Genomic DNA, 144179 nt, shown 5'->3' with positions numbered 1-144179 from the left:
GTACTACAGGTAATGAGTGGAGGACAGAGGTGCCAGTACTACAGGTAATGAGTGGAGGACAGAGGAGCCAGTACTACAGGTAATGAGTGGAGGACAGAGGAGCCAGCACTACAGGTAATGAGTGGAGGACAGAGGAGCCAGTACTACAAGTAATGAGTGGAGGACAGAGGAGCCAGTACTACAGGTAATGAGTGGAGGACAGAGGTGCCAGTCCTACAGGTAATGAGTGGAGGACAGAGGAGCCAGTACTACAGGTAATGAGTGGAGGACAGAGGAGCCAGTACTACAGGTAATGAGTGGAAGACAGAGGAGCCAGTACTACAGGTAATGAGTGGAGGACAGAGGTGCCAGTACTACAGGTAATGAGTGGAGGACAGAGGAGCCAGTACTACAGGTAATGAGTGGAGGACAGAGGAGCCAGTACTACAGGTAATGAGTGGAGGACAGAGGTGCCAGTACTACAGGTAATGAGTGGAGGACAGAGGAGCCAGTACTACAGGTAATGAGTGGAGGACAGAGGAGCCAGTACTACAGGTAATGAGTGGAGGACAGAGGTGCCAGTACTACAGGTAATGAGTGGAGGACAGAGGTGCCAGTACTACAGGTAATGAGTGGAGGACAGAGGTGCCAGTACTACAGGTAATGAGTGGAGGACAGAGGAGCCAGTACTACAGGTAATGAGTGGAGGACAGAGGTGCCAGTACTACAGGTAATGAGTGGAGGACAGAGGTGCCAGTACTACAGGTAATGAGTGGAGGACAGAGGAGCCAGTACTACAGGTAATGAGTGGAGGACAGAGGAGCCAGTACTACAGGTAATGAGTGGAGGACAGAGGAGCCAGTACTACAGGTAATGAGTGGAGGACAGAGGAGCCAGTACTACAGGTAATGAGTGGAGGACAGAGGAGCCTCTTAAAGAATAAGTTACAGGTCTGTGAGAGACAGAAATCTTGCTTGTTTGTAATTGACCAAATACTTATTTTCCACCAAAATTTGAAAAAAATTTCTTTCCAAATCAGACAATGTGATTTTCAGGATTTGTTTTCTCATTTTGTCTCTCATAGTTGAGGTCGACCTATGATGTCAATTACAGGCCGACCTCATCTTGTTAAGTGGGAGAACTTGCACAATTGGGGGCTGACTAAATACTTTTTTTCCCCACTGTACATCACATACTGCCCTGCTGCAGGGAGGCAGTACTACCCATATCATGCATGCTATATATGCCTACATCATTTCTAGGGAGAGACGAGGAGGCAGTACTATCTGTACCTACAGAATTACAGAGATTGACAATGAGTGACACAGTTAACGTCTGCACAGAAGGTGGCCGGTTCCTGAAGATCTGTACCATGTCCGCTCCTCACTTTGCACCTTCCGGTCCATCCGATATCACATTGAGCCATAAGGACAAAGACTTTGTGAAGTTCGGTCTCACTGGTAGACGCTCATTATAGGGATGCACGCTCCCGGTGACTCATCCGCGCACCCCGGACTCGCCATGATGCTGCTAATGGATGAGGTTACAGCTCGGCTTTATGTGACGCTGAGCGGCTTATTGCAGTAATTATGCACAGATGCATCTGCACCGCGCTCCCATTCCCTGGATGCTCCGGTAATCTCACTCCGGAAATAATGCTATTAGGACACAACATGAATTCAAGACTAAGAAATTAGAAACTGGGAAGAAAGTTTCTATGTTTATGTGCCAGGTATTAACTTTTTATGTTCTCTGTGTGAACAGCTTAGAGAATCTGCACATTACAGGGGGGAGAGACAAGTCAGAGGAGCAAAAAATTGCATTTCTAGTTTATACCTTTTGGACCCCCACTGACCAGAGTAATGAAGGATGAGCAAATCTGCCGAAATTAAAATATGAATTTATCCGATGCAAATCGAGTAAAACCATAATGCCAATAAAAAAAAACAAAAAACATTTCTTATACTCGGAGGTCTTCAGACCCCAGAGTCTAATAAACAGATGGGCCCGCAAGGGGTTAAAAACAATCAAACCCCATACTCACCTCGCCCCTCTCCTGTCCCTGCCGTTCCTCCTCCACCTCTCAGCTCCAGTCTTCTCTTCGACCCATATGGCGTCACTCCGTGCACTGAGGACTATTCGGAAGCCCTGAAGAAGACCTGACCCAGAGCTGGTGCCTTACGGACAGGTGAGGTGCAAAGTTGACTATGATACTTTAAAGGTTTTAAGCCCTTCGTGCCCAAAAACTTTGGATTCTTGAAAATCCACAAACTGGAAAATTTGATTAGTTTACCATTGACTTGCTCATCCTTAAATCACCATTTTTCAGTACAAATGCCAAAACTTCTAAATGATGAGAAAATGGGATACCAAGAATATAAAGCCAGTGCCCCTATAATTTAAGGGTTATTCCCATCTTCATAGATGGGTATTTTTGGATAGTGCACGAAAAAAACAAGCAATTTTGCAATGTATTGTTTGTTAAAAGTTTCAGTCGTTCTTGAGATATTAACACATTTCTTTTGTTTACTGCCTGTTGTCTAGGAGACCGACTACTGTTGCTGTTAAGTGCAGCGGCTACAAGCGTTGCATGTGCAGTGCTTACAAGCTCTTTTCTATTGAGCTTGTAAGTGCTGCTCTGAAGCTATCCAGGAACACTAGAATGCACTGCTAGTGCCTAATCCCAACCAGCTTAAAGGGTTATTCCCAAAATCACAATGTGGTCTTATAACAATGCACACATGTTTATTCATTTGTGCCAATATAATCCATATTTAAATCTGTCTTGTTTTGCACATATTGCCCCCCCTCCTACCTGCACGAGGGGGCTATATAGAGGGGGCTGAAAGGAGGGATATACTGCAGGATGATGTTGTACATAGGGGACTGAGAGGAGAGATGTACTTAAAATGGGGCTGTTACAGGGTGCTATGAAGAATGATAAACTACAGGATGGGGCTGTACATAAGAAGCTACAAAGAGGGGGCTGAAAGGAGTGAGATGCGGAGGATGCTGCTCTCTATAAGGGGGCTGAAAGGAGCAATATACTCCAGGATGGGGCTCTGTATTCAAGCACAGAAAGAAGCTCTGCATAGAAGGGCTGAGATTACTTGAGCTTTGTTTGTTGACTACTGCTGAGAGACCAGTGATGTGAAACTGCATAATGCCGCTTTATTGATGCATGTAACAGAGGATTTTCTTCTGCTGTAAGTGACTCGCCCCCTGGGCCGTGGGGCACTCGGATCCGGGCAATAGGGAACGATGGGGGTAGTAGTGGCAACCCGGTTCCGTGGCTCAGGGTGGTCAGGCCAGTGGTAGTCCGTTATGTGCTATTGATTATGTCCGACTACGCCACCCATGGATTTGCGGTCATTAAGAACCGCCGCTGCAGGGCAGACCGCTGAGGCTGATGATATATGCAGCTGGGATGGTGTGACTCCCCACGGGAAGAGTGCGGCCCCAGTGAAGTTTGGTGGATGGTGGGAGTGATGGTAGTGATAGTCCCGGTGCCGATAGTGCTGGAGGAGCAAGGAGCACACAGACAACAAGTTGCAGTCCAGGGTCTTTACTAAAACAGGTAAACTGACCCATAAACAGTCCCGGCTAGGAGGGGACCTGGATGTCTGAGAGCAACGGGGAAATTGGCCCTGGTCAGGGTGAGGGTGTAGGCCTACCGTGCTTTCTGCGCTCCTTCTGGCTATCTCCTCCTTATAGAGTAACAGCCCACGTTTCCGAGCTTTCCGTGTATTCTCGCCTGTATGGCCTGCGACGTGGGTTCCTTTCTGCTCCCAGCCTTGCACGGCTTTACTGGTCCCTTCGGTTGTGGCAGGGCCTCCAGGCTTCTTAGGCCAAGGAATATACAGTCCCTTGCGGACTGGTTATCTGCTGGAGGATGTGGAATCCTTCCAGCCTCAGACACCAAAGTCTGGTAAAGTAAGTCTTTTATCTGCCAAGACAGGCTCTCTTCGCCTCTTGTCTCTGGCTTGTGGCTCTCCTCCTGCCACACTTCCTCTTAGGTGCAATACAACTGTCTGTCCCTGCTCTGCTCTGGGACAAGTCTCAGTCCTGAGACAGGCCTTCAAGTTCTCCCTAACCCTGCCCCCAGTACCAGCTTTTATAGGGGCAGCCAGCTCCCCCTACTGGCCTGAGACAGGAGGCATTGCATGCTAATGTTCCCCTGACTAGAGAACCTCCCCCTTGCTCTCAGACACAGCTTTATTACATTTTGTGGCATCCAGGCCAGGGTGACACATTCCCCCCTAATGAAATTTAGTACTCCGGGACTAAACAATAAACAAAGACAATATGCATAACCATAAAACAATAACAGACAGACGACGCACAGATTGAGTTCTTAAGGTCACAGTGTGGTCTGTGACCGGGTGTCCATATCACCAATACAACGGGGAGCCTTAACCAGGTGGGGGGTCTGTCCTACCCCAAGTCCTTTACAGTCTTAGTTCATTCCTTGGTTAGGCTCCGAACGCAGTCCATACAAGGTCCCGGTTATAAAAAGTCCATAACCTTTGAGTCCTTACGGTAGCTGCAAGAAACTGAAACACAGAATTACCAAACATGCATGTAACTTTGCAAACAATTCAACATTTGGCAACAGGGTTATTTACAATCTTAGTGCATCCTATATTTTCCAGCGAGCGGGTATCTGTCCCTTTGTGCTCCTGGTTGATCTACGTAGCCCACTGTCTGGTGGTGGACCAACCTGGCTTTCCCCACTAGCGTTAGGGGTACAGCTACCAGCTGGGTGTACAGGTAGGGCAGGCAGCTGTCTGCGGGTTCTTTGGCTTACCGCAGGCATGGCAGGCTCACTGTCAGCAGAGGGTTGACTCTCCTGGGCTGTTGGTACAGGCTCTTCTGCCTCTGGAACCGCTTGCTCCTCTTCACCTCCCGGCTCTGGTGTTGGTTGTTGCTGTGCCGGTTGCAGGAAATGCAGGACGGGTACCACTATGGCATCATTTATGCGAGTCCAGGACTGAGGGAACTCTCCGAGAACGGTGCTGATCATTTCTTCCTTGTCCTCTGCGGGTTCAAGGTCACTCTGATCCTCTTCTGTACTACGGAGTTGCTCGGGGCACCTTTTGAGGTGGTCTCTGGAGACGACACTAGTGGTTTCTCCTCCGTCCTTGGTGATTACCTTTGGGTTGTCGTGGTCAGACTGCAGTACGGTGTAGGGTTCCCTTTCTCACTGGTCGTCCAACTTATGTAGCCTTCTTTTTCGCTTTAGGACTTGCTCACCAGGTTCTAGGGGACCAGCAGGGGCGTGTTGATTGAAGAGTTTTTCTTGCCTCTCTCTCACCTGGGCCAGGCTCTTCTCCACACTCTCCTGTACCTTCTTGTACTGCAGTTGCCTTTCCGTATCCCAGTCCGCATCCGGGGAGGTGTCCTCAGGTATTAGGACTCCCATCTCCAGGTCTACGGGCAGCTTACATGGTCTAGCTCGCATCAGGTAAGCCGGGGTGCAGTTTGTAGCATTCACCGGGATATTGTTGTATAGGTCTATCAGGTCCGGCAATTTTTCTGGCCACAGGCTGTGTTCCTCCAGGGGCAACGTCTTCAGGAGATCAATGACTATATTGTTCATCTTCTCACACATCCCGTTGGTTTGGGGGTGGTAAGGCGTTGTACGAATCTTCTTACAGCCATAGAGGTTGCAGAACTCCTGGAAGATTTCAGCCTCGAACGCTGGACCCTGGTCTGTCAGGACCTGTTCCGGATACCCGTGTGGACGGCAGAAGTATTGCTGGAAGGCTCTGGCCGCTGTTTGGGCTGTCAAGTCCTTTACCGGGACCACCACGAGAAAACGGGAATAGTGGTCCACGATTGTCAGGGCGTAGATGTACCCTGACCGGCTTGGAGCCAACTTGACGTGGTCTAGAGCTACCAGCTCAAGAGGCTGCTTTGTGACGATGGGCCTCAAGGGTGTCTTCTGGCTGGTGCGGTCCTTTCTCCTTAGGTGACAAGGGCCACAGTCTCTGCATCACTTTTCTACAGCTCCTCTCATGCCGACCCAAAAGAACCTTCCTCTTAGCAGGAACTCCAGTTTCTTCCAACCGAAGTGTCCCGCTCTGTCATGGTAAGCTCCCAGGACCATAGCTGCATCCCGCCTTGGAACCACGACTTGCCAGGTCAGCTCGTGCGTCCGGTGGTTGACAATCCTTCTGCATAACTTGCCTTCGTAGAGGAACAGCTTGCTCTTCTCCTTCCACAGCTGCTTGGCTTCCTCTGGAGCATCCGGATCCATGCGGGCGTCTTCCTGGGTCAATAGATCTTTCACCAGGCGGATGGCAGGGTCACTATCTTGGGTCTCGGCCCAGCTGTGGTGAGGTAGGGGATTGATCATCACGGTTGTTAGATCCTCCTCCTTCACGCGGTGGGAGTATTGAGCGGCTCCATACCGGTGAAACGCGGGGAGTTCTACCTCCTCCAGCTCTTCTGGGTCTTCGTCACCTTCAGGTAAGTGAGGCATCCTCGATAGGGCGTCAGCGTTGGCATTGGTTTTGCCTGCCCGGTACTTGATCACGAAGTCATAGTTGGAGAGACGGGCCATCCACCGCTGTTCCAGGGCACCCAGTCTTGCATTGTCCAGGTGTGTCAACGGGTTGTTGTCCGTGTACACGGTGAACTTTGCGGAGGCCAGGTAATGCTTGAAGTGTTCCGTCACGGCCCACACCACCGCCAAGAATTCTAGCTTGAAGGAGCTGTAATTCTCCGGTTCCTCTCGGTGGGCCTCAGCTTCCGGCTGGCGTACGCGATCACCCTTTCTCTGCCCTGTTGGTTTTGGGACAGTACGGCTCCCAGTCCCACATTACTGGCGTCCGTGTGGAGAATAAAAGGCTGACCATAATCAGGGTAGGCCAGGATCTCATCCCCCGTGACGGCCATCTTCAACTGGCGGAAGGACTCCTCTTCCGGTTTATCCCACTTGACGGGTGGCTTTTGACTTCTGGACTTAGACTGTCCGATCAGGAGGTCCTGCATAGGAGCTGCCATCTTAGTGAACCCGGGGATGAACCTTCGGTAGTAGCCTACCAACCCGAGAAACTGTCTCACCTCTTTGATGTTCGAGGGGCTTGGCCAGCTCTTGATTGCCGTGACCTTGTCAGGGTCGGGGGCTACTCCTTCCGCGCTTACCACGTGCCCTAGGTACTGGACCTTTGGTTTCAGCAGGTGACACTTCGATGGTTTCACCTTCAGGCCATAGCCTGCCAGGGCTTCGAACACCTCGGCCAGGTGCTTTAGATGGTCCTCGTAGGTCTTCGAATAGACGATCACGTCGTCCAGGTAAAGGAGGACCGTCTCGAAGTTTCGGTGCCCTAGACAGCATTCCATCAGCCGCTGGAAGGTCCCTGGTGCGTTGCAGAGCCCGAAGGGCATACAGTTGAACTCACTCAGTCCCATCGGGGTGGTGAAGGCGGTCTTCTCCTTGTCAGCCTCTGCCACAGGAACCTGCCAGTACCCGCTAGTAAGGTCCAAAGTAGAAAAGAAGTTAGCTGATTTTAGGGCGGCTAAAGACTCCTCTATTCTAGGCAGCGGATATGCGTCTTTGTGGGTGATACGGTTGATTTGTCTATAGTCTACGCACATTCTCATGGTGCCGTCCTTCTTTTTCACCAGAACCAAGGGGGCTGTCCAGGGGCTACAGCTATCTCTAATGACCCCAGCTTCTTTAATTTCTTTTAGCATGCCCTTTGCGTTCTGATAATGTGCAGGGGGTACAGGTCTGTGTCTTTCTTTTATCGGTGGGTGGCTCCCTGTGGGGATGTGGTGTTCTATCCCTTTTACTCTGCCGAAGTCTAGCGGGTGCTTACTAAAGACTCTCTCGTACTCCTGTACCACCCGGTAGACTCCTTGTTTTTGGTGCAGGGGAGTGGAGTCAGCACCCACATGGAGTTTCTGGCACCAGTCCTCCTTTTGTTTCTGGGAGCCATTACCCTCCGCCTGTGGAGATGGAGGCAAGGGTTCCACGGCCCTGATAGCTTGGTGTTCGACAACAAACAGTTTGGCGAGTGTAGCGTACCTGGGTAAGTGTACTTCCCTCTCCCCAATGTTGAGGATGCGGACGGGCACCCTCCCATGACGGACATCAACCACACCCCGGGCTGCCAAAATGGTGGGCCTGCTGTCTGAGTACACGGGTTCTACCATGGCTTGGTAGTCTCTACCTCTCAACCCGATTGCAGTCCGACACCAGATCATCATTTCACTTTTGGGAGGCATGGAAATGGGGAATGGGTCACTCAGTCTTACACTACCGATCTCACCACCAGACAGTTCTACCTGCTGCCGTCTCATCAGGGCTTTTATCTCCTTGTTGAGGACTCTCTGTTGGCTGGAACTAGCATTCACCGCCACCTGTTGTAGAATTACAATTACCTCTGAAAGACAATTTTCAATTACGTTAGTACCCACAGTTATTTTAGGGTGACTTTCACATCGGTCAATGTCCACAATAATTACTCCCTGTGCCGGCAGTCCAATTTTACCAATCTTAATGGTCATCTCCTTGAACCCCATCTGCGGCACGGGTAAGCCATTACTGGCGATGATGCTCAAGTTACTGTCTGGATACCGTGTGATATCAGCATCAGTCCAATACTGCTTAAAAAGTACATAAGGGATAGTGGTTACTTGCGACCCAGTATCCAGCAAGGCGCTCATGGGGATACCGTCCAGCACCACGGGTAAAACCGGCGCCCCCCAACGTACTTATCACGCCAATTATAAGGACCTGGTGATCTTATGCCTGGGGGTTGGCCCTCTGCCCCAGGTTGGACCCGTTTAAATTACAGTACCTGGAAATGTGTCCGGGCTGGTTGCATCGACGGCAAATAGGCTGTCCATCCTCTGCGTAGCGGTCTGTGGGCCTCTCTCGGAACGACGGGATCCTCCTCTGTCGACGCCACGGGACATCCTCCGGACTTAAAGCCAGCCCGATGGGTTTTCACGGGTCCACTTGCAACGCCTGGACGGTCCTGGTCAACGCCGCGACGCTTCTGGTCAGCTCCTGGACTTGGTGGTGCAGGTCTTTCAACGGGGCTTGGTTCAGGGCCTGTGCATCAGCCCCCACGGGGTCCATAGAGGAGGGCGCCGCCTCCTGGTGGTAGGTGAGAGCAGGGCGCCGGGGGTTTATAGCGCCACTTGTTGCGGGTTCACGGAGCACCCTTATGGCCCTGTCCTTAAATTGGGCAAAGGTCAGGTCGGGGTTCTGAAAGAACATGAGGCGCAGTTGGGCCCTGTGGGCGCTAGACAGCAGACCTTCTATGAATTGTTCTGTTAGCAGCTTATCCGTTTCCTGCACACTGCCAGGGTCAGTTTGTTGGATAGCCCTTAGGGCTTCCTGCAAATTTAGGGCATAGTCTCTGATGCTGTCCTGTGCCCGCTGCTTACATCCATAGAACCTCATTTTAATTTCAGCGGAGGTACAGTACAGACCAAAAGTTTGGACACACCTTCTCATTTAAAGATTTTTCTGTATTTTCATGACTTTGAAAATTGTACATTCACACTGAAGGCATCAAAACTATGAATTACCACATGTGGAATAATATACTTAACAAAAAAGTGTGAAACACCTGAAAATATGTCTTATATTCTAGGTTCTTCAAAGTAGCCACCTTTTGCTTTGATGACTGCTTTGCACACTCTTGGCATTCTCTTGATGAGCTTCAAGAGGTAGTCACCGGAAATGGTTTTCACTTCACAGGTGTGCCCCGTCAGGTTTAATAAGTGGGATTTCTTGCCTTTTAAATGGGGTTGGGACCATCAGTTGTGTTGTGCAGTAGTTTGGTGGATACACCGCTGATAGTCCTACTGAATAGACTGTTAGAATTTGTATTATGGCAAGAAAAAAGCAGCTAAGTAAAGAAAAACGAGTGGCCATCATTATTTTAAGAAATGAAGGTCAGAAAAATTGGGCAAACTTTGAATGTGTCCCCAAGTGCAGTTGCAAAAACCATCAAGCGCTACAAAGAAATTGGCTCACATGAGGACAGCCCCAGAAAAGGAAAACCAAGAGTCACCTCTGCTTCTGAGGATAAGTTTATCCGAGTCACCAGCCTCAGAAATCGCAGGTTAACAGCAGCTCAGATTAGAGACCAGGTCAATGCCACACAGAGTTCTAGCAGCAGACACATCTCTTCAACAACTGTTAAGAGGAGACTTTGTGCAGCAGGCCTTCATGGTAAAATAGCTGCTAGGAAACCACTGCTGAGGACAGGCAACAAGCAGAAGAGACTTGTTTGGGCTAAAGAACACAAAGAATGGACATTAGACCAGTGGAAATCTGTGCTTTGGTCTGATGAATCCAAATTTGAGATCTTTGGTTCCAACCACCATGTCTTTGTGCGATGCAGAAAAGGTGAACAGATGGACTCTACATGCCTGGTTCCCACCGTGAAGCATGGAGGAGGAGGTGTGATGGTGTGGGGGTGCTTTGCTGGTGACACTGTTGGCCATTTATTCAAAATTGAAGTTATACTGAACCAGCATGGCTACCACAGCATCTTGCAGCGGCATGCTATTCCATACGGTTTGCGTTTAGTTGGACTATGATTTACTTTTCAACAGGACAATGACCCCAAACACACCTCCAGGCTGTGTAAGGGCTATTTGACCAAGAAGGAGAGTGATGGGGTGCTACGCCAGATGACCAGGCCTCCACAGTCACCAAACCTGAACCCAATCGAGATGGTTTTGGGTGAGCTGGACCGTAGAGTAAAGCCAAAAGGGCCAACAAGTGCTAAGCATCTCTGGGAACTCCTTCAAGATTGTTGGAAGACCATTTCTGGTAACTACCTCTTGAAGCTCATCAAGAGAATGCCAAGAGTGTGCAAAGCAGTCATCAAAGCAAAAGGTGGCTACTTTGAAGAACCTAGAGAATAATACATATTTTCAGTTGTTTCACACTTTTTTGTTAAGTATATAATTCCACATGTGTTAATTCATAGTTTTGATGCCTTCAGTGTGAATGTACAATTTTCAAAGTCATGAAAATACAGAAAAATCTTTAAATGAGAAGGTGTGTCCAAACTTTTGGTCTGTACTGTAAGTGTGTCAAAGGTACCCCGCAGCCGGGCCAGAATACCCTTCACAGTCCTTTTCTCCTCAGTGGGACATGATTTTACCTCCCTCTGGGCTGCGCCAGTTAACTGCCCTGTTAGTATGCTGACCTTCTGTTCCTCTGTCAGGGGGTAAACCTGGAACAAACTGTATAGCCTTTCCTTAAAGTCAGTTAGGGCATGGGGCTCCCCTGAGTACTTGGGCAGCCAGGCCGCTCCAGGGATGTAGGGCAGGGAAAAGGGCATCACCGCTGCTGCAGCTGCGTTGGTGGTAGTGGGCGCCTCTGTGTCCAACATCTTCCTCCCCCCTAGTTAAACGTGGCCTACCTTCCGACGATCCTCTTCTGTAGGCCGCGGCTCCGCTGCTGCTGCTCTGGACGAGGACCTTGCATCGCATTCTGATGACGTCAGCGTCGCTCTCTCTCCCTTCCAGGACCTTGCGCAGCGTCGGTGCGTGGGGCGGAGCTTCGGATCTCGCTCGGTTTGGACGTTCACGCCCCTCTTCTTTCCGCGCGGCGTCCTGAAGATGGCGTCCGACGGCGGGAAAACGACTTCGGATGGCGGGAAACCTCTTTTCAGGTAAGTGCAAAGTCTTTTTCAGGCACGCAATACCCGTTTGTGGCGGGTTGGTTGCAATCCTGCCGACTACGCCAAAGCTGACTCGCCCCCTGGGCCGTGGGGCACTCGGATCCGGGCAATAGGGAACGATGGGGGTAGTAGTGGCAACCCGGTTCCGTGGCTCAGGGTGGTCAGGCCAGTGGTAGTCCATTATGTGCTATTGATTATGTCCGACTACGCCACCCGTGGATTTGCAGTCATTAGGAACTGCCGCTGCAGGGCAGACCGCTGGGGCTGATGATATATGCAGCTGGGATGGTGTGTCTCCCCATGGGAAGAGTGCAGCCCCAGGGCAGTGTGGTGGATGGTGGGAGTGATGGTAGTGAGAGTCCCGGTGCCGATAGTGCTGGAGGAGCAAGGAGCACACAGACAACAAGTTGCAGTCCAGGGTCTTTACTAAAACAGGTAAACTGACCCATAAACAGTCCCGACTAGGAGGGGACCTGGATGTCTGAGAGCAACGGGGAAATTGGCCCTGGTCAGGGTGAGGGTGTAGGCCTACCGTGCTTTCTGCGCTCCTTCTGGCTATCTCCTCCTTATAGAGTAACAGCCCACGTTTCCGAGCTCTCCGTGTATTCTCGCCTGTATGGCCTGCGACGTGGGTTCCTTTCTGCTCCCAGCCTTGTATGGCTTTACTGGTCCCTTCGGTTGTGGCAGGGCCTCCAGGCTTCTTAGGCCAAGGAATATACAGTCCCTTGCGGACTGGTTATCTGCTGGAGGATGTGGAATCCTTCCAGCCTCAGACACCAAAGTCTGGTAAAGTAAGTCTTTTATCTGCCAAGCCTCTTGTCTCTGGCTTGTGGCTCTCCTCCTGCCACACTTCCTCTTAGGTGCAGTGCAACTGTCTGTCCCTGCTCTGCTCTGGGATAAGTCTCAGTCCTGAGACAGGCCTTCAAGTTCTCCCTAACCCTGCCCCCAGTACCAGCTTTTATAGGGGCAGCCAGCTCCCCCTACTGGCCTGAGACAGGAGGCATTGCATGCTAATGTTCCCCTGACTAGAGAACCTCCCCCCCTGCTCTCAGACACAGCTTTAATTACACTTGTGGCATCCAGGCCAGGGTGACACATAAGCATCAACAGAGCAGCATTTGTAGTTTTACAAAATTGATCTGTCAGTAACAGGCAGGAAGAACAACTTTGCACTTTATGTTATGGAGGAGGGCAGGGGAGTTGAGCTCTGCTAGAATCAGCTAATGATGTAGAATCACACTACAGCTATACTAAAACCGATGTAGATGGCTGAAGATAAAATTGGCCAGACAGGTTCCTATACAAGAGCATAAGATGAATTGTACACTTAGATTAGCTTGATGATAACTCAGAGAGGTGGAGTTAGATAGGAGAACACAGGATAGGGAGGGAGGGGTTGGCAGCACTGAAGAGAAGCAAGGAGTTCATGTCTTATTTCCCTAGATACATGTTTATCCCTCTCTATTCATGATGCAATGGAGCCCTACATCGACCCATGCAAAAAAGAAACATGATTTCCAATTGACTTTTTTTCTTACTACTTGCGGTGAAACATTGCATCACCCCCCGATGGTAAAAGCAAACTTTATGGACAGTTAGCTCTATAAACTATTCCAGACGGGACCAGAACCCTTCAGCTGGGACAAATGTTCAGTTGATGACCCTTGGGCTTTATCAAAATGCCTTGGCCAAGGCAAAATGGTATATTGTCACCCTAGGCACATACCTCTGTACCCCACCCTTAGTTATGACAGTAGGAACTAGTGACTGATCTCGGCTCGGAGGCGGATTAGGCAGCATTAGGGTTTTCCATTAGTTTCCAGATATTTTATCTATCGGATTTGCAAAAGTCTCATCTGCAAATTGCTTCTTCTGATATATTTTCCTCCAAGAATAAAAAGGAACATTGAGACAACACAAATCCTATAAAACAGCTAATAAAATATTAATGTAGACGATACAATGGAAACCTGAATGAAGAAACCCTACTAGTCCGTAGATTCTCCCTGCAGAGTAAAAGCTGGGAATTGTTCTCATTACCCCCCACTGATCATATTACCATCCATAATCTGGCCTTACAGGAGGAAGGACAATGGTGGCGTTTATATGGACCCCGCTGATTTCTACGTGTCAGATTTTTGTGGTTTCGTGATTAGATGATGACAGAGAATATGCAGCTGCCGACTCCTCCAGATGCGAGATGTGAAATGTTTCCAGCGCCCTCCGTCATCAGGTGATTAATTTATGCCTAAACCATCAATCTTGAGGATCCGACTCGAATTTCAGAATAATTCCCACATTCATTGTAAATTTTACTCTTAAGTTACAAAAAGAATCTGCAATGTTTTGCTTCATTCACGGCTGTCAAAAAAAAGAATCATTCATTATTACAGAAGTATTATAGTATGGAAGGCTCTGAAATCATTATCCGCCCGCACCCTGGGCCACCATTACAGAACAGGTGGTTCTGCAGGAAAATTAGGGACCTAGACTCTCTTTGATCTGATATCCGCTGCTACCTGGATTTTTAAGTCTTCAGACTCTCCCAAACTTCTGGAGGAGTTGACAGATCTCCTGGGCAGCATTGAAACCCTCATTGGATCTTCTTGGAAACAAGAGTTTTAGGAAGGTTTTCTAAGCCTTATGCCGAGATGGTCCATCATTAGAAAGATTGCTGGTGACCAATTATCATTTCGGGCAGGACAGGGTGGTACATGAACAGAGGCTGTAGCCTCGAAAAAGGATTGGATAGACATTGAGCATCCCCTGTGGTGCGTTTCGCCACACTCAATCTCCTCCTGGAGAGTCAACTCAAACTGTTGGCAAATAGACTAAAAAATGAAGGTGATTATGGGCAAACCTGGTTCCCAACGTGGTGCCCATCACTTCACGTAAGTTATAAATACATTGGGTTGATATTTTGACCCCCTAAATATTTCTTATGGGCACAATGGTTGCAAATTAGTTCCTTTCATGTCCATGTGCTGGAGAACAATGCCAGCCTTTCTCAGGTGCCCTACAAATATACAACTGGGCACAAGATGGAGTTTATATTGTCATGCACGGTGTGGGAAAGACTAAGTGCAACACAAAGGGATGAGGGGAGAGTAGCCCAAACGCTAGGGAAAGGGGGAGCGGAGACCCCTAGGCAGATCTAATATCACCCTACCTGTCCTACTGTCCCTATATAGGTTCCGCACCTATCCTAAGACCTGTGTATCCCTAGAGGTAGGCCCTAGATAGGGAGGGGGAGGGGTGAGCACTGGTCAGTCCCCACTATAAACTAAAGAAAAAAACAAAGGAGGCAAACAAAGAGGGGAAAATGTAACTTGAGCAAACACCAGAGAGATAACACCAAACATCCTCCAAAGGCACCGGAGAGGAAGCTAGCCGACTGCTATTGCTCCAAGCCTTCACAAGGAGAATATCACTGGCGACTCCCTGAAGCAGACTGAGAGTTTATAAACACCCAGACTAGGGTGTGTCAATTAGAGCAGGAGGGAGGTTGCTGCTGGGTCCAAAAATAAGAAGGATTAAGAAGGCGTCTGCAATGCCAAACGCAGTGACTTTCTGCAGCCAGATCCAGAGCGACTGTCTGTTACATCTGACATACCTGTGACATATATCCTTGCTATAAGCTATAATTAGGGCAAGTTCCCTTTTCCTATCGGTTGTTTTGAGAAATGCCCAAAAGGTCTTGGCACCAATCATCCAAAGCCTGAAACAGGGTGGTAAGGGGTGACATGCATTAGGCTGCCCATTCCTGGGACGGTGTGGCGTAATACAAGTGACAGCAGGGGCACGTATGGTTTGGGGGCCGCGAAGCCCCTACTTTCTGCTTAGTTTCTGCATTCTTTCATGGTTTTGCTTGAAGCGTTGGACTATATCCACCACATATTGCAGAGTGAATTAGATTTTCTGTGGTTTCACGGCTCATAAAATCAGATGCTCCAAAGCTCTGAACCCAGAAAGCTAAAAGGACATAATTGCAGGATTTTGTGTCTATTAGTCGTTTTTATGGACGCATCCAACACCTGATGCTGCACTCTCATCATCTCGCTCGTAATTAGCTTTCCCCAGCCGCCTTTGATAGAAATATCCAGACGTAAAGACGCACAACGCTGTGATCTGTTCTGGCAGATTCTGAACCGGAGTCAGATGTTCCGTTCTCACAATATTTTGTATCTGGATGAAAGAGAAGTTCGTGAAGCCAAAAAGTCATGTCTGAACGACCCGCTCTGCACAGGGGCTGAACATGGCAGATGTCAACCAAAGGCTCCGACATCCAGGGAAAGTCATTTACCAAAGTACTAAATGAGGTCTGTTAGGTAAACTGCAAGAAAAAATCACTTATGGTTTTACATCTGCTATTTAACAACCTTTGACGTACAATTACGTCAAAGGTTGAGATCCTGCCCGTGATGCAGGTTCGCACCCCGAGCCTGCACCTTTCCCTGCACATGATGACTGATTTAATTAGCCATCATGTGCCTTTAATATCCACAGGTGCATCAGAGTTTTGCCCATGGCTGTTAACCAGTTAAATTCCGCTGTCAATCACTGACAGCGGGATTTAACACGTGCCAAGTGGAGAGCATCTCATCATCGCCTAAGGGGACTATTAAATAAAGTAAAAAGTGAGAAAAAAAGTTTTTCAAAATATGAAAAAAAAATAATAAAAACACAAAAGTTCAAATCATCTTCTTTTTGCCCCAGTAAAAGTAAAACAATTAAAAAAATACACATATTTGAGATCACTGCATTCGTAAATAAAACAAATTAATTCGATTGGGAAATAAGAATAAAAATCAAATCGCCAGATTTACGGTTTTTTTTGGCCTCCGCAACGATGCAATAAAAATGTGATAAGAGGCAATCCAAACATCGTATCTACTCCAAAATGGTATCAATAAAAACATCAGCTCAGGACGCAAAACATAAGCCCCACCCGGCCCCATATTCCAAAAACTGAAACCGTTACGCGTCTCGAAAAATGATGACCTAAGCAAAAAATTTTTCCTTACAAACTTCCGAATTTTTTTTCACCACTTAAATAAAGAAAAAAACTATACATGTTTGGTATCTGCATAATCGTAATGACCTGGTGAAATCATATTGCTAGGTCAGTTTTACCATATAGTGAACATGGTATATAAAAAACCCAAAAAACAGTTGTGGAATTGCACTTTTTTGCAGTTTGTAATTTTGTTTTGTTTCTTTCCAGTCCATCACATTATAAAATGGTGTCATTCAAAAGTACAACTCGTCCTGAAAAAAAAACAAGACTTCATACGGTTATGTGGACAGAGTAGTAAAAAAGTTATGGCTCTTGGAATAAGGGGAGAAAAAAAGCGAAAGCACAAAAATGGAAAATCGCAAGGTCATGAAGGGGTTTAAAGAACAAAGGTCAAACTGGCCAAAAAGGTCAATGAGCCTAATGCTGGAAGTGACACCCGTGAGAATATTCCTAGCCAGGTGTAAGAGGGTTGAAAAAGGACCCTCTTATAAATGTTCTGGCCTCTTTAAGTTGCCCAGTTTGAAGCCCCTCCACCGTTGACATTGTGTCATTTGTATTTTATTATCTTATTTCACCATTTATGGGGCAGTCAGCCCTTTATATGTTTTATATAACCTGTTACACATTGTCCATGTGTCTCAAGTTATTTAGAGGTCAAGTTCTCACCACTCGTGGTCAGTTACAGAGGGCATCAGCAGCAGTATGAAGTTCTCTGTACATGTAATTGAGTGGAGGTTACCTCTGCAAGTGACACCGACAGAAGTAATCTGGGTCCACCCAAAAGGAGTGGAGGAGAAAGCTGCAATGTTGAGAGAGCGATTCCAGTAGTGAGAGATAGCGGTAGAGAGTCTGGAGGCCTGCTGTGGCGTCTCGGTGCTCAGTGTGAGAGAGATGGAGCCACGAATGGAAGGCGAGGTGATCTAGACAGCTGACAGTGAGTGTGGTGTTGTCACTAAGAGTGCAACGCATGACCATCATCACCTGAAGACTTGACGAGCGGAAAGAAAAGGCAGAGTTGAGACCGAGGGAAGGCCACATAGTGAGCGAAGAGTGTGCCGCACCATGAGACGAGGGCCGGAGGTGAAAAATGTATTTACACAAGAAAATCGCATGACAGAAAACATGATCAGTGATCACAAAAATTCTCCATTAAATGTCACTTGCTTAACCCAGCAGGAAGTATGGCGGCGTCTAAAAATCACTAAAGTTGACAAATCCCCGGGCCCGGATGGGCTACACCCGCGAGTACTGCAGGAATTAAGTAACGTCATAGATAGACCATTATTTTTAATCTATAAAGATTCCATAATAACAGGGTCTGTACCATAGGACTGGCGTATAGCAAATGTGGTGCCAATATTCAAAAAGGGGACAAAAACTGAACTTGGAAATTATAGGCCAGTAAGCTTAACCTCCACTGTGGGTAAAATCCTGGAGGGTTTCCTAAGAGATGCTATAATAGAGTATCTGAAGAAGAATAACCTCATGACCTAATATCAACATGGGTTTAGGAGGGACCGTTCCTGTCAAACTAATTTGATCAGCTTTTATGAGGAGGCAAGTTCTGGACTGGACCAAGGAAATGCAGTGGATGTTGTGTATATGGACTTTTCAAAAGCTTTTGATACGGTTCCACACAAAAGGTTGATACATAAAATGAGAACAATGGGGATAGGGGAAAATATATGTAAGTGGGTTAAGAATTGGCTCAGTGATAGGAAACAAAGGGTGGTTATTAATGGAAAACACTCAGACTGGGTCTCAGTTAACAGTGGGGTACCACAGGGGTCAGTATTGGGCCCCCTTCTTTTTAACATATTAATGACCTTGTAGGGGGCATACAGAGTAATATTTTAATATTTGCAGACGACACTAAATTCTGCAGGGTAATCAATACAGAGGAGGACAATTTTATATTACAGGAGGATCTATGTAAACTAGAAGCTTGGGCTGATAGATGGCAAATGAGCTTTAATGGGGATAAATGTAAGGTAATGCACTTGGGCAGAGGAAATAAAATGTATAATTATATGCTTAATTGTAAAACACTGGGCAAAACTGTAACTGAAAAAGACCTGGGTGTATTGGTGAACGACAAGCTCACGTTTAGTGGCCAGTGTCAGGCTGCTGCGACAAAGGCAAATAAAATAATGGGATGCATCAAAAGAGGCATAGATGCTCATGAGGAGAAGATAATTTTACCTCTATACAAGTCATTAGTGCGACCACACTTAGAATACTGTGTACAGTTCTGGTCTCCGGTGTATAAGAAAGACATAGCTGAACTAGAGCGGGTGCAGAGAAGAGCGACCAAGGTTATTAGAGGACTGGGGGGTCTGCAATACCAAGACAGGTTATTACACTTGGGGTTATTTACTGTGGAAAAAAGAAGGCTTAGGGGTGATCTTATTACTATGTACAAGTATATGAGGGGACAGTACAAAGACCTTTCTACTGATCTTTTTACTCTGAGGCCAGAGACGGGGACAAGGGGGCATCTTCTACGTCTGGAGGAAAGAAGGTTTAATCATAATCACAGACGGGGATTCTTTACTGTAAGAGCAGTGAGACTATGGAGCTCTCTGCCGCATGATGTTGTAATGAGTGATTCACTGTTAAAATTTAAGAAGGGCCTGGATGCCTTTCTTGAAAAGTATAATATTATAGGTTATATATACTAGATTCCTTGATAGGGCGTTGATCCAGGGAACTAGTCTGATTGTCGTATGGAGTCGGGAAGGAATTTTTTTCCCCAATGTGGAGCTTAGTGTTTGCCACATAGGTTTTGTTTTGCCTTCCTCTGGATCAACATGTCAGGCTATGGGTTGAACTAGATGGACTTAGTCTTCCTTCAACCTTAAAAACTATGTTACTATGTTAAAAACTATGTTAGGTAGGGCCAATATGTAAGGGGCACTTCCAAAAACCAATATGTGACCAAAAAGGGGGAAGCGGACAAAACCCAATAAATACTCTTTATTGACAAATAAGTTTTGGACGTGTAAGCGATTTGATGCAAGTTGTCACATTATGTAAGATAAGGCCATCCGAAGAGTGACCCTGTGAGAGAAGAGGTGCAGAGGAGGCCTGCGCAGGTGTAACCGGAGATGTAAATGGCACATATAGCGTTCAATGGCTGTGCCTTCCGCAGCCAGTAAAGTCTGCTACTGGTTAAGAAACTGATTGTGCCGTGATTCTGACCCACCTTAAAAAGGGAATCCGCACAGCTAGGGCTGAACTGCATAAATTCTTAAAGCCACACACTATCCCACACACCCCTACACTGTGCTGCATCGAGCGGAAAGCAATTATAGTGTCCCTCAATTTAGAGGACGTAACCTGTATTACACATAATATGCATTAATATGAATGGACACTGTAATACTGCATTTCTCCTGCGGAGGCGCTGCAGGTAAATTGAACACTTGCTGCCCAGTTTCCCCACAGATCACAGCTGATTGCTGTTGTTTCCAGCAGGAGGACACTTTTTGATCTGCTTAGTATCAAGGGAACCTCTAATAAGTAGGGATGGTCCAAAATAGAGAACAACTTCAAAGTGATTACTGGTGGGATTAGCAAAGCGGGGGGGAGTGTAAGGGATTGTTCAGAAGGACCGTCCCGAAAGGTATCTATAGGTTGCGCCTCCTGTGCAGAAAGGACAGACTGCAAGGTGAAAAGAATTTCTGAACAATCGACTGTCATTCTGGATGTGTCTAAGGCCACGGCTGGCGGAGTTCATGCACCACAGGGGACGGATACACGTGAATATTGAGAGAAGCCAATTACCTGGAGAGCACCAATATGGAAGGCTGGCACCGGAGGCGGGATGCACAGAGGTGCGGAGAGCGGCTGGCATCCCACTATAAGCACCACACTCAGGTACTAGCCTCAGTGCTCTGCTTTGGCTGATCCCTCTTTTTTGGAATGTTCTCCTGAATTTAAGTGGATCTTCGGGTGTCCAGAAGTTGAAATCCCCAGCGATCACCTGTAACTTGCAGAGGAACCCAACAGCAAGTGCTCTATATCTCTGCAGCAGGGAGGCGGAGGAGGTGAGCTGTGACCACTTATTATCTTTTATGGGAGAATGTTGTGGGCATCCTCTGTGACCTGTACAGTGGTCTTTGTGCAGGGGGGCTGAGGAGGTGAACTGTGACACATTATTATTTTTATGGGAGAGTGTTGTTGCATGCTCTGTGGCTTGTACAGTGGTCCTTGTGGAGGGTGGGTAAGGAGGTGAGCTGTGACCCATTATTATCTTCTGTGGGAGAGTGTTGTGTTCAAGCTGTGTGATCTGTGTGGAGATTATTGAACAGGGTGGGAGGAGGTGAATTGTGACCACTTATTATTCTCTATGGGAGAGTATTGTTGGCATGCTTTGTGACCTGTGCTGAGGTCATCGTACAGGGTGCGGGGGGAGGTGAGCTGTGACCACTTATCTTTTATGAGGGAGTGTGTACACATGCTCTGTGACCTGTGCAGAGGTCATTGTACAGGGTGTAGGAGGAGGTGAGTTGTGACATTCATTGTGAATGTTGGATCCTTTGTTTTCTATCTATAGGTGCTTCTTGTCATTGTAATCCTGTGATGATAGTGAGACTGCTGACAAGTGATCTCTTTATTAACAGGAAGTTTGAGCCTGTTTTAAAATTTCAGGATTTTTTTTTTACTTAGATGTGATATAGAAGATTTAAAAAAAAAAAAAAAATCCAAAATATTTTAAAAATACATTTATCATAAAAACTTGATTCTTGATGTAAACAACAGGTCGTTTTCTGGTGACACGTTCCCATTAATGGGCTTTTCTGATTGTCCAGTGCTCAACAAAAAAAAGCCTCAATTGTTTCACTCAAAGGTGAATGACGTCGCTGACGCCGCTGACGCCCCGGCAATCATCGGATCTGCCATCGCAGACAAAATGCCTCCCGTGGAAAAGTCACAAGGCTGCAATTACGTATAATGACGGCTCTTCGGGATTCTTGTACTTTTCTCAGAATGTGTTTGCTATTTTCTATCTATGCGAACTATAAGCATTTACTATACAGTCACTATGCAATTGGAGCAGGGAATGCAACATGTAATCAATGCCCCTTTAATCAATGCCCCTTTAAGTGAAAATTAAAGGGGTCTTCTGACTACTGCTAATAATCGCAATTTTCGTGAAAGGATCGACAACGGTCCGATATATTTTCTGAATTAATTCATCACCGTTTTCAAGGGCGCTGCTTGCTGTCAATAGTGACCTTCAGGAAAATATTGCGCTATTATGTGAGCGCTAAGGGAATATTATTAATTGCTGTATATTATTTGTGCACTATATGGTGGTTTTATGTGTGCTGAAATTGCAAGCAAATCTACCTAACAAATAGCATATATGGGCTCTACTTTTCCTGCTTCTCCAGGACCCTATTTTCTTTAAAAAATGGCCACTGGATAAATGATTGTATGACATCACTATCTGTGGCTAAACATCATCTGATTTTTAGTCTGACTACAGCATAGTCTACATTTTAGTTTTTGCATAATCTGCCAAAAATGTTGTTAGAAATCCACCCCCTAATTTAGCTTCAATCAGCTTTTCCTCCCCCCATGCTTTACACTGCAGCTGTATCTCATCAGATTGGCTGCAGAATCACAAATCATGCGATAAACCCCTCCTATTAACCTGTGCTGCTCTGGGATGGAATCATTTTTGGGATGGAAAACGTCCTACAGACAGGGCCGCTTTTAGACAAAGAGGAGCCCTAGGCAAAAGCTTAAAGTGGGCCCCCAACTGCTCATATATTGCACCATGACACAGGAACATTTCAGTCGTATTTACATGTTGAGTTCAGGCCGTTAAACGAGCTCAATCGATAATATTGAAGTCTTTCAGTTCTTGTTTCCCGGCTTCTTTACATTGGCTGAGGAAGAATGATGGGGACAGAACAATCACTAGGAGATCAATCTGTCCCCATACAGTATCATGTTATTATCAGCAGCACATCTGCAGTCTACACCGGGCGATGTGCTGCCGAGAACAAGGATTTTTGTTCCAGCATAAACAATACAATCACCTGATGAATGAGAAGAATTTTGCTTGTTTAGTATAATGCACTCCCCATAGTCCTCCACATAGTATAATGCACTCCCCATAGTCCTCCACATAGTATAATGCACTCCTCATAGTCCTCCATATAGTATAATAAACCCCATAGTCCTCCACATAGTATAATCCACTCCTCATAGTCCTCCATATAGTATAATACACCCCATAGTCCTCCACATAGCATAATGCACTCTTCATAGTCCTCCAATACTATTATGCACTCCCCATAGTCCTCCACATAGTATAATACACCCCCATAGTCCTCCACATAGTATAATGCACACCCCACAGCCCTCCATATAGTATAATGCACTCCCATAGTCCTCCATATAGTATAATGCACTCCCCATAGTCCTCTATATAGTATAATGCACCCCCATAGTCCTCCACATTGTATATGTCCTATAGTCCTCCACATTGTATAATGTGCCCCATAGTTCTCCATATTGTATAATGTGCCCCATAGTTCTCCATACATTATAATGCTACCATATAGTCCTCCATAGTATAATGCACTCCCCATAGTCCTCCATATAATATAATGCACAGCCCATAGTCCTCCATGTTGTATAATGCATTTCCTATAGTATATTGCATCCCCGTAGTCCTAGATACAGTGTAATGCACTCTCCAGTCTTCAATACAGTATAATGCAGCCCCCATAGAGTATAATGCAGCCCCCAAACAGCATAATGCAGCCATTTAGGGTATAATGCAGCAGTCATATAGAATATATGCAGCCCCCAGTCCTCCAGTGTTATGGCCTCAGTGAGTTAAAAAATAAATATAATACTTACCTCTCCTCCTCGTTCCCCCGCAGCTCCGGTATCTGCAGCGCCTCTTAGTAGCTCCACAGCCCTGCACAGCGTGGCGCGCGATGACGTCATGACGCTGCGTCAGAGGCAGATGGGGAATTATGGGAGAGAGAACGTTACATGATGCTCTCTCCTCCATCATTACTATCAACTGTATCAGCATCTATGATGGTGCTCTTACAGCTTTCATTTAGGTTCATTGTTTTAAGTGTTTTCAGTTTTTCCATCTGTGACTCCAACAGAAAACGCTGTCAGATAATTAATAATCAGGATTAGGGATTAGGGATGAGCGAACCCATGGAAGTTACGGTTCGGTGGGTTCGGTTCAGGTACCAAAACTTGACTTGAACTTGACCCCAAAATCAAACCCCATATAAGTCAATGGGGACCCGAACTTTGGTGGTGTAAAATGGCTGTAAAATGGTAAGGGCTAGGGGGCTGCAAGAGTAAGCAAAATGGGGGTAAGAGAAGGACAATTGCCCTGCAAACAAATGTGGATAGGGAAAATGCTTAATATAACCTAGAATAAAAAAAATATAAAAATAATAATCTAGATCCAGGAGGCGGAGGTCCAAGTAGAGGAGTGAAGCGGTGCCTTGCATGTGTAGTATACTGTACTTGTTAATAAATAAATTAATAAAAAATGACAAGGGGTCTCCCCTATTTTTAATAACCAGCCAAGGGAAAGCAGGCAGCTGTGAGCTGCTCTTATTATGCTGGGAAAGGGCCAATATCCATGGATCTTCCTAGCTTAGTAATATCAGCCCCCAGCTGCCTGTTTTGCCTTTGCTGGTTATTAAAAATGAGGGGGGCCCCAAAAAATTATGTAGGGTGCCCCCTATTTTTAATAACTAGCAAATGCAAAGTAGACAACTGGAGGCTGATATTAATAGACTGGGAAGGTCCATGGATATTGGCTTCTTCTCAGCCTAATAAGACCAGCCTTCAGCCACCCCAGAAATGGCGTATTTGTTAGATGCGCCAATTCTGGCGCTTAGCCTTGGCTCTTCCTGATGGCCCTGGTGAAGTGGCAATCGGGGTGATGGGATTGTGGGGTTAATGTCAGCTGTGTAATGTCCGCTGACATCAAGCCCACAGGTTAGTAATGGACAGGCGTCTATCAGACACCCCCATTACTAACCTAGTAAGTAAAAAGAGAAGAAAACACACTGAAAAAATAAATAATAATAGAACATAATACTTCACAGGGTCCGCCACGGGGTTATCTCAGATCAGAGTGGGTGGTTATCACGAGGGCACCGCCGCTGTGAACTGAGGTAACCTTACTGACGTCGCCTCAGTTCACAGAGGCCGGTTTTCACCAGGGCAGCACTAGACCTGGCAGTGACTTCTTCTCCAGTCTATGGAGCTGCATTCTCTGAAAGGAGCTCCAAAGACTGGATGAAGTAGACTATGAACGTTGTGGGACCTCCAAATTATGGATTACAGCGGATCCTGAGGATTATTATTATTTTTTTTTAATAAATAGGGGAAACAGGGAAATTTTTGGGGAGTTTTTTTTTTCAAATAAAGATTTTTTTTCAGTATGTTTTTTTCTCTTTTTACTTACTGGGTTAGTAATGGAGGTGTTTAATAGACGCCTGTCCATTACTAAACTGTAGGCTTGATGTCAACAGACATTACATATCTGACATCAACCTCACAATCCTATTACCTCGAATGCCACCGCACAAGGGCAGTTGGGAATTTCTGGAGTGGCTGAGGGCTAGTCTTCTTAGTCTGGGAAGGGGCCAATATCCATTGCCCTTCCCAGTCTATTAATGTCAGCCCCCAGCTGTCTGCTTTACCTTAGCTGGTTAGTAAAATTATGGGGGACCCCACATCATTTTTTGGGGGTTCCCCCATTTTTAATAACCAGCAAATGAAAACAAGACAGCTGGGGGCTGATATTAATAAACTGGGTTAGCTCCATGGATATTGGCCCTTTCCCAGCAAAATAAAACCAACTCACAGCTGTCTGCTTTCCCTTGGCTGGTTATTAAAAATAGAGGGGACCCCATGTAATTTTTAATTAATTAACTTATTAACGAGTACAGTAAACTACACACGCAAGGAACTGCTCCACTCCTCCATTTGGACCTCAGCCTCCTGGTTCAAGATTATGCTTTATATTTTTTTTTATTCTGTTTTTTTTTTAAGTAATTTCCCTATCCACATTTGTTTGCATGACAATTGTCTTTCTCTTACCCCCATTTTGCTTACTTTTGCAGCCCCCTCAGCCCTTACTACGACCATTCTACAGCCATTTTTCAGAACCATAGTTCGGATCCCCATTGACGTATATGGGGTTCGAATTAGAGGTCGAGTTTGGGTCTAGTTCTGGTACAGAACCAAACTTTGGACTCAAGCTCAGCCGAACTGCAAAACCTGAGCTTCGGTGAGTCCGCTCATTCCTAATCATGATGATTCATATAGGCAGGTGTCTTTCCTTTTTGGTTACCTGAGCAGGATACTATGTTATATTGTTTTGTTTGCAGCGTTCCATTTTTTTTTCATCTGTGACACCGACAGGACACGGACATTGCTGGATCTTTCTAGTGCTCCCTTCCATTATCTTAATGGATGATAGTTCCCTGCGCACCAGTTCTGAGAATAATCGAACGTGTCCGACCCAGGAAGAGGTCTAGTTCAGGTGCTACAAGTTACCATTTTGTTGGAACATTAAAAAACAACAGTTTACACTTCAAAGACCAAATAAATTGGTGGATTTACAGACAAAAAATGGCCGACCATAAATTAAGGTGACATTTCCTGGAATTTAAAGGTATTACCCAGCTATATGACAGAATAACCGACCGACTGCTGGGACCCCACGATCCCAAGAACACGGCTCGGCAGAGTCCCTCTCTCTGGATGGGTGGGGGTCCTAGCAGTCAGCCCCTCAGTAATCAGTATAATCCTTTAGTGTGACGATCGCACGGTTCTGTCACTTCAGCAGATGCCCATAAATATGGAATTCTGTAGGAAGAGGAAATCAGAAGTTTCATTTGCTTTCTCTAAACTTGTAGAACATCTTGTGTTTCTCAACGAAGCTGCAAATAAGAGCTTACAACATCCAATCTGTCGCCTCTGTTCACACTGAGAAGCAAACAAGCTGATATCTGCCATCTGCAAAGTGGAGGCTGAATATTTTATAAGATTTGTGTCGCTGAAATGACCAAAGAAGTGAATGAAGGACGTGTACAGAAGCTGGAGATGGAACGTGGACCCCAAAATCTGGTGACAGATCTCCAACATGTGCCATTATTAATACCAGTGTCTTGAGTAACAGGAGGGTCGTTATATCCCCAAAGAATCAAGTCTGCCATCACCACTAGCTGCAGAAAGAATCTTATCATGTATCTCTGTATACAGAGAGCTCCACCTAGTGGTGGCTGCAGACAGGATCTTATCATGTATCTCTGTATACAGGGAGCTCCCCTAGTGGTGGCTGCAGACAGGATCTTATCATGTATCTCTGTACACAGAGAGCTCCCCCTAGTGGTGGCTGCAGACAGAATCTTATCATGTATTTCTGTACACAGGGAGCTCCCCCTAGTGGTGGCTGCAGACAGAATCTTATCATGTATCTCAGTATACAGAGAGCTCCCCCTAGTGGTGGCTGCAGACAGGATCTTATCATGTATCTCTATATACAGGGAGCTCCACCTAGTGGTGGCTGCAGACAGGATCTTATCATGTATCTCTGTACACAGGGAGCTCCCTCTAGTGGTGGCTGCAGACAGAATCTTATCATGTATCTCTGTATACAGGGAGCTCCCCTAGTGGTGGCTGCAGACAGGATCTTATCATGTATCTCAGTATACAGGGAGCTCCCCCTAGTGGTGGCTGCAGACAGAATCTTATCATGTATCTCTGTATACAGGGAGCTCCTCCTAGTGGTGGCTGCAGACAGAATCTTATCATGTATCTCTGTATACAGGGAGCTCCCCCTAGTGGTGGCTGCAGACAGAATCTTATTACGCTTCTCTGTATACAGGGAGCTCCCCCTAGTGGTGGCTGCAGACAGAATCTTATCATGTATCTCTGTATACAGGGAGCTCCCCCTAGTGGTGACTGCAAACAGGCTCTTATCATGTATCTCTGTATACAGGGAGCTCCCCCTAGTGGTGGCTGCAGACAGGATCTTATCATGTATCTCTGTATACAGGGAGCTCCCCCTAGTGGTGGCTGCAGACAGAATATTATCATGTATCTCTGTATACAGGGAGCTCCCCCTAGTGATGGCTGCAGATAGGATCTTATCATGTATCTCTGTATACAGGGAGCAGCTCCCCCTAGTGGTGACTGCAGACAGGATCTTATCATGTATCTCTGTATACAGGGAGCTCCCCCTAGTGGTGACTGCAGACAGAATCTTATCATGTACAGTACAGACCAAAAGTTTGGACACACCTTCTCATTTAAAGATTTTTCTGTATTTTTATGACTATGAAAATTGTACATTCACACTGAAGGCATCAAAACTATGAATTAACACATGTGGAATTATATACTTAACAAAAAAGTGTGAAACAACTGAAAATATGTCTTATATTCTAGGTTGTTCAAAGTAGCCACCTTTTGCTTTGATGACTGCTTTGCACACTCTTGGCATTCTCTTGATGAGCTTCAAGAGGTAGTCACCGGAAATGGTTTTCACTTCACAGGTGTGCCCTGTCAGGTTTAATAAGTGGGATTTCTTGCCTTATAAATGGGGTTGGGACCATCAGTTGTATTGTGCAGAAGTCTGGTGGATACACAGCTGATAGTCCTACTGAATAGACTGTTAGAATTTGTATTATGGCAAGAAAAAAAAGCAGCTAAGTAAAGAAAAACGAGTGGCCATCATTACTTTAAGAAATGAAGGTCAGTCGGTGCGAAAAATTGGGCAAACTTTGAAAGTGTCCCCAAGTGCAGTTGCAAAAACCATCAAGTGCTACAAAGAAACTGGCTCACATGAGGACCGCCCCAGGAAAGGAAGACCAAGAGTCACCTCTGCTTCTGAGGATAAGTTTATCCCAGTCACCAGCCTCAGAAATCGCAGGTTAACAGCAGCTCAGATTAGAGACCAGGTCAATGCCACACAGAGTTCTAGCAGCAGACACATCTCTTCAACAACTGTTAAGAGGAGACTTTGTGCAGCAGGCCTTCATGGTAAAATAGCTGCTAGGAACCCACTGCTAAGGACAGGCAACAAGCAGAAGAGACTTGTTTGGGCTAAAGAACACAAGCAATGGACATTAGACCAGTGGAAATCTGTGCTTTGGTCTGATGAGTCCAAATTTGAGATCTTTGGTTCCAACCACCGTGTCTTTGTGCGACGCAGAAAAGGTGAACGGATGGACTCTACATGCCTGGTTCCCACCGTGAAGCATGGAGGAGGAGGTGTGATGGTGTGGGGGTGCTTTGCTGGTGACACTGTTGGGGATTTATTCAAAATTGAAGGCATACTGAACCAGCATGGCTACCACAGCATCTTGCAGCGGCATGCTATTCCATCCGGTTTGCGTTTAGTTGGACCATCATTTATTTTTCAACAGGACAATGACCCCAAACCCACCTCCAGGCTGTGTAAGGGCTATTTGACCAAGAAGGAGAGTGATGGGGTGCTGCGCCAGATGACCTGGCCTCCACAGTCACCAGACCTGAACCCAATCGAGATGGTTTGGGGTGAGCTGGACCGCAGAGTGAAGACAAAAGGGCCAACAAGTGCTAAGCATCTCTGGGAACTCCTTCACGATTGTTGGAAGACCATTTCCAGTGACTACCTCTTGAAGCTCATCAAGAGAATGCCAAGAGTGTGCAAAGCAGTCATCAAAGCAAAAGGTGGCTACTTTGAAGAACCTAGAATATAAGACATATTTTCAGTTGTTTCACACTTTCTTGTTAAGTATATAATTCCACATGTGTTAATTCATAGTTTTGATGCCTTCAGTGTGAATGTACAATTTTCAGTCATGAAAATACAGAAAAATCTTAAAATGAGAAGGTGTGTCCAAACTTTTGGTCTGTACTGTATCTCTGTATACAGGGAGCTCCCCCTAGTGGTGGCTGCAGACAGAATCTTATCATGTATCTCTGTATACAGGGAGCTCCCCCTAATGGTGGATGCAGACAGAATCTTATCATGTATCTCTGTATACAGGGAGCTCCCCCTAGTGGTGGCTGCAGACAGAATCTTATCATGTATCTCTGTATACAGGAAGCTCCCCCTAATGGTGGATGCAGACAGAATCTTATCATGTATCTCTGTATACAGGGAGCTCCCCCTAGTGGTGGCTGCAGACAGAATATTATCATGTATCTCTGTATACAGGGAGCTCCCCCTAGTGGTGACTGCAGACAGAATCTTATCATGTATCTCTGTATACAGGGAGCTCCCCCTAGTGGTGACTGCTGACATGATCTTATCATGTATCTCTGTATACAGGAGCTCCCCCTAGTGGTGACTGCTGACATGATCTTATCATGTATCTCTGCATACATGGAGCTCCCCCTAGTGGTGACTGCAGACAGAATCTTATCATGTATCTCTGTATACAGGGATCTCCCTCTAGTGGTGGTTGCAGACAGAATCTTATTATGTATCTCTGTATACAGGGAGCTCCCCCTAGTGGTGGCTGCAGACAGAATCTTATCATGTATCTCTGTATACAGGGAGCTCCCCCTAGTGGTGGCTGCAGACAGAATCTTATCATGTATCTCTGTATACAGGGAGCTCCCCCTAGTGGTGACTGCAGACAGAATCTTATTATGTATCTCTGTATAGAGGGAGCTCCCCCTAGTGGTGGATGCAGACAGAATCTTATTACGCATGTCTGTATACAAGGAGCTCCCCCTAGTGGTGACTGCAGACAGAATCTTATTACGCATCTCTGTATACAGGGAGCTCCCCCTAGTGGTGACTGCAGACAGATTCTTATTACTCATCTCTGTATACAGGGAGCTCCCTCTAGTGGTGACTGCAGACAGAATCTTATCATGTATCTTTGTATACAGGGAGCTCCCCCTAGTGGTGACTGCAGACAGAATCTTATTACGCATCTCTGCATACAGGAAGATCCCCCTAGTGGTAGCTGCAGACAGAATCTTATTACACATCTCTGTATACAGGGAGCTCCCCCTAGTGGTGCCTGCAGACAGGCTCTTATCATGTATCTCTGTATACAGGGAGCTCCCTCTAGTGGTGACTGCAGACAGGCTCTTATCATGTATCTCTGTATACAGGGAGCTCCCCCTAGTGGTGGCTGCAGACAGAATCTTATCATGTATCTCTGTATACAGGGAGCTCCCCCTAGTGGTGACTGCAGACAGAATCTTATCATGTATCTATGTATACAGGGAGCTCCCCCTAGTGGTGGCTGCAGACAGAATCTTATCATGTATCCCTGTATACAGGGAGCTCCCCCTAGTGGTGGCTGCAGACAGAATCCTATCATGTATCTATGTATACAGGGAGCTCCCCCTAGTGGTGGCTGCAGACAGAATCTTATCATGTATCTCTGTATACAGGGAGCTACCCCTAGTGGTGGCTGCAGACAGAATCTTATCATGTATCTCTGTATACAGGGAGCTCCCCCTAGTGGTGGCTGCAGACAGAATCTCATCATGTATCTCTGTATACAGGGATCTCCCCCTAGTGGTGGCTGCAGACAGAATCTTATCATGTATCTCTGCATACAGGGAGCTCCCCCTAGTGGTGGCTGCAGACAGAATCTTATCATGTATCTCTGTATACAGGGAGCTCCCCGTAGTGGTGACTGCAGACAGAATCTTATTATGTATCTCTGTATACAGGGAGCTCCCCCTAGTGGTGGATGCAGACAGAATCTTATTATGCATGTCTGTATACAGGGAGCTCCCCCTAGTGGTGACTGCAGACAGAATCTTATTACGCATCTCTGTATACAGGGAGCTCCCCCTAGTGGTGACTGCAGACAGAAACTTATTACACATCTCTGTATACAGGGAGCTCCCCCTAGTGGTGACTGCAGACAGAATCTTATCAAGTATCTTTGTATACAGGGAGCTCCCCCTAGTGGTGACTGCAGACAGAATCTTATAACGCATCTCGGTATACAGGAAGCTCCCCCTAGTGGTGGCTGCAGACAGAATCTTATTACACATCTCTGTATACAGGGAGCTCCCTCTAGTGGTGACTGCAGACAGAACCTTATCATGTATCTCTGTATACAGGGAGCTCCCCCTAGTGGTGGCTGCAGACAGGATCTTACCATGTATCTCTGTATACAGGGAGCTCTCCCTAGTGGTGGTTGCAGACAGAATCTTATCACGTATCTCTGTATACCCACCTCTTCCGACAAGCCTACAACCTGCAGTAACCACCACTCCACAAATAATGCTGCACGACCAGCTCTACCCTCACCTACTGTATCCTCACCCATCCCTTGTAGACTGTGAGCCCTCGCGGGCAGGGTCCTCGCTCCTCTTGTACCAGTCGCCGTCACATTGTGTTCAAGATTATTGTAATTGTTCTTGCATGTATACCCCTTCTTCACATGTAAAGTGCCATGGAATAAATGGCGCTATAATAATAATAATAATACAGGGAGCTCCCTCTAGTGGTGGCTGCAGACAGAATCTTATTATGTATCTCTGTATACAGGGAGCTCCCCCTAGTGGTGACTGCAGACAGAATCTTATCATGTATCTTTGTATACAGGGAGCTCCCCCTAGTGGTGACTGCAGACAGAATCTTATTACGCATCTCTGTATACAGGAAGCTCCCCCTAGTGGTAGCTGCAGACAGAATCTTATTAAACATCTCTGTTTACAGGGAGCTCCCCCTAGAGGTGCCTGCAGACAGGCTCTTATCATGTATCTCTGTATACAGGGAGCTCGCCCTAGTGGTGGCTGCAGACAGAATCTTATCATGTATCTCTGTATACAGGGAGCTCCCCCCAGTGGTGACTGCAGACAGAATCTTATGATGTATCTATGTATACAGGGAGCTCCCCCTAGTGGTGGCTGCAGACAGAATCTTATCATGTATCTCTGTATACAGGGAGCTCCTCCTAGTGGTGGCTGCAGACAGAATCTTATCATGTATCTCTGTATACAGGGAGCTCCCCCTAGTGGTGACTGCAGACAGAATCTTATCATGTATCTATGCATACAGGGAGCTCCCCCTAGTGGTGGCTGCAGACAGAATCTTATCATGTATCTATGCATACAGGGAGCTCCCCCTAGTGGTGGCTGCAGACAGAATCTTATCATGTATCTCTGAATACAGGGAGCTCCCCCTAGTGGTGGCTGCAGACAGAATCTTATTATGTATCTCTGTATACAGGGAGCTCCCCCTAGTGGTGACTGCAGACAGAATCTTATTATGTATCTCTGTATACAGGGAGCTCCCCCTAGTGGTGGATGCAGACAGAATCTTATTATGCATGTCTGTATACAGGGAGCTCCCTCTAGTGGTGACTGCAGACAGAATCTTATTACGCATCTCTGTATGCAGGGAGCTCCCCCTAGTGGTGACTGCAGACAGAATCTTATTACGCATCTCTGTATACAGGGAGCTCCCCCTAGTGGTGGCTGCAGACAGAATCTCATCATGTATCTCTGTATACAGGGAGCTCCCCCTAGTGGTGGCAGCAGATAGAATCTTATCATGTATCTCTGTATACAGGGAGCTCCCCCTAGTGGTGACTGCAGACAGAATCTTATCAAGTATCTTTGTATACAGGGAGCTCCCCCTAGTGGTGACTGCAGACAGAATCTTATTACGCATCTCTGTATACAGGAAGCTCCCCCTAGTGGTGGCTGCAGACAGAATCTTATTACACATCTCTGTATACAGGGAGCTCCCTCTAGTGGTGACTGCAGACAGAACCTTATCATGTATCTCTGTATACAGGGAGCTCCCCCTAGTGGTGGCTGCAGACAGGATCTTACCATGTATCTCTGTATACAGGGAGCTCCCCCTAGTGGTGGTTGCAGACAGAATCTTATCACGTATCTCTGTATACCCACCTCTTCCGACAAGCCTACAACCTGCAGTAACCACCACTCCACAAATAATGCTGCACGACCAGCTCTACCCTCACCTACTGTATCCTCACCCATCTCTTGTAGACTGTGAGCCCTCGCGGGCAGGGTCCTCGCTCCTCTTGTACCAGTCGCCGTCACATTGTGTTCAAGATTATTGTAATTGTTCTTGTATGCATACCCCTTCTTCACATGTAAAGTGCCATGGAATAAATGGCGCTATAATAATAATAACACAGGGAGCTCCCCCTAGTGGTGGCTGCAGACAGAATCTTATTATGTATCTCTGTATACAGGGAGCTCCCCCTAGTGGTGGCTGCAGACAGAATCTTATCATGTATTTCTGTATACGGGGAGCTCCCCCTAGTGGTGGCTACAGACAGAATCTTATTATGTATCTCTGTAAACAGGGAGCTCCCCCTAGTGGTGGCTACAGACAGAATCTTATCATGTATCTCTGTATACAGGGAGCTCCCCCTAGTGGTGGCTGCAGGAAGAATCATATCATGTATCTCTGTATACAGGGAGCTCCCTCTAGTGGTGGCTGCAGACAGAATCTTATCATGTATCTCTGTATACAGGGAGCTCCCCTAGTGCTGGCTGCAGACAGAATCTTATCATGTATTCCTGTATACGGGGAGCTCCCCCTAGTGGTCGCTGCAGCCAGAATCTTATCATGTATCTCTGTATACGGGGAGCTCCCCCTAGTGGTGGCTACAGACAGAATCTTATTATGTATCTCTGTATACAGGGAGCTCCCCCTAGTGGTGGCTACAGACAGAATCTTATTATGTATCTCTGTATACAGGGAGCTCCCCCTAGTAGTGGCTACAGACAGAATCTTATCATGTATCTCTGTCTACAGGGAGCTCCCCCTGGTGGTGGCTGCAGGAAGAATCATATCATGTATCTCTGTATACAGGGAACTCCCTTTAGTGGTGGCTGCAGACAGAATCTTATCATGTATCTCTGTATACAGGGAGCTCCCCTAGTGGTGGCTGCAGACAGAATCTTATTATGTATCTCTGTATACAGGGAGCTCCCCCTAGTGGTGGCTGCAGACAGAATCTTATCATGTATTCCTGTATACGGGGAGCTCCCCCTAGTGGTGGCTGCAGACAGAATCTTATCATGTATCTCTGTATACAGAGAGCTCCCCCTAGTGGTGGCTGCAGACAGGATCTTATCATGTATCTCTGTATACAGGGAGCTCCCCTAGTGGTGGCTGCAGACAGGATCTTATCATGTATCTCTGTACACAGAGAGCTCCCCCTAGTGGTGGCTGCAGACAGAATCTTATCATGTATTTCTGTACACAGGGAGCTCCCCCTAGTGGTGGCTGCAGACAGAATCTTATCATGTATCTCAGTATACAGAGAGCTCCCCCTAGTGGTGGCTGCAGACAGGATCTTATCATGTATCTCTATATACAGGGAGCTCCACCTAGTGGTGGCTGCAGACAGGATCTTATCATGTATCTCTGTACACAGGGAGCTCCCTCTAGTGGTGGCTGCAGACAGAATCTTATCATGTATCTCTGTATACAGGGAGCTCCCCTAGTGGTGGCTGCAGACAGGATCTTATCATGTATCTCAGTATACAGGGAGCTCCCCCTAGTGGTGGCTGCAGACAGAATCTTATCATGTATCTCTGTATACAGGGAGCTCCTCCTAGTGGTGGCTGCAGACAGAATCTTATCATGTATCTCTGTATACAGGGAGCTCCCCCTAGTGGTGGCTGCAGACAGAATCTTATTACGCTTCTCTGTATACAGGGAGCTCCCCCTAGTGGTGGCTGCAGACAGAATCTTATCATGTATCTCTGTATACAGGGAGCTCCCCCTAGTGGTGACTGCAAACAGGCTCTTATCATGTATCTCTGTATACAGGGAGCTCCCCCTAGTGGTGGCTGCAGACAAGATCTTATCATGTATCTCTGTATACAGGGAGCTCCCCCTAGTAGTGGCTGCAGACAGAATATTATCATGTATCTCTGTATACAGGGAGCTCCCCCTAGTGATGGCTGCAGATAGGATCTTATCATGTATCTCTGTATACAGGGAGCAGCTCCCCCTAGTGGTGACTGCAGACAGGATCTTATCATGTATCTCTGTATACAGGGAGCTCCCCCTAGTGGTGGCTGCAGACAGAATCTTATCATGTATCTCTGTATACAGGGAGCTCCTCCTAGTGGTGACTGCAGACAGAATCTTATTATGTATCTCTGTATACAGGGAGCTCCCCCTAGTGGTGGCTGCAGACAGAATCTTATCATGTATCTCTGTATACAGGGAGCTCCCCCTAGTGGTGACTGCAGACAGAATCTTATCATGTACAGTACAGACCAAAAGTTTGGACACACCTTCTCATTTAAAGATTTTTCTGTATTTTTATGACTATGAAAATTGTACATTCACACTGAAGGCATCAAAACTATGAATTAACACATGTGGAATTATATACTTAACAAAAAAGTGTGAAACAACTGAAAATATGTCTTATATTCTAGGTTGTTCAAAGTAGCCACCTTTTGCTTTGATGACTGCTTTGCACACTCTTGGCATTCTCTTGATGAGCTTCAAGAGGTAGTCACCGGAAATGGTTTTCACTTCACAGGTGTGCCCTGTCAGGTTTAATAAGTGGGATTTCTTGCCTTATAAATGGGGTTGGGACCATCAGTTGTATTGTGCAGAAGTCTGGTGGATACACAGCTGATAGTCCTACTGAATAGACTGTTAGAATTTGTATTATGGCAAGAAAAAAAGCAGCTAAGTAAAGAAAAACGAGTGGCCATCATTACTTTAAGAAATGAAGGTCAGTCGGTGCGAAAAATTGGGCAAACTTTGAAAGTGTCCCCAAGTGCAGTTGCAAAAACCATCAAGTGCTACAAAGAAACTGGCTCACATGAGGACCGCCCCAGGAAAGGAAGACCAAGAGTCACCTCTGCTTCTGAGGATAAGTTTATCCGAGTCACCAGCCTCAGAAATCGCAGGTTAACAGCAGCTCAGATTAGAGACCAGGTCAATGCCACACAGAGTTCTAGCAGCAGACACATCTCTTCAACAACTGTTAAGAGGAGACTTTGTGCAGCAGGCCTTCATGGTAAAATAGCTGCTAGGAACCCACTGCTAAGGACAGGCAACAAGCAGAAGAGACTTGTTTGGGCTAAAGAACACAAGCAATGGACATTAGACCAGTGGAAATCTGTGCTTTGGTCTGATGAGTCCAAATTTGAGATCTTTGGTTCCAACCACCGTGTCTTTGTGCGACGCAGAAAAGGTGAACGGATGGACTCTACATGCCTGGTTCCCACCGTGAAGCATGGAGGAGGAGGTGTGATGGTGTGGGGGTGCTTTGCTGGTGACACTATTGGGGATTTATTCAAAATTGAAGGCATACTGAACCAGCATGGCTACCACAGCATCTTGCAGGGGCATGCTATTCCATCCGGTTTGCGTTTAGTTGGACCATCATTTATTTTTCAACAGGACAATGACCCCAAACCCACCTCCAGGCTGTGTAAGGGCTATTTGACCAAGAAGGAGAGTGATGGGGTGCTGCGCCAGATGACCTGGCCTCCACAGTCACCAGACCTGAACCCAATCGAGATGGTTTGGGGTGAGCTGGACCGCAGAGTGAAGGCAAAAGGGCCAACAAGTGCTAAGCATCTCTGGGAACTCCTTCACGATTGTTGGAAGACCATTTCCAGTGACTACCTCTTGAAGCTCATCAAGAGAATGCCAAGAGTGTGCAAAGCAGTCATCAAAGCAAAAGGTGGCTACTTTGAAGAACCTAGAATATAAGACATATTTTCAGGTGTTTCACACTTTCTTGTTAAGTATATAATTCCACATGTGTTAATTCATAGTTTTGATGCCTTCAGTGTGAATGTACAATTTTCATAGTCAAGAAAATACAGAAAAATCTTTAAATGAGAAGGTGTGTCCAAACTTTTGGTCTGTACTGTATCTCTGTATACAGGGAGCTCCCCCTAGTGGTGGCTGCAGACAGAATCTTATCATGTATCTCTGTATCCAGGGAGCTCCCCCTAATGGTGGATGCAGACAGAATCTTATCATGTATCTCTGTATACAGGGAGCTCCCCGTAGTGGTGGCTGCAGACAGAATCTTATCATGTATCTCTGTATACAGGGAGCTCCCCCTAATGGTGGATGCAGACAGAATCTTATCATGTATCTCTGTATACAGGGAGCTCCCCCTAGTGGTGGCTGCAGACAGAATATTATCATGTATCTCTGTATACAGGGAGCTCCCCCTAGTGGTGACTGCAGACAGAATCTTATCATGTATCTCTGTATACAGGGAGCTCCCCCTAGTGGTGACTGCTGACATGATCTTATCATGTATCTCTGTATACAGGAGCTCCCCCTAGTGGTGACTGCTGACATGATCTTATCATGTATCTCTGTATACATGGAGCTCCCCCTAGTGGTGACTGCAGACAGAATCTTATCATGTATCTCTGTATACAGGGATCTCCCTCTAGTGGTGGTTGTAGACAGAATCTTATTATGTATCTCTGTATACAGGGAGCTCCCCCTAGTGGTGGCTGCAGACAGAATCTTATCATGTATCTCTGTATACAGGGAGCTCCCCCTAGTGGTGGCTGCAGACAGAATCTTATCATGTATCTCTGTATACAGGGAGCTCCCCCTAGTGGTGACTGCAGACAGAATCTTATTATGTATCTCTGTATAGAGGGAGCTCCCCCTAGTGGTGGATGCAGACAGAATCTTATTACGCATGTCTGTATACAAGGAGCTCCCCCTAGTGGTGACTGCAGACAGAATCTTATTACGCATCTCTGTATACAGGGAGCTCCCCCTAGTGGTGACTGCAGACAGATTCTTATTACTCATCTCTGTATACAGGGAGCTCCCTCTAGTGGTGACTGCAGACAGAATCTTATCATGTATCTTTGTATACAGGGAGCTCCCCCTAGTGGTGACTGCAGACAGAATCTTATTACGCATCTCTGCATACAGGAAGATCCCCCTAGTGGTAGCTGCAGACAGAATCTTATTACACATCTCTGTATACAGGGAGCTCCCCCTAGTGGTGCCTGCAGACAGGCTCTTATCATGTATCTCTGTATACAGGGAGCTCCCCCTAGTGGTGACTGCAGACAGGCTCTTATCATGTATCTCTGTATACAGGGAGCTCCCCCTAGTGGTGGCTGCAGACAGAATCTTATCATGTATCTCTGTATACAGGGAGCTCCCCCTAGTGGTGACTGCAGACAGAATCTTATCATGTATCTATGTATACAGGGAGCTCCCCCTAGTGGTGGCTGCAGACAGAATCTTATCATGTATCCCTGTATACAGGGAGCTCCCCCTAGTGGTGGCTGCAGACAGAATCCTATCATGTATCTATGTATACAGGGAGCTCCCCCTAGTGTTGGCTGCAGACAGAATCTTATCATGTATCTCTGTATACAGGGAGCTACCCCTAGTGGTGGCTGCAGACAGAATCTTATCATGTATCTCTGTATACAGGGAGCTCCCCCTAGTGGTGGCTGCAGACAGAATCTCATCATGTATCTCTGTATACAGGGATCTCCCCCTAGTGGTGGCTGCAGACAGAATCTTATCATGTATCTCTGCATACAGGGAGCTCCCCCTAGTGGTGGCTGCAGACAGAATCTTATCATGTATCTCTGTATACAGGGAGCTCCCCATAGTGGTGACTGCAGACAGAATCTTATTATGTATCTCTGTATACAGGGAGCTCCCCCTAGTGGTGGATGCAGACAGAATCTTATTATGCATGTCTGTATACAGGGAGCTCCCCCTAGTGGTGACTGCAGACAGAATCTTATTACGCATCTCTGTATACAGGGAGCTCCCCCTAGTGGTGACTGCAGACAGAAACTTATTACACATCTCTGTATACAGGGAGCTCCCCCTAGTGGTGACTGCAGACAGAATCTTATCAAGTATCTTTGTATACAGGGAGCTCCCCCTAGTGGTGACTGCAGACAGAATCTTATAACGCATCTCGGTATACAGGAAGCTCCCCCTAGTGGTGGCTGCAGACAGAATCTTATTACACATATCTGTATACAGGGAGCTCCCTCTAGTGGTGACTGCAGACAGAACCTTATCATGTATCTCTGTATACAGGGAGCTCCCCCTAGTGGTGGCTGCAGACAGGATCTTACCATGTATCTCTGTATACAGGGAGCTCCCCCTAGTGGTGGTTGCAGACAGAATCTTATCACGTATCTCTGTATACCCACCTCTTCCGACAAGCCTACAACCTGCAGTAACCACCACTCCACAAATAATGCTGCACGACCAGCTCTACCCTCACCTACTGTATCCTCATCCATCCCTTGTAGACTGTGAGCCCTCGCGGGCAGGGTCCTCGCTCCTCTTGTACCAGTCGCCGTCACATTGTGTTCAAGATTATTGTAATTGTTCTTGCATGTATACCCCTTCTTCACATGTAAAGTGCCATGGAATAAATGGCGCTATAATAATAATAATAATACAGGGAGCTCCCTCTAGTGGTGGCTGCAGACAGAATCTTATTATGTATCTCTGTATACAGGGAGCTCCCCCTAGTGGTGACTGCAGACAGAATCTTATCATGTATCTTTGTATACAGGGAGCTCCCCCTAGTGGTGACTGCAGACAGAATCTTATTACGCATCTCTGTATACAGGAAGCTCCCCCTAGTGGTAGCTGCAGACAGAATCTTATTAAACATCTCTGTTTACAGGGAGCTCCCCCTAGAGGTGCCTGCAGACAGGCTCTTATCATGTATCTCTGTATACAGGGAGCTCGCCCTAGTGGTGGCTGCAGACAGAATCTTATCATGTATCTCTGTATACAGGGAGCTCCCCCTAGTGGTGACTGCAGACAGAATCTTATGATGTATCTATGTATACAGGGAGCTCCCCCTAGTGGTGGCTGCAGACAGAATCTTATCATGTATCTCTGTATACAGGGAGCTCCTCCTAGTGGTGGCTGCAGACAGAATCTTATCATGTATCTCTGTATACAGGGAGCTCCCCCTAGTGGTGACTGCAGACAGAATCTTATCATGTATCTATGCATACAGGGAGCTCCCCCTAGTGGTGGCTGCAGACAGAATCTTATCATGTATCTATGCATACAGGGAGCTCCCCCTAGTGGTGGCTGCAGACAGAATCTTATCATGTATCTCTGAATACAGGGAGCTCCCCCTAGTGGTGGCTGCAGACAGAATCTTATTATGTATCTCTGTATACAGGGAGCTCCCCCTAGTGGTGACTGCAGACAGAATCTTATTATGTATCTCTGTATACAGGGAGCTCCCCCTAGTGGTGGATGCAGACAGAATCTTATTATGCATGTCTGTATACAGGGAGCTCCCTCTAGTGGTGACTGCAGACAGAATCTTATTATGCATCTCTGTATGCAGGGAGCTCCCCCTAGTGGTGACTGCAGACAGAATCTTATTACGCATCTCTGTATACAGGGAGCTCCCCCTAGTGGTGGCTGCAGACAGAATCTCATCATGTATCTCTGTATACAGGGAGCTCCCCCTAGTGGTGGCAGCAGATAGAATCTTATCATGTATCTCTGTATACAGGGAGCTCCCCCTAGTGGTGACTGCAGACAGAATCTTATCAAGTATCTTTGTATACAGGGAGCTCCCCCTAGTGGTGACTGCAGACAGAATCTTATTACGCATCTCTGTATACAGGGAGCTCCCCCTAGTGGTGGTTGCAGACAGAATCTTATCACGTATCTCTGTATACCCACCTCTTCCGACAAGCCTACAACCTGCAGTAACCACCACTCCACAAATAATGCTGCACGACCAGCTCTACCCTCACCTACTGTATCCTCACCCATCCCTTGTAGACTGTGAGCCCTCGCGGGCAGGGTCCTCGCTCCTCTTGTACCAGTCGCCGTCACATTGTGTTCAAGATTATTGTAATTGTTCTTGTATGCATACCCCTTCTTCACATGTAAAGTGCCATGGAATAAATGGCGCTATAATAATAATAACACAGGGAGCTCCCCCTAGTGGTGGCTGCAGACAGAATCTTATTATGTATCTCTGTATACAGGGAGCTCCCCCTAGTGGTGGCTGCAGACAGAATCTTATCATGTATTTCTGTATACGGGGAGCTCCCCCTAGTGGTGGCTACAGACAGAATCTTATTATGTATCTCTGTAAACAGGGAGCTCCCCCTAGTGGTGGCTACAGACAGAATCATATCATGTATCTCTGTATACAGGGAGCTCCCCCTAGTGGTGGCTGCAGAAAGAATCATATCATGTATCTCTGTATACAGGGAGCTCCCTCTAGTGGTGGCTGCAGACAGAATCTTATCATGTATCTCTGTATACAGGGAGCTCCCCTAGTGCTGGCTGCAGACAGAATCTTATCATGTATTCCTGTATACGGGGAGCTCCCCCTAGTGGTGGCTGCAGACAGAATCTTATCATGTATCTCTGTATACGGGGAGCTCCCCCTAGTGGTGGCTACAGACAGAATCTTATTATGTATCTCTGTATACAGGGAGCTCCCCCTAGTGGTGGCTACAGACAGAATCTTATTATGTATCTCTGTATACAGGGAGCTCCCCCTAGTAGTGGCTACAGACAGAATCTTATCATGTATCTCTGTCTACAGGGAGCTCCCCCTGGTGGTGGCTGCAGGAAGAATCATATCATGTATCTCTGTATACAGGGAGCTCCCTTTAGTGGTGGCTGCAGACAGAATCTTATCATGTATCTCTGTATACAGGGAGCTCCCCTAGTGGTGGCTGCAGACCGAATCTTATTATGTATCTCTGTATACAGGGAGCTCCCCCTAGTGGTGGCTGCAGACAGAATCTTATCATGTATTCCTGTATACGGGGAGCTCCCCCTAGTGGTGGCTGCAGACAGAATCTTATCATGTATCTCTGTATACGGGGAGCTCCCCCTAGTGGTGGCTACAGACAGAATCTTATTATGTATCTCTGTATACAGGGAACTCCCCCTAGTGGTGGCTACAGATAGAATCTTATTATGTATCTCTGTATACAGGGAGCTCCCCCTAGTGGTGGCTACAGACAGAATCTTATCATGTATCTCTGTATACAGGGAGCTCCCCCTAGTGGTAGCTGCAGACAGAATCTTATTACACATATCTGTATACAGGGAGCTCCCCCTAGTGGTGCCTGCAGACAGGCTCTTATCATGTATCTCTGTATACAGGGAGCTCCCCCTAGTGGTGACTGCAGACAGGCTCTTATCATGTATCTCTGTATACAGGGAGCTCCCCCTAGTGGTGGCTGCAGACAGAATCCTATCATGTATCTATGTATACAGGGAGCTCCCCCTAGTGGTGGCTGCAGCCAGAATCTTATCATGTATCTCTGTATACAGGGAGCTCCCCCTAGTGGTGGCTGCAGACAGAATCTTATCATGTATCTCTGTATACAGGGAGCTCCCCCTAGTGGTGGCTGCAGACAGAATCTCATCATGTATCTCTGTATACAGGGATCTCCCCCTAGTGGTGGCTTCAGACAGAATCTTATCATGTATCTCTGCATACAGGGAGCTCCCCCTAGTGGTGGCTGCAGACAGAATCTTATCATGTATCTCTGTATACAGGGAGCTCCCCGTAGTGGTGACTGCAGAGAGAATCTTATTATGTATCTCTGTATACAGGGAGCTCCCCCTAGCGGTGACTGCAGACAGAATCTTATTACGCATCTTTGTATACAGGGAGCTCCCCCTCGTGGTGACTGCAGACAGAATCTTATTACGCATCTCTGTATACAGGGAGCTCCCCCTAGTGGTGACTGCAGACAGAATCTTATCAAGTATCTTTGTATACAGGGAGCTCCCCCTAGTGGTGACTGCAGACAGAATCTTATTACGCATCTCTGTATACAGGAAGCTCCCCCTAGTGGTGGCTGCAGACAGAATCTTATTACACATCTCTGTATACAGGGAGCTCCCTCTAGTGGTGACTGCAGACAGAACCTTATCATGTATCTCTGTATACAGGGAGCTCCCCCTAGTGGTGGCTGCAGACAGGATCTTACCATGTATCTCTGTATACAGGGAGCTACCCCTAGTGGTGGTTGCAGACAGAATCTTATCATGTATCTCTGTATACCCACCTCTTCCGACAAGCCTACAACCTGCAGTAACCACCACTCCACAAATAATGCTGCACGACCAGCTCTACCCTCACCTAGACTGTGAGCCCTCGCGGGCAGGGTCCTCGCTCCTCTTGTACCAGTCGCCGTCACATTGTGTTCAAGATTATTGTAATTGTTCTTGTATGCATACCCCTTCTTCACATGTAAAGTGCTATGGAATAAATGGCGCTATAATAATAATAATAATAATAATAATACAGGGAGCTCCCCCTAGTGGTGGCTGCAGACAGAATCTTATTATGTATCTCTGTATACAGGGAGCTCCCCCTAGTGGTGGCTGCAGACAGAATCTTATCATGTATTTCTGTATACGGGGAGCTCCCCCTAGTGGTGGCTGCAGACAGAATCTTATCATGTATCTCTGTATACGGGGAGCTCCCCCTAGTGGTGGCTACAGACAGAATCTTATCATGTATCTCTGTATACAGGGAGCTCCCCCTAGTGGTGGCTGCAGGAAGAATCATATCATGTATCTCCATATACAGGGAGCTCCCTCTAGTGGTGGCTGCAGACAGAATCTTATCATGTATCTCTGTATACAGGGAGCTCCCCTAGTGCTGGCTGCAGACAGAATCTTATCATGTATTCCTGTATACGGGGAGCTCCCCCTAGTGGTGGCTGCAGACAGAATCTTATCATGTATGTAACATACCTGGCGGCGTCCTTGCATGGTGGTCCATCTCCCACTGTGCAAGAGCGCGCACTTGATCTCCAGTCCAGAATGTCTCTCTGGCTTCCCTCCATGCTGTCTGTTTGTGTCTGTTTCTGCTGCTTAAGGGCGGCGCCCGATCACTTCCTGCTTTTTGTACCTGCTGTGGGTCACACCCCTTGTGCGTCCTCAGCCTATTGCTGGCTGTCACCTGGTATATAGCTCAGCTGCGCCCATCTATCCCTGCCTGAGCATAGTGTTTCATTCAGTGTGTGCTTGCACTCTGAAGGTGCCAGGTCCCGTTCTGTGTTCTCTTGTCTGCCTATCCTGGAGGCTGTATTTCCAGGCCTGTCTGAACACGCTCCTAGCCTGTTCCTCCTGCCTTCTAGGGGCTGATTACCTAGACCCGTTCCTGTATCTTGTCTGACCTGTCTGAACACGCTCCTAGCCTGTTCCTCCCGCCTTCTAGGGGCCGATTACCTAGATCCGTTCCTGTATCTTGTCTGTCCTGTCTGAACACGCTCCTTGCCTGTTTGTCCTGCCTCTCTGGGGGCCGTATTCCCAGACCCGCTCCTGTATTCCGCTGCAGTGTCGGTCTCCTCCGTACACTCAGTTCCAGTCTGAACTCTCTCCTATCCTTTACCTGTTTTGCCTCTATGTCCGTTCCCTTCCTTTTTCTGCAGAGTCTGAACTCGTACCTAACTCCTGCTTGTTGTCTCTGTACTCCCGTTTGTGAGTTTGTGGTCCACTCGCTACTTCTCTGCTAGTACCCTGTGGGTGTCTGGCTCTGCCTTTCCCTTCCTGTCTGTTCCGTGTGAACAGAGCCCTGTCCCCCCTACTCAGCCTTGCCTGCTCTGACTCCTTTGCTCACCGCTCCGGCGGTTCTAGCCTGCTCTGACTCCTTTGCTCACCGCTCCGGCGGTTCTAGCCTGCTCTGACTCCTTTGCTCACCGCTCCGGCGGTTCTAGCCTGCTCTGACTCCTTTGCTCACCGCTCCGGCGGTTCTAGTCTGCTCTGACTCCTTTGCTTACCGCTCCGGCGGTTCTAGCCTGCTCTGACCCTTTTGCTCACTGCTCCGGCAGCCTTGCTCCGGCAGTCCTGTCCTGCCCTGCTTCTGCCCGCTGCTCCGGCAGTCCTGTCCTGCCCTGCTTCTGCCCGCTGCTCCGGCAGTCCTGTCCTGCCCTGCTTCTGCCCGCTGCTCCGGCAGTCCTGTCCTGCCCTGCTTCTGCCCGCTGCTCCGGCAGTCCTGTCCTGCCCTGCTTCTGCCCGCTGCTCCTGCAGCCCCGTCCTGCTCTGTTCTTGCCCACCGCTTCGGGCGTTCCCTCTCTGCTGTGGTTGTCTATCGCATCTGCGGTTCTGTGACCCAGTCTGTACTGGGTCTTAACCTTTCTGTGCTCCAGCCCGTCCTTTTGGCCTGTACCCCTCTGCCTGTATTGTTCCTGAGTCCCAGTGTGTACTGGGTCCTATCCCGCCTGTGTTCCTACCTGCTAGTGCCTCCCTTTCTGCACTCTAGCTGCGCTTGCCTTTACCCGCCTGCCTGCATACCAGTCGTGCCTGCCTATACCCTCCAGTCTGTGCGCCAGCCTAACCAGCCTGTTCCAGTAATCCCTGTGTGGGTCAACCCCCGTGTCCGGAGTTTGACCTGGAGTAGCACCTGGTCCCTCTGCCCGGTTTCTCCCTGGTGCACTGGCGTCGTATGCCGTCGTGCCATCTTGGTCGGATCGGCCAGATACTTAGTCACGCCCCTCCAGGCACTCTCCGGTTCATGGTCCAGTGGAACCACAACACCCGCACACGCCAGTCTGTCTGGGCGTGTGCATAACAGCATGCTCAGGCCATGGTTCCCGTTGAGCCCCACGGCCTTCGCTCTCTGAGAAGTTTTCCAGCGAATACATGCATTAAAAATAAATAAAATTTATTTTTTTTTTTCTCAGCTGAGTTCCAGGCGAATTACGCACCCGTCCAGATGGATCTATCTGCTCTCGTTCCTGCGGATCCACCACGTTACTATGGGGATCCAAGACAAAGTCGTGCATTTGTGGAGCAATGCATGCTACACTTCAAGTTCTACCCTCTATGTTTTCCCACCGATCGGGTTAAGGTGGCATTCATTATGTCTTACCTGGCGGGTGATGCCTTGGAATGGATCAACCCCCTATATGAAACACAGGATCCGATCCTCCTGGACCTAATGGCCTTCCTGGTGGCCTTTCTAATGGTCTTCGATGATCCTAACCCGGAGGCTCCTGCTGAAGCTTCACCTCCCAATATCCCGGAGCAGCCCCGATGGGTAATGTGTGTGGGTAGCGCAATAGTCCTCCAGCCCAATGAGACTACTGTCCACCCAGAATCTTCACAGGGTGACTACGCTTTCCGGAATACATCTCCCAACCTCAAGAGGCAGTCCAGACGTGCTAGACGTAGAGGCAAGCCGTCACGCCAGGGTCTGTCCTCCCTGAGACCTCCTGACCCCAACCTTGAAGTCCCTACTGAAGCTTCATCTCCCTGTATCCCGGAGAAGCCCCAACGGGTAATGTGCGTGGGTAGTGCTCCGGTTCTCCTGCCCGAAGAGACTTCTGCCCATCCAGACTCCACACAGGAGAACTTCCTGCACCCGGCATCAGATGCTTCACCCACTTTAACCGGTGTGCATGTCCAAGGATGCTCCAAAGCTGTGGTTACCTCTGAGTCTGTGCACCTCTACTACCTGGCGGAGGACCCCCTGTTGCCTCCTGAATCCTCCGGGATACCACTCGATGACAAATGGAGAGAGACTTCTCTACACTCGGTACTCGATACTTTGTCCGCTTCGTCCTGTGAGCCTGACAATCGGTACCCCAAAGTGGTAGTTACCCCCGAGTCTCTACACCCCTCCGACCAGGCGGAGGACCTCCAGTTGTCTCCAGAACCCTTCGGGGTGCTACCTGGTAGCGAAAGGACAGAGACTCTCCTATACTCTGTACCTGATACCTCGCTCGCTTCGTCCAGTGAGTCCAACCTAGTGTACTCCGAAGCAGAGGTTACTCCCGAGTCTCTACACCCCTCCGACCAGGCGGAGGACCTCCAGTTGTCTCCAGAACCCTTCGGGGTGCTACCTGGTAGCGAAAGGACAGAGACTCTCCTTTACTCTGTACCTGATACCTCGCTCGCTTCGTCCAGTGAGTCCAACCTAGTGTACTCTGAAGCAGAGGTTACCCGTGAGTCTCTACACCCTTCTGACCAGGCGGAGGACCGCCAGTTGTCTCCAGAACCCTTCGGGGTGCCACCTGGTGGTGAATGGACAGAGACTTTCCTATACTCGGTACCCGATACCTCGCCTGCTTCGTCCAGTGAGTCCGACCTAGTGTACTCTGAAGCAGATGTTTTCTCTGAGCCTCTGCACTCTTCTGACCCGGCGGAGGACCTCCAGTTGTTTCCTGAATCCTCCGGGGTACCACCAGATAACAAAGAGACAGTGACTTTTCCTCATTATGTACCTGATAACCCGTCTATTTCTTCCTGTGAGCTTGACAAGATGTACCTCGAAGCAGAGATTACCCCCAAGTCTCTGTCCCCCTCCAACCCGGTGAAGGACTTCCAGTTGTCTCCTGTACCCTCTGGGGTGCCACCTGAAAATATGTGGAGAGAGACTTCCTTGTGTGCTGTTCCTGGTACTCCACCCGTTTCGTCTGTTGCTGAGGATGGCTGGATAGGAGGTAGCATCCTAGCTAACCAGATGAGATCAGTTTTTCCTGTGGACAGTGGAAGTGATCTCCTTGAAGTGAACGACTGGTCCTCGAATTCCCTGCGGAAGATTCTGGCAGGCCTGAAGAAGAGGGGGCGTAAGGGGGGGGGTACTGTAACATACCTGGCGGCGTCCTTGCATGGTGGTCCATCTCCCACTGTGCAAGAGCGCGCACTTGATCTCCAGTCCAGAATGTCTCTCTGGCTTCCCTCCATGCTGTCTGTTTGTGTCTGTTTCTGCTGCTTAAGGGCGGCGCCCGATCACTTCCTGCTTTTTGTACCTGCTGTGGGTCACACCCCTTGTGCGTCCTCAGCCTATTGCTGTCTGTCACCTGGTATATAGCTCAGCTGCTCCAATCAATCCCTGCCTGAGCATAGTGTTTCATTCAGTGTGTGCTTGCACTTTGAAGGTGCCAGGTCCCGTTCTGTGTTCTCTTGTCTGCCTATCCTGGAGGCTGTATTTCCAGGCCTGTCTGAACACGCTCCTAGCCTGTTCCTCCTGCCTTCTAGGGGCTGATTACCTAGACCCGTTCCTGTATCTTGTCTGACCTGTCTGAACACGCTCCTTGCCTGTTCGTCCTGCCTCTCTGGGGGCCGTATTCCCAGACCCGCTCCTGTATTCCGCTGCAGTGTCGGTCTCCTCCGTACACTCAGTTCCAGTCTGAACTCTCTCCTATCCTTTACCTGTTTTGCCTCTATGTCCGTTCCCTTCCTTTTTCTGCAGAGTCTGAACTCGTACCTAACTCCTGCTTGTTGTCTCTGTACTCCCGTTTGTGAGTTTGTGGTCCACTCGCTACTTCTCTGCTAGTACCCTGTGGGTGTCTGGCTCTGCCTTTCCCTTCCTGTCTGTTCCGTGTGAACAGAGCCCTGTCCCCCCTACTCAGCCTTGCCTGCTCTGACTCCTTTGCTCACCGCTCCGGCGGTTCTAGCCTGCTCTGACTCCTTTGCTCACCGCTCCGGCGGTTCTAGCCTGCTCTGACTCCTTTGCTCACCGCTCCGGCGGTTCTAGTCTGCTCTGACTCCTTTGCTTACCGCTCCGGCGGTTCTAGCCTGCTCTGACCCTTTTGCTCACTGCTCCGGCAGCCTTGCTCCGGCAGTCCTGTCCTGCCCTGCTTCTGCCCGCTGCTCCGGCAGTCCTGTCCTGCCCTGCTTCTGCCCGCTGCTCCGGCAGTCCTGTCCTGCCCTGCTTCTGCCCGCTGCTCCGGCAGTCCTGTCCTGCCCTGCTTCTGCCCGCTGCTCCGGCAGTCCTGTCCTGCCCTGCTTCTGCCCACTGCTCCGGCAGTCCTGTCCTGCCCTGCTTCTGCCCGCTGCTCCTGCAGCCCCGTCCTGCTCTGTTCTTGCCCACCGCTTCGGGCGTTCCCTCTCTGCTGTGGTTGTCTATCGCATCTGCGGTTCTGTGACCCAGTCTGTACTGGGTCTTAACCTTTCTGTGCTCCAGCCCGTCCTTTCGGCCTGTACCCCTCTGCCTGTATTGTTCCTGAGTCCCAGTGTGTACTGGGTCCTATCCTGCCTGTGTTCCTACCTGCTAGTGCCTCCCTGTCTGCACTCTAGCTGCGCTTGCCTTTACCCGCCTGCCTGCATACCAGTCGTGCCTGCCTATACCCTCCAGTCTGTGCGCCAGCCTAACCAGCCTGTTCCAGTAATCCCTGTGTGGGTCAACCCCCGTGTCCGGAGTTTGACCTGGAGTAGCACCTGGTCCCTCTACCCGGTTTCTCCCTGGTGCACTGGCGTCGTATGCCGTCGTGCCATCTTGGTCGGATCGGCCAGATACTTAGTCACGCCCCTCCAGGCACTCTCCGGTTCATGGTCCAGTGGAACCACAACACCCGCACACGCCAGTCTGTCCGGGCGTGTGCATAACAGCGTATCTCTGTATACGGGGAGCTCCCCCTAGTGGTGGCTACAGACAGAATCTTATTATGTATCTCTGTATACAGGGAGCTCCTCCTAGTGGTGGCTACAGACAGAATCTTATTATGTATCTCTGTATACAGGGAGCTCCCCCTAGTAGTGGCTACAGACAGAATCTTATCATGTATCTCTGTATACGGGGAGCTCCCCCTAGTGGTGGCTACAGACAGAATCTTATCATGTATCTCTGTATACAGGGAGCTCCCCCTAGTGGTAGCTGCAGGAAGAATCATATCATGTATCTCTGTATACAGGGAGCTCCCTCTAGTGGTGACTGCAGACAGAATGTTATCATGTATCTCTGTATACAGGGAGCTCCCTCTAGTGGTGACTGCAGACAGAATGTTATCATGTATCTCTGTATACAGGGAGCTCCCCCTAGTGGTGACTGCAGACAGAATCTTATTATGTATCTCTGTATACAGGGAGCTCCCCCTAGTGGTGACTGCAGACAGAATGTTATCATGTATCTCTGTATACAGGGAGCTCCTTCTAGTGGTGACTGCAGACAGAATGTTATCATGTATCTCTGTATACAGGGAGCTTCCCCTAGTGGTGGCTGCAGGCAGTATCTTATTATGTATCTCTGTATACAGGGAGCTCCCCCTAGTGGTGGATGCAGACAGACAGAAACTTGCTCATGCATCTCTGTATGTAGAGTAGCATGGAAGCAGCAGTTAGATCATTGCTTGTACGATCCCTTTAACTTAAGTGTGAACTCTGACAAATTTTCAGTAATTTAATCTACAAACTGAATCTCTTCGGAGATATAAATAAATATTGGACCATCTGCAATAATGAACGCAATTATTTTAAATAGTTTTCCTAAATCTGTAGCCTTCAGCTGTCATTTCATGGACGTGGTGGGGGAATAGATCGGGCGCCACCCGTTCAGATTATAATGAGCTGCGCTGAGTGAGAATTTCTGCAGCCAATTTGTGACCCAGTTTAAATGTCAGTTCCTGTAAGCGATGGAAATAGATACGGAGAGCGAGAGACTCAGGACGAGTCACTTATAGATACCACTATGGTGACATGTCAGATTTTATACTTAGGGACACTGTTTACTTAAAGGGGAACTCCAACGTAAATTATATTTATGAATATATTATTGATACTTTACTTACAAAAGCTGCGTGACAACCAGTATGGCCTCCATTACAGCTCCCAATGAGGTTGTCACGTGCATTAAAGGACTTGTCTTCTTTGAACAGTTCCTTTTCTTTTAATGGGGTCCCTAAATAATAAGTAAATCACAGCGATTATCTATGGAAAATGGCCATAAGTGTTCAATTTCCCTGCAGCACTCCCGCAGGAGGAATGGAGTATTACACTATTCTCTTGAAATCGATGGGCTGCCTGTGTAATGTGTGGATGTGCTGTTTCTGACAGGTTTATGTTCAGACTATTATATGAGGGTCCTGGGAGACCCCTCCTTTATTATTTCTGATTACAATGGGTTTATGCAACCAGACGACATTTGAATGAAAAATCTTCAAAGTGACCTAATAGTCTGAGATTACAGAGGGGATGTCTGGGAGCGCTGTTGACCCCTTTTTAATACTCCTCCACTATTGGGGTCTGCTCTCAAGTCTGAATGTATTTAGGGCTTCTAGTCTGAGGTCTGAATTTATATAGGGGGTGGTCTTGGGTTTGTATTTATTTAGGGGGTCTGGTTTGAATCTAAATTTATATATGAGGTTTTGGATCTGTATTTATTTATTGGGTTTGGGGGGTCGGTATTTGTTTAAGGGTCTGATTTGGTGTTTCAAATTTTAGGATCTGGTGCCGGCATCGGACGGCGGCATCTGCATTTTGTACCCGCAGCCTCCTGGCCGATATCCACAGCTTCTGTCCCATATGTACATTGTCATCTGCTCCATACACAGGAATGACGGCGTCATTACCCTGCAAACGCGCTCAACAGACGGGAGAGGCGCGAGGCGGCGCCGCATTAGAGCGCATCCGCTCCACAGCATGCGGTCACCTGCTACCCTCTATTTAGAGTTCACCTTGTCCTATAGATTACACCTCTCCACATAGGAATTGAAGACGGGGGAGGGGAAGGTGACATTATGTGACATTGACCGGCTCTGTTCTTCAGAATACTGAAATATCTGTGGCTCCGAGAGTGGAAACACTGAAATCCAGCGCCCCCCACCCCCACCCCCACCCCATCACGTCATTATCCCAGTCTGGTGAACGTACCCCGCAGGCTCCAAACCAAGGACATGTGCATGCCACCGGTTATTATACAGATGTAGTAGTGCGGAATAGGTTATCAGACTGGGATATACATATATTTATATCCCATATATATATATATATATATATATATATATATATATATATATATATATATATATATATATATACACACACACACATACATTATATATATATATACAGTACAGACCAAAAGTTTGGACACACCTTCTCATTTAAAGATTTTTCTGTATTTTTATGACTATGAAAATTGTACATTCACACTGAAGGCATCAAAACTATGAATTAACACATGTGGAATTATATACTTAACAAAAAAGTGTGAAACAACTGAAAATATGTCTTATATTCTAGGTTCTTCAAAGTAGCCACCTTTTGCTTTGATGACTGCTTTGCACACTCTTGGCATTCTCTTGATGAGCTTCAAGAGGTAGTCACCGGAAATGGTTTTCACTTCACAGGTGTGCCCTGTCAGGTTTAATAAGTGGGATTTCTTGCCTTATTAATAGGGTTGGGACCATCAGTTGTGTTGTGCAGAAGTCTGGTGGATACACAGCTGATAGTCCTACTGAATAGAGTGTTAGCTGCTTTTTTCTTGCCATAATACAAATTCTAAGTAAATAAAAATGAGTGGCCATCATTACTTTAAGAAATCAAGGTCAGTCAGTCCGAAAAATTGGGCAAACTTTGAAAGTGTCCCCAAGTGCAGTTGCAAAAAACCATGAAGCGCTACAAAGAAACTGGCTCATATGAGGACCGCCCCAGGAAAGGAAGACCAAGAGTCACCTTTGCTTCTGAGGATAAGTTTATCCGAGTCACCAGCCTCAGAAATCGCAGGTTAACAGCAGCTCAGATTAGAAACCAGGTCAATGTCATACAGAGTTCTAGCAGCAGACACATCTCTACAACAACTGTTAAGAGGAGACTTTGTGCAGTAGGCCTTCATGGTAAAATAGCTGCTAGGAAACCACTGCTATGGACAGGCAACAAGCAGAAGAGACTTGTTTGGGCTAAAGAACACAAGGAATGGACATTAGACCAGTGGAAATCTGTGTTTTGGTCTGATGAGTCCAAATTTGAGATCTTTGGTTCCAACCACCGTGTCTTTGTGCAATGCAGAAGAGGTGAACGGATGGACTCTACATGCCTGGATCCCACCGTGAAGGATGGAGGAGGAGGTGTGATGGTGTAGGGGTGCTTTGCTGGTGACACTGTTGGGGATTCATTCAAAATTGAAGGCATACTGAACCAGCATGGCCACCACAGCATCTTGCAGCGGCATGCTAATCCATCCGGTTTGCGTTTAGTTGGACCATCATTTATTTTTCAACAGGACAATGACCCCAAACACATCTCCAGGCTGTGTAAGGGCTATTTGACCAAGAAGGAGAGTGATGAGGTGCTACGCCAGATGACCTGGCCTCCATAGTCACCAGACCTGAACCCAATCGAGATGGTTTGGGGTGAACTGGACCGCAGAGTGAAGGCAAAAGGGCCAACAAGTGCTAAGCATCTCTGGGAACTCCTTCAAGATTGTTGGAAGACCATTTCCGGTGACTACCTCTTGAAGCTCATCAAGAGAATGCCAAGAGTGTGCAAAGCAGTCATCAAAGCAAAAGGTGGCTACTTTGAAGAACCTAGAATATAAGACATATTGTCAGTTGTTTCACACTTTTTTGTTAAGTATATAATTCCACATGTGTTAATTCATAGTTTTGATGCCTTCAGTGTCAATGTACAATTTTCATAGTCATGAAAATACAGAAAAATCTTTAAATGAGAAGGTGTGTCCAAACTTTTGGTCTGTACTGTATATATATATATATATATATATATATATATATATATATATTTTCCCGGGATAAGTAGAATATAATCTAAATAGAGAAGAAAAATGAATTCCATTATAAATATATATTAAAAATAGTCAGAGATCGTTTTTTGAGAGATCCAAAGCCCCCACACAGAGCTACATAATATAATCATGCTGTCCTCAGCCACCACTAGGGGGAGCTCCTGTATACAGAGATACAAGATAAGATCCTGTCTGCAGCCACCACTAGGGGGAGCTCCCTTTATACAGAGATACATGAGACGATTCTGTCTGCAGCCACCACTAGGGGGAGCTCCCTGTATACAGAGATACATGATAAGATCCTATCTGCAGCCACCGCTAGGGGGAGCTCCCTGTATACAGAGATACAAGATAAGATCCTGTCTGCAGCCACCACTAGGGAGAGCTCCATGTATACAGAGATACATGAGACGATTCTGTCTGCAGCCACCACTAGGGGGAGCTCCCTGTATACAGATACACATGAGAAAATTCTGTCTGCAACCACCACTAGGGGGAGCTCCCTGTATACAGAGATACTGTAACGGGTCTGGGAGGCGGAACCTCTGAGCTACTATACAAGGGGGCGGTCCTTGTAAGGGAGCGGGTGGCGACCAGGGAAGACGAGCAGGCAGTCACAGCAGGTGACCGGGACAGTCTCTGGATGAACGGACAGGAGGTCAAGGCAAGTGACCGGGGCAGTCTCTGGATGAACGGGCAGGAGGTCACGGCAAGTGACCGGGGCAGTCTCTGGATGAACGGGCAGGAGGTCACGGCAAGTGACCGGGGCAGTCTCTGGATGAACGGGCAGGAGGTCACGGCAAGTGACCGGGGCAGTCTCTGGATGAACGGGCAGGAGGTCACGGCAAGTGACCGGGGCAGTCTCTGGGTAAAGGGTTGGTACGACCTGTGACGGCTGAGCCTCCAGGTAGGCTAGCAGGCAGATGGTAGACGTGAGCTCCCAGGTGAGCAGGCGAGAGTCTCTGGATAAGCGGGTGGTCATAGCATGTGACGGCGGAGCTCCAGATAGACTAGCAGACAGGTAGCAGGTGGACGCTCCCAGGTGAGCGGGCAGGAGTCTCTGGACAGGCGGGTGGTCACAGCACGTGACGGCGGAGCCTCCAGGTAGGCTAGCAGGCAGGTAGCAGAAGTGCGCTCCCAGGTGAGCGGGCAAGCTGGTCCTTAGACAGACTGACAGGAGTCGGTAGGCAGACTGTTGGACCTCAGGCTAGCAGGCAGGTAAGCGGAATATCAGGCAGGAATCAGACAGCAAACTGGCAGGTAACTGGCAACGGGACCTGAGGGCTGAAGCAGAGTAGTGAACAGTGCAACAACATTGCTCGGGCACCTCCATTTTGGAGGAGGTGCCTTATATATGGTGAAGTCCTCCGGCCATTGGCCGGGGACTCCTTAGGACGGCGCGCGTGGCCCCTTTAAGAGGGAGGGAGCGCGCGCGCGCCCTAAGCACACTGACCGGGAAGGAGCGCGCGCTGCCAGCAGAGCGGGAGGAGGACGCCGGGCACGGAGCAGAGGGGTGAGGGGAACAGCGTCCCTGCCTAGCAGAGGGCAGGGACGCCGGCGCCACAGATACATGATAAGATCCTGTCTGTAGCCACCGCTAGGGGGAGCTCCCTGTATACAGAGATACATGATAAGATTCTGTCTGCAGCCACCACTAGGGGGAGCTCCCTGTGTACAGATACAAGATAAGATTCTGTCTGCGGCCACCACTAGGGGGAGCTCCCTGTATACAGAGATACATGATAAGATCCTGTCTGCAGCCACCACTAGGGGGAGCTCCCTGTATGCAGAGATACACGAGACGATTCTGTCTGCAGCCACCACTAGGGGGAGTTCCCTGTATACACAGACACATAATAAGATTCTTTCCACAGCCACCACTAGGGGGAGCTCCCTGTATACAGAGATACATGATAAGATCCTGTCTGCAGCCACCTCTAGGGGGAGCTCCCTGTATACAGAGATACATGATAAGATCCTGTCTGCAGCCACCACTAGGGGGAGCTCCCTGTATACAGAGATACATGATAAGATCCTATCTGCAGCCACCACTAGGGGGAGCTCCCTTTATACAGAGATACAAGATAAGATCCTGTCTTCAGCCACCACTAGGGGGAGCTCCCTGTATACAGAGATACATGATAAGATTCTGTCTGCAGCCACCACTAGGGGGAGCTCCCTGTATACAGAGATACATAATAAGATCTTGTCTGCAGCCACCACTAGGGGGAGTTCCCTGTATACAGAGATATATGAGACGATTCTGTCTGCAGCCACCACTAGGGGGAGCTCCCTGTATACAGAGATACATGATAAGATCCTATCTGCAGCCACCACTAGGGGGAGCTCCCTGTATACAGAGATACATGATAAGATTCTGTCTGCAGCCACCACTAGGGGGAGCTCCCTGTGTACAGATACATGATATGATCCTGTCTGCAGCCACTACTAGGGGGAGCTCCCTGTATACAGAGATACATGATAAGATCCTGTCTGCAGTCACCACTAGGGGGAGCTCCCTGTATACAGAGATACATGATAAGATCCTGTCTGCAGTCACCACTAGGGGGAGCTCCCAGTATACAGAGATACATGATAAGATCCTGTCTGCAGTCACCACTAGGGGGAGCTCCCTGTATACAGAGATACATGATAAGATTCTGTCTGCATCCACCACTAGGGGGAGCTCCCTGTATACAGAGATACATGATAAGATTCTGTCAGCAGCCACCACTAGGGGGAGCTCCCTGTATACAGAGATACATGATAAGATTCTTTCTGCAGTCACCACTAGGGGGAGCTCCATGTATACAGAGATACATGATAAGATTCTGTCTGCAGCCACCACTAGGGGGAGTTCCCTGTATACAGAGATACATGATAAGATTCTGTCTGCAGTCACCACTAGGGGGAGCTCCCTGTATACAGAGATACATGATAAGATTCTGTCTGCAGCCACCACTAGGGGGAGTTCCCTGTATACAGAGATACATGATAAGATTCTGTCTGCAGCCACCACTAGGGGGAGTTCCCTGTATACAGAGATACATGATAAGATCCTGTCTGCAGTCACCACTAGGGGCAGCTCCCTGTATACAGAGATACATAAGATTCTGTCTGCAGCCATCACTAGGGGGAGCTCCCTGTATACAGAGATACATGATAAGATTCTGTCTGCAGCCACCACTAGGGGGAGTTCCCTGTATACAGAGATACATGATAAGATTCTGTCTGCAGCCACCACTAGGGGGAGTTCCCTGTATACACAGACACATAATAAGATTCTTTCCACAGCCACCACTAGGGGGAGCTCCCTGTATACAGAGACACATAATAAGATTCTTTCTGCAGCCACCACTAGGGGGAGCTCACTGTATCACCACTAGGGGCAGCTCCCTGTATACAGAGATACATGATAAGATTCTGTCTGTAGTCACCACTAGGGGGAGCTCCCTGTATACAGAGATACGTGATAAGATTCTGTCTGCAGCCACCACTAGGGGGAGCTCCCTGTGTACAGAGATACATGATAAAGATCCTGTCCGCAGCCACCACTAGGGGGCGCTCCCTGTATACAGAGATACATGATAAGATCCTGTCTGCAGCCACCACTAGGGGGAGCTCCCTGTATGCAGAGACACATAATAAGATTCTTTCTGCAGCCACCACTAGGGGGCCAGAAGCTGCCGTTCACAGGAGTACAGTCATGACAGGCACAGGGGTCTTCAGCAGACCCCGTCTATCATGGCAACGCATTGACGCCCCGCAATGGCGTCATGGGGGCGCCTATGATTGGTTAGAACAGCATGCCTCCTGGGAATAACACACTGTATGCTCCACACAATACATGTTACATACACACACAGTAGAGACCATTCTCTCTTCTGTTCCCCCAGATGCCAGAGTGAGGGACCATTATCACGTGACCATGATGTCACTAAAGGTCCACCTACCCGTTTAACATTGGAAATTGCCCTGTTAATAAAGGCCCTTTGGGGATGGGGGGCCTTTGGCAATGGCAGATTGCAGCCCCCCGCACCCCCTACCAAGTAGATTCAGCTCAAAACGTTTATAAAAAACACAAGGTTCTACAAGGGTTAATCAAAACTATTTTATTAAGTCCCAATCTCTCCCCCCGGCCCCCTGTAACAAATCACCAATGTTATAAACAGGTCCTAGCTGGTCGGCCGTCACCTCTGTAGGCGCTGGATGTTCTGATGCCGCAAAACGCGTCGGCCAAAGCTTTAATCGCTGATCTGCTGCAGAGGCTTCAGGTCGGGTGAAACCTGCAAACAAATAGTCAAACATCAATATTAGTCTTTGTTCACACGGACATCAAAAATTGTGCCATCTCTAAACGCTTTTCTACCAGAATAGTCAATGATAGGGGCCCTTATGGTTTGCTGTGGGGCCAATGATACCAGTGACGCCTTTCAATTACCATTTTAGTACTAATGCCCCAAAGAGGCTCAACAGCCTACCTTTAATTTCCAGAATAAGTTGTCCTTTGTGTACAGGAGGAATAACACTATTTCTGGCCGTTACATGACTTGTATCCTGCATTTTCCCCTCTGCGGGCCTTTTCTCTAACTTTCAGTTGTCTCTTAGCTAGTGGATGGAGACGAGCTCTGCCATGATGTCTCCTATACACAGCACAGCACACAGACATGATGGATTCCTGCTCTCCTGTATCCATCTAGCACATATCCAGAAGCAACGGAAACATGATGGATATTACAAATCTGTACTGAGCAGTGTAACTGTGAATCCAGCTCTGAGGTGATATAAAACACTCACCAGAAAGCAGTATCAAGTAGGAGGTTATGCAGACGTACTGTGAATACAGTTCTGGGGCAACCACTTACTAGAAAGATGCAGTATGGGGGGACATTAAGCAGCAGGACCGAGCAGTGTAGCTGTGAATCCAGCTCTGAGGTGAGGAAACACTTACAGACCTGGGTTTTGACTTTCTAGTACGTCTCTCCACCTCTCTCTTTTTGTACTTTAATACTCGGCAGTCACCTGATCACTCGGCCAGGACAGATTTTAGCAGAATTTCAGAGTGGATTGTGAGTTTAGGAGGCAGGGGGAGGAGGAGAAGTAGTAGAAGCGGCTCATAGGTGGAAAAAGAAGCAGATTCCTTAGAGAATGTACGACTGATTTGTGCAACGTTTCTGGGCAGAGCAGCGATGGCGGCCCTGGATGCTGACGTATTGCACCATCTGCACTAAAGATTAGACATCGCTCGTCGTATCGTCCGCTACTCACCGCAAAGTCGCAGCCCGTGCACTTCTTGATATCGTCTACCGTAAGCCCTTCGGCGATTTCTATCAGCGTCAGTCCGTTCTTTCTGTCCACATCAAAGACGGCCTAATGCACACAGAGGAGTAAAGAGCTGGGATCAGCCGAAAAGCATGACGCACCTGTGGTATAAAACATCTATATGGCGGCACAGGAACATGCACCTGGTCCAAGAGGATAAATACTCTCATCATTCGTACTACTGGGATGAAGAGCGGAGGTCATTAGCACCCAGCGTACGGCACATCCTCCGTGACATGCACCAAGCCACATCTAAACACTGCGTGAAGCGCAACCTTAAAGTATGTCCCCTAAGCCAAAACTCCGTGTATCACGGTCCGAGTATGGACTGAGATGCACGGACCGGCCGTAGGTCTCCTGACCTGATATATGGCCGTGAGCTTGGCAGTTCATTCATCATGGTCCCTACCGGGACCTGAATTCGGCCTTATTTAGGCTTTTAGCGGGTCCATTTACAGCCAATTTAAGGTACGTGCACACTGATGGTTCCACTCCCAAAAAAATGCCTGAAAGACTCTTACTATTCGCTTCTATTTTAGCTGTTCCTAAGTTTGTTTTTTTTGAGGTTTTGAAAAATCTCTGGTGGGTAAAAAAACAAAAAAAAGAAGTGTAGGTTGCTACTTTGATGGAAAATGCTTCAAACTAGGCGCTGTCCAATCAGAGCACTGCAAAAAGAAAAAAAACTTTTTTGGGGGGGAAGACTGTTCCAAAAACTTTCCAAAAAAAGAAGCATTTCCTGAAGCAGTTTCCACTAGAAAACTTTTCAGTTTTGACCAACTTTAAAAAACTCCAGTCTAAAAAGGGAAAAAAAAAACTAAATTAAAGGGATTGTCCAGTGAAAACAAGTCATCACCTTGCTGATTGCTGGGACTGATCGGCTGTACCAGGATTTTTTTTTATCCTCAACAAGAAAAAAAAGTGCAGAAATGTAACCTCGGTCATAGTTATTAGAAAACTTTTGGGAACTTTTGATAAATAAGGTGGATCCACATTTCAGTGGAAATTGACAACTAGGGTGAATTTTTTTTAAGCAGTCAAAAACAACAGGTTTTCCACTTCGAAAATGATGGCAAAACCACTGGCTTTTTCCTGAAGTGGCTCCGCATAGGGAAACTCAGCAGCTGCGCCGGCATGTATATGATGCAAAGTGCACGTAGCCAGAGTCTGCTCTGAAAACTCAGAAAAAAGAGTCAGTGTGAATGTCGCCATTGGGGAGTTTTCCATTTCTTGACGCGGTTTCTGCAGCCGGTAATAATCACAATTCCCATGATGCACCAGGCCAGAGATAAATGACCAATGGCATTGATTATACCCCCCTCCCCCCGCAGGCAGCAGGACAACGACGCGCTTCACCTTCTCAGTAATGATCCGGTCCACGCACTGTTTCCCAGTCAGCGGCAGGTTGCACCGTTCCAGGATTTTGTGCGTTCCCCCCTATAATGAAGAACAAGAGCGCACGTTAGAGTACGTACAATACTGCTCTGCATGCGGTAAACTCAATTTTCATCCAGTCCGGTAGGAAATCTCCCCCTCATGATTAAAAAAAAAACATGGCAGCTTTCTTCTTAAAACAGCGCCACCCCTGACTGCAGGTCGTGTGTGGTACTGCATCTCAGCCCTATTTACCTTGATAGAACTGAGCTGCAATACCGGACCTGACCTGTGAATGGGGGTGACACATTTTTGATTTAAAAATAAAAAAAAAAGTCATGCATGTCTAATCCCTTTAAGAAGAGAGAGGTGCACAGATGCTAAGACTTTGCATGCTTAAAGGGGAAGCACACACCATGTCTGGCCCTACCCTCACCTTTTTTTTTAACTTATTCTGCAGCCAGCAAGAGACAACAAAACACAGAAGCTATAGGAGGAAAAGCAAAGATCTTGAAAACAGTAATGGATAATGTTTATTGGAGAATTGCAGAAGGTTTTTATTATAGGAAAATCTGCTGAAATGTGAAATATTCCTGTAAGGAGCAGAAAGAAATTGTGCCGCACTGATCGTGGGGACGAGAAAGTTACTGGAAACTTTTGATAAAACTTTTTCCTGGGTAAATGTTTATCCGGTAATTCACACGTGGCGATCCGGCGCAGGACAGGAGTGTATAGAGACGGCTGGCAGTGCCATCCCTGCAGATGATGAGAGTTACCCCTGTGATCAGGCGGAACGCGGGAGGATCCGGGCGCCGCTCTAGAATGATAAGGAAGCACCGGAAAAGAAAAAACACCCTCCGTGCACACAGCAGCGCGACGTACTGCCAGGCGCTGTCACATATTGCCCTAAACTGGATTATGGCGAGCGGAGAAACAAGACAGGCATCCGGAAAATGAGCCGTTTCCATAGAAACAGCGGGGGGCTCAGCCTAAATAACACATCCATCTCCGTTCAGCTGTCCATTAAATGCAGAAAACCTTCACATCTCTGCCACGACCCGGCCTCATCGCCCTCCGTTTTTTAAGGTGGTGCCGCTCGGGCATTATTAGGATTCATTGTGATCTGCATGGAAACCTGGCAATAAGTGTTAAGTAATACTGCAGCGCCTCCGCAGGGGAAAGGAAGCATTACACAGTGTCTATTGATATCAATGGTTGTGTGTGTAACACTGGACAGGACGGGTCCTCCAGAGGGAGAGACGCTCTATGTATCCGCTCTCACCAAGCGATCAAGAGCCTGAGCACAGGATCCCCCTTTAATAAGGCAGAATTACCCAATATCATGTATGAGAATGGCAGGACAATCCGTTTATACATATAGAATAAAATGTGCTATAAAGAGGCGTCTCACCTTGGCGGAGTGCTCCATAGTCACAACTACTTTTGTTCCAGAGCTGGAGACCAAGTCCATGGCGCCGCCCATTCCTTTCACCATCTTACCCTAAAGGAGAAAAAAAAAAAAAAAATATATATATATATATATATATATATATATATATATATATATATATATATATTTAATTCTTTTCAATTACATCATAAACGTCTTTAATCCAGAAAATGGAATATTCGGAATTCTTTGAGACCATTTCAATTTTTGCAAATCATATTGTTTCAATAAGATTAAAATACAAAAAAATGAATAATCGAGTCTTGTAACATTTTTATAAAATGTATAACATTTATAAGATTACAAATGCCACAAAATCTACGTGCAAATTGTATCTTCAGAAAGAAAGAGGACTTGAACACTAGCGCCACCTATTGGAAGAAGCAATCCTACAAGTCATTATCGACCCTTTAACGAGCCTTGAAATATGACTTAGGATAAAAGCCAAGTCAGAATCTCAATTTGTAGACACAGTGTTTCAGGGTGTTGCCCCTCATCAGTACAAAGTATGAGATCTGATTTGGCTAGATGAGAGGCTAAGACTGGGATCTAAGGGGTAACGTTTCTCCTTGTGGAAAGTGACATGTCAGGTCTGGCACGCCAGTTCCTCTCACCCAGCCAAATCAGATCTCATACTTTGTACTGATGAGGGGCAATACCCAGAAACACCATGTCTACAAATTGAGATTCTGACTTGGCTTTTATCCTAAGTAATATTTCAACGCTCGTTAAAGGGTCATTAATGACTTGTAGGATTGCTACTTCCAATAGGTGGCGCTAGAGTTCAAGTCCTTTTCCTCAAGGCATTTAAGTCTCCTAATACTGGCGTGCCAAACCTGGCATGTCACTCTCCCCAACAAAATCTATGGACACTAATGCATAACTAATGAAAAAGATGGGTCATTAACAACCCAGCACAACCGCCGAACAGGTCTTGATGATCGATCCCAAGAAATAAAGGAGGGAGGGCACGGGAGCTTCAAGTGCAATGTCTCATCCTGGTGCACTTGCAGCTCATTTGCAGGCCCGGCGTCAGCACCCGGGCAAGTACCATGGCCCTGAGCAGGCGGGGGGGCCCACTCGCAGGCGGCCCTCCGGCGCACTATGGGGCCTGAGCGGAGGAGTTCGATGCCAGCGTCCGCGAGTGCGCCCCCCGCTTGCCCAGGGCCCCTGCCGGCACAATACTTACATTTCCTCGTGCCTCCACAGCTCCGGTGTCTTCTGCTTCACCTGACTGTGACATCTCAGGTCAGAAGGCGCGATGACGTCTTTCCACCCTGCTCTGATGAGCAGTCACAGCGCACAGCGGGGAGACGGCGACGCAGAGGAGTCCGGAGCAGAGCAGAGCAGCGATGAGAGCAGCAACAGCAAGTGAGGCGAGATTTTTTTTTTTATGTATGGAGGCATGGGGCCCAGGAGGCATGAAGCATTATATAGGGCCCAGGAGGCATGGGACATTATATGGGGCCCAGGAGGCATGGGGCATTATATGGGGCCCAGGAGGCATGGGGCATTATATGGGGCCCAGGAGGCATGGGGCATTATATGGGGCCCAGGAGGCATGGGGCATTATATGGGGCCCAGGAGGCATGGGGCATTATATGGGGCCCAGGAGGCATGGGGCATTATATGGGGCCCAGAGGCATGGGGCATTATATGGGGCCCAGGAGGCATGAGACATTATATGGGGCCCAGGAGGCATGGAGCATTATATGGGGCCCAGGAGGCATGGGGCATTATATGGGGCCCAGGAGGCATGGGGCATTATATGGGGCCCAGGAGGCATGGGGCATTATATGGGGCCCAGGAGGCATGGGGCATTATATGGGGCCCAGGAGGCATGAGGCATTATATGGGGCCCAGGAGGCATGGGTCATTATATGGGGCCCAGGAGGCATGGGGCATTATATGGGGCCCAGGAGGTATGGGGCATTATATGGGGCCCAGAGGCATGGGGCATTATATGGGGCCCAGGAGGCATGAGACATTATATGGGGCCCAGGAGGCATGGAGCGTTATATGGGGCCCAGGAGGCATTATATGGGGCCCAGGAGGCATTATATGGGGCCCAGGAGGCATTATATGGGGCCCAGGAGGCATGGGGCATTATATGGGGCCCAGGAGGCATGGGGCATTATATGGGGCCCAGGAGGCATGGGGCATTATATGGGGCCCAGGAGGCATGGGGCATTATATGGGGCCCAGGAGGCATTATATGGGGCCCAGGAGGCATTATATGGGGCCCAGGAGGCATGGGGCATTATATGGGGCCCAGGAGGCATGGGGTATTATATGGGGCCCAGGAGGAATGGGGCATTATATGGGGCCCAGGAGGCATGGGGCATTATATGGGGCCCAGGAGGCATGGGGCATTATATGGGGCCCAGGAGGCATGGGGCATTATATGGGGCCCAGGAGGCATGGGGCATTATATGGGGCCCAGGAGGCATGGGGCATTATATGGGGCCCAGGAGGCATGGGACATTATATGGGGCCCAGGAGGCATGGGACATTATATGGGGCCCAGGAGGCATGGGGCATTATATGGGGCCCAGGAGGCATGGGGCATTATATGGGGCCCAGGAGGCATGAGGTATTATATGGGGCCCAGGAGGCATTATATGGGGCCCAGAAGGCATGAGGCATTATATGGGGCCCAGGAGGCATGGGGCATTATATGGGGGCCAGTAGTCTGTATGGCGAAATATATATGGGGGCCAGTAGTCTGTATGGAGCATTTTATGGGGGCCAGTATTCTGTATGGAGCATTATATGGGGGCCAGTATTCTGTATGGAGCATTTTATGGGGGCCAGTATTCTGTATGGAGCATTTTATGGGGGCCAGTATTCTGTATGGAGCATTATATGGGGGCCAATATTCTGTATGGAGCATTATATGGGGGCCAGTATTCTGTATGGAGCATTATATGGGGGCCAATATTCTGTATGGAGCATTATATGGGGGCCAGTATTCTGTATGGAGCATTTTATGAGGGCCAGTATTCTGTATGGAGCATTATATGGGGGCCAGTATTCTGTATGGAGCATTAAATGGGGGCCAGTATTCTGTATGGAGCATTTTATGGGGGCCAGTATTCTGTATGGAGCAGTATATGGGGTCCATTATTCTGTATGGAGCGTTATATGGGGTCCATTATTCTGTATGGAGCGTTATATGGGGCCCATTATTCTGTATCGAGCATTATATGAGTCTCATAATACTGTATGGAGGACTATGTGGTGCACATAATACTGTATGGAGACTATACTGTCCGGTCTGCACTGTGCGCTGTGAGGATTCGCCGGTTTCTGAGCTATTGTGGAATGTACAATAGATATCTGTCATGTAATGTAAGAAGCGAAATCTTTGCATTGTACTATATATATATATTTCCCTGTGGTATCTCTGCATCATGAATCGTGGTATGTGTTAAGGGGTCACTGAGACTCTTTCGACCGGGGCCCAGAAAAACCTGGAGCCGGTTCTGCTGATTTGCATATTATTTCAATGCTGGATTACTATAATCAAGGAACAGATTTGCTTATGAAAAATATAAAATCCTCATGACAGAAAGAAAAAACAAAGCACCAAAATCTAAACAAAGAACTAAAACATGTCATATGATGTGACCTTAGGGATCTTGCTGCACAGTTACACTTGCAGTTTTGGTTATTATTTTCCCCGCAACAATCCCAGTACGGGCAATGTAACATCTGGCTGATGCCATACATTCACCACTGGCAATAAATTCTGCTAAACTGCAGCATATGGAAAGTGCTAAGGAGGGAAAGTGAAGCAGGATCACAGGGCAAGCAACTAAAATGTTTGGAAAAACAGGTGCCCAAATATAAAGAGCCCAAACTCCAGACTGATACATTGTAACAATCCAGCAGAGATCTGTACAGCAGCTGCTGATGTGTTTCGCTCATAGAGCATTGTCTACACTGGATACTGTAATGCAGCAGCTTGCTAGCATTACTGTATATGGTCCAGGATGTGTTTACGTGACCATGTACCTTCCCCTTTAACTGACTGGTCACATGATCGTGACATCACACCGGTCCTTATGCACACAGTTAAGGTCCTGTCAGTATATGTGTGTGTGTGCACGGGATGCATATATAAAACCCTGCTTGATGGGAGACAGGTGTGTTCGGTGTGAGGCCTGTGCTCCGTGTGTCTGGGACACCAGTTGTGAGAGGCCTAGTGTGAAGCCTGGCAGCCTGAAAGGCCGAGCCTGGATCCTGTGCGTGGATGTCAGTGGCCTTTGAGGGAGAGCCGGCTTGGTGAAGAACCCTGGAAGGCGCAGGCTGGATGTCAAGTGTGGAAGACATACCAGTAGCCTACGAGGGGATGACGGCTAGAGACCCCCACCTGGGAAAGCCGCAAAGCCACAGTGGTGGCGGAATAAACGGACTGTAGCAGCCAAAACCCGCTAAAGGTAAAACGCTGCGTTATATGGACATTTATGTTGTTGCCTAGCCGAGGGCTATAATGGGAGCCAAGTGGACGTATCTGTCGCTGGAAAGGCTCCCGAATTGTGATGTGTGTAGTATGCCGGTCTGCCACTTGAGAAGCTCCCGGAGGTGATAGGTGTAAACATGCCGGGCGTATACTAAGATGGACTGTGTGATTAGCGGTTTATGATGAAATAATAAACTGCATGGTGAAATATCGGAAGGACATTGCTTATGTGCCTTAATTGACCCGGTGCAGCGAGTATCCCCCATTATTATGACTAGCGCTGCCTTACAATACATTGTAACAATCCAGCAGAGATCTGTGCAGCTGCTGCTGATGTGTTTCGCTCACAGAGCATTGTCTGCACTGGATACATTGTAACAATCCAGCAGAGATCTGTGCAGCTGCTGCTGATGTGTTTAGCTCACAGAGCATTGTCTACACTGGATACATTGTAACAATCCAGCAGAGATCTGTGTAGCTGCTGCTTATGTGTTTAGCTCACAGAGCATTGTCTACACTGGATACATTGTAACGATCCAGCAGAGATCTGTGCAGCTGCTGCTTATGTGTTTAGCTCACAGAGCATTGTCTGCACTGGATACATTGTAACAATCCAGCAGAGATCTGTGCAGCTGCTGCTGATGTGTTTGGCTCACAGAGCATTATCTGCACTGGATACATTGTAACAATCCAGCAGAGATCTGTGCAGCTGCTGCTGATGTGTTTTGCTCACAGAGCATTGTCTGCACTGGATACATTGTAACAATCCAGCAGAGATCTGTGCAGCTGCTGCTGATGTGTTTCGCTCACAGAGCATTGTCTGCACTGGATACATTGTAACAATCCAGCAGAGATCTGTGCGGCTGCTGCTGATGTGTTTCGCTCACAGAGCATCGTCTACACTGGATACATTGTAACAATCCAGCAGAGATCTGTGCAGCTGCTGCTGATGTGTTTCGCTCACAGAGCATTGTCTGCACTAGATACATTGTATCCACTTCTCAGCTGAGAGAAGGAATTGGGAAAAAAAAAGTATTAAAAACTTGTAAAACTTCTTATTTATATAGAGAATAAACTTTATTTACAAAAAAATTTATCAATTTGTTGTTTTTGACGGTTTGGGACAAAAAAGAAAAATGACGCCAGCTATGAGTTGTGCATTTGATTTGTGTCGTTCACGATCACCACTTCCCTTGGAATAAGTAATAAATGTGGCCAAATTCACACCGGCCTGGAGATCACAGTCACTTTAAAAAAAGTGCAGTTTTTTGCTCAAAATATACATACACATTTTGGAACATATAAGCCATTGTGTACTATTTTTGCTTTCTTCACACTGGCGTTCTCGCTGGTCTCTTGGATTTCTGCTTTGATTGCAGGTTATTAGACTATTCGTGTTCCAATAAAAAACCTACTAGTCCCTTGCCTCTTCATTCACTCTGAAATACTGCTGAAATCAATCTTTGTAACAAACAAGATGAACTCACAGCTCACTGAGGGATCAAATTACAGCTGCCTATTGAAGTCTATTGGGAGTACGGTAGAGAAAAGGGAGGCAGAAATACACAAATACCTTTACTGCAGCTTTCTGGTGTTAATTTCACACTAGAGCAGGATGCACAGCTGCACTGCTCATTACTATCAAATTATGTTCTCTATTCTGCTTCTGCTCTCTAGTGGATTATCTCACCCCAGTGATGGATTCACAATTGCACTGCTCAGTGCTGTTGAATAATGTCCTCCATGCCGTTGCTGATCATTACGGTTTTCATTCACCCCAGTGCTGGATTCACAGCTGCACTTCTCAGTACTGTTGTGTTATGTTATCCATGCTGCTCTCTAGTAGTTTATTATTATCCCTGTGCTGGATTCACACCTATATTGCTCAGTAGTTATTTTCTCCATGCTGCTGCCCTCTAGTGTTTATCTCGCCTCAGTGCTGGATTCATACCTTCACTGCTCAGTACTGTTGTGTTATGTTATCCATGCTGCTCTCTAGTGGTTTATATTATCCCAGTGCTAGATTCACATCTACATTATTGAGTAGTGCTGTGTTATATTCTCCATTCTTCTGCTGCTCCCTAGTGGTTTATCTCACCCCAGTGCTGGATTCACAGTTACATTGTCCAGTACTGTTGCGTTATATTCTTCATGCTGCTGAATTCCAGTGGTTTATCTCACACCAGTGCTGGATCCACAGTTACATTGTTCAGTAGTGTTGTGTTATATTCTCCATGCTTCTGCAGCTCCCTAGTGGTTTATCTCGCCCCAGTGCTGGATTCACAGTTACATTGTCCAGTACTGTTATACAATGTCCTCCATGCTACTGCTGCAGGTGCAACATAGTATCAGAAGAGCAGGAATTCCTCATGTCTGTGTGTGCTGTATTTTGGAGACATTATAGCAGCTGAAAATTTAGCGATAAAGTCTGCAGAGGGTAAACTAGTAAAAAATGTAGGATAGATGTCATATAATGGACAAAATGTGCGTTATTCCTCATGTACAAACTACAGCTTATTCTAAACAGACACCTGAATTGACAGATACGCTTTAAGCCAAATGGTATCTGTCTGGATTCTTTGTATTTCTAAATTGCTGTACAATATAATCTGCAAATATTATCGGATTATTTCTGAATTTATCGGCACAGGAACGCTAAAAAATTTGATCAGAGTAATATCAGCAGGAATATTATGTGGGTTCATCAACAGATGTGTATCCTGTGCGGTAGACAAAGCAGCTAACACAATCCCGGGCCGGGAACGCGCCTTGTCTATAGGTCAATCACAAAGACGTCTCATAAAATATAGAAAATAATCCCGGGGTGATCAGAGGGTCAGCGAGGACGGCGGCCGGCACTGCGCAGCGATAGCCGCCAGCATCACTCATCACAGCAGGGATTTTACACAAGAGTAATCAGAAACACCCGCAAAGTCATGTCAGTGCCGAGGTAATGTGTGCACGATACCGAGAAGACAATTCCCCCAAGCCCGGAGATCACGGTCTCCTACAAGGCAGCACAGTGCAAGACACATGGAGGAGGAAGATCATCACCAAAGGAGGAAACACACAACTTCTCACCTACTGTACTGTATAATGTCCGGCGGCTGCGAATAAGGGAAGGTTACTGCACCCGAAAACCCAGCACAGACCTGCCTCATAACAAAGCAACGGCAAAACTACAACTCCCATCATCTGCACTCAGAGGATAGGATAGAATAAGAACTCAGGATCAGTAATGTAATGTATGTACACAGTGACTGCACCAGCAGAATAGCGAGTGCAGCTCTGGAGTATAATACAGGATGTAACTCAGGATCAGTAATGTAATGTATGTACACAGTGACTGCACCAGCTGAATAGTGAGTGCAGCTCTGGAGTATAATACAGGATGTAACTCAGGATCAGTAATGTAATGTATGTACACAGTGACTGCACCAGCTGAATAGTGAGTGCAGCTCTGGAGTATAATACAGGATGTAACTCAGGATCAGTAATGTAATGTATGTACACAGTGACTGCACCAGCAGAATAGTGAGTGCAGCTCTGGAGTATAATACAGGATGTAACTCAGGATCAGTAATGTAATGTATGTACACAGTGACTGCACCAGCAGAATAGTGAGTGCAGCTCTGGGGTATAATACAGGAGGTAACTCAGGATCAGTAATGTAATGTATGTACACAGTGACTGCACCAGCAGAATAGTGAGTGCAGCTCTGGAGTATAATACAGGAGGTAACTCAGGATCAGTAATGTAATGTATGTACACAGTGACTGCACCAGCAGAATAGTGAGCGCAGCTCTGGAGTATAATACAGGATGTAACTCAGGATCAGTAATGTAATGTATGTACACAGTGACTGCACCAGCAGAATAGTGAGCGCAGCTCTGGAGTATAATACAGGATGTAACTCAGGATCAGTAGTGTAATGTATGTACATAGTGACTGCACCAGCAGAATAGTGAGTGCAGCTCTGGAATATAATACAGGATATAACTCAGGATCAGTAATGTAATGTATGTACACAGTGACTGCACCAGCAGAATAGTGAGTGCAGCTCTGGGGTATAATACAGGAGGTAACTCAGGATCAGTAATGTAATGTATGTACACAGTGACTGCACCAGCAGAATAGTGAGTGCAGCTCTGGAGTATAATACAGGATGTAACTCAGGATTAGTAATGTAATGTATGTACACAGTGACTGCACCAGCAGAATAGTGAGTGCAGCTCTGGAGTATAATACAGGAGGTAACTCAGGATCAGTAATGTAATGTATGCACACAGTGACTGCACCAGCAGAATAGTGAGTGCAGCTCTGGAGTATAATACAGGATGTGTCAGGACCGCCAGGGATGACACAGGGGAGATCACAAAATATCCTACCGTTGCCGTCACTCTGTCAGGATTTCATTAGGGATCCGTGCGCACACAATCCAGACTACTCACTACGTAGCTATCGTCAAGCGAGCAGAAAGCATATGTCGTCACACCTCCGGATTCCAACGCATGGAATACGTCTATACGCCGCATACGGTTACTGCCAGTTTCACGATAGCCCAATTATTATTATTCGCTGCCACCACCGGCCAGTTTGAAATATAATACAGGCCTGGTCGGACGCCTGCGTTCTGGTAGCGTATATGGCTTCGGGGGACGGAACGATTACAAAGAAAAAGAAACAGGACTTTTAAATTTTATATTTAGTCCAAAAGGGGAGGCAGTGTTTAGGAAAAATATACAAAGATTTTACAAATGGGGACAATACAGTACAGATGCAGTTACACAAAATAATAAGGATTAAAGAAGAAACTTACTATACAATTGCAGAGAAGATTCAATATAAGTGGAGGGAAGGCACTCCAGATTTGACCGTTACGAACGGGATCCGTTGCTTATAATAAATGTATACTCCCGGCAATGAATGATACTCCCCCTTCAGCTGTGTCCTTTATGCCGTAGGGGAGACCTGCCCACACACCCCCCTGTGATGACATCATGTGGGCTGGACTATTGCGTTCATATTTTTATCAGAATATCTGGCTTTTGCGGTAACTTATCGTCGGTTAGTCGCAGAAGCCCGAAAGTGGTACCATATTTTCTATTATGATTTTACCTTTCTTCAGAGACCACACACAACATAGTTGCGGTCTGTTATTTTGGTACTGTTGAGCCACAGCTGCCTGGAAGGGCCGACAGCTATGGGAAAATAAGCATATTGTTCCTTAGCTTACCCTGTCACTAAAAATGTGGGCCCCATTATTATCGGACGTATGGAACTTTAGTTATTCCATATTTCGGCTCCGGCCCGGCTGCAGGGCTCTTTTAAAATTCCCTTTGACGTCCTGGGAATGCAACATTCTCACCTAGATGTAGATTTATCGCACGCCTGTGTAAATGGGTTTGGTAGCACCCAATGTGCTAGCATTTGCTTACAAGGCACTTCTCATGTGGGCGTTAATTTGCATAGATGCCTCTGGCCAAGTGTCAGTTCTTTTCTTTTGACAATTACTATAGGGGAGGAGGGAAGAAGGGTCTGGGAGAGAGAAATTCTTAATATTTTTCTGACAGGATGTAACTCAGGATCAGTACAGGATCAGTAATGTAATGTATGCACACAGTGACTGCACCAGCAGAATAGTGAGTGCAGCTCTGGAGTATAATTGTTAATCAAAGATTAATATTAAATAAATGTTGTATTCCCTATGTATCAATTATAAAATGGTGAGCAATTTTTGACTACCAGAACAGCGACCATGTATCCTTCAGCTCCATTACACGAGACTGAATTCGCACATCATGATACCACACCCCAGACACATCACTAGTGATCAGCGATAACGTTAATAACCCCACTGCGCCTGTAGCAGCGAGCTCCTTCACACTGGAGATGGGTTTTCGGTTGACAAGGTCTGAAGGTCACCACATAATAATGAAGACAGAGCCGGGAGAACTTGAGAGTTCAGACACTTCGTCCATTGCTCTCTATTCTATATGTCTTGCCTTTTTTTGCACTGTTGCTATGCAACTGCCCCCTCCCTCCTCCTGATTTCCCCTATGCGAGATCCATCAGACGGCACGGCGCAGCGCGGAATGACAATTATTTGCTTTCAGTGACCTGGCAATCATGGAGTCTTTACTGCCTGCTCCCAGCGAGCACAGGCCTGACAGCAGCATGAGAGCAGAAAAGACAGAAAAAGCACGACGCAGCTTCACAGCCTGAACCCAGAGCATGGGCATCCAGAGCTGCACTCAAAATTCTGCAGATTTCTGAGATCAAACCTTCTAATACAATTTCTGCAGTGCAGGGTCGCCTGGCCTGTGGAAACAGTGCCACACCTGCTCAGAGGATGTGGGTGGTATTGCAGCTGAAACCCATTCATTTCAATGGAGTTAAGCTGCAATACTATATACTGCACCACACGGGACACATCCTCCATATACTACACCACACGAGACACATCCTCTATATACTGCACCACACGAGACACATCCTCTATATACTGCACCACACGAGACACATCCTCTATATACTGCACCACACGAGACACATCCTCTATATACTGCACCACACGAGACACATCCTCTATATACTACACCACACGGGACACATCCTCTATATACTACACCACACGGGACACATCCTCCATATACTGCACCACACGGGACACATCCTCTATATACTACACCACACGGGACACATCCTCTATATACTACACCACACGAGACACATCCTCTATATACTACACCACACAGGACACATCCTCTATATACTACACCACACGGGACACATCCTCTATATACTACACCACACAGGACACATCCTCTATATACTACACCACACGGGACACATCCTCCATATACTGCACCACACGGGACACATCCTCTATATACTACACCACACGGGACCCATCCTCTATATATACTACACCACACGGGACACATCCTCTATATACTACACCACACGGGACACATCCTCTATATACTACACCACACGGGACACATCCTCTATATACTACACCACACGAGACACATCCTCTATATACTACACCACACGGGACACATCCTCTATATACTACACCACACGAGACACATCCTCTATATACTGCACCACACGGGACACATCCTCTATATACTACACCACACGGGACACATCCTCCATATACTACACCACACGGGACCCATCCTCTATATATACTACACCACACGGGACACATCCTCTATATACTACACCACACGGGACACATCCTCTATATACTACACCACACGGGACCCATCCTCTATATATACTACACCACACGGGACACATCCTCTATATACTACACCACACGGGATACATCCTCTATATACTACACCACACGGGACACATCCTGTATATACTACACCACACGGGACACATCCTCTATATACTACACCGCACGGGACACATCCTCCATATACTACACCACACGGGACACATCCTCCATATACTACACCACACGGGACACATCCTCTATATACTACACCGCACGGGACACATCCTCCATATACTACACCGCACGGGACACATCCTCTATATACTACACCACACGGGACACATCCTCTATATACTACACCACACGGGACACATCCTCTATATACTACACCACACGGGACACATCCTCTATATATACTACACCGCACGGGACACATCCTCTATATACTACACCGCACGGGACACATCCTCTATATACTACACCACACGGGACACATCCTCTATATACTACACCGCACGGGACACATCCTCTATATACTACACCGCACGGGACACATCCTCTATATATACTACACCGCACGGGACACATCCTCTATATATACTACACCGCACGGGACACATCCTCCATATACTACACCACACGGGACACATCCTCCATATACTACACCACACGGGACACATCCTCTATATATACACTACACCGCACGGGACACATCCTCTATATATACTACACCACACGGAACACATCCTCCATATACTACACCACACGGGACACATCCTCTATATACTACACCACACGGGACACATCCTCTATACACTACACCACACGGGACACATCCTCTATATACTACACCGCACGGGACACATCCTCCATATACTGCACCGCACGGGACACATCCTCTATATATACTACACCGCACGGGACACATCCTCTATATACTACACCACACGGGACACATCCTCTATATACTACAACACACGGGACACATCCTCTATATACTACACCACACGGGACACATCCTCTATATACTACACCACACGGGACACATCCTCTATATACTACACCACACGGGACACATCCTCTATATACTACACCGCACGGGACACATCCTCTATATACTACACCGCACGGGACACATCCTCCATATACTGCACCGCACGGGACACATCCTCTATATATACTACACCGCACGGGACACATCCTCTATATACTACAACACACGGGACACATCCTCCATATACTACATCACACGGGACACATCCTCTATATACTACACCGCACGGGACACATCCTCTATATACTACACCGCACGGGACAAATCCTCTATATATACTACACCGCACGGGACACATCCTCTATATATACACTACACCGCACGGGACACATCCTCTATATACTACACCACACAGGACACATCCTCTATATACTACACCACACGAGACACATCCTCCATATACTACACCACACGGGACACATCCTCTATATACTACACCACACGGGACACATCCTCTATATACTACACCACACGGGACACATCCTCTATATACTACACCACACGAGACACATCCTCTATATACTACACCACACAGGACACATCCTCTATATACTACACCACACGGGACACGTCCTGCCAGATCCTCTCTATATGTCGCTATTTGCTTTACATACTTTCCTATACATGTCTGTGTATGGGGAGCGGGGGGACGACTTTTTAGCGCCTTATTTTTAGATTGTAGGAATATAAAAAATCATTTTATGTTTCCTCCGTCTTTTACCAGCGTCATCTAATGAGTGAATTTGCCACTCGTTGGGCTCGCCATCAGTTAGCGGAGAATTAACCTTTTTATCTTTCATGCGGTTTTGCGCTTTTTGTGGTAATGAGCCGTCTCTGAACACATCCTGATGGAGACACTTCTGCTCTGAAGCATAACGTAATCCGATTATTAAAGGTTAGAACTGGTAACAAAAAAAAAAAAAGCAACGAAAAAAGTAATAAAGGAGTAAAATATTCACTCAAGATGAGAATCCATTTTTGTACAATTAATCTGAAGATCGACTGCAGTTTTCTGGACGTGTCTCCGGCCCGAGCTCTCTGCAGCCATTTCTGCCAGTCACACCTCCGTGGCCTTTTCATGGCTCACACAAATCACATTTATTCGGACTAATGGGATTTCTATTTGGTTATGTGGGTCTTCACCTGTTTTGTACGTCATTGTTAAGGCTTAGAAAATCTTGGTGACTTTCTTCAAGAAACAGCACCTCACCTGACCACAGGTTGTGTCTGGTATTGCAGCTCAGCTCCACTGAAATGTAATAGAGCTGCACTGCAATACCTGATACAACCTAAGGAGCAGGTGTGGCGCTGTTTTTTGCAAGAAACACCATGCTTTTTTCTAATCCTGCAAGTCAGAAGATTTCTCTGAACTCAATCCCAGTCGGAGCTCATGGCAAACATTGTGACGATGTGGGCCGGACGGAGGATCTGACCACAGTATATTCTCCCTATCGCCACCTCTATTCCTTTTTTTTTAAAGGGTATTCTGACTACAAGAACTTATGAGCTATTCACACGATAGATGATAACTTCTAGATTGGTAGGGGGGGTCTGACCGCTGAGACCACACCGATTATTCAGATGGAGAACAAAAGTGCTCTGTTTTGATGGATGGACAGTGCATAAAACTGCCCTATTCATTGCTGGAGAAAGCAAACTACAGCGCTCATCTTTCCCCCAGAGCGGCAGTCAAGTATATGCAGACGAAAGTCAAAAAGTGCCACATCCTGGTGATCGTTGGGGGTCCCCAGACATCTAGAAAATGTCACCCCTCCTATGAAGAGCTGATAACTTCCTGCCCACTGAAGTACGGCCCCCCTAGATCGAACTTCCCACTTTTAGGGGAGTTTGTATATCCCTGCCTCTTTACGGGGTTCCTAGGACTGTCCAGCAAAATTGGGACTATACCTTTAAGAAGGAACCCTTGACAATAAGCCGATCAAAAAGTTTCCCGCAAATGGGACCCCCTGTTCACAAGCTACAATTTATATGGAAACTTGGCAGTAAGTGTTCAGTTTCCCTGCAGCATCCCCGCAGGAGAAATTAAGTATTACACGGCGTCCGTCCGTATCAATGTGCTGTGTGTGATGCAGGACGGGTTGGGAGAGACGCTCTCTATATCCACGCCACACTCTGATTAAGAGGTGAGAATGTGAACAGAGGCCGACACCCCCCCCCCCCCCCGCCCCGCATATTATCTCAGAATATCCCAATAAGGTGTAGGAAAATTATTGTTTTTGTGTTTTTTTTTTTTTAAAACTGGACAACCCTTTAAAGGGTTAAGTATAGATTTTTTTTAGTTCGGTAAAGGGCATCCCCCCCCAGCTGGTGCCGTTCTGGGGTCAGCCATGTGTACAGATTGCATTTCATTCACATTTCTGAGACGTGATCATCCGCGGTCACCGCTGCGGAACATTTCTGGTGATGGCGGTTTACTTCCGGGCTCCACGGATGAACTCCTTTTCTGGAAGGGATTAATACATCAGTTATTGCTTGAGCAGACTTCTCTCCCCTGTATACAGCCGCTGACCCATTTCTTATATACTCGCACTACGCCGTGAGGACGATAATCTCATTATCTGCACAATTTCACTTTTTAATCGCTCTAATGCATGCGGAAGAAAAGAAACAACTTTAACAATAATCTTAATTAAAAATCTGTTTTCTGTCTTCAGCTCCAATTGACAACCATGTGTCTCCATGGTTACAGAATACGAGCAAACCGCGAGTAACCTGATCCTACAGCCAATCTCACTGCTAGCACTAAAGAGAGAGGAATAAAGCCCTGAAATTAACATCTGTCTCCGAAAATGAATTCACATATAGCAGGTTCAAGGTTTTATGCTACATGTTACTTTATAGAAATACCTGCATCTCTGTATACAGGGAGCTCCCCCTAGTGGTGGCTGCAGACAGGATCTTATCATGTATCTCTGTATACAGGGAGCTCCCCCTAGTGGTGACTGCAGACAGAATCTTATCCTGTATCTCTGTATACAGGGAGCTCCCCCTAGTGGTGGCTGCAGACAGAATCTTATCCTGTATCTCTGTATACAGGGAGCTCCCCCTAGTGGTGGCTGCAGACAGAATCTTATCCTGTATCTCTGTATACAGGGAGCTCCCTCTCTGCTTGCACGTCTTTGGTGCGATCTTAATGACTGACAATTCAGACCAGCGGCATGGTCAAACACAATTACATCTAGTATTTTGTATGACCTCCATGATTTGTAATGAGGGCACCAAGTCCTCTAAGCCTGGAAGGAATTGGGGCGCCGAGGGTCCATTCTCGTGTATGCTCTCACTACTGTAGTTGATAATGATTAATAGAGAGTTCAGGAGCGCAGACCCCACTGATCCCATCATCACTTATGTTTTATCCGCTAATTCAGTAGAAATCCCCTGTAAAAGTCTTAACAGTGCAGGAAAAAGCCGCAGCCTTTGAAGGCATCAATGAATGGATCTGCGACCCTCGTGTAAGAGCCGTCACTACAGATTAGGGTCAGGATGGGCGGCAGTGCTCGGGGGCATACAATACTGTATATAATGTCAAGTGATGCTGTTTTATATGAAGCAATTTAATACTTATCACTCATTAGCTTTAGGGCTTATCTGTCACTGATCCGATGATTTATTCGCTCCTTTATCCCATCAGTGCAGAAGTGCGGGCCATAAATATTAATGAGGCACCGGGAGGAATCGTTTATCAGATTTCAGGCTTCACCAGGGCTCCGCTCAGGTGCTAGAGACGGGTCCAGCAGCTCCAGATGCATCATTAATCATGGGAAGCTGAAGTTATAGGATAGAGATGGATCTGGGCAATTTCCATAGGAGTTAAGCAACTAATTAGGAGTCAAGTATTCAGCTCCCGAGCTGCTGATAGAGGGGGAGGAGGGGGATGCAGCTGAGCGCATCAATGATCCTATAATCAGCTGGATTTCTCGTTTTATAGAAACAAATTAATCACTATATCAGTGAAAAGTTCTACTACTAATTACCATCTTCTTTTTTGCGGTTTTGTGATATTCGCGCATGCGCTTCATGAATTTTACACACATGCAAAAAAAAATTGCATTGCATGGCCTATACGTCTCCTTACACTGGCATGCCAGGCATGTCACTCTCCACAAGGAGAGAGGTTACCTTTTAGATCCCAGCAAAAAAAAAATGCTCTTTATTTTTGTCTTCAACCCATTTTGCCACTTTTTATAGTCAAACGTTAAGCTAAAATGTTGCAAAATTTCAAGGGTACAAAAACAATGCCTCAATTTTTAGAAAAAAAAAAAATATAGGATTCACCAGAACTTGTTGCAATTTGCTTAGGGCAAATCCAGTAAATGTAGGTGGAGCGAAAAGGGGGATAATAAAAATATAATATAAAAAAAATAAAATCTTACATACGGTACATCTTTCTTCGGCGCTTGTGTCCTACCGCCAAAAAAAGACGGAAGAGCCAATGGGAGGAGCAGTTGTGGTGGCGGCACAGGTACTGGAAGGGCTGAGGACAGGGTAGGATAAGATTTTTTTCTAACCCTTTCCGGCCACTTGAATTTGCATTGAACTGATTTGATGCAATTTTTTTTTTTTTTGCATTTGATATAATACTTTATAGTTTTTTTTCAAATGCAAAAAAAAAAAAGATTTTTATTTATTTTATGAAATTCAGAATTTTTTACGTTTTTTTTTTTATGCCAGAAAATTAAAAAAAATAAAAATAAATAAATAAATAAAATAGGAAAGCAAATCAGTAAAGTGACACAAGGACAATGTGGAAAAAGACTGGAAGCGTTAACCACCTGGCGCCGCCTGATAGGAGTTACAGCCACTTACTTATCGGGAGATAAAGCCGCTCTGCCTATCTGCGCACAACTTCAAACGCGCAGAGAAAACGGAAAAGGTTTAATTTCTCACCGACGAGAGCGAAGTGGAGACATTTTCTTGTGACCTTCTACTAAGGCGTCTAAACTTCGAGCGACAATCCTTCATATTCTAATATAAAATGTCCTACAAGTTTTTCTCTTTATCTAATTTTTTAAACTTTATTCCCTTTTAGGACTCTGCAGATACTTAGAAACCCCCTTTCAATGTCATCTTAAGATTATACTTTGTGAGCCCCGATGGGGACAGCGACGATAATGTATGTAAAGCGCTGCGGAATATGTTAGCGCTATATAAAAATAAAGATTATTATTATTATACTTTCCCTTTTGAGATAACAGAAAAGGAAAAAAAAAAATGATAAAAAGAAGACAAGTGAAAGTCATCAGCTTCTTTCCACTGCTGGTCTTTGCTTACCTGGCAGCAGAAATGATGTCTCATCAATATGAGTGACCCCTGCAGCCAATCATCAGCATTAGTGGGGAGAGCAATAAACAAAAACCGTTAGGAGTCACTGGTACCAGAGGAATATAAGTGGTGAGTACACGTTCTTTCATTAAGTTATTCAATTTCCTGCCTTTGCTCAATTATTTTTCAAGGAAAACCCCATTTAAATCAAGTTTATATTTTTTGCTTTCACAAACAAAATAAATACAATAATCTTAAAATACTGCACTCAGTAGGCTGACAACTCCCATTTATGCAGCTCACTTCTCAGTACTGATGTCTAGAATGAGAAAAGATGACCACAGTCATCACAGGGGTCAGTATTGGGCCCTCTTTTTTTTTAAACATATTTTTTAATGAACTTGTCAAGGGCATTCAGAGTAGAATTTCAATGTTTGTAGATGATACTAATCTTTGCAAGGTGATTAACAAGTAGAAGGATAATTTAATGTTACAGGGAGATTGATATAAGCTGGAGGTTTGGGCTGAGAAATGGCAATTGAAGTTTATGGTGGATAAATGTAAGGTCATGCACTTGGGCAGAGGAAGAGGAAATGAAATGTACAATTCTGTAATAAATGGTAAAAAAAAAACAGTGGGTAAAATTGTCATTGAGAAAGACTTGTGTGTATGGGTGGATGGCTAAACAGTGCCAGGCAGCTGCTGCCAAGGCAAATAAAATAATGGGATGCATTAAAAGAAGCCTAGATGCTCATGATGAGAAGATAGTTTTGCCTCAATACAAGTTATTATTACAGCCACACTTAGATACTGGGTACAATTTTGGGCTCCAGTGTAAAAGAAGGACATAGCTGAACTAGAGCTGGTGTGGCGAAGAGCGACCAAGATTATTAAAATATGGGTAAACTGCAGAAGACGGGTTATCAGACTGGGGGTTATTCAGCTTGGAAAAACGAAGGCTACCTTATCACAATGTACAAGTATATGAAGGGATAGTACAGAGACCTGTATGATTATTTTACACCTACACCTGCAATAATGACAAGAGGGCATCCACTATGGCTAGAAGAAAGAAGGCTTAATCATAATCACAGCAGGGCTGTGGAGACGGACTCGGTATAAAATGGACCAACTCAGACTCCTAAAATATATAATAAATTGGGTACAGTAGTTCATTGCAGTTTGTGGGGAATTTGAGAAAGTTATGAAATGTCCTATAAATGTCTGTCCTATTCCTGATCTAAGGGTCTAGACTTTTAGCTGAGATGAATCTGTGATACAGTAAATTTATCACTTAAACATGAGCCGAGTATGAGGGAGTCGTGGAGTCGGTGTCATGGTAATTGAGGAGTCGGAGGTTTGGCTTACCGGATTTCACAGACAATGATTCTTTACTGTAAAAGCAGTGACACTATGGATTCTTTACTATAAGAGCAGTGAGACTCTGGATTATTTATTTTATGAGCAGTGAGACTATGGAGCTCTCTGCCGCATGATGTTGCAATGGTTGGTAAACTACAAAAGTATAATGAGGGCCTAGATGCCTTTTTTGAGAAATACACTGCTCAAAAAAATAAAGGGAGCACTGAAATAACCCATCCTAGATCTGAATGAATGAAATATTCTCATTGAATACTTTGTTCTGTACAAAGTTGAATGTGCTGACAACAAAATCACACAAAAATCATCAATGGAAATCACATTTATTAACCAATGGAGGCCTGGATTTGGAGTCACCCCCAAAACTAAAGTGGAAAAACACACTACAGGCTGATCCAACTTTGATGTAATGTCCTTAAAACAAGTCAAAATGAGGCTGAGTATTGTGTGTGGCCTCCACGTGCCTGTATGACCTCCCTACAACCCCTGGGCATGCTCCTGATGAGGCTGAGTATTGTGTGTGGCCTCCACGTGCCTGTATGACCTCCCTACAACGCCTGGGCAAGCTCCTGATGAGGCTGAGTATTGTGTGTGGCCTCCACGTGCCTGTATGACCTCCCTACAACGCCTGGGCATGCTCCTGATGAGGCTGAGTATTGTGTGTGGCCTCCACGTGCCTGTATGACCTCCCTACAACGCCTGGGCATGCTCCTGATGAGGCTGAGTATTGTGTGTGGCCTCCACGTGCCTGTGTGACCTCCCTACAACGCCTGGGCATGCTCCTGATGAGGCTCAGTATTGTGTGTGGCCTCCACGTGCCTGTATGACCTCCCTACACCGCCTGGGCATGATCCTGATGAGGCTCAGTATTGTGTGTGGCCTCCATGTGCCTGTATGACCTCCCTACAACGCCTGGGCATGCTCCTGATGAGGCTGAGTATTGTGTGTGGCCTCCACGTGCCTGTATGACCTCCCTACAACGCCTGGGCATGCTCCTGATGAGGCTGAGTATTGTGTGTGGCCTCCACGTGCCTGTATGACCTCCCTACAACGCCTGGGCATGCTCCTGATGAGGCTCAGTATTGTGTGTGGCCCCCACGTGCCTGTATGACCTCCCTACAACGCCTGGGCATGCTCCTGATGAGGCCGAGTATTGTGTGTGGCCTCCACGTGCCTGTATGACCTCCCTACAACGCCTGGGCATGCTCCTGATGAGGCTCAGTATTGTGTGTGGCCTCCACGTGCCTGTATGACCTCCCTACAACGCCTGGGCATGCTCCTGATGAGGCTGAGTATTGTGTGTGGCCTCCACGTGCCTGTATGACCTCCCTACAACGCCTGGGCATGCTCCTGATGAGGCTGAGTATTGTGTGTGGCCTCCACGTGCCTGTGTGACCTCCCTACAACGCCTGGGCATGCTCCTGATGAGGCTGAGTATTTTGTGTGGCCTCCACGTGCCTGTGTGACCTCCCTACAATGCCTGGGCATGCTCCTGATGAGGCTCAGTATTGTGTGTGGCCTCCACGTGCCTGTATGACCTCCCTACACCGTCTGGGCATGATCCTGATGAGGCTCAGTATTGTGTGTGGCCTCCATGTGCCTGTATGACCTCCCTACAACGCCTGGGCATGCTCCTGATGAGGCTGAGTATTGTGTGTGGCCTCCACGTGCCTGTATGACCTCCCTACAACGCCTGGGCATGCTCCTGATGAGGCTGAGTATTGTGTGTGGCCTCCACGTGCCTGTATGACCTCCCTACAATGCCTGGGCATGCTCCTGATGAGGTTGCGGATGGTCTCCTGTGGGATCTCCTCCCAGACCTGGACTAAAGCATCCGCCAACTCCTGGACAGTCTGTGGTGCAACGTGACGTTGGTGGATGGAGCGAGACATGATGTCCCAGATGTGCTCAATCGGATTCAGGTCTGGGGAACGGTTGGGCCAGTCCATAGCTTCAATGCCTTCATCTTGTAGGAACTGATGACACACTCCAGCCACATGAGGTCTGGCATTGTCCTGCATTAGGAGGAACCCAGGGCCAACCGCACCAGTATGAGGTCTCACAAGGGGTCTGAGGATCTCACCTCGGTACCTTATGGCAGTCAGGCTACGTCTGGCGAGCACATGGAGGGCGGCGCGGCCCTCCAAAGAAATGCCACCCCACACCATTACTGACCCACTGCCAAACCGGTCATGCTGAAGGATGTTGCAGGCAGCAGATCGCTCTCCACGTCGTCTCCAGACTCTGTCACGTCTGTCACATGTGCTCAGTGTGAACCTGCTTTCATCTGTGAAGAGCACAGGGCGCCCGTGGCGACTTTGCCAATCCTGGTGTTCTGTGGCAAATGCCAAGCGTCCTGCACGGTGTTGGGCTGTGAGCACAACCCCCATCTGTGGACGTCGGGCCCTCATACCACCCTCATGGAGTCGGTTTCTAACCGTTTGTGCAGACACATGCACATTTGTGGCCTGCTGGAGGTCATTTTGCAGGGCTCTGGCAGTGCTCCTCCTGTTCCTCCATGCACAAAGGCGGAGGTAGCGGTCCTGCTGCTGGGTTTTTGTCCTCCTACGGCCCCCTCCACATCTCCTGGTATACTGGCCTGTCTCCTGGTAGCGCCTCCAGCCTCTGGACACTATGCTGACAGACACAGCAAACCTTCTTGCCACAGCTCACATTGATGTGCCATCCTGGATGAGCTGCACTACCTGAGCAACTTCTGTGGGTTGTAGAGTCCGTCTCATGCTACCACGAGTGTGAAAGCACAACCAACATTCAAAAGTGACCAAAACATCAGCCAGAAAGCATTGGTACTGAGATGTGGTCTGTGGTCCCCACCTGCAGAACCACTCCTTTATTGAGGGTGTCTTGATAATTGCCAATAATTTCCATCTATTGTCTATTCCATTTGCACAACAGCATGTGAAATTGATTGTGAATCAGTGTTGCTTCCTAAGTGGACAGTTTGATTTCACAGAAGTTTGATTTACTTGGAGTTATATTCTGTTGTGTAAGTGTTCCCTTTATTTTTCTTGAGTAGTGTATATTATTACAGGTTATCAGCACTTGTTTCTGTGATGGGATGTTGATCCAGAGAACTAGTCTGATTGCCAAATGTGGAATTTTTCCTTAACATGGAGCAATTAGCATCTGCCTCATGGGGCTTTTGCCTCCCCCAGATAAACATTTTAGGATATAGATTTAACTCGTCGGACTTATGTCTACCTTCACCCCTAAACACTATGAAACTATTAGAGGTAGGGGAGTTAGTGACAGTCTCTCATAGAGACTGAATTGTTTTATTCAATTTCTCTGTCCATTAATTTTTATTCATTGTAGCTGCTATAGAGATAACACCATACATACATACATACCGTACATACATACAATACAGGCAGGAAGTGTGTGCTCCAAAATGGCCGCTCCTATACAGACAATACAGGAAGTGTGTGCTCCAATATGGCCACCTCTATAAAGACAATACAGGAAGTGTGTGCTCCAACATGACCGCCTCTATACAGACAATACAGGAAGTGTGTGCTCCAATATGGCCGACTCTATACAGACAATACAGGGAGTGTGTGCTCCAATATGGCCGCCTCTATACAGACAATACAGGAGGGAAGTGTGTGCTCCAATATGGCCTCCTCTGTACAGACAATACAGGAAGTGTGTGCTCCAATATGGCCGCCTCTATACAGACAATACAGGAAGTGTGTGCTCCAATATGGCCTCCTCTATACAGACAATACAGGAAGTGTGTGCTCCAATATGGCCGCCTCTATACAGACAATACAGGAAGTGTGTGCTCCAATATGGCCGCCTCTATACAGACAATACAGGAAGTGTGTGCTCCAATATGGCCGCCTCTATACAGACAATACAGGAGGGAAGTGCGTGCTCCAATATGGCCAGCTCTATACAGACAATACAGGAGGGAAGTGTGTGCTCCAATATGGCCAGCTCTATACAGACAATACAGGAGGGAAGTGTGTGCTCCAATATGGCCTCCTCTATACAGACAATACAGGCAGGAAGTGTGTGCTCCAATATGGCCGACTCTATACAGACAATACAGGAAGTGTGTGCTCCAATATGGCCGCCTCTACACAGACAATACAGGAAGTGTGTGCTCCAATATGGCCGACTCTATACAGACAATACAGGAGGTGTGTGCTCCAATATGGCCTCCTCTATACAGACAATACAGGAGGTGTGTGCTCCAATATGGCCGCCTCTATACAGACAATACAGGAAGTGTGTGCTCCAATACGGCCTCCTCTATACAGACAATACAGGAAGTGTGTGCTCCAATATGACCGTCTCTATACAGACAATACAGGAGGTGTGTGCTCCAATATGGCCTCCTCTATACAGACAATACAGGAAGTGTGTGCTCCAATATGGCCGCCTCTACACAGACAATACAGGAAGTGTGTGCTCCAATATGGCCGACTCTATACAGACAATACAGGAGGTGTGTGCTCCAATATGGCCACCTCTATACAGACAATACAGGAAGTGTGTGCTCCAATATGGCCGACTCTATACAGACAATACAGGAGGTGTGTGCTCCAATATGGCCTCCTCTATACAGACAATACAGGAAGTGTGTGCTCCAATATGGCCGCCTCTACACAGACAATACAGGAAGTGTGTGCTCCAATATGGCCGACTCTATACAGACAATACAGGAGGTGTGTGCTCCAATATGGCCACCTCTATACAGACAATACAGGAGGGAAGTGCGTGATCCAATATGGCTGCCTCTATACAGACAATACAGGAAGTGTGTGCTCCAATATGGCCGCCTCTATACAGACAATACAGGAGGGAAGTGTGTGCTCCAATATGGCCACCTCTATACAGACAATACAGGAGGGAAGTGTGTGCTCCAATATGGCCGCCTCTATACAGACAATACAGGAAGTGTGTGCTCCAATATGGCCGCCTCTATACAGACAATACAGGAGGGAAGTGTGTGCTCCAATATGGCCACCTCTATACAGACAATACAGGAGGGAAGTGTGTGCTCCAATATGGCCGCCTCTATACAGACAATACAGGAGGGAAGTGTGTGCTCCAATATGGCCGCCTCTATACAGACAATACAGGAAGTGTGTGCTCCAATATGGAAGCATCTATACAGACAATACAGGAAGTGTGTGCTCCAATATGGCCTCCTCTATACAGACAATACAGGAGGGAAGTGTGTGCTCCAATATGGCCGCCTCTACACAGACAATACAGGAAGTGTGTGCTCCAATATGGAAGCATCTATACAGACAATACAGGAAGTGTGTGCTCCAATATGGCCTCCTCTATACAGACAATACAGGAGGGAAGTGTGTGCTCCAATATGGCCGCCTCTACACAGACAATACAGGAAGTGTGTGCTCCAATATGGCCGACTCTATACAGACAATACATGAAGTGTGTGCTCCAATATGGCCACATCTATACAGACAATACATGAAGTGTGTGCTCCAATATGGCAGACTCTATACAGACAATACAGGAGGGGAGTGTGTGCTCCAATATGGCAGACTCTATACAGACAATACAGGAGGTGTGTGCTCCAATATGGACTTCTCTATACAGACAATACAGGAAGTGTGAGCTCCAATATGACCGTCTCTATACAGACAATACAGGAGGGAAGTGTGTGCTCCAATATGGCCTCCTCTATACAGACAATACAGGAAGTGTGTGCTCCAATATGACCGTCTCTATACAGAAAATACAGGAGGGAAGTGTGTGCTCCAATATGGCCGCCTCTATACAGACAATACAGGAAGTGTGTGCTCCAATATGGCCACCTATATACAGATAATACAGGAGGGAAGTGTGTGCTCCAATATGGCCGCATCTATACAGACAATACAGGAGGGAAGTCTGTGCTCCAATATGGCCGCCTCTATACAGACAATACAGGAGGGAAGTGTGTGCTCCAATATGGCCGCCTCTATACAGACAATACAGGAAGTGTGTGCTCCAATATGGCCGCATCTATACAGACAATACAGGAAGGAAGTGTGTGCTCCAATATGGCCGCCTCTATACAGACAATACAGGAAGGAAGTGTGTGCTCCAATATGGCTGCCTCTATACAGACAATACAGGAGGGAAGTGTGTGCTCCAATATGGCCTCCTCTATACAGACAATACAGGAAGTGTGTGCTCCAATATGGCCGCATCTATACAGACAATACAGGAAGTGTGTGCTCCAATATGGCCGCCTCTATACAGACAATACAGGAGGGAAGTGTGTGCTCCAATATGGCCTCCTCTATACAGACAATACAGGAAGTGTGTGCTCCAATATGGCCGCATCTATACAGACAATACAGGAGGGAAGTGTGTGCTCCAATATGGCCGCCTCTATACAGACAATACAGGAGGGAAGTGTGTGCTCCAATATGGCCGCCTCTATACAGACAATACAGGAGGGAAGTGTGTGCTCCAATATGGCCACCTCTATACAGACAATACAGGAGGGAAGTGTGTGCTCCAATATGGCCGCCTCTATACAGACAATACAGGAAGTGTGTGCTCCAATATGGCCGCCTCTATACAGACAATACAGGAGGGAAGTGTGTGCTCCAATATGGCCGCCTCTATACAGACAATACAGGAAGTGTGTGCTCCAATATGGCCTCCTCTATACAGACAATACAGGAACTGTGTGCTCCAATATGGCCGCATCTATACAGACAATACAGGGAGTGTGTGCTCCAATATGGCCGCCTCTATACAGACAATACAGGAAGTGTGTGCTCCAATATGGCCGCCTCTATACAGACAATACAGGAAGTGTGCGCTCCAATATGGCCACCTCTATACAGACAATACAGGAGGGAAGTGTGTGCTCCAATATGGCCGCCTCTATACATCCAATACAGGAGGGAAGTGTGTGCTCCAATATGGCCACCTCTATACAGACAATACAGGAGGGGAGTGTGTGCTCCAATATGGCCTCCTCTATACAGACAATATAGGAGGGAAGTGTGTGCTCCAATATGGCCACCTCTATACAGACAATACAGGAAGTGTGTGCTCCAATATGGCCGCATCTATACAGACAATACAGGAAGTGTGTGCTCCAATATGGCCGCCTCTATACAGACAATACAGGAGGGAAGTGTGTGCTCCAATATGGCCGCCTCTACACAGACAATACAGGAAGGGTGTGCTCCAATATGGCCTCCTCTATACAGACAATACAGGAAGTGTGTGCTCCAATATGGCCGCCTCTATACAGACAATACAGGAGGGAAGTGTGTGCTCCAATATGGCCGCCTCTACACAGACAATACAGGAAGTGTGTGCTCCAATATGGCCTCCTCTATACAGACAATACAGGAGGGAAGTGTGTGCTCCAATATGGCCGCATCTATACAGACAATACAGGAAGTGTGTGCTCCAATATGGCCGCCTCTATACAGACAATACAGGAAGTGTGTGCTCCAATATGGCCGCCTCTATACAGACAATACAGGAAGTGTGTGCTCCAATATGGCCGCCTCTATACAGACAATACAGGAAGTGTATGCTCCAATATGGCTGCCTCTATACAGACAATACAGGAAGTGTGTGCTCCAATATGGCCGCCTCTATACAGACAATACAGGAGGGAAGTGTGTGCTCCAATATGGCCGCCTCTATACAGACAATACAGGAAGTGTGTGCTCCAATATGGCCGCCTCTATACAGACAATACAGGAAGTGTGTGCTCCAATATGGCCGCCTCTATACAGACAATACAGGAGGGAAGTGTGTGCTCCAATATGGCCGCCTCTATACAGACTATACAGGAAGTGTGTGCTCCAATATGGCCGCCTCTATACAGACAATACAGGAAGTGTGTGCTCCAATATGGCCGCCTCTATACAGACAATACAGGGAGTGTGTGCTCCAATATGACCTCCTCTATACAGACAATACAGGAAGTGTGTGTTCCAATATGGCCTCCTCTATACAGACAATAGAGGAAGTGTGTGTTCCAATATGGCCTCCTCTATACAGACAACACAGGAAGTGTGTGCTCCAATATGGCCTCCTCTATACAGACAATACAGGAAGTGTGTGTTCCAATATGGCCTCCTCTATACAGACAATAGAGGAAGTGTGTGTTCCAATATGGCCGCCTCTATACAGACAATACAGGAAGTGTGTGTTCCAATATGGCCGCCTCTATACAGACAATACAGTAAGATTTAGAATTAGAAACATCTAGAAAAATCTTCTATTATTAAATAGTTTTGCATGAGCGCGCCGCCTGCTCTCCTTCTTCCATTATACTGTATATGTGTTTCCTGTGCTCAGTCTTTCATGCGGTGTGCAGCAGCTCGCAGCCCATGACGGACCCCGCAGTGACCCCATCTCTGGTGCTGTGGAGTGAGCAGCACCACTGTTTTCCTCAGCCGGTCCATGACCTTCTCTGACGGTGTCACAGATACGTCCCCTGCTGCTCACCGCCGGCACCTGATAGAGGAACGCCAGACAACACAAGCGAGCAACCGCCGGTACGCCGATATCAGCTCTGGACCCCACCACACACAGACCTGCTAACCCTTTCCTCGACTTTCCTTTCCAGACCAAAGTGGGGGAAGGGAAATTACAGAATTCAAGGGACGGTGTTTATAATATCAGATATTTAGAGAAGTAACACACAAGACTGCTGGATTGATATACTGGGTGCTCGCTCGCTCTGGGGTTTCCATGGTAGCATGTTGGTAACTGAAGGTCACATGACAAAAAAAAAATCCATTTACCACCACGGCAACCCCAGAGCAAGCACATTCCACTTTTTTTTCGTACCTGCGATTTTAAATGCTCTAAATTTTCTTCTTTGGTTATTAAAATTATTTTTCTTTCATTCAATTCATTTTTATGTTTGTATTTTTTACATTTTTGCCGGTATCAAGGTAAAATGTAAAGGGAAAAAAATAATAATATTTGTCTGTTTTCCAGATATAACACTCAAAATGCAACTAAAATAAGGTTTAGATATTTGTACACTGTACTGTATTTATCAGATACTATTTTTTTCTTTTTGTAAATTTTGGTTCAATTCATCTTTAATCATTTTTTTTTCAGCCTTCTGCCTGCACAGCAGAGCTCATCTGGTCACCTAGGACCCAGCAGCTCACACACCTCCGCTGTCTTATCCCGTCTGTCTGTCTGTCTGTCTATCCAGGAAATCCCGCGTCGCTCATTGGTCCGGCAGCGGCCAATCAGCGCCGCGGGATTTCAGAAAAAAGATGGCGGCCGTTAGCAGCTCATCTGCGGGACGGAGCTCAGCGGCGATGCCGCGAGGCGCTCATCTCCCGGCCGGTACCAGCAGAAGGACCCCGACCGCCGGACCCATCTGCGGGACGGAGATACAGCCGGGAGATGAGCGGCACGAGGCGCTCATGTCCCGGCCGGTAGCAGCGGAAGGACCGCCGGCGTCGCTGACATCCATGCGGAAGGGAGGACCGGGGAGCGGCGCTGCGGGTCGGGATACTTCTGCTGCGAGCGCCCGCTCATGTCCCGGGTTCTCGCAGCAGAAGTAGCCGCACAGGCAGCGCCGCTCCCCGGTCCTCACCAAGACGATTCGATGATTGGTCGCGGTCTTCGGACCCGACCAATCACTGATCTTAGCGCAAAAGTTAAATACCGCTCTGCTGATTGGTCGCGGACGCTGCCCGCGACCAATCACCGATTTGGGCACCAAATTTAAATATCGCCCGCGACCAATCAGCACAGTAGTGGTTAACTTTAGCCGCAAGATCAGTGATTGGTCGCGGACCAAGACCGCGACCAGTCAACGATTTGTGCGGCACATTTAAATAGCGGCCGCGACCAATTAGATGTCAGCGCCGCTCCCCGGTCCTCCCTTCACACCCTTGCCGCATGGATGTCAGCGGCGCTGCCTGTGCGGATACTTCCGCTGCGAGAACCCGGGACATGAGCGGGCGCTCGCAGCAGAAGTATCCCGACCCGCAGCGCCGCTCCCCAGTCCTCCCTTCACACCCTAGCCGCTGATGTCCCCACAGTATACGCATGGTGTTACAAAGATCCGGACATTTGTGTTAAAAATCGCTGATTGGTCGCTGGCGGTGCCCGCGACCAATCACCGATTTGGGCGCCAAATTTAAATATCGGCCGCGACCAATCACCGATCTTGGCTCCACATTAAACACCGCTGTACTGATTGGTCGCGGCCGCTATTTAAATGTGGCGCCCAAATCAGCAGAGCGGTGTTTAACTTTAGCGCCAAGATCACTAATTGGTCGCGTGCGGAGAGCGCGACCAATCAGCGAATCGTATTGGTGAGGAGCGGGGAGCGGAATCGTATTAGTGAGGACCAGCGGTGTTTAAATGTGGAGCCAAGATCGGTGATTGGTCGCGGCCGATATTTAAATTTGGAGCCCAAATCGGTGATTGGTCGCGGGCAGCGCCAGCGACCAATCAGGGATTTTTAACACAAATGTCCGGACCTTTGTAACACCATGCGGATACTGTGGGGACATCAGCGGCTAGGGTGTGAAGGGAGGACCGGGGAGCGGCGCTGCGGGTCGGGATACTTCTGCTGCGAGTAGTCGCTCATGTCCCGGGTTCTCGCAGCGGAAGTAGCCGCACAGGCAGCGGCGCTCCCCGGTCCTCACTAATACGATTCCACTCCCCGCTCCTCACCAATACGATTCGCTGATTGGTCGCGCTCTCCGCAAGCGACCAATCACCGATTTGGGCGCCGCATTTAAATAGCGGCCGCGACCAATCACCGATCTTGCCGCCACATTTAAACACTGCTGTGCTAATTGGTCGCGGACGCCAGCCGCGACCAATCAGCGAGCTTGGCGCCAAATTTAAACAACGCTCTGCTGATTGATCGCGGTCGCTGGCCGAGATCAATCAGCAGTATTGGCGCAAAATTTAAACAACGCTCTGCTGATTGGTCGCGGCCGTCAGCCGCGACTAATCAGCGATTTTGGCGCCAAATTTAAACCCCGCTCTGCATCGCTCTGCTGATTGGTCGCCGGCCGCGACCAATCAGCAGTATTGTCGCCAAATTTAAACACCTCTTTGCTGATTGGTCGCGGTCGCGACTAATCAGCGAGATTGGCGCCAAATTTAAAGGCTCTGCTGATTGGTCGGCGGCCGCGACCAATCAGCAGTATTGGCGCCAAATTTAAACACCGCTCTCCAGTCATCACTAACACGGTTCGCAGATTGGTCGCGGCCGCCGCCCGCGACCAATCACCGATATTGCCGCCAAATGTAAACACCGCTTTGCAGATAGGTCGCGGTTGCCTAACGCCAAATTTAAACGCCGCTCTGCTAATTGCGCCCCGTCGGCCGCATACCTATTCTAGAATACCCGATGCGTTCGAATCCGGCCACCATCTAGTACATATATATATATATATATGCAGTGTCTGTGTATACAGCGAACAGGAGGACAAAAACATACGAGTCTAATTTCACATGGCTATAATCATTTTTTAGATTGTCATCTTTCATTGATGCATTTTTATTCTATCATCAGATGTTTGAAAGATTAAAGATAGATGTTATTTAATGAATATATTTTAGAAAAATAAAATTATTTTTCTGTATGTGTTTGGGTTGGATATGGATGATTGGTATAATTATAAAGTGTAGTTCAAGTCTTTGTGAAGCCCCAGAAGAACAGAAAACATTCTCTATTGAAGTTTAGATTTTTTTAATGCATTTTGTAGACTTTTGTCATTTTTTCATGATTTTCGTCTGTGTGGCTTGGTTCCACATGAGCCAAATTTCACCTGCCTATAATCATTTTTTTAGATTGTCATCATTCATTGATACATTTTTATGCTATCATCAGGTGACAAAATTTGGATAAACGTAATTTAATGAATATATTTTAGATACCAAAAAATCTTTTTATGTATGTGTTTGGGGTGGACATGGTTGATTGGTATAAATATAAAGTGGAGTTTAAATCTAGCCAAGCCCCAGAAGAAGCCGCAGTGGTGAAACGCGAGTTGGGCTTTACTTGATTGTTTTTTATAGATATTTTGTAAGTACAAAAAAAAAAAGAACAACAAACCTCTTCTGGGAATCCAGCTTAGATGTGGACTCACTGGTCGCTGAATCTGAATCTCTCAGCTAAATCCTTAGCTGAAACCTGCAGCGTAAATGAAATGCTGCACCGCGGGTCAATGTCAGCTGCAGATTTGCTTTCCAGAGTGTGTAAGAGATGTCAGTGCAATAATCAGGACCGAGCCCCCCCCGGGCATCCATCACACACTGCAATAACGCAAGTCAGCGCTAGAGCATGGGCGGTACTCACAGGAATCATCCAGTTGGCCAGATCTCCGTATTTCGACACCTGCATGGCGCCCAACATCGTCAAATCCACATGTCCCCTATGTGGGAAAGAACAGGGGGAAAATTAGAAACGTCGTAGTGTCGCTCCTTTCTCTGTCTACTAAGCAGAGTAGGTGACATGGGTACAGACGGCTCACCCTCTAATCATAGCGAAGGAGTCGTCACTGGAGAAATACGCTGCTCCTGGAAGAACGGTCACTGTCTCTTTACCTAAAAGAAAAGGCAGCCAATAGTATACAGCACTCATACAAGAAAGCATTACTCATCCCGTTACATCCTGTATTATACTCCAGAGCTGCACGCTCTATTCTGCTGGTGCAGTCACTGTGTACATACATTACATTACTGATCCTGTACTCATCCCGTTACATCCAGTATTATACTCCAGAGCTGCACTCTCTATTCTGCTGGTGCAGTCACTGTGTACATACATTACATTAATGATCCTGTACTGATCCCGAGTTACCTCCTGTATTATACTCCAGAGCTGCGCTCACTATTCTGCAGGTGCAGTCACTGTGTACATACATTACATTACTGATCCCGAGTTACATCCTGTATTATACCCCAGAGCTGCACTCACTATTCTGCTGGTGCAGTCACTGTGTACATACATTACATTACTGATCCTGTACTGATCCTGAGTTACATCCTGTATTATACTCCAGAGCTGCACTCACTATTCTGCTGATGCCGTCACTCTGTACATACATTACATTACTGATCCTGAGTTACATCCTGTATTATATTCCAGAGCAGCTCTCACTATTCTGCTGGTGCAGTCACTGTGTAGATAAGATCCTTTATTTTATTCCAGAGCTGCACTCACTTTCGTAAACTGAACTATTTGTACCTGCATTGATGAGATCGGGGTCCACTTCATCCTTCGTGGGGTACGGGCCCTGGAAACAGATGTGCATTATTACTATTCAGTCTGTTATATTCGGCCTCTATAACCCTGCAGCTTTGCGGTTACAGCAGGGAGGTAACTAGTCTTGCTGTGCTGCACCCTCCTCCCTCTCGCAGCAGAATCAGCAGGACAATCTTATGGATATTGGCAGGTTTGGTGACTTTGCTTTAAGGTGTACGGGCGCTTTAAGAAAACAATGAATAAAAATATAAAAGGTGTGACGTACCAAGCCCAGGACGCCGTTCTCACTCTGCAGGTGAACGGTGATGTCTTTCTTGATGAAGTTACTGGCCAGATTCGGAATTCCAATGCCCAGATTTGCTGGAATGTCTGTAGTCAAGGTGGAATAATGACACAATGACATTACAATATCACTGTGAGATACCCCGGAGAGCGAGCACTAGGAGGCGGCACTATTACACCGGGTGTGAGCACTAGGAGGCGGCACTATTACACCGGGTGTGAGCACTAGGAGGCGGCACTATTACACCGGGTGTGAGCACTAGGAGGCGGCACTATTACACCGGGTGTGAGCACTAGGAGGCGGCACTATTACACCGGGTGTGAGCACTAGAAGGCGGCACTATTACACCGGGTGTGAGCACTAGGAGGCGGCACTATTACACCGGGTGTGAGCACTAGGAGGCGGCACTATTACACCGGGTGTGAGCACTAGAAGGCGGCACTATTACACCCGGTTTGAGCACTAGGAGGCGGCACTATTACACTGGGTGTGAGCTCTAGGAGGCAGCACTATTACACCGGGTGTGAGCACTAGGAAGCGGCACTATTACACCGGGTCTGAGCACTAGGAGGCGGCACTATTACACCGGGTCTGAGCATTAGGAGGTGGCAATATTACACCGGGTGTGTGCACTAGGAGGCAGCGCTATTACACCGGGTGTGAGCACTATAGGGCAGCACTATTACACCGGGTGTGAGCACTAGGAGGCAGCACTATTACATCGGGTGTGAGCACTAGGAGGCAGCACTATTACACCAGGTCTAGCACTAGGAGGCGATTAGTGTGAACAGGAGCTTTGGTCTCATTTTACTCCCAGAATTCTGAGATCCATTTCCGAATATATCTGGAGAGAGAAAGTTTTAATTGAAACAGAATTCAGAATTGCAGGAATAGAGACGAGCGAGAGCAGCGAGCAGACCCCGATCTCAGGAACGAAAAATCCCTTGTGGGGGATAAACTGTAAAAACCTCCACAACCATCACAACAGTATCCACCACCACATCCAGCAACATGACAACCCCCGCAACAAACACTGCCACATCCAGCACCACCACAACAACAACCACAACCGTCACCACCTCAGCCATCACCACAACCTCACATGTTTTTTGGATCTGTTATTCTGTACCCGGGATCTAGCAATGGCGTGTTCAGATCCCATTGTGGGACTTAAAGGGATTTTTAAGATTTTTCACAAAAGTGTGCAGTCACTCTGTGTGACTGGAGACGTGTGGATCCGCGCAGTGAATGAGGTCAGTATTTTCCGGTGCTGGCGGTGAGACCGGGCAGTCATATGACGGCTAGTACGAGACATGCATACTTCCAGCCACATTCACTATCCAATTGCTTAGATGCCTCGGTCGCTTTTGGATGCAGCATCTAAGGGGGTTAATCAGCTGGGATTGATACTAGAATCCGATCACACCGGCTGTAGGTGTGTGTGTGTGTGCTGTGTAATACAGCCTGCATCTGCCATGTATAGGGCGGGCTCGCTCCTGAGCTTGGTCCATAAAATTCTCTCTGGCTTCTGTCATATGGGAGCACCATACCGGGACCCAAGACCTCCAGTTTATGGTGCACAGCTTTGGTCTATTCCATGTGGTCCAACAAAAGGAACTTGCAAAAAAAGTTATTAAAAAAAATCATCTTTCGGCATGTGTCGGGTGTGACGACTGTTTTTCTTCTTAATTATGCCAGACATAAATTCAGTAGGCCAGGAGTCGTATGTTTTTATCTTTATGTTGACTTTTGAATTTATGTGTTTTCTTTGGTTGGTCAACACAGGCTGTTATTTGAATAAGCCCGGATGTTGACACTTGAGTTGATATTTACTGCAACTTATTGTCTGCTAGTTTTGCAAGACAGAGACTTTGGGTCTTTGAACAATGGATGTTTGCTAGATATGTTAATTACCATTGTTTAAGTCCATGCAGCTTGTTGACTTGCATTGTTTGCAAGTCAACATTGGGGGGGTGAGCTGTGGATACTCCAGCACTGTGAACTAATATAATGATCCCTGACTCTTGACCTTTGAATGATGACCTGTGAATGATGGCTTGAAAGGACAATTGTGAACTAAACTAAACTAAAAAGGGGGTCTCTGCGTGTGTTCTGAGAGACTCTACAGGATGTCAGCTAAGGGGACCCCGGCTCCAGCTGGGGAACTACAGATCTGCTCCATTGACCATTTCTGAACCTTCAGATGACTTGAAGAATCCAGGTTGGGACATTCAGATCATCTGGCCACAGACCCCACTGCTCTCGGCTAGTTTTCCAAGCTTGTCGTTACCTCCTCTCTTTGGGTGCCCGCCAAAAGCGGGGTGGCCCTGGAAGCCCCGAAGTCGCAGCTGCTCTATTCCCGGCGGGCCAGAGGAAGGATGAGACACTGTCATTTGCACCATCTTGGTTTTTGCTCGGACTATACGTTATTGTTTGCTGGTGGTTCAATCAATTATTGCCACACTATTTTACCCTCACCCTGTGTTTTCTGAGTGGTATTAAGCCCATGGGAGACCCCAGTGTCTCCACATCGGGCCCCTGAGGTTGAGGTACGCAGCATGAGCCCCCCACATAAAGGATACCATACATCCCATCCTGGAACTCCAGGGCGGCTCGTCTGATGATCCGCTGTCTCACAAGGTCAGACTCTTTCTTCGGTTTCGGCGCGGCGTTTTCAGCTTTCTGTATCGTGAGCCTCTAATGAAGACAGGAAGGCGAAGGCTCGTATTAATCCGTGGAAGGGAACAGACGCCATTAGCGCAAGAACAAGTGGTCAATGCCAGACGAGGTCGCGGACCAGACCTGAGCCAGCCGGGAAATAATGAGCCGAGCTCCTTCCCGCCATGATCAGAGGAGACCATGATGACAAGACGGTGGCCGAGAACATTGTGTCCGTGGCCCGTTATATACCAGCCATGATCTAATGAGCCGGGGGACTACAAACGGATCGCACCTCTATTTTTTTCTGATAGTTGTCGCCCTTAATGATCCGATCCACGTAGATGCTGGCAATGTGGATGTCTTCTGGGGCAAAACTTCCGGTGTCCACGATCTCCTCCACCTGAAAGCATCAAATGTGACACAAAAAAAAAAAATCACAACACGAGGAAGGAATAATAAGAAGGAAAAAAGCAAAGGAGGCGCGAAGGCATGGTAAAGACCCCGAATCTACAGCTGGGGCTCCGGCACTAGGGTAATAACACAGAGTGCACAACCTCCGGGAGCTGCCGTACAGCCCCCAATGTACGGAGACTTTCAGATTACCGGAAAAACATAGCAAACTGTTCAACGACATAAATCTTAAAACACAAAAGCAAAAAAAGGAGCAGAAGATTTGCAGCCGGCTTCACATTTCCAGCCGCATGCATCGCCCTCCGGGGGCCGCCCGGCTTTCACCAGACAATTGTTTATTAGCTCCTGTCGCATCGCGTCTCTACGACTCATCCTCATCATTTATCATGTTCAGGTCTCTCTCTAATCAGAATATCCAGCAGCATTTGTGTATACAGCTCCTAGCAGAACTGTGTCTCCACGGTAACAGACAACAAAAGAACCCTGTGCAGTCTGATCCCGCAGCCGTCATCTTACATCTGTCATCTACTATTACCTTTATGCTGGCATGACGACGGGAAGAGATGGATCAGAATACGTGGAGTTTGTCTGCAGTGTTACCATGGAAACACACAGATCTGCATAAGAGCTGCAGACACAAAACGGTGGGAGATTAAACATATACAGTACAGACCAAAAGTTTGGACACACCTTCTCATTTAAAGATTTTTCTGTATTTTCAGGACTATGAAAATTGTACATTCACACTGAAGGCATCAAAACTATGAATTATCACATGTGGAATTATATACTTAACAAAAAAGTGTGAAACAACTGAAAATATGTCTTATATTCTAGGTTCTTCAAAGTAGCCACCTTTTGCTTTGATGACTGCTTTGCACACTCTTGGCATTCTCTTGGTGAGCTTCAAGAGGTAGTCACCGGAAATGGTTTTCACTTCACAGGTGTGCCCTGACAGGTTTAATAAGTGGGATTTCTTGCCTTATAAATGGGGTTGGCACCATCAGTTGTGTTGTGCAGAAGTCTGGTGGATACACAGCTGATAGTCCTACTGAATAGACTGTTAGAATTTGTATTATGGCAAGAAAAAAGCAGCTAAGTAAAGAAAAACGAGTGTCCATCATTACTTTAAGAAATGAAGGTCAGTCAGTGCAAAAAATTGGCCAAACTTTGAAAGTGTCCCCAAGTGCAGTTGCAAAAACCATCAAGCGCTACAAAGAAACTGGCTCACATGAGGACCGCCCCAGGAAAGGAAGACCAAGAGTCACCTCTGCTTCTGAGGATAAGTTTATCCGAGTCACCAGCCTCAGAAATCGCAGGTTAACAGCAGCTCAGATTAGAGACCAGGTCAATGCCACGCAGAGTTCTAGCAGCAGACACATCTCTTCAACAACTGTTAAGAGGAGACTTTGTGCAGCAGGCCTTCATGGGAAAATAGCTGCTAGGAAACCACTGCTAAGGACAGGCAACAAGCAGAAGAGACTTGTTTGGGCTAAAGAACACAAGGAATGGACATTAGACCAGTGGAAATCTGTGCTTTGGTCTGATGAGTCCAAATTTGAGATCTTTGGTTCCAACCACCGTGTCTTTGTGAAAAGGTGAACGGATGGATTCTACATGCCTGGTTCCCACAGTGAAGCATGGAGTAGGAGGTGTGATGGTGTGGGGGTGCTTTGCTGGTGACACTGTTGGGGATTTATTCAAAATTGAAGGCATACTGAACCAGCATGGCTACCACAGCATCTTGCAGCGGCATGCTATTCCATCCGGTTTGCGTTTAGTTGGACCATCATTTATTTTTCAACAGAACAATGACCCCAAACACACCTCCAGGCTGTGCAAGGGCTATTTGACCAAGAAGGAGAGTGATGGGGTGCTACGCCAGATGACCTGGCCTCCACAGTCACCAGACCTGAACCCAATCGAGATGGTTTGGGGTGAGCTGGACTGCAGAGTGAAGGCAAAAGGGCCAACAAGTGCTAAGCATCTCTGGGAACTCCTTCAAGATTGTTGGAAGACCATTTCCGGTGACTACCTCTTGAAGCTCATCAAGAGAATGCCAAGAGTGTGCAAAGCAGTCATCAAAGCAAAAGGTGGCTACTTTGAAGAACCTAGAATATAAGACATATTTTCAGTTGTTTCACACTTTTTTGTTAAGTATATAATTCCACATGTGTTAATTCATAGTTTTGATGCCTTCAGTGTGAATGTACAATTTTCATAGTCCTGAAAATACAGAAAAATCTTTAAATGAGAAGGTGTGTCCAAACTTTTGGTCTGTACTGTACATAAGTAGCAAATATGGACATAGGCCTTGAAGAAAGGGTCTTCAAACTGCTAGAGTGCCAAAAATTAGAGACCACCTTATGATGCAATGATTTGTGTATACAGCTCCGATGCAGATCTATGTGTCTCCATGGGCATTAAGTAGAGAACGTATAGCAGTACATGCAGACTACATGTGGGTTGTTTGTAGTCTGTTACCATGGGGACACATAGATCTGCATAAGCGGCCCTGCTGAGAGTTGTAGTACATGGAAAGGAGTTTTTTCGAACCACCAAGTTTTGCCCAGATGATTAAAATAGTCAAAAAAATAAAAATGAAATATTCCTCTGTTAATCCCCCTGTCATTCAGATACTCCCTGTCTGTCTCCTGACTATCACACGTGACCCCTGCAGACAATCACCGATCTCAGCAGTCACATAGGAGAACAGCACGTGATCAACTGCAGGGAAGTAATCAAAGAGCGGCTGAACGTACGGCGCCATGTAAGGAGGCAGCCGGCACTCACCTCCACCACCGTCACTTTGGCGGCTTTACACATCGGCTGGTTGAAGTTTCTCGCCGTTTTCCTGTTTAAAAAAAAATAATAATAATTACATTACAGCGAGGTCCACGGCCGGATCATGTCAGATGCAGCAGAGCTGAGTTTGCTGCGCAGGTCCGCACCGCTTCTACAAAGCCGAGCAATTCTGTAATGACACAACAGGGTGTGCACCTTCAGGATGGACTGTGGGGGGCGCTCATGAGACAAGTCCTTTGTGGAGGTATAATGGGGTCACACTCAGCCTGCTGTCATATCAGAATGGGCCTGGCACATGTGAAGACAAGTTGCCATCTGTACCTATAGGCGCCATCTGTATCTATGTATTTTTGGGTCGGCCCTGGTAGATAAAGCCGCCATGTTCTCCGCGCTCGATCAGACACATTAACAAATCAATGCCTGGAGCGTGCGAGGAGCAGATTGTGCTGCAGGCGGCTGTCAGGGGGGTGAAATCAGGAGCAGCAAAAAAAGATGAAAGCTTCACTCTATGTCTGACGGACGGAGCAATCAGGCTGCAGAGCGGGCAGGTGGGTGACATAATGCTGCCAATAGCTGCACCATGCCGTCACATCTGTCCCAAGGAAAAAGCTCTATTCACTGCGGCACAAAAGTTTAACTGCACTTCAAAACTTTTGTGATCGGGGGGGGGGGGGGAAATCGAGGGGCTGAGACTCCAACGATCACTATGATCAGCAGCCGAGCACCGCTCATCCCCGAGCCTGAAGGCCTCAATATAGCATTCATTTATTTCAGCAGTCGGCGCAGATCTTGGCATCCAGACCTCCATAATCACTATGAGCTTCAGACGAGCGTTGCTCACCCCACAGCCTGAAGAAGGGCAGAGATCTCAGCATGTAGAGCCCACCGATCACTATGATCAGCAGCCGAGGACCGCTGACCTCAGAGCCTGAAGAAGGGCTCAATACAGAATTCCTTCATGTTAGTGATCAGCACAGATCTCAGCATGTAGACCCCACCGATCACTATGATCAGCAGCCGAGGGCCCTTGACCTCAGAGCCTGAAGAAGGCCTCAATACAGAATTCCTTCATGTTAGTGATCAGCAGAGATCTCGGCATGTAGACCCCACCGATCACTATGATCAGTAGCTGAGGGCCGCTGACCTCAGAGCCTGAAGAAGGGCTCAATAGAACGTTCCTTCATTTTAGTGATCAGCACAGATCTCGGCATGTAGACCCCACCGATCACTATGATCAGCAGCCGAGGGCCCTTGACCTCAGAGCCTGAAGAAGGCCTCAATACAGAATTCCTTCATGTTAGTGATCAGCACAGATCTCAGCATGTAAACCCCACCGATCACTATGATCAGCAGCCGAGGGCCCTTTACCTCAGAGCCTGAAGAAGGCCTCAATACAGAATTCCTTCATGTTAGTGATCAGCAGAGATCTCGGCATGTAGACCCCACCGATCACTATGATCAGTAGCTGAGGGCCGCTGACCTCAGAGCCTGAAGAAGGGCTCAATAGAACGTTACTTCATTTTAGCGATCAGCACAGATCTTGGCACCCAGACCCCACTGATCACTATGATCAGTAGCCAATCACCGCCCACCTCCGGGCCTGAAGAAGGCCTCAATACAGCGTTCCTTCATTTTAGTGATCAGCACAGATCTCGGCATGTAGACCCCACCGATCACTATGATCAGCAGCCGAGCGTTGCACACCCCACAGCCTGAAGAAGGGCTCAACAGAGCGTGCCTTCATGTTAGTGATCAGCACAGATCTCGGCATGTAGACCCCACCGATCACTATGATCAGCAGCCGAGCGTTGCTCACCCCACAGCCTGAAGAAGGCCTCAATACAGCGTTCCTTCATTTTAGCGATCAGCACAGATCTCGGCATGTAGACCCCACCGATCACTATGATCAGCAGCCGAGAATTGCTCACCCCACAGCCTGAAGAAGGGCTCAATAGAGCGTTCCTTCATTTTAGCGATCAGCACAGATCTTGGCACCCAGACCCCACCAATCACTATGATCAGCAGCCAATCACCGCCCACCTCCGGGCCTGAAGAAGGCCTCAATACAGCGTTCCTTCAGAGGTTGAGATCTCTTATGACACAATGACTGATGCAGCGCACAGGTGGGAAAATAAATTCGGATTGGTTTCTCTATCTGGCAGTCTAGTTAAGTCTATAGCCATCTTTTGTGGCACAGACATAAGCCCAACACCATTGCTGGGGAGACAACAAATTTAGAAACCCCCCCGCAATCAGAAACATCACCTGGGAAAACGGTCCACTGGCTAAACATATCCCCTGCAGTGGCCACTACTGGAGAAATATGGCATTACACTCTGCCTTTCCACCTCCCGCTTGGTCTTCTAATGGTAGATATTCTGGCATCATCCAGATTCTACGACCCCTGATGGCTATGGAGTTCGTCCATCATCCCTCCCCTCCTTTATTCCTCTGCCCGCAGGGAAATATTTTGTCATGATGACATCATGGCAGCCATAGACTCTTTACAGCAGGATGCTTTACTGCAGCCTGTGACATCATCAGCACAGTCAGATAACCCCGCCCCCTGTGTCAGATTCTGATGTCATAACATAGACTGGGTATTAAAGGAAAACACCAAGGAAAACAGATACAGTCCCTTTAACGTGGCCTTGTCCATCCTCCTGTGACGGCTGCGTCCAGCTCATGGCTGTACCTGAATACCACGTTCCCGGCGCGATCCGCTTTCCATGCTTTCACCAGTGCAAAGTCTCCAGTGATGGAGTTCTCCATAACAAACTGGCGGCCATTAAATTCCTTCACCTGGGAGAGAAACGGCTCATGAAAATGCGACAAAAATATAGTAAATTTTACAAAAAGTGTTAACGGAAAAAAATCTGTCGTTTACTGTTTACAGCTCCGACGCAGACCCATGTGTCTCCAAAGCAACAGATATAGAAAACCATCTGTTATTCCAAAAATCTGATGTGCACGTGTGCAGAATCAGACTACACAGGGTTTGTTTGTAGTCTGTTACCATGGAGACACAAGTCTCCATAGGAAATATAAGAAATAAAAAAAATATAATAATAATAATAATAAGCTCAATTTGAAAGTGTTTGTAACACTGATCTGCCTTTCTCTAAGCTGCACAGTGCAACACAAAAGCTTTAGAAAGCAAAAAGTGCAAAACTTTTAGAAAAACTCAACTGCAAAAATTATTATTACACCAAAACACAAGCACCCAAGGGTCTCCACGTCCCTGAAGGGGGAGATAGTCCCTCAAAAATCTGATCAAATGCACAAAGCAAATGTTATCTGCAGCAACAGCGCCACCTAGTGCAGAAGCACAGTAACATCTTGCACATCTCTGCCTGAATGTGACAGGGAACGACTTCTTTTTTTATCTATAGATCGTCATATGGAAAAAAAAATTAAAAAATGTTAAAAAAACAACACATTTTTATAAATACATTTAACATAAAAATCCTGATTTAAAGAACCGGTGATTTTCTGATGACTCGTCCCCTTCAAGGTGAACTCTCTGACAAGTTCCCAGGCCGGAGATATCACAGATGGCGGCGCACGGCCGGGTGTCCGCAGCGTCACCGGGATCAGGAGAGGGGAACACTCCTGAAGTCGATCATTTTATGATTCCCAGGAAACCGCAGTAATGAAGTAAGAGCCATCAATCCTCCTCACCTCCTTGGGCTCGCTGGCGATGGCTATGCTGCCATCTTTATTGTATTTTATAGGTGCTCCTCCTTCCTGGATTAATGTGCCGTAACCCGTGGCTGTATAAAACGCTGGAATCCCTGCGCCGCCGGCCCGAACCTTCTCCGCCAGGGTCCCCTGGAGGGTGATAGAAAACACAATTTCTCTGTGAAACATTTATTTTTCTGTAACAAGAAAATCCTTTTCCATTAAGTGGAGTTAGAAAGCGGGAAATGCAGACAGTGTGCGCAGCGGGCGGAACGATCATAGAGCGCGGCAGCTCGGCGCAGGTGGAGCTGCATTTGGTTCCTCACTCATTGTCCTTGAAGAGAAGGGCTCACATATATATTGCAGTCAGGTAATGGACGATCGAGTGTACGGCCAGGTAGAGAAATGCAGCACCTGTGCCAGTAATAGACCTCGAACAAGCAGGGGCTGCTGGGAGAGGCGAGGGATGAATTTTGCAGCACAATGGTGTAAGTCTCTGCTCTGCATGCCACCATCCCACAACTCGAAAGATAGGTCCGCTTTAATTATCCATGAGGGTCCGATCTCTGTGATCGAGAACAGTGCCAAGAATGAAGGGGCTGTTGTGCTTTTTCTGTACGGCGGTTGCCCTAGCCACCTGATGCATCACAACTTCATTCAGCTGGCTGCAGGCTGGTGGCCAGGAGCATTGTTGTTGTTGTCCAGCTTTGAAGCTCCTTCATTGTCAGAATCATTAGGGATCCCAGAAGTTGGACCCCCAGCAATCATTAAGTGATAGCATAACCTAGTAATATCGCTTTAAATAAAAGGTGCCGCCTGAGGTACTATGTTGTGAGATAAGTTTTGTACCTATAGTGGGTGCAGGGGTTGAGGTCGCATCCAGGTCCCGAAGCCTAGACCAATACCATTAAAGACCTGCGATAGTTGAGGGCCGTGCTAGAGATTTTGCATTGAAGCCCACGAGCTTCATGTTACGCCATAGTGTGACCGAAATAATACCGCTATTACAGTGCTGTGCTGGTAGTCTTGTGTGTATGTGACTGTAGGGTCGGATTTATGCACTTGGACATATGCCGGGTACATGGTGACTTTGGCCATGACAAAAAAATTTTTATGCCGCCAGCGTAATGCATTGCGACCCACGAGGTGCTACGACCGCAGCAAGCAAGTCACACACAAAAAACCCCATCTGACTTTGTGCCACTTGCTTGTCGTGCTGCATTGGGATCCCATTAAGCTGCAGTATATCAGCAGCAAAAAAAGATCTTTGGACTCGCAAAAGGCGTGACGGCAAAAGTCACCGCGTAGCCCCAGTTTCACACTCCACCAAATATTGGTCCGGACCCACATGCTCCACCCAGAAGAACCAGAGCGAAATGCTAAGGACGGGTCACCTGCGGGACGAGCTCCACTTCCAGCTCTCCTTGGAGATACTGCCTCTCAAACTCCGCGTTCTCCCCCACGTAGGAGGACACCATGCGCTTGATCTGCTTGGTTTTCAGGAGTAAACCCAGGCCGAAGTCATCCACTCTGCGAAAACAAGAACAAGCGAATTGTTACACATTGCAAACTTTTGCAAAACTGCCACACCGCCCTAGCCTCCTGATCAGTACCCACCACGAGGTTTAATAGAGGGACCATTCACGCATGTGCCCTTCCGCTCTATGATAAACATCATCATCGCTCCCATAGATAGAGCCGCAGGGTACAAGTGCATCCGGCACCTTCGCTCAACCCCCTCCAAGCAGCAATCTTGCATTCTTACTTCCAAACAAATGTGCAGAAATTTGTGTGGGCCCATCTGCCATGCCAAGGTGTACGCCGTAGATGGGAACCTACACTATCTGTTGTGGCTGGTGGGCGCACACACAAATCATCCAACTAAGTGCAAGTACAGTGGATATAAAAAGTCTACACATCCCTGTTAAAATGCTAGGAAAATAATTTCAGAACTTTCCCCACTTTTAATGTCACCCATAATTTGTACAAATCCACTGAAAAATAACTTGAAATAATTTTGAGGAAGAAAGTAAAAAATAAAACTAAAATAATGTGGCTGCATTATAATTGGGGATGTGGTTGTGTTCATCATTAGCTGATCACATTTACTCTCATGTTACATAGTGTTACACACCTGCCCCTTCATTCAGGTCCGTTAAACGTTATTGTGCTTCAAGTTGGGCTTTGCAAGTAGCACAGTGAGCCTTCATGTGTTGAGCTTCCTAAGCCTATATAAGGCCTACCAAGACTCACAACTGTGTCTTAGTATTAAGAGTTTTAGTTTGTTTGTGCACAGCTCCCTGTCTGCGGTCTCCTGTCTGGTTGTGGCTTCCAGTACTTGTGCTGCTTGTTCCTGGTCTTCCAAGACTTCTGCTACCTCTCTGCGGTCTCCAGGTTGTCTTCTGTTTAACTGCAGCTTTCAGTACCTCTGTTACTTGTTTCAGTCTTCCAGAACCTCTGCTACCTGTCTGCGATCTCCAAGACATCTCCAGGCTTTCTGTGGCTTCCAGTACCTCTGATTCTTGTTCCCAGTTTTCCAGGACCTTTGCTCCCTCTCTTTGGTCTCCAGGATGTTTCCTGTCTGCCTGCAGCTTCCAGAACCTTTGCTACTTGTTCCCGGTCTTCCAGGACCTGTTATCTGCATTCAGTCTTCAGGATGTCTCCGGTCTGCCTGCGGCTTCCAGTACCTCTGCTACTTGTTCCCGGTCTTCCAGGACCTGTTATCTGCATTCGGTCTTCAGGATGTCTCCTGTCTGCCTGCGGCTTCCAGTACCTCTGCTACTTGTTCCCGGTCTTCCAGGACCTGTTATCTGCATTCGGTCTTCAGGATGTCTCCTGTCTGCCTGCGGCTTCCAGTACCTCTGCTACTTGTTCTCAGTCTTCCAGGATCTGTTACCTGCATTCGGTCTTCAGGATGTCTCCTGTCTGCCTGCGGCTTCCAGTACCTCTGCTACTTGTTCTCAGTCTTCCAGGATCTGTTACCTGCATTCGGTCTTCAGGATGTCTCCTGTCTGCCTGTGACTTCCAGTACCTCTGTGTTTCATATGTGCCTCAAATGCCTGCTGCACTGATGTCCATGGCCCATGTGCCCATCCGGACCTAGGGCTTTGAGGATCCACATCACCTAGTGAGCCCTAAGGCACATAGTAGTCAGTGCATTGCCACCATCATTTATAGGATTCTGTTTAACCCCGTAGAAAGTTTTGCTGTTCTACGAGGATTTTCCTAACATTTTCTTAGCTGCATTTTACAGCATAAACCATGGACCGTAAACAGCTGACAACAAAGGAAAGGGATCTCACTGTGTAAAGTTATCAGTCAGGAGAAAGGTCCCAAGAAAATTCCAAGGCATTAAATACCATGGACACTCTGGATACATCATCAAGAAGTGGCTTAAATTTGGCACAACACTGACATTACCTAGAACTGAACGTCCCTCAAAAATAAATGAAAAGACAAGAAAAAATTGGTCTTGGAGGCTGCCAAGAGGTCTACAGCAACATTAAAGAAGCTGCAGGGAATTTCTGGTCAGTACTGGTTGTATCCTGCATGTGACAACAAACTCCTGTATTCTTCACATGTCTGGCCTGTGGGGTTGTGTGGCAAGACGGAAACATTTTGATACCAAAAAAAATCCAGGCGCGGCTACGTTTTGCAAAACATCCATTAAGTCAGCCAAAAGCCTGTGGGGAACATGTTATGTCCGATGAGATCAAGGGTGCACATCACCAAAAGATCACCATCCCCACAGTGAGGCATGGTGGAGGCAGCATTGTGCCTCAGCAATCCTGGCGTGAGGGGGCCAATGGATGCGTGGAAAAGTGTGCTCCCTCTTGTTCCTGCAGAGATTGACAGCAGCATTTAAGTGGTTAACAGCAGCAGACGGGCAGAGGTAAAACCTGGCTGTGCAGCGGCTGTTGGGAAGGGATTAATAGCCTGTTTACACAGGCAGATTGCGCTTCATATAAGCCGATAATCAGTAATAAATCGTTCGGTGCACAGAGACTGTCATTGTTTCCCGCAGCACATTTCCCATTTACACAGTACGATGTGCTGCCAAGAATGGTGATTTTTACATTTACTCAAAAATAATTTGACCTGATGGTCGAGTGTTTTGCTCGTTCATCGGGTGATCAGCAGCCATATTACACTACCAGGTGACCACAAATAAGTGACCCTGACCTGGCAGAAGAAGCCATGGGGGTCATCAGCTGAGAAAGCAAATACAAAATACCAGATAAGATAACCCCTATCATCCAAATACGCCATGAATGACAGGACAGGGAGTGATCAGATAATCAGTGACAGTCTGCAGCTGTTGGACGGCAGCCAAGAGCGACATGTGGGGTTTACACATGGGAAATATCATCCATAGATACGAGCGTCGTGCAATATACAGGGATGGACTATAGGAATGTCACTGCGAAAACTCCAAATTCTAAGCAAATCTGCGCGATGTGAGCTGCCAATATGTGCAACATAGAAGTCTGTCATAGTGAGCTCACTGTGTGACCCTCAGTTAACTCATTCTGCAGCCAGAAATAGATTATGTATAATAGCATTATTACACATTGACGAGCAAAAGGGTAACAATGTTTCGAACTTTTGCCTTTCAGGCGTCATAGCTCACCATCCACTACGGCTGAACACGAGACGACCATCATCTCGGTTATCTCATACATACTTTTGACTTACAACTATTTAGCATATGATTATGCTCTGCTTTCTCGTCAGTTTACGTGCACTAATTTCACTTGTAAACTCTCCAGCATGCAGTAATCTTATTAGTATCTCAGGAGCCTCCAGCCATAGTTCTAATCAGCTACTAGGCCCATTGTGTGGATGGTCTACTAAGACCTAGAGGAGCTGTCAACACAGGGGATCTCACATGCAGTCTCGGGTGATGGGTTCGGCCTGAGGGCAAATACCTCCACTAATGCACATTTAGGTATGGGGGGGAGGGGGCTGACTCCAGGGAGGCAGGACAATAAGACACATGTTTAGTAAGTGAGTTGGTGCAATGATGTCGAAGGGATAGGATCTAGTCTGAGGACCTGGACCACGGATGGATCGATGGAGTAGAGATCGGCTGCCGACTGGGCTGGATAAACATGCTACAGTTGTGGGATCTATCATCTGGATTTGATAAACTTTCTTAAAGGACTGTTGCTCCTGGATACCTGTACTTTCATTATTTTATCTGTCGTCTGGAGGATCGTGGAATGTGAATACAGACTATACTGGCTGGAGATACGAAATCTGTGGGCCAACCAAAAGTTGGGCGGGCCCCAGGGTCAGGACATGGTCTACAGCATCCCCCAGGGGGTCAAATATCTGCAGATTCTAATCTGGGGTCTGTACTACATTATTGGGTCTGGTGTAGAAGACCCTTAAATGTAAATACCCCAAATCAAAGACGGATTGAGGACAGGTCCTATAGGGGTGTAAGCATTTAGAATCATTAGTATAGAGGGAAACCTTGAACTTCTGAGCCCGAGCCGTCCCTACAGCCCAGTCACTTCTCCTCGGTCCGTGCTCCGATTTACCCCCTTGTCCCTTATCTTGCAGCATCCACCCTGTCACCTCATTAGGTCTTAATATACAGAACCTGGTAGATCATTAACGAGGACAAGTCATGGTTCAGCTACTTTGTGCCACTAGCGCGCTTCATTAGATCATTGTTGTAAAATCCAGTGTATAGACATCTGTGCAGATGAAGCAGAGCCAGGAGGGTCTACGGCACGGCCCGTCATGGCACGGCAATGCAATAGTTACCGGCGGGTGTATAATAATCCATGCACGATATTGCGATTCTGTCATCCAGGGGTTACATAATCCATAAGCGCCAGCATTACTGCCCGTTCTGGGCTCGCTGCCTGACATTCCTGCGTCGATCATATAACAGTAAACAACGGCGACTCTTAGGAAACCAGTAAGAGAAAGTTTAAGGATCGACCCCGACTTCTGTTTATGATCTAAGAAACTCCAAAAAATCTGATGTAGTAAAAAATGGAGTAGAGTCGAGGGATCAGACTACATAAGGCTTGGTTGTAGTCTGTTACCATGGTGATACTGTTGATACCAAACTGTAGATCACCCCGACTTCTGTTTATTCATTTTAAAGGGGATCTCCCAGAATCTATTACTTTGTCAAATCTCTTATAACACCATCCGTGACTTTGGATAGTCATTGGCTAATTTCATTGTCTGGCTACAACTCCTCCATAACTGCGTCTCTCTGTTTTGGCATGAAATGGGTGGTCCTTCAGTGCTGCTCATGTGACCACTGAAGACTACATTTCCCACAAGCCCCTGCTTCCTGCTCTCGCCCATAATGCTTTCTAATCCTCCAGCTTTGGATTTTGCCTGTGTTTCACATATATTTCCCCTATGTGTCCTCTCCTTGCACTTTGTTGCCCATAGCGACCAATCACAGAGCAGCTTTCATTTTAACAGAGCTGTTTTACAAATGTAAGCCGCGCTCTGATTGGATGCTATGGGCAACAAAGATGGTTTCTCTTTCAGACAGTGTAGATAAAGGCCCGATCGTGTTTATATTGTACTAGTAGAATCACTCGGTTTCCCATAGGTTTATTTTATTGGTATGCGCACACATTTTACGTCTCCTAATTGACATCCTGAAGAAATTTTAAGTTATTATTTTCTTTTTTAACCCATTGTTTATTAAAATGTGTAGAGATCGGTCAGTAAATTAGGCGCTTTGGAAAGTTTTACACCAGGTTTCAGCTCTCTTAGACCTATGTACTAAATTTACTGACCAATCTGCCCCAAATTTAGCACATAGGTCCTAGAATGCTGAAATCCAGCCTAAGGGTATGTGCACACGTCGCATTTTTGCTGCGCAGCATTTTACTCTCCAAGCAAAGTAAATGAGGTTTCTGAAATCTTGTGCACACGTTGCTTATTTTTTCCTTGTATATTTGTAGCAGTTTCAGATCTGGAGCATGTCAATTCTTTCAACGTTTTTGCATTCTAATTGACTGAGAAAAATAAGCATCCAAAAATGCATAAAAAAAGCACACAAAAACGCATGTCTTTTATGCATCATTTTTCCTGCTTTTCTTGATGCAAAAATGTCTGAAGAAAATACCATACCCTTTAAAGTCTGTGCACAAATTGCAGGTTTGTCGCTTTTTTTTTCCCGTACAGATTTGTCATAAAACCTGAAGGGTTTCCTGATTTCACCAAAGTGAATGAGATTCCTGAAGCCTCATGCACACGTTGCTTATTTTTTTCCTTGAAGCGTCAATTCTTTCAGCGTTTTTGCTGCAGATTTCACCCTTATTAATGAGCGGGGAAGAATCTGCAACAAAAATGCATTTAAAAACACAGAAAACGCACCGATTTTATGCATTTTTTGCTGCAAAGAGGATGCAGAAATGGTGCAGAAATTTCGGCTGCAAATGCTTAACGTGTGCACATACCCTTAAGGTTTTCAAACTGAATGATTTATCTACCGATCACTACATATTTACAAAAAAAAAGGAATAAAAAAAAGCAAATATTAATTAACGGCAAGACGACTGCACCAATCAGCACCATATTTGGCCCATAGGTAAATCAGGCTCTTTGGAAAAAAAATGATGAAAAAATGAATCTCTATGGCCAAACCACAGGACCAATTCTTTTTCTTGCAAATATGTCGAGGACGGTAGGTCCTAAAGAGCTGAAACCTGCTGTAAATCCTTCCGAAGGGTCAGAATTGGTCATAAATTAATATTTGCTTTTGTGTTTCTATTTTTGGTGAATATCTTGATAACACTTTTGTATTGTATTTTAGGGCTTTGACAGAAAACACTGGCCCCCAGACTTATTATATACACATGGTGGGGGGCGCATGATGGAGGACGGGCGCTTACCCCGCATTGTTGCTCACGGCTGTTATTCGCTTCACGCCTGTTTTAAGGAGGCCGTCAATAAGTTTCTCTGGGATTCCACACAAGCCGAAACCTGGGGAGGATAAAGAACGATCAGATGGAAATCCTCAAACATTATCAGAGTCATTGACATACGATCGCTTAAAGGGGGCGCACGTTTTTTCTCTGTTGCCCATGGCAACCAATCACCGTGCACCTTTCATTTTATATCCTGCTTATCAAAAATTAAAGCTGCACTCGCGTTACTATGGGCAAGACAAGTTTTTTTTAAACTTTTAGGCAGTTTCATAAATCAGCCCCCATTGTGTAACAGACTACAAAGCGCTGCAGTGTAGTCTGATGATGCAGTCATCCTCCCTCCTATGTGACTCTACTTCTCCTAATCTACTAAATGAATATAAGGAAGTGGTAAGGGAGGGAAAGAATGGAGTAGAACTGTGCGATCCGACTACACTGGAGTTTTGTAGTCTGTTACCACGGTGACACAAAAATACTGTAGGTGCAAAATAGTGTTTTTTTTTTTTAATAAAAATATGCAAATATGATTTCTCCTTGTGAACCACATATCCCCAAGTTCAGCCCATAATCTTATATCCACCCTAGGTCCAAGGTACCCATTACTGAGCCAGATGGGACCCCGTTCCAGCAGAGACTTGAGTTACTACCCATGGTGGGCACTTCATAATCAGGGGTTTGTGGGGGTTTTGATAGGATTGACAATTTTCTGAAGCAGGACTCACAGGCTCTGCCTATAAGCGAGGGGGAGCAGGACTCACAGGCTATGCCTATAAGCGAGGGGGGAGTAGGTATCACAGGCTCTGCCTACAAGCGATGGGGGGAGCAGTACTCACAGGCTCCACCTATAAGCGATGGGGGGAGCAGGACTCACAGGCTCTGCCTATAAGCGATGGGGGGAGCAAGACTCAAAGGCTCAGCCTATAAGCGAGGGGGGAGCAGGACTCAAAGGCTCAGCCTAAAAGCGAGGGGGGAGCAGGACTCACAGTCTATGCCTATAAGCAAGGGGGGAGCAGGTATTACAGGCTCTGTCTATAAGCGAGGGGGGAGCAGGACTCACAGGCTCTGCCTATAAGCGATGGGGGGAGCAGGACTCACAGGCTCTGCCTATAAGCGATGGGGGGAGCAGGACTCACAGGCTCTGCCTATAAGCGATGGGGGGAGCAAGACTCAAAGGCTCAGCCTATAAGCGAGGGGGGAGCAGGACTCACAGTCTATGCCTATAAGCAAGGGGGGAGCAGGTATTACAGGCTCTGTCTATAAGCGAGGGGGGAGCAGGACTCACAGGCTCCACCTATAAGCGATGGGGGGAGCAGGACTCACAGGCTCTGCCTATAAACGATGGGGGGAGCAGGACTCACAGGCTCTGCCTATAAACGATGGGGGGAGCAGGACTCACAGGCTCTGCCTATAAACGATGGGGGGAGCAGGACTCACAGGCTCTGCCTATAAGCGAGGGGAGAGCAAGACTCACAGGCCCTGCCTATAAGCGAGGGGGGAGGAGGACTCACAGGCTATGCCTATAAGCGGGGGGGAGCAGGTATTACAGGCTCTGCCTATTAGCGAGGAGAGAGCACGTATCACAGGCTCTGCCTATGAGCGAGGGGGGAGAAGGACTCTCAGGCTCTGCCTATAAGCAATGGGGGGAGCAGGACTCACAGGCTCTGCCGATAAGCGAGGGGATAGCAGGACTCACAGGCTCTGCCTAGGAGCGAAGAGGAGCAGGTATCACAGGCTCTGCCCATGAGCGAGGGAGGAGCAGGACTCATAGGCTCAGCCTATAAGCGAGGGGTTAGCGGGACTCACAGGCTCTGCCTATAAGTCAGGGAGAAGCAGGACTCACAGGCTCTGCCTATAAGCGAGGGGGGAGCAGGACTCACAGGCTCGGCCTATAAGCGAGGTAGGAGCAGGACTCACAGGCTCTGCCGATAAGCGAGGGGATAGCAGGACTCACAGGCTCTGCCTAGGAGCGAAGAGGAGCAGGTATCACAGGCTCTGCCCATGAGCGAGGGAGGAGCAGGACTCATAGGCTCAGCCTATAAGCGAGGGGTTAGCGGGACTCACAGGCTCTGCCTATAAGTCAGGGAGAAGCAGGACTCACAGGCTCTGCCTATAAGCGAGGGGGAGCAGGGCTCACAGGCTCTGCCTATAAGCGAGGGGGGAGCAGGACTCACAGGCTCGGCCTATAAGCGAGGTAGGAGCAGGACTCACAGGCTCTGCCTATAAGCGAGGGGGGAGCAGGACTCACAGGCTCTCTATATAAGTGGACGAAAGAGAGAAGAACTCACAGTCTCTTTCTCTGAGTCCTGGCAGCAGTTAAAGCCTTTTTACATAAAAACACTAATTCTTATCATTATAAAACTACATATCCGCGAACTCGGCGCCCCCTTTTCTATCCTGTGCTGCTCTCACATGCGAGATCTGACGGTCACTTTAAGAGATTTCATAAGAGACTTCACAAAATTAATAATAGAATTAAATTTACCCCCAACGAGCAGCGTGGAGCCGTCCGGTATGTCCTTCACCGCTTCAACCGGATCATTGTAGAACTTGGCGCTGTATGAACCGGATGTAGAGAAGTAACAGGCGCAGACCTGGAATCACGGAAGTCAATGAGTGGACGGATGAAACGCAGAGAACATTATACACCCAATACAGCCGACGCCAGGACACAACATTTATTATTGGATGATTTTTTTTTTTTTTAATCATGGCATATGAAAAATTTTACATGCAAAAGTTACAGCCGTGCCCCATACGTCCAGGGCTCTGCTAGAGCAGCAGCGATAAGAGATCCCACAGCTTTGTAGTGACTGGCCGATGCATGAATCCTTAGCTGCTTCTGCAGCCCCTGCCCCTATGTAGACTTTTGGGGAGGTCAGGCTGCAAGTGGAAGGCTTTAGTGCAAAAAATGCAGCTTATCAGCAAAAATCAGCATTCTTTCCAGATTTTTATCACGTGTCTAAAGGTGTCATAAAAAAATCCATTGTAAAACCATAAGCTGTTGCAGTTTTTGACCCCAACACAGCCATATATTAGCTTATATGGTAGTCACACCCCAAGAGGGGAGAGCAACTGGTTGTTGCCAAGTAAAGGTTTTGCAAAAATGTTTGCATGCACGGGTGCAGACCCCCAGAGTGGCTGCCACATGCGGGTGACAGGATGACCGAAAATGTTGTTTGTCCTATGTAAGTGGTCTATATATATGGCCAACGACGAGGATACTTGTATCACAGGTTGCATTGCCGTCACATGGTTGTCAGTGACCTTGTATAAAACGCCCTCAAGTGAAAACAATGTCGGTCTGAACGCTCAATCATGTGACCCTGGAGAATAGACAGTGGGCAGCATGTGTACCCCCTGCGGAGGGGGTAGCGACGTTTGCATTTCTGCTCTATGCACAGAGCGTGTAGGATTCCCTAATACTAAGGTGCACATCCTTCCTGTGGAGGTCGAAGTTAGCGAGGAGCCATTCACCCCGAAAACAATCCTTCCTTATACATCACTGACTTCAATAGGGGAAAAGTGGGACAGGAATGAAGAACATGCGGAGGAGCAAATCTGGGAAAATAACCAGTGACTGTTGCAGATGAGATTGCAAAAATTTATATTTTCCTTGTGTAAATTGACCCTTGGTGCAGATTATAAGAGAAGCAGCAGATTATAACAGCCGCAGCGTGTCAGTTCTCTGTGTGCGGATTTTCACTGGAGATGCAGAGTGAAATCTGCACATAAAAAGCACCAAAATCCACCTGGACCATGTGCAGATTTCGGTGCATTTTTTTTTTTTTGTATGGATTTGCTGCAGAAAATAATGTGAGCATTTACCCTTTTAAATGATATCTGCTGCAAAATTCAGCAATAGCAAAAAAAATGGAGGATCCGATTGCAGAATTGCTGCGGATTTGTGCCACGTTTCACCCTTGGCATTCACAATGCTGGGACCAGGGGAAAACATATCATTGGTGCACAGGGGCTCAAGAGGGAATGGGGCCCATTTCTACCTCCAAAACAGGTGCAATTTTGCATTTTTAGGATCTCTTGGGCTGTAGAGGGCCCGTATATTGTTCTTGCACAGGGGCCCTTTTCTGTCGGTGTCCGCCAATGGCTGGGACGGTAACGCTGCGATATTCCGATGCCCAACACCGAGCAGGTAAACGTGTCAAGGTCGTGGTCACATATAGAACAGAAGCCCTGCGCCCCCCAAACCAGGAGAAGACCACCTCTGCCCCACTGAGACGCCCAGGAGAAAACATCAGGTCACTAAGTGCTTAGAGGGGAGGACTAGTGCCCTACACTGCACCCCAGAGAAGCCCCCACCAGCTGCAGGACTATACACTCCTATGCCAGGCCTGCAGGGGTCCAGGGGCTGGTGATCAGCAGCACCCACTGTGCCAGGGGCAGCACCATGGGCACAAGGTCACGATCAGTGCAGCTGTCACATAGGAGAGGGCAGCATGCACAACGCCGTCCACTGATACAATGTAGATACAATGTCACACAGACGCTGCGCACCGTGCACACCGCAGCGTTATTGGCAGCCAGCTGCACCACCATACCTTGCTGTGTGCGCTCCTCTGCAGGCTCAGGCCTCTTCTGAGGGTCGGGAGGAATCTGCAGGCAGCCATAGTCATCCAGCAAAGCAGGAGCTTCACCTCCGAGCAGTGCAGAGAGAAGAGGAGGCCAGGGAGGGAGGAGAGGAGGCCGAGGAGGGAGGAGAGGAGGCCGGGGAGGGAGGAGAGGAGGCCGAGGAGGGAGGAGAGGAGGCCGAGGAGGGAGGAGAGGCCACTGCCAGGGGCGGAGGAGGAGGAGAGGCCTTCAGGACCCCGTGCTGCCCTCTATGCCACATAAGCCCCTGCAGCAGCGTAGATCGCCTCAGGGCTCAGCCTGATCGCGACATGTCACATGTGCTGCTGCGATATCGTGACATAAAACTACTGATTTTCCTCCCAGTGTTCTTCCTTTGCAGAAAAGTCCCTACTAAGATCCAGGTCCCCCTGTCCCTTTTTGCACTAGGGTGATGTTCACACAGAGATTTAGTGCTGCTTTTTTTTGGAGCAAAAACAGTAGAAAAGCCTCAAAAGCGCAAAACTCCTCCGACACTTGGACCCCGATTCTTCAAGACTGGCGATGTCCAGGAGGGTCTTGAACTCACGGGGTCTCAATGAATCAGGCGAGGCGTGAAGTGGCGTGCGCCACACCTCAAGTCTTACTCCAGGTCATGAATTTGATGAGCGGCGGTCCCTCCTGAGCTGCTTCGGCCACCTGCGTCGTACGAAACCCCCCTGACGAAGCTACGGTGAAATGCGTCTCGGTTGTTATTTTAGGTATTGACTAGAAATGTATTATTATTATTATTATTATTATTATAGAGCCATTGATTCCATGGCGCTTTACATGCGAAAAAAGGGGTATAATACAAGAACAATTGCAATAATCATGAACAATACGAGTCAGCGACTGGTCCAGGAGGAGCGAGGACCCTGCCCGCGAGGGCTCACATTCTAGAAGGGATGGGTGAGGATACAGTAGGTGAGGGTAGAGCTGGTCGTGCAGCAGTATGGTGGAGCGGTGGTTACTGCAGGTTGTCGGCTTGTCGGAAGAGGTGGGTCTTCAGGTTTCTTTTGAAGGTTTCCATGGTAGGTGAGAGTCTGATGTGTTGGGGTAGAGAGTTCCAGAGTAGGGGGGAAGCACGGGAGAAATCTTGTATACGATTGTGGGAAGAGGAGATAAGCGGGGAGTAGAGAAGGAGATCTTGTGAGGATCGGAGGTTGCGTGCAGGTAAGTACCGGGAGGCTAGGTCACAGATGTATGGAGGAGACAGGTTGTGGATGGGTTTGTATGCCAGGGTTAGGGTCTTGTACCTGAGTCTCTGGGCAATGGGGAGCCAGTGAAGCGATTGAGAGAGGGGAGAGGCCGGGGAATAGCGGGAGGACAGGGGGAATAGTCAGGCAGCAGAGTTTAGGATAGATTGGAGGGGCGCAAGAGTGTTTGAAGGGAGACCACAGAGCAGGAGGTTGCAGTAGTCCAGGTGGGAGCTGATGAGGGCGTGCACTAGTGTTTTTGCAGAGTCTTTGCTGAGGAATGTGCGGATCCGGGAGATATTTTTGAGTTGGAGTCGGCAGAAGTCGAAAGGGTTTGGATATGTGGTTTGAAGGAGAGATCAGAGTCCAGGGTTACCCCAAGGCAGCGAGCTTGTGGGACTGGGGAGAGTGTGCAGCCATTAACTTTGATGGATAGGTCGGATGGGAGGGTTGAGTGAGGTGGGGGGAAGATGTTGAATTCCTTTTTATCCATGTTAAGTTTTAGAACTCTAGCAGAGAAGAAGGATGAGATGGCGGACAGACATTGTGGGATTCTGGTTAGTAAGGAGGTGATATCGGGTCCAGAGAGGTAGATCTGTGTGTCCTCAGCATAGAGGTGATACTGAAAGCCATGGACTCTATGCCTTGGGGAACACCGACAGATAGGGGGTGAGATGAGGAGGTGGTGCGTGAGTGGGAGACACTGAATGTCCTGTCTGTTAGTTATGAAGAGATCCAAGATAGGGCCAAGTCCGTGATGCCAGGAGATGAGAGAGTCTGTAGTAAGAGGGAATGGTCCACTGTGTCGAAGGCAGATGACAGGACCGGGAATAGGAGGACGGAGTAGTGTCACTTGGATTTGGCGGTTAGTAGGTCGTTAGTGACTTTAGTCAGGGCAGTTTCAGTGGAGTGGTGCGGTCGGAAGCCTGCGGTCGAAGAGGGAGCAGGAGGAGAGGTGGGAGGACAGTTCAAGGTGGACGTGTTGTTCCAGTAATTTTGAGGCGTAGGGGAAAAGTGATATGGGGCGGTAGCTAGTCAGAGAGGAAGGGTCAAGGGAGGGCTTTTTGAGGATGGGTGTGATTGAGGCATGTTTGAAACATGAGGAAAAGACGCGGGTTGTTAGTGACAGGTTGAAGAGGTGGGTTAGGGTTGGGATGAAGACTGTGGTAAGGTTAGGGATGAGGTGGGACGGGATTGGGTCAAGTTCGCAGGTGGAGAGGTGTGATTTGGAGAGTAAAGAGGAAACTTGATGTTCTGTAATGGTGGAGAAGGTGGTTTTGGAGGAGGAAGGTTGAGTAGATAGGAGGGGCTGTGGGAACTTTAGGCAAAAGCCTTGTCTGATAGTGTCAATCTTCTGCTTGAGCTGAGAGGAGAGGGAGGAGGTGCTGGGGGATGGAGGAGAGAATTAAAAGTGTTGAATAGCTGTTTGGGGTTGTGAGACAGAGAGGATATGAGAGATGAGAAGTAGGTTTATTTTGCTGCTGTGAGTGTGGACTTGAAGGTAGTGAGGGATTGTTTGATTGCGATGAAGTGCTCATTGGAGTGGGATCTTTTTCATCTCTGCTCAGCAACCCTGGAGGCCCTTCGCAGGTCTTTAGTCAGGTTGGTGTGCCAGGGTTGCCTATTGAGTGTGCGAACTTTGGTATGTGTCAGAGGGGCGACCAAATCAAGAGCTGTAGCTGTTGTGGTGTTATATAAAGCGGCAGCAACATCTGCATCGTGTAAGGAACCAATGTCTGTGAGAGGGTGTTGGAGGCCAAAAGGTACAATATATATATAGAAATGACTGAACTCTGTATTGGATTTATGAGTGCTGGATATTTCCAGGACTCTATCAAGAGGAACTAGATACAGGGTTGTGAGACCAGAAGGCCGGTGTTCTTTGTGGGACATCCTTTGTTTTAGTGATAAAGTAAAGGTTGCATCTACATAGGGATTGAGTATGGGCCCTCCAGCCTCTTGGATGATACAGGTACGCACACCTTCTGTGGTGATCTTGAATGCAGATCCTGTTTGTCACCTATTGTACTCTACATATGTACACTGCCCCTGTGGATTTGGATTATATACCATCACACCTGAGGTAGACATCCTGTCTCTGGCCTATACAATGCTTGTGGTGTTTGTTCTTGTGATGGACATATTGGAGCCAGCCCAAATGGAGTTGAACCTGCCCTACACAAGGACTTTGTTCCAAAATATGAGGGTGCCATCTGCAGAAAGGTGGTGACCAATGCAGCCAATGACAATGTTCATACTACCGGAAGATGAGTTATGGGGTGTATGTGGGTGTGAAATCTTTAGTATAAATGAAGTAGAGTCAAAACTCTCTCACCGGCACCTTCCTGCTGCAAAGTGAAATTATTTAAACACCCAGGCCAGGGTGTCAGATAGAGTAGGAAGAAGGAGGTGGCCGCTGGGTCCTAGAGTGAGACAGCTAAGAAGGTGTCTGTAATGCCAAAAGAAGAGATTGTAGCATCGGCGTCTCTGCCCCCTGCCAGGCAGAGACGCCGTCCCTCTCACCGCCGCGCTCCCCACCCGGCGTCCTCCAGCGCTCCTCTTCGTGCTGCTGCCGGCGCACGCAGCTTCCCGGGCACTGTGTTTAGGGCGCGCGCGCTCCCTCCCTCTTAAAGGGGCCGCGCGCGCCGTCCTAAGGAGTCCCCGGCCAATTGCCGGAGGTCCTCCCATATATAAGGCACCTCCTCCAAAATGGAGGTGCCCGAGCAATAGTTGTTGCATAGTGTACTTACCTCTGCTTCAGCCCTCAGGTCTCGCTGCTAGCCTGACTACTAGTCCTGCCCGCCAGCCTGACTACCAGTCCAGTCCGCCAGCCTGACTACTCTCCAGCTCGACAGTCTGTCTTCCGTTCAGTCCGCCAGTCTGTCTATGGGCTCTGCCCTCCTGCTTGCTACCTGTCAGCCTACCTGGAGGCTCCTGCCCGTCACTTGCCGTGACAACCTGTCAGCCTACCTAGAGGCTCCTGTCTGTCACTTGCCGTGACCACCTGACAGCCTACCTAGAGGCTCCTGCCCGTCACTTGCCGTGACCACCTGACAGCCTACCTAGAGGCTCCTGCCCGTCACTTGCCGTGACCACCTGACAGCCTACCTAGAGGCTCCTGCCCGTCACTTGCCGTGACCACCTGACAGCCTACCTAGAGGCTCCTGCCTGTCACTTGCCGTGACCACCTGACAGCCTACCTAGAGGCTCCTGCCTGTCACTTGCCGTGACCACCTGACAGCCTACCTAGAGGCTCCTGCCTGTCACCTGCCGTGACCACCTGACAGCCTACCTAGAGGCTCCCGCCTGTCGCCTGCCGTGTCTGCCAGTCCATCTACCCGGATCACTCGTCAGCCTGCCTGCTGTGCCCATCAGCAATACCGGTCAGTCCCTGCCATCTGTACCGTGGGAGTCACCTGCTCCCTTACAAGGTCGTCCCCAGAGTAGCACCTGGTCCCTCTGCTCGGTCCCTCCCTGGTCACGGAGTCGATTGAGCCGCCGTACGACCTTGGTCGCTCCGAGTTGATACCTAGTAAAGCCCATCTGGATCTCTCCTTGCACCGCAGCACAGAGGTTCCACCACCTGCATCCGTAACAGAGATCTCCTGCAACCAACTGCAGGGCGACTGTCTGTCACATCTGACACACCCGTGACATCAGGATAAGTAATGTAATGTACAGTATGTACACAGTGACTGCACCAGCAGAATAGTGAGTGCAGCTCTGGGGTATAATACAGGATGTAACTCAGGATCAGTAATGTAATGTATGTACACAGTGACTGTACCAGCAGAATAGTGAGTGCAGCTCTGGAGTATAATACAGGATGTAACTCAGGATCAGTAATGTAATGTATGTACACAGTGACTGCACCAGCAGAATAGTGAGTGCAGCTCTGGAGTATAATACAGGATGTAACTCAGGATCAGTAATGTATGTACACAGTGACTGCACCAGCAGAATAGTGAGTGCAGCTCTGGGGTATAATACAGGATGTAACTCAGGATCAGTAATGTAATGTATGTACATAGTGACTGCACCAGCAGAATAGTGAGTGCAGCTCTGGAGTATAATACAGGATGTAACTCAGGATCAGTAATGTAATGTATGTACACAGTGACTGCACCAGCAGAATAGTGAGTGCAGCTCTGGAGTATAATACAGGATGTAACTCAGGATCAGTACAGGATCAGTAATGTAATGTATGTACACAGTGACTGCACCAGCAGAATAGTGAGTGCAGCTCTGGAGTATGATGCAGGAGGTAACTCAGGATCAGTAATGTAATGTATGTACACAGTGACTGCACCAGCAGAATAGTGAGTGCAGCTCTGGAGTATAATACAGCATGTAACTCGGGATCAGTAATGTAATGTATGTACACAGTGACTGCACCAGCAGAATAGTGAGTGCAGCTCTGGAGTATAATACAGGAGGTAACTCGGGATCAGTAATGTAATGTATGTACACAGTGACTGCACCAGCAGAATAGTGAGTGCAGCTCTGGAGTATAATACAGGATGTAACTCAGGATCAGCAATGTAATGTATGTACACAGTGACTGCACCAGCAGAATAGTGAGTGCAGCTCTGGAGTATAATACAGGATGTAACTCAGGATCAGTAATGTAATGTATGTGCACAGTGACTGCACCAGCAGAATAGTGAGTGCAGCTCTGGAGTATAATACAGGATGTAACTCAGGATCAGTAATGTAATGTATGTACACAGTGACTCCACCAGCAGAATAGTGAGTGCAGCTCTGGAGCATAATACAGGATGTAACTCAGGATCAGTAATGTAATGTATGTACACAGTGACTCCACCAGCAGAATAGTGAGTGCAGCTCTGGAGTATAATACAGGATGCAACTCAGGATCAGTAATGTAATGTATGTACACAGTGACTGCACCAGCAGAATAGTGAGTGCAGCTCTGGAGTATAATACAGGATGTAACTCAGGATCAGTAATGTAATGTATGCACACAGTGACTCCACCAGCAGAATAGTGAGTGCAGCTCTGGAGCATAATACAGGATGTAACTCAGGATCAGTAATGTAATGTATGTACACAGTGACTGCACCAGCAGAATAGTGAGCGCAGCTCTGGAGTATAATACAGGATGTAACTCAGGATCAGTAATGTAATGTATGTACAGAGTGACTGTACTAGCAGAATAGTGAGTGCAGCTCTGGAGTATAATTCAGGATGTAACTCAGGATCAGTACAGGATCAGTAATGTAATCTATGTACACAGTGACTGCACCAGCAGAATAGTGAGTGCAGCTCTGGAGTATAATACAGGAGGTAACTCAGGATCAGTAATGTAATGTATGCACACAGTGACTGCACCAGCAGAATAGTGAGTGCAGCTCTGGAGTATAATACAGGAGGTAACTCAGGATCAGTAATGTAATGTATGTACACAGTGACTGCACCAGCAGAACAGTGAGTGCAGCTCTGGAGTATAATACAGGAGGTAACTCAGGATCAGTAATGTAATGTATGCACACAGTGACTGCACCAGCGGAATAGTGAGTGCAGCTCTGGAGTATAATACAGGATGTAACTCAGGATCAGTAATGTAATGTATGTACACAGTGACTGCACCAGCAGAATAGTGAGTGCAGCTCTGGAGTATAATACAGGATGTAACTCAGGATCAGTAATGTAATGTATGTACACAGTGACTGCACCAGCGGAATAGTGAGTGCAGCTCTGGAGTATAATACAGGATGTAACTCAGGATCAGTACAGGATCAGTAATGTAATGTATGTACACAGTGACTGCACCAGCGGAATAGTGAGTGCAGCTCTGGAGTATAATACAGGATGTAACTCAGGATCAGTAATGTAATGTATGTACACAGTGACTGCACCAGCAGAATAGTGAGTGCAGCTCTGGAGTATAATACAGGATGTAAGCTGCGTTTTACAATATCGGCAAAAGCTCTGATATTTCAGAAATCCCGTGCACCTGCCTGTTGTTTTTTTTCCTGACTGAATTTGAAAACAGCAGCGTGTTTTACATTTGCAGTGTGTCAGTTCTTTCAGTCTTTTTGCAGCATTTTTGGTGAGTAAAACTAAATTTATTACACATGTACTGTAGACAAAGCATGCATGTAATTTGCACCCAAAAACCATTCCAAAATCGCAGCGAAAAGAATACAAAACGGGCATTTTGAAAGCAGAATTTTTACTTCCATATGAGCAGGTTGTGCCTGCAGGAAAAAAAACAACAAAAAAAAACGCTCCATGTGAACAAATCCAAATACGGGATGTAGCTCAGAGCTAGTACAAGTATTATCGCACGTTCACATATATTTAAGCCAAAACCAGGAGTGGGTGATAAATGCAGAAGTGGTGACGTGTTTCTAATGCAGCTTTCCACTTTGATGATACAACTTCTTGGCTCCTGGATCCTAAAACACGGCTCACCGGTTTCTCACGGTGTCCAGAGGTTAATAGCCAGAAATGAAGCTGCAGTTGTTTTTGGCCGCACGTCTTTGTGACCTTTGTTCAAGTTTTGTGTCTCAGTCGGAGTAAAGAACTTATCTGGTTGAGCAAAACCAGTTTTAAATATCGTTTTACAGAACTGAGAGTAAATAGATGAGATTTCTCCAGTTCTCAGAGGACCTCACATAGATTCCTATGGACACCATGTAATACTTCAGTTCTCCTGCGGAGGCGCTGCAGGAAAATCAAACACTTGCTGCTGATTCTTCCACACATATCGTTAGATTATTATCAGGAGACCTTCTTGTTCTTCACTCTTTTTTGGTACTTTACAGTTTTTTTTTATCTACTTATTTATGTTCTATTTATATTAAAGTCAAAAATGTTAACATCTGTAAAACTTATCCAATGGAGCTGTGTGAGGTCTCTTTATTTGTGTGGCGAGTTGTCCTTTTTATGGTATCATCTTGGGGTACATACAGTGGTGGCCAAAAGTATTGGCACCCCTGCAATTCTGTCAGATAATACTCAGTTTCTTCCTGAAAATGATTGCAATCACAAATTCTTTGGTATTATTATCTTCATTTAATTTGTCTTCAATGAAAAAACACAAAAAGAATTGTCCTAAAGCCAAATTGGATATAATTCCCCACCAAACCTAAAAAAGGGGGTGGACAAAGGTATTGGCACCCTTTGAAAAATCATGTCATGCTTCTCTAATTGGTGTAATTAACAGCACCTGTAACTTATCTGTGGCACCTAACAGGTGTTGGCAATAACTAAATCACACTTGCAGCCAGTTAACATGGATTAAAGTTGACTCAACCTCTGTCCTGTGTCCTTGTGTGTACCATATTGAGCATGGAGAAAAGAAAGAAGACCAAAGAACTGTCTGAGGACTTGAGAAACCAAATTGTGAGGAAGCATGAGCAATCTCAAGGCTACAAGTCCATCTCCAAAGACCTGAATGTTCCTGTGTCTTCCGTGCGCAGTGTCATCAAGAAGTGTAAAGCCCATGGCACTGTGGCTAACCTCCCTAGATGTGGACGGAAAAGAAAAATTGACGAGAGATTTCAACGCAAGATTGTGCGGATGGTGGATAAAGAACCTCGACTAACATCCAAACAAGTTCAAGCTGCCTTTCAGTCTGAGGGTACAACAGTGTCAACCCGTACTATCCGTCGACGTCTGAATGAAAAGGGACTGTATGGTAGGATACCCAGGAAGACCCCACTTCTTACCCCGAGACATAAAAAAGCCAGGCTGGAGTTTGCTAAAACTTACCTGAGAATGCCTAAAACGTTTTGGAAGAATGTTCTCTGGTCAGATGAGACAAAAGTAGAGCTTTTTGGGAAAAATCATCAACATAGAGTGTACAGGAAAAAAAAGAGGCATTCAAAGAAAAGAACACGGTCCCTACAGTCAAACATGGTGGAGGTTACCTGATGTTTTGGGGTTGCTTTGCTGCCTCTGGCACTGGACTGCTTGACCGTGTGCATGGCATTATGAAGTCTGAAGACTACCAACAAATTTAGCAGCATAATGTAGGGCCCAGTGTGAGCAAGCTGGGTCTCCCTCAGAGGTCATGGGTCTTCCAGCAGGACAATGACCCAAAACACACTTCCAAAAGCACTATAAAATGGTTTGAGAGAAAGCACTGGAGACTTCTAAGGTGACCAGCAATGAGTCCAGACCTAAATCCCATAGAACACCTGTGGGGAGATCTCAAAATGGCAGTTTGGAGAAGGCACCCTTCAAATATCAGGGACCTGCAGCAGTTTGCCAAAGAAGAATGGTCTACAATTCCAACAGAGCATTGTAAGAAACTCATTGATGGTTACCGGAAGCGGTTGTTCGCAGTTATTTTGGCTAAAGGTTGTGCAACCAAGTATTAGGCTGAGGGTGCCAATACTTTTGTCTGGCCCATTTTTGGAGTTTTGTGTGAAATGATCAATGATTTGATTTTTGCTTCATTCTCTTTTGTGTTTTTTCCTTGCAAGCAAATTAAATGAAGAATAAATGAAGAATTAAATACCAAATTAATGAATTTAATGATTAATTAATTAATTTAATGATTAAATGAAGAATAATACCAAAGAATTTGTGATTGCAATCATTTTCAGGAAGAAACTGAGTATTATCTGACAGAATTGCAGGGGTGCCAATACTTTTGGCCACCACTGTATGACATTTTGATCGCTTTTCCTTGCACTTTTTGGGGGGGGAAGCTCGGCGACTGTAGAATGGTAAATCTAGAATTATGAGACTTTTTTTTCGCTCACGGTGTTTATTAAATAATTGTATATTTTAATAGATCAGACTTTTTAGGACGCAGTAATATGAAATATGTATCTTAATATATTTTATATCAAAATATAAAAATATGTTTGTTTTTTTTCATTGCTTTATTTTGTGGTGATTGAAACTGTTATGTTTTTATAATTTTTGTAATATGTTTTAAAACTTTTTCTATTACTTTTTTCCGCCACCCGCACCAGACATGCGTCTGCTGGAAACAGTGGGACGCTGCGCTTCTTTTTTTTCTGGCGGTCCGATAGACAATCGAGCCGTCATGAGCATGCTCAGAGCATACAGTACAGTGGATCCTTGCAGAACCTAATCCCGGGATCTACGAGATCCCTGTTCTAGGGATCACTCTTGTTCCTAGTGGTTGGACCCCCAGAAATCAGTACATAATCCCCTATATTGCATGTCTATATATCTTTATTATATATAATCCTCCATACCCATAATTATAGACGCCCTTATAACCTGGTTGCATGCATTCGCTTTGTTACAGTGCCCTCTGTTGGTTGATTTCATACTTACTCAAGAACTGATCAGCAGAAATCATTCATTGCTGGTCCCAGCGGTTGGAATCCAACTGATCAGTAAGTTATCACCTTAGAAAAACATTCTATGAAGTCACCTGACCGCTGCAGCCGATCAAAGCCCGCATTGATCCCATGGCTGGTGAATGGTGACATCATCACTTCAGATCCGGTGCAGAGGACCGAGCGGCCGACACTGGATCGCGGAGCATGACCGGGGGTGAGTAGGATTTATTTCACTGTTTTTAGTGTTGGCCGCGGACAACCCCTTTAAAGAAATTTTTTTTTTTTTAGTACTAATATTTGTTCTTTTTTTTTATTTTTTGGGTCATTTTTGCATTTGTTACTTTGGGTATTAGAATCAGTGTCAGGATCTTTGTTGTACTGGAGTTTGCAAATTGCGGTCACGGTGCATTTTTTGCGACAATTTTGGTAAAATTGCCGCGTTTTTTTAGTGATTTTTGAGAATTGAAAAAAGAAAAAAAACACATGACGGCAACATGTGAACACAGCCTAAGTATGCCATTGCCCTGACACTGTGACTGCTGGCGCTCGGCAGCATAAATCTCCCCAGTCCCTAGCTTCTCCTACGGGGTTCTGTCGTGCAACGTCAGGGCAATGTAGGGGTGGCTGTGTCCCTCTGGGTTTGTGACTATAGTGTCAGGATATAGGATCAGGCTGCGTTTTTTGGCTTTTTTTTATTTTAATTTTTTTGCTGCAATCGCCATAAAATCACAGCATTTTTTTCAATTTTTTTTATATAGCCCCCCCAAAAAAATTAAAAAAAAAACACTTAAACTCTATAAAAGGAGAAAAAAAATCTCAGCACCAGAATTGCCGATTTGCGTCCAAAAATTGTGATAAAATGCGATTAAAATGTCATCCTTCCAAAAAATGCCCGTACCCAGCACTGTCAATAGACAGCACGGCTCAGTGCACAAAAGGCAAGTCCTGACACTGGCGCAATAACAAAAATAATAATAATAAAAAAAATACTGTTCTCCGAAAATGGTGAATTTACAAAGTTCCGATTTATTTTCTAAATAATAAAACCTTAAAAAAAAAAACCTATACAAGTTGAAAATCACCGGAATGGTGCTGACCTGCAGAATCATGTTACGTTGCCTTGGAGACCGACCACCGCTGCTGTCTAGGTTGTTAGTGCTGCGTTGAAGTTGGCCAGGATACGGAGGTAACCGCGCACTCCAACAATCATTGCCAGCTTTAAAACAGTGTTTCTAGGCTCTATAAAAAAAAGAGCTTGTAAGCACTGGGCGTGTTTTGCTGTCTAGTATCGGTGGTCAGTCTCCATGGCAACGAACTGTAGACAAAAGTGTTAATATATTAAGAACGACTGAAAATTTTAACAAGCAGTAAATTGGTAAATTGTTTGTATTTAGAAGCTCTATCCGGCAATCTCCATCAGCGAAGAGATGAAGGAAATAACATTGTGTTTCTCAGGTATTACTTCTGAGGGATGCTTGGTAATTTTGCCCTTATCAAAGATGGCGCGGAGTGAAGACGTCATGTGACGTCACATCCGCAGCGCTGGCCCGGAAGTACTTGCTGGTGATATAGCGGAAGTCTTTCCCTAGTTCCGGTCTCTATCGTATCGGCCGCTGGGGAAGATGGTGAGTGTCATGGTGTCTCGGCCGCGGAATCCGCCGGCATCTACCGCCATCCTGTCATGTCCGGGCGTCCTGCAGCCGGTGGTGGGGAGGGATGGCGGCGGCTGAGCGGGGAGTCCCGTTATTGATGCGGGGACTGGGGCTGATGGCGGCTTCATGGCCGGATTGTGCGGAGGCCCCGGAGCCGCTGTGTCCTGGTGCAGCTGCGGCTCCTGCTGTGGACTCTGCCGCATCAGCTCAGAGCCATGATGATGGCTGCACGATATACTCCAGCCCTCCGCCATGTGTAACACTCACACGGGCCTGTGCATATTTGTGGGGTGCCCCCCAGAGGCTGGGCCTGTGTGTATGTGTGTGGGGTGCCCCCCGGGGGCCGGGCCTGTGTGTATGTGTGTGGGGTGCCCCCCGGGGGCCGGGCCTGTGTGTGTATGTGTGTGGGGTGCCCCCCGGGGGCCGGGCCTGTGTGTGTGTATGTGTGTGGGGTGCCCCCCGGGGGCCGGGCCTGTGTGTGTGTGTGTGTATGTGTGTGGGGTGCCCCCCGGGGGCCGGGCCTGTGTGTGTGTGGGGTGCCCCCCGGGGGCCGGGCCTGTGTGTGTGTGGGGTGCCCCCCGGGGGCCGGGCCTGTGTGTGTGGGGTGCCCCCCGGGGGCCGGGCCTGTGTGTGTGTATGTGTGTGGGGTGCCCCCCGGGGGCCGGGCCTGTGTGTGTGTATGTGTGTGGGGTGCCCCCCGGGGGCCGGGCCTGTGTGTGTGTGGGGTGCCCCCCGGGGGCCGGGCCTGTATGTGTGTGGGGTGCCCCTCGGGGGCCGGGCCTGTGCGCGTGTGGGGTGCCCCCCGGGGGCCGGGCCTGTGTGTGTGTATGTGTGTGGGGTGCCCCCCGGGGGCCGGGCCTGTATGTGTGGGGTGCCCCTGTGCCTTGGGGTCCTCTGGTTCTGGCAGTTGGTTAGTGAGAGGTTTTTGGTCAGACTTCCAGATATAACCCGGATTCTTTCTATTCGCTGATCGGGGAGACATTTGCGTTTCCATGCTCCCGTCCGGCGTCCGTCCATCTTGTGCATTTATCTGTGATGTTCTATCATAAATGTCTGAACATATGACATCCAGTGATTTCGCTTTGTTACTGAGATAAATGCTGCTCTCGTGCAGTCGCTTGTTTTCTCTGGTTTCAGCCATCTTACAATTTATTTTTATTTCCTTAGACGAAGGGAACATCGTCATTCGGAAAGCGCCGCAATAAGACGCACACTCTGTGCCGTCGCTGCGGCTCCAAGGCCTACCATCTCCAGAAGTCCACCTGTGGAAAGTGCGGATACCCAGCCAAGCGCAAGAGAAAGTGTAAGTGCCCCCCTCCCTCCCTGCTGATCCTGGGCTGGTCTTAGGTGCAGCTGTAAGTCCAAGTCATATGTCCAAACTATGCACTCCTTAATTTCAGGATGTGTTCGGACTTTTAGCGCCACATGATTGTTTGGCGGACGTGTGATGCCAAAAGTAAGAAGAAGTCAAATATTATGTTCGTAGAAGTAAAGTTTAGGAAATCCCTTTGAATCGGCTGATAAGAGTAGGGGGATGTTAGGAACATGGCTTTTGTTGCAGGACAGTTCCTCGTTAATGTACTAAACTCCCGTTTGCTCCTTATTTGTGAGGATGAGGAGGGTGGACTCCGCTGTGACCGCGATGATAAATTTGAGGTGCTAGTAAAGTTCCCTTCTAGTTGGTTGCAGATGAGGGTCCGGTCCTTTGTCCTGCCGCTTTATACCAGCTGTCACATCTCTTGCACAAATAGTATTCCATGATCTTTTCTCCTCTTTCATTAATTTTTTTTTTTTTTTTTATAGACAACTGGAGTGCCAAGGCGAAGAGACGCAACACCACCGGCACCGGCCGCATGCGACATCTGAAAGTTGTGAACCGCAGATTTAAGTGAGTCTATGAGCAAAGCGCGTGCGCAGAAGGACCGCCATGTCCTCTGCTATTGTCTTATTCCTAGGGTCTCCACTTTGGATACTTGGAGATAAGGACCTGTAGATTACCCGGGAGATGTGTCCATTGGTAGTGAGAGCATGAGCCTGGTGTAGATAAAACCAGGGACATAACCTGTGCCCACTGACACTGATTGGTCTTTTATGTCCTAATGCAAAACTTGGTGGAGTGAAATTTTACATTTGCTGCGGATTTCACTCTTCCAATGCAAACGTTAAAATGCGCTGAATTCCACACGCAGAACTGACGTGAACACAGACCTAAGAATCCGCACCGTCGTTGATGTGTGTGTGCAGAAATCCTCTACAAATTACTTATTAAGCTGTGGATTTCCTGCACACAAATCTGCATAGAAAATCCACCACGTGTGAAGTTGACATTTGGGAACACGATGGACATTTTTATTCTTGCAAAATTTTTGAACGAAGTGCGGTTGCGAACCATCAGATCACCGACCCAGGGGAAATGACGCTGAATTTGCTGCTGTGCTGATTCTTGGGAAACCATTAGTGGCGATACTATGCACTTCAGGGAATATCCGTGCCCACACTATTTCTGATCAGCCACACGTCACGGAGCTCGTTGCCTGTACTGGCCAGTAACTGCAGGGGATCTGTCATGTTAAAGGGATCAGCCCGGCTTCTTATCTCCTCTCAATGTTAAAGGGGTCGTCTCATGTTCTTTAATGCTTAGAGCTTGTAAAAACAAAGCGCTGTGATTGCACGTCCCCTCTGATCTCATGAATGGAGGGGTAATTGTACAGTACATCAGCAGTCTATCCGCAGAGGGTGACCATGGATTTAACTACCATCATTTATAATGCTGCTCTTGTGCACCTCCCTCCACTGAAACGTCCTATTGCCCTGATAAATTACCTGTTTGCCACCACTATAAGGCTTTGTGCACACGTTCAGTATTTGCAGCAGAACAATCTATTGCAAATACTGTTGTATCGGCAGGAAAACACTGCGTAAAAATACCTGTTTTTTTAATGCGGTATTTTGTGTTTTTTTTCCCTAAGAAAGAATTGACAAGCGGCAGATCTGAAACGTCTTCAAATCTGCAAGAAAAGTATAATCCGCGTGTGCAGGAGACCTCAGGGATCTCACATTGCTGGGGTTATAAGATGATGCGTTTTTGTTATAATTTTTTTTTTTTTTTTTGTAGGGGAAAAACACGTGTGCACTTTTTTTTTTTCTTTCTGTCATTGAAACTTTAATATGCAGTGATATTGGACACACACCAGACCTCCGCGGGGATTGTGCCATTGTAAATCTGCACTTTTTAGTGAACTGATATCAGCGCCGCTCACTTCCGTATCTGCTGACGAGCCCGGGGAAGACTTTGAGTCTGTAGGTCACAGTCAGGACCTACGTAGATGATTTACAGGTCGCTGCAGAGACATCTGTGCACTCACTGCCCGGTGCGGAAGCAACTGGCACCAGATCTGCAGTGATAGTCTATTCTGACTGATAGACGGGGGGTCCTGAGCCAGGCACCCCCTCTAGATTAGCCATATGGATGCCGGTTCTTCTCGGTGTCTGTGCTCCCCTTTTGTATTGCTTATCTATGATGTTTCACAATAAATGTCTGAACATATGACATCTAATGATTATCCATTACACCTGAGATAAGCGGCTCCACGCCTCCGCTCCTCATCCGTCTGTGACTTTTCCTCTGATCTTTTTTTTTTTTTTTTTCCTTCCTTTACAGAAATGGATTCCGTGAAGGCACAACACCCAAACCCAAGAGGGCCGCAGTGGCGGCTTCAAGCTCATCCTAAGGACAGATCTTTGTTAAAATAAATGTGGCGAAAAAGAAAGTATCTGACCCCCTTCTGTGTAGCTGTGGTTTGTGTATTAGAAGTTTCCTGACACTTTGGTCGCTCTCTGGTTTTTCTGTCTTCTCACAGTAGATCCTCAGCTATGAATCTAATGGAAGTTTTATTTCTGGGCAGTGAATAAAACTCCCATTCACGGCTGGCTGCGGGGGCATTAAGGTATGGGTGTCATAAGCAGTTCAGAGGCTTCACATCGGTGACATTTAGGGTCTAAGAAGCTGCTGGCAGGTTCCCTTGAAAGAGGATTTCACATATTGATGCAACAAGACTAATGTGAAGATTTCAAAGCAAGTGCTCTCTGGCAAAAGTGCAGGCAATGGTGCAAAATTAATTAGTGATGGTAATGGTCGTCCTAGGGAGGAAGACTAAATACTGGTGCCGCACACAGGGGTAGATTGGGTTTTACTGTAGAGACTGCAAACATTTTTATTTTACATAATTTAAAGGTTTTCTCTATGAAAATAAGAAATCCATGCTTACTTTCCACGCCAGCCCGTCAGTCTCTGTTGCTTCCCGATAGTTTTTGTTGAGACCACTGCAGCCAATCGCTGATCTTCGCTGCAAGCTGTGGTGGTTGCCTGCTGTACTTTTGAAGTCACCAAAGACTGAACGGGTTAGAGACAGCTGTATTTTTCCGGAAAAAAAATGCGAAGCCCCTTCAAATAGTGTATGTTCAGGCTAATAAGAGAATAGCGATGGGCAAATCAAAGAAGTCACTGGACAAGGTCTTCAGATCAAGTAACATTTCACTGGCGATGAAGACGCGGCTCGTACATAGTTTGGTTTTTTTATGTGGTAACATGGATGTGAAACCTGGACGATAAAGAAACGAGACAGAAGAAGAATAGACGCCTTCGAAATGTGGTGCTGGAGAAGCATGATATCAATACCATGGATGGCAAGAAGAAGAAATCCAACCAGAAGCCAGGATCACCAAGCTCCAACTTGCCTACTTTGGGACATATATGAAGAGATCAATCGCTGGAGAAGGACATCATGGTCAGAAGAATAGAAGGAACGAGGTGACAATGAAGACCAGCAACCCGATGGCCTGATACTGTCAAGATAACGGTGGAGAAGACCCTGGTGGACCTATCTAGGCTTTCACAAAATCGATCTAACCAACAAAACGTTCATCCATCAAGTCTTCATGGATCGAGATTGAGCCAAAGACCATTAAATAATATTCCTGGCAGTGAGATGTACCTGGCACAAAGGTGTGTGAGGACTACACTGGACTTTCCACTACTATAACATAATGGTGGGGGGTCCCACATCCAACACCCCCATCTCCAGCTGCTCCTGAGCTGTTCTCAGCTCATAACGGGGTGTCAGACCCCCACCACTCCAAGACTTGATTCTCTGAATCGCGTAGTGGAAAGCCCCTGCAAGTAAAGCACCTGGCGGTTATTGTGGCTTCGTCAAGAGGGAGGAGTCTGCTGTCTCCTAACCCCCTACCTGTCTGCTATTTAATCAGGTTAATCCCATCATTCTTCCTCAGTTTCCAGGGCTACCTGTCCATAATTCTCACTTTGCAAAAATATTGAAAGGCCGGGAGTCTATCCATGTACATGAAACCTGTGCAGAGCCAGTACAGCGAGTGATGTGCTACATGTTTGTACCACTAGGGGGGCAGGTAAAGCTCCAGTACATATACCTGAGCAAGCACGTCTATAATGGGCCTGGAGTGCTGCTGCCCGGGCCGGGTCTCACCATAAAGGGAGGAAGCACCAACATGTGCCCCCTCCACATCCACCTCCAGGAGCTTATCTCTCCTCCCATCCTACATCCATGTGGACTCGGTCCCTTTGTGGGGCCAGACCCTGATGTTGGGGTAGTTTGGGCTCCCATCCTCCATTATAGGATGGGGTCCGGGCTCTGTGCGGCCGCTCATGTTCTCCTCCATGTCTGTATGGGGCTCTGTGCGGCCGCTCATGTTCTCCTCCATGTCTGTATGGGGCTCTGTGCGGCCGCTCATGTTCTCCTCCATGTCTGTATGGGGCTCTGTGCGGCCGCTCATGTTCTCCTCCATGTCTGTATGGGGCTCTGTGCGGCCCCTCATGTTCTCTCCTCCATGTCTGTATGGGGCTCTGTGCGGCCCCTCATGTTCTCTCCTCCATGTCTGTATGGGGCTCTGTGCGGCCGCTCATGTTCTCCTCCATGTCTGTATGGGGCTCTGTGCGGCCGCTCATGTTCTCCTCCATGTCTGTATGGGGCTCTGTGCGGCCGCTCATGTTCTCCTCCATGTCTGTATGGGGCTCTGTGCGGCCCCTCATGTTCTCTCCTCCATGTCTGTATGGGGCTCTGTGCGGCCCCTCATGTTCTCTCCTCCATGTCTGTATGGGGCTCTGTGCGGCCCCTCATGTTCTCTCCTCCATGTCTGTATGGGGCTCTGTGCGGCCCCTCATGTTCTCTCCTCCATGTCTGTATGGGGCTCTGTGCGGCCCCTCATGTTCTCTCCTCCATGTCTGTATGGGGCTCTGTGCGGCCGCTCATGTTCTCCTCCATGTCTGTATGGGGCTCTGTGCGGCCCCTCATGTTCTCTCCTCCATGTCTGTATGGGGCTCTGTGCGGCCCCTCATGTTCTCTCCTCCATGTCTGTATGGGGCTCTGTGCGGCCCCTCATGTTCTCTCCTCCATGTCTGTATGGGGCTCTGTGCGGCCGCTCATGTTCTCCTCCATGTCTGTATGGGGCTCTGTGCGGCCGCTCATGTTCTCTCCTCCATGTCTGTATGGGGCTCTGTGCGGCCGCTCATGTTCTCTCCTCCATGTCTGTATGGGGCTCTGTGCGGCCCCTCATGTTCTCTCCTCCATGTCTGTATGGGGCTCTGTGCGGCCCCTCATGTTCTCTCCTCCATGTCTGTATGGGGCTCTGTGCGGCCGCTCATGTTCTCCTCCATGTCTGTATGGGGCTCTGTGCGGCCGCTCATGTTCTCCTCCATGTCTGTATGGGGCTCTGTGCGGCCGCTCATGTTCTCTCCTCCATGTCTGTATGGGGCTCTGTGCGGCCGCTCATGTTCTCCTCCATGTCTGTATGGGGCTCTGTGCGGCCCCTCATGTTCTCTCCTCCATGTCTGTATGGGGCTCTGTGCGGCCGCTCATGTTCTCCTCCATGTCTGTATGGGGCTCTGTGCGGCCCCTCATGTTCTCTCCTCCATGTCTGTATGGGGCTCTGTGCGGCCGCTCATGTTCTCCTCCATGTCTGTATGGGGCTCTGTGCGGCCCCTCATGTTCTCTCCTCCATGTCTGTATGGGGCTCTGTGCGGCCGCTCATGTTCTCCTCCATGTCTGTATGGGGCTCTGTGCGGCCGCTCATGTTCTCCTCCATGTCTGTATGGGGCTCTGTGCGGCCGCTCATGTTCTCTCCTCCATGTCTGTATGGGGCTCTGTGCGGCCGCTCATGTTCTCCTCCATGTCTGTATGGGGCTCTGTGCGGCCCCTCATGTTCTCCTCCATGTCTGTATGGGGCTCTGTGCGGCCCCTCATGTTCTTCTCCATGTCTGTATGGGGCTCTGTGCGGCCCCTCATGTTCTCCTCCATGTCTGTATGGGGCTCTGTGCGGCCCCTCATGTTCTTCTCCATGTCTGTATGGGGCTCTGTGCGGCCGCTCATGTCCTCCATGTCTGTATGGAGCTTCTGTACTGGGCGCAGTCATGGGGAACAGAATAGGGTCTTCTCCAAACTGTTCCCACGAAGCTGAAGGCTAAAATTTCCACAATGTCTTGTGGAGGCAGCCCCCCGATAACAGCCCATAGCATTATCCCCCTCCTCCATCTGTACAGCGGCACAATGCAGTCAGGGGGTAACGTCCTTGAATCACCAAACCCCAGACTCCTCCATCAGAAAAACGTGAAACAAGGGTACATACACACAGGAAACCACAAAAAGCACTTTACTACAGGTCCGGTGTGTATACCCCAGATCAGAACAGCCGCTGAGTCCAGGGAAATGCACTCCGGCTTCCAACACAGGAATTCTGGATCCAGAAAAAAAAAAAAAAAAAAAAAAGTTCCAATGATCAATACGTAGATAATATATTTACAATCTATTTATAATACAGTCAAAAATTACTTGAACCAACCATATCCAGAAAAGAGGAGGCAGAAGTGAAGCCCAACTCGTATAGCCGCACACCGCTTCATCAGGAGCTCAAAGCAGAGGAGATGGGACAGGCTGTGATTATGAAGAAATTACCAGAAAATAAGGAAATAAAACATGAAAGGTAAGGTAGCCGGAGGGAACCTGAAGAGGCAAAGGATAAGTAAGACTTGAGAAAATAATACCTGCACCCTGGGGCAAGCGGTAAGGAGACATGCGGGGTAATGGCTGACTTCATAACGCGGCGACCCAAGTACAGGTCCATCTCACAAAATTAGAATATCTTCAAAAAGTTAATTTATTTCAGTTCTTCAATACAAAAAGTGAAACTCCTATATTGTATAGAGTCATTACACGCAGAGGGATCTATTATATAGAGTCATTACACGCAGAGGGATCTATTATATAGAGTCACTACACGCAGAGGGATCTATTATATAGTCATTACACACAGTGATCTATTATATAGAGTCATTACACGCAGAGGGATCTAATATATAGAGTCATTACACACAGTGATCTATTATATAGTCATTACACGCAGAGGGATCTATTATATAGCATCACTACACGCAGAGGGATCTATTATATAGAGTCATTACACGCAGAGGGATCTATTATATAGAGTCATTACACGCAGAGGGATCTATTATATAGTCATTACACGCAGAGCGATCTATTATATAGTCATTACACACAGAGGGATCTATTATATAGAGTCATTACACACAGAGGGATCTATTATATAGAGTCATTACACGCAGAGGGATCTATTATAGAGTCATTACACGCAGAGGGATCTATTATATAGAGTCATTACACACAGGGATCTATTATATAGAGTCATTACACACAGAGGGATCTATTATATGGAGTCATTACACACAGAGGGATCTATTATATGGAGTCATTACACACAGAGGGATCTATTATATAGAGCCATTACACGCAGAGGGATCTATTATATAGTCACTACACACAGAGGGATCTATTATATAGAGTCACTACACACAGAGGGATCTATTATATAGCATCACTACACGCAGAGGGATCTATTATATAGAGTCATTACACGCAGAGGGATCTATTATATAGAGTCATTACACGCAGAGGGATCTATTATATAGAGTCATTACACGCAGAGCGATCTATTATATAGTCATTACAGAGTGATCTATTTCACGTGTTTATTTCTGTTAATGTTGATGATTATGGCTTACAGCCAATGAAAACACAAAAGTCATTATCTCAGTAAATTAGAATACTTTATACAGCTTGAAAAATGATTTTAAAATCTGAAATGTCTGTTCAGTAAATGCCTCAATACTTGGTCGGGCTCCTTGTGCATCAATTACTGCATCAATGTGGCAATGTGGCATGGAGGGATCAGCCTGTGGCTGCTGAGGGGTTATGGAAGCCCAGGTGGCTTTGATAGCAGCCTTCAGCTCGTCTGCCTTGTTGGGTCTGGGGTCTCATCTTCCTCTTGACAATACCCCATAGATTCTCTATAATAGATTCTCTATGGGGTTAAGGTCAGGCGAGTTTGCTGCCAATCAAGCACAGTGATACTGTTGTGTGTAAACCAGGTATTGGTACTTTTGGCCGTGTGGACAGGGGCCAAGTCCTGCCGGAGAATGACATTTCCATCTCCAAAAAGCTTGTCGGCAGAGGGAAGCATGAAGTGCTGTAAAATGTCCTGGTAGACTGCTGCGCTGACTTTGGTCTTGATAAAACCCAGTGGACCTCCACCAGCAGATGACATGGCCCCCAAACCATCACTGATTGTGGAGACTTCACACTAGACCTCCAGCAGCTTGGATTGTGGCCTCTCCACTCTTCCTCCAGACTCTAGGACCTTGTGGAGTGTCAATGACTGCCTTCTGGACATCTGTCAAGTCTGCTGTCTTCCCCATGATTGTGGAGCCTACTGAAACAGACTAAGGGACCTTTTTAAATGCTTAGGAAGCCTTTGCAGGTGTTTTTTGTTAATTATTTTAATTTACTGAGATAATGACTTTTGTGTTGTCATTGGCTGTAAGCCATAATCATCAACATTAACAGAAATAATCACGTGAAATAGATCACTGTGTGTAATGACTCTATATAATAGATCCCTCTGTGTGTAATGACTCTATATAATAGATCCCTCTGTGTGTAATGACTCTATATAATAGATCCCTCTGTGTGTAGTGACTCTATATAATATGAGTTTCACTTTGTATTGAAGAACTGAAATAAATTAACTTTTTGATGATATTCTAATTTTGTGAGATGCACCTGTATGTATAATAAGCGCATCACATACCAACAGGCGCACGCACTACATGGCAGCTAGAGAGCAGACGTCATCACTATGGGCTGTAGAAAGACCACCATGTGTACAGCGGACACAACGCAGTCAAGGGGGAATGTCCTGGAAAAAACAAACCCAGACTCCTCCATCAGATGCAGATAGAGCAGAGCGATCCATCCCTGCACAGAACACTTCTCCTCCAGAGTCCAGTGGTGGCGGCTTTACACCACTCCATCCAATGTTCGGCATTGTGCTTGGTGATGTATGGCTGCATGCAGCTGTTCGGCCATGAAGCTTCCGGCGGGGGTGCAGTGTTTGTGCTGATGGTCTACCAGAGGAGGTCTGGACTCTACAGTTATGGGGTCAGCATCAGCAGAGCGTTGATAATATTAATGCACTATGTTCCTCATTAGAGATGGGTTGATCGATTCTCGTGGCTGTAGTCTATCGGGCAGATCAGTAATCTCTCGACGAGAGGCGTGAGAATCTCTTACATTCTGGGTCCACAGCCCAGCATTTGATTAGCCGGGTTGGCTCGATGTCATAAGTGAGGCATCAGCAGTAACGCTCATAGTACCGTGCTACTCACTACGTTCGCCGCTCTGCTCTTTCCCATGTCAGGCCGCCGCACTGAGTCCTCTTGCAGCTCTTTCACCTCTGCTGCATGAACCTGCTGTCTCTCCACCTGGCTATATGGGGAGGTGGCCAGATCCTGAAAGAACTTAACCACTTGTGTCCTGCAGGGTTTAACTTTCCCAGCCTATCCCTAGGGAGCAGGGGATTTATTAGGCAGCTCCTCCCACCACTCCTTGCCTGAACGTAAGTTCCTAGTAGCTTGTCTCTAGTTCCTGTATGTTCGTTCTGTCTCACCTGTTTTTGGCCCGGCTCATTTACCATTTATCTTGATATCTCCACTTCTGACCTCGGCTATATATATATTGAACCTGTGCTGCCTGCCCTGACTTCGGATTGTCTGACCACATCTCTGCCTTCATCCTCATGTACCTCGTACTCATATCTCTGACCCTCCAGTCAGCTGCTGCAGTCATGGGGACAGTCCTGGAGTGGTACCTGGTGACTACATGGCCAAGCCTAACCCCAACCATCAGAGGCTCTAGTGAATACCTGGTAGTCACTTAGTTACGCCCCTCCATGGTAAGCCCGGCCCATGACTTAGTGGGTCCACACCCACCAGGGTTACACTGTGGATCACACCACAACAATAACGTTGCTCCAGCCCAGCTAATCAATAGCCGTGCCGGGGATCCTGAAAGTAAGAGATTCACAAGCTTCTCATCCAGGGGACAGAGACTACTGACTTTACCGATGGACCAGAGTCCCGTGATCTGCTCAACTCCTCAGAACTTGGTGACTCAGTTTCTAAGTCTTCTGAGAAATCTCCCTTTGTCACGGTTTATGGTCAAGAGCCTCGTCTTCCACTGCCAAATGTATTAAAGTGTCTACACCCTGCTGTACACAGTATCTCTCAGGACATTCATCACATCTGGACTCAGGTGCAATCCAATTTGGCAGCAGGCTTGGCCAAGGCGAAGTACGGTGCTGATAGACAATGTCAACCTGTTCCCAACATTTCTCTTGGTGGTAAGCTTTGGCTTTCCACCAAAAACATCCATGTAGAGTCTCATTGTAAGGAGCTGGCTCTGAAACTCTTTGGTCCATTTCAGATTATTGAGCGAATCAATCCGATCACTTTCCACCTGAAATTACCTTCATGTTAAAAATTCCCAATGCTTCTCATATATTACTTTACTCTATCCTCTGGTCTTCAACAAATTCGCATCTACTTTAAAGACAACTCCTGCTTCCCGTCATGGAGTATGAGATTGACCAAATCCTGGACTGTAAGAAGGATTGTGGAAATCTTCTCTATTTGATAAATTTTGAGGAATATGGTCCTGGAAAAAGATGTTGGATTTCTCAATAGGGCATTAATGTTCCAGTGTTAGAAGAATTCATGTCAGGTATCCTCTTCCTTCTTTTAGAGCAGTGGTTCTCAACTCCAGTCCTTAAGACTCACCAACAGATCATGTTTTCAGCATTTCATTAGTATTACACAGGTAATAATTCCATCACCCGTGCAATACTAAGGAAATCCTGAAAACATGATCTGTTGGTGGGTCTTAAGGACTGGAGTTGAGAACCACTGTTTTAGAGACTCTTCTGATAGGGGGTCTTAAAAAGGACAGTAGGGTACTTTAATCACCTGATCCAGCTCCATTAACAGGCCTTCCTTCTATAGCTGGCTTCCTTTGTAATAGTCAGTAAACTCCCCTGAAATCATCACCCAAAGCTTTTTATGGTGGGCTCGACTAACTGCTTTTTCAGAAGTTATCTCCATCTACCTCAAGACTCTGCACCAGACAGCTGGCTAATTATCTTCCCAGAAACTCCTATTTTTCAGCATCAGACTTCTAATTCCTGGCTCAGACCTGTGAACGTTCTTTTAGCTCTGCTGTTAACTACACTGCTCAAAAAAATAAAGGGAACACTTACACAACAGAATATAACTCCAAGTAAATCAAACTTCTGTGAAATCAAACTGTCCACTTAGGAAGCAACACTGATTGACAATCAATTTCACATGCTGATTTGCAAATGGAATAGACAATAGATGGAAATTATTGGCAATTATCAAGACACCCTCAATAAAGGAGTGGTTCTGCAGGTGGGGACCACAGACCACATCTCAGTACCAATGCTTTCTGGCTGATGTTTTGGTCACTTTTGAATGTTGGTTGTGCTTTCATACTCGTGGTAGCATGAGACGGACTATACAACCCACAGAAGTTGCTCAGGTAGTGCAGCTCATCCAGGATGTTACATCAATGCGAGCTGTGGCAAGAAGGTTTGCTGTGTCTGTCAGCATAGTGTCCAGAGGCTGGAGGCGCTACCAGGAGACAGGCCAGTACACCAGGAGACGTGGAGGGGGCCGTAGGAGGGCAACAACCCAGCGGCAGGACCGCTACCTCCACCTTTGTGCAAGGAGGAACAGGAGGAGCACTGCCAGAGCCCTGCAAAATGATCTCCAGCAGGCCACAAATGTACATGTGTCTGCAGAAACGGTTAGAAACCGACTCCATGAGGGTGGTATGAGGGCCTGACGTCCACAGATGGGGGTTGTGCTAACAGCCCAACACCGTGCAGGACGCTTGGCATTTGCCACAGAACAGCAGGATTGGCAAAGTCACCACTGGCGCCCTGTGCTCTTCACAGATGAAAGCAGGTTCACACTGAGCACATGTGACAGACGTGACAGAGTCTGGAGACGCCGTGGAGAGCGATCTGCTGCCTGCAACATCCTTCAGCATGACCGGTTTGTCAGTGGGTCAGTAATGGTGTGGGGTGGCATTTCTTTGGAGGGACGCACAGCCCTCCATGTGCTCACCAGAGGTAGCCTGACTGCCATTAGGTACCGAGATGAGATCCTCAGACCCCTTGTGAGACCATATGCTGGTGCGGTTGGCCCTGGGTTCCTCCTAATGCAGGACAATGCCAGACCTCATGTGGCTGGAGTGTGTCAGCAGTTCCTGCAAGATGAAGGCATTGAAGCTATGGACTGGCCGCCCGTTCCCCAGACCTGAATCCGATTGAGCACATCTGGGACATCATGTCTCGCTCCATCCACCAACGTCACGTTGCACCACAGACTGTCCAGGAGTTGGCGGATGCTTTAGTCCAGGTCTGGGAGGAGATCCCACAGGAGACCATCCGCAACCTCATCAGGAGCATGCCCAGGCGTTGTAGGGAGGTCATACAGGCCCGTGGAGGCCACACACAATACTCAGCCTCATCAGGAGCATGCCCAGGCGTTGTAGGGAGGTCATACAGGCACGTGGAGGCCACACACAATACTCAGCCTCATCAGGAGCATGCCCAGGCGTTGTAGGGAGGTCATACAGGCACGTGGAGGCCACACACAATACTGAGCCTCATTTTGACTTGTTTTAAGGACATTACATCAAAGTTGGATCAGCCTGTAGTGTGTTTTTCCACTTTAGTTTTGGGGGTGGCTCCAAATCCAGGCCTCCATTGGTTAATAAATTTGATTTCCATTGATGATTTTTGTGTGATTTTGTTGTCAGCACATTCAACTTTGTACAGAACAAAGTATTCAATGAGAATATTTCATTCATTCAGATCTAGGATGTGTTATTTGAGTGTTCCCTTTATTTTTTTGAGCATTGTATTTTCATGCTGCAAGTTCATGATTGCATATATTTCCCTGCTATTAACCATATCCCTGCTGCAAGTTACGGACTTCTTATACTTCCATACTGTTCCTACACTGGGTACGGAAAGTATTCAGACCCCTTTAAATTTTTCACTCTGTTTCATTGCAGCCATTTGGTAAATTCTAAAAAGTTCATTTTTTTCTCATTAAAGTACACTCTGCACCCCATCTTGACTGAAAAAAAAGAAATGTAGAAATTTTTGCAAATTTATTAAAAAAGAAAAACTGAAATATCACATGGTCATAAGTATTCAGACCCTTTGCTCAGACACTTATATTTAAGTCACATGCTGTCCATTTCCTTGTGATCCTCCTTGAGATGGTTCTACTCCTTCATTTGAG

The 144179-nt window shown here is 47.2% G+C and overlaps 2 protein-coding genes and 2 non-coding genes across 4 annotated transcripts; 3 read left to right on the top strand and 1 right to left on the bottom strand.

Moving 5' to 3' along the window:
- Positions 1–58213: 58213 nt before the first annotated feature.
- Positions 58214–117424, bottom strand: OXCT1 (3-oxoacid CoA-transferase 1). Its single transcript, XM_073682036.1, has 17 exons — positions 117217–117424; positions 115143–115251; positions 112625–112715; positions 106139–106274; positions 104745–104894; positions 103759–103865; positions 101052–101112; positions 98140–98247; positions 97769–97883; positions 95169–95263; positions 94886–94934; positions 94170–94242; positions 93995–94070; positions 62221–62310; positions 60792–60872; positions 59385–59486; positions 58214–58402 (listed from the first exon to the last, which is right to left on the bottom strand). The coding sequence occupies exons 1-17, from the start codon at positions 117289–117291 to the stop codon at positions 58361–58363; spliced, it is 1560 nt and encodes a 519-aa protein (XP_073538137.1). The 5' UTR covers positions 117292–117424; the 3' UTR covers positions 58214–58360.
- An 11796-nt stretch (positions 117425–129220) lies between these two features.
- RPL37 (ribosomal protein L37) lies at positions 129221–133184 on the top strand. The gene is made up of 4 exons (XM_073682047.1): positions 129221–129379; positions 130574–130709; positions 131210–131294; positions 133068–133184. The coding sequence occupies exons 1-4, from the start codon at positions 129377–129379 to the stop codon at positions 133135–133137; spliced, it is 294 nt and encodes a 97-aa protein (XP_073538148.1). The 5' UTR covers positions 129221–129376; the 3' UTR covers positions 133138–133184.
- On the top strand, positions 130430–130506 carry LOC141175188 (small nucleolar RNA SNORD72). The gene has a single exon (XR_012253020.1). It is a non-coding gene; the product is annotated as a small nucleolar RNA SNORD72 (small nucleolar RNA).
- LOC141175199 (small nucleolar RNA SNORD72) lies at positions 132915–132991 on the top strand. The gene has a single exon (XR_012253021.1). It is a non-coding gene; the product is annotated as a small nucleolar RNA SNORD72 (small nucleolar RNA).
- Positions 133185–144179: the final 10995 nt, after the last annotated feature.

This window comes from Phyllobates terribilis, unplaced genomic scaffold (genome assembly GCF_046119375.1).
Source record: "Phyllobates terribilis strain yellow unplaced genomic scaffold, ASM4611937v1 Scaffold_1__5_contigs__length_1240528914, whole genome shotgun sequence".
Classification (NCBI taxonomy): Eukaryota; Metazoa; Chordata; class Amphibia; order Anura; family Dendrobatidae; genus Phyllobates; species Phyllobates terribilis.
The sequence above is the reverse complement of the archived record's forward strand: the minus strand, read 5'-3'. Positions and strand labels throughout refer to the sequence as shown.

Excerpts from the sequence above, each read along its gene's own strand:
- OXCT1 (XM_073682036.1), bottom strand. The coding sequence starts at position 117,291 with ATGACTATGGCTGCCTGCAGATTCCTCCCGACCCTCAGAAGAGGCCTG. Across the intron at positions 103,866-104,744 it reads TCGCCAGCGAGCCCAAGGAG|GTGAAGGAATTTAATGGCCG; the intron begins GTGAGGAGGATT and ends TTTCTCTCCCAG. Across the intron at positions 97,884-98,139 it reads ACTATCAGAAAAAAATAGAG|AGGCTCACGATACAGAAAGC; the intron begins GTGCGATCCGTT and ends TGTCTTCATTAG.
- RPL37 (XM_073682047.1), top strand. Across the intron at positions 130,710-131,209 it reads AGCCAAGCGCAAGAGAAAGT|ACAACTGGAGTGCCAAGGCG; the intron begins GTAAGTGCCCCC and ends TTTTTTTTATAG. Across the intron at positions 131,295-133,067 it reads GTTGTGAACCGCAGATTTAA|AAATGGATTCCGTGAAGGCA; the intron begins GTGAGTCTATGA and ends CTTCCTTTACAG.